The sequence below is a fragment of the Bidens hawaiensis genome, unplaced genomic scaffold (genome assembly GCF_021521415.1).
Source record: "Bidens hawaiensis isolate Kalapana, Puna unplaced genomic scaffold, B.hawaiensis_p1.1 tig00009190_1, whole genome shotgun sequence".
NCBI classification, from domain to species: Eukaryota; Viridiplantae; Streptophyta; class Magnoliopsida; order Asterales; family Asteraceae; genus Bidens; species Bidens hawaiensis.
The window spans coordinates 39343-183521 of NW_027491677.1; the positions used below are offsets into that span (position 1 = coordinate 39343).

Consider the following 144179-nt stretch of genomic DNA (forward strand, 5'->3'; position numbering starts at 1 on the left):
TTCTCAACTTTTCCATCTCAAATCTCTACGAGTTCTGGATCTGAGTTCTAATTATCTTGAGGGGAAACTAGGACCTGAATTTGGGTCTTTTGGAAATTTGACTACACTTTTGTTAAATGAAAATAGTTTCCATGGTATAATTCCACCTCAATTTTATGAACTCAAATATCTTGAAGATCTTGATTGTAGTTACAATAATCTTGAGGGAGAACTAAGACCCGAATTAGGGTCTTTTGGGAATTTGACAACACTACAGTTAAATACGAATCGTTTCCATGGCCCGATTCCTCCCCAGATTTTTGATCTCTGGTCTCTTAAAATTCTTGATCTAAGTGATAATAATCTCACAGGGGTTTTAAGCTATGAGGTTGTTAAGCTTCAAAATCTTGAAGCGCTATTGTTGAAGGCGGATTTTCTTTCAGGAAATATCCCAGAAGAGATTGGACGTTTAACCAAGTTAAGGGCAGTCTCCTTGCAAAAGAATCATTTCACTGGTGGAATCCCATCATCAATTGTAAACCTCAAGAAACTAGAGACACTGGATTTGTCTGAAAATTCTTTCTCAATGCAAATTCCAAACTTCATAGGAAGACTACACAATATCACTGCAATTGACCTGAGCAAGAACAAGTTTACAGGCCCAATACCATTATCGATACAAAACTTGAGCAACTTAGAGGTACTTAGGCTCAACGACAATAGGCTCATGGGAGAAATTCCAACTTGGTTATTCAACACCACAACTCTGATTTCATTGTTCATTGGTGGAAAAGAAGACAGCTTGACCTGGAATAACAAAGCTAAGATCATTCCAAGATGGAGTCTAACAGAGATGTCTTTGACTTATTGTGGAATTTCAGGTCAAATTCCAAAGTGGATTTCATCACATAAAGAACTGCATTATCTTGAATTGAGTGGGAATAAACTCGAGGGAAGATTCCCAAATTGGCTCGCTGAGATGAACATTGAAGTAGTATTCATGTCTGGTAACAACCTTAGTGGATCAATCCCTTCACTGCTATTTGAATACACGAATTTATTCTATCTTGATTTGTCCCAGAACAACTTTTGTGGTAAGTTACCAGAAAATATAGGCAATGCCAAAAGGATACATGTTCTTATTTTGTCAGAAAATAAATTTTCAGGACAGATACCAATGTCCATCTCCAGAATTGACACTCTAGAGTATCTAGATTTGTCCAAAAACAAGTTATCTGGTGTCAGTTGTCCTGTATGGGGAGATAAATCTTGTTTGGCTACGCTAGATTTATCAGACAACAATTTCTCAGGTAAGATCCCCACAAACTTTCCGAAAGTAATCCAATATCTTTATTTTGGCGGGAATAATTTCTCTGGAAATCTGCCATGGAATTTGACTAAATTGGTCAACCTAATATTTCTTGATATTCATGATAACATGATTACTGGAAATTTACATGATTCTCTCCCTCAAATCCCAACTCTAGAAATTCTTGTCCTAAGAAACAATTCTCTTGAAGGATATATTCAAAGCAATATCTCCAGCCTCACTTCTCTTCGAATTCTTGATGTCTCCAATAACAACCTAAGCGGAGGTATTCCAAGAGAGATAGCAAGCCTTTCAAGAATGATCGAGACTCTGAACGTGCCAAAAGAATTTCCAGTTTCCCATTCCATTATGATTTCCACTTTCGGACGTGAGAGTCGAGACTTAATTGTGAATTGGAAGAAATCTTTTCAAGGCCTAGCATCCCATAACCTTGAAACCTACGTTTTGTTAGATTTGTCAAACAACAAAATATCAGGTGAAATCCCGTCATCGTTGGGCAATCTTAAAGCCTTGAAACTGCTCAACATTTCACACAGCAAGATCTCAAGGCATATTCCAATGTCTTTTGGAGATCTACAGAACATAGAAAGCTTGGATTTGTCACACAATGAAATATCAGGTTCAATTCCTCAATCACTAGTGAAACTCAGCCAGCTTACGGTTCTAGATGTGAGCAACAACAGGCTTACAGGTAAGATTCCTGTTGGTGGACAAATGGACACTATGACTGGTTTTGAAAACAACACCGTTTATGTGGTATGCAGATTAGGGTCACTTGTCCCGGTGATATACGACCAGTGGAAGGAACATATGATGAAGACGAGAAACAATCATGGTTTCTATGGAAGGGAGCTTGGGTTGGTTTCCCGATTGGGTTCTTCTCATCAACCTTTATGATGGGCTACATTTTGGATTTTCTTCGGCTCTTTAAAATTTGTTAAAAACTTCTAGTCTCTTCAATGATCAATTCTTCCCAAATCGTTTTCTAAAAGAAATAACTTTATTGTTCCTACAATATAAGGTCTTTACTTTTGATCTCCTACAATGTTATTATATATATGTTATCAATAAAAATTTGTAATAATTTCATATAGTATAAACTAATTACTAGTTATGATGAATATTAAGTTCGAACATACTAGAAAAATGGGCATTTGCAACAGTCATTTCGGCCGCAAATCAGTCGCAAATGCTCTTTTGCAACCGTTTGCGACCAATTACGTCGATCGATTAAACCTTGGTTTGTAATTATTTTGCGACCATTTTTGGCAACCGAAAAAATTGTCCCAACTGATTTCGCGACTGTTGCTTTGGTTGCATTTTTATTGACCATTTTTGCAACTGATTTTGTGACCGAAGTTTTAGCAACTGACATTGTGACCGAATTTTTTTATGACCGATTTTGCAACCGAATTGTTAGCAACCGAAATTGCAACCCGACGTTTTCATGACAAATTTTGCAACCGAATTGTTAGCAACCAAAATTGCAACCGAACCTTTTCGTGACCAATTTCCTGACTGAATTTCCTAGCAACCAAAATTGCAGTTGAAACCTACAACCGATTTTGTGACCGAATATTTTACCACCACATGATGTGGTTAAAACTTGCGACCGGCTTTGTAACCGCCATTTAGGTTGCAAAAGCATTCTACAAAATTAAACTGAATTTCTATAAATATTAATGCCATAATCAACTAGTTCAAAATTCACAAAGCTGAACTGATTTACAAAACTAACAATTCATTCAATACTAAACGTATCCAAATATAAGTACGATAAAAAATACCAAACATAGGTACATTAACAAATATCCGGATTAACCGTGTCTACTTGAAGATCACTTACTTAATTGATTAAAGATATTTTTTGTTCGTTCTTCAAATGGAAATGAACTTGCTCTTTCATTTCTTTGTTTGCTTGTAAAAAATCATTTCAGCATTTGCCTCCCTAATGTCCTCACTACTTCCATCTGATAAGTCTCTCCACTCTTTCTTTTTCTTTTGTCTAGTAAATAATTCTCACTTGTTGCAACAATGCAGTCATGTTATATTCTCACCTGTAAGTTATAGCACATTAAAATCAAATAATACTCGTTATGAGTCTATGACCAATTAGAGTCAAATATAACTCAGTTATAACTATTATGAACTATTAAAAAACAATAAACACCAAAGATACATATTGATACATATTGGCTCTCAAATATCAACAATCATAACCCATATAACCTAATAAAACCAAATACTACATTTTTATGTTTCTTATGGCCCAGTAAAAACAAATGAAAGAAATTTACACCTATTGAGACACATTAAAAAATAATAATCAGCTAATAGAAGCATAGGCCCTAAAACCAACTATAACTCTATGTATAATCACAGGATTCAGACATGTCATTCAGTATAATCATAGGATACAGAATATGTTCTATTAAAATCTTTTATAGCACGTTAAACCAAATAAAATTTGCTATAGCCATTACACCAAAACTTTTAGAAGTATAACAAAAAAAAAGAGGAAAACACAGAAAATACCTTGATGGTTCCATAACAGGAGAACAGGCTTATAATATTTTGCAATTTTCAAACTCCGTTGTGACCAATTCTACAATATATAACTTCATATGCACAATATAAAACTGGTAATTATCAACATTCTATCTCACTCCTGCCATCACCTTTACACAATATCTTCATTTTCACTTCTTTTTTCTCCCAACTCATAGGCTCTGCAGTGCAATTATAGTCAACAACATTTAGGTACTGCATTAATATAAATGTGTTGGACAAAACTATTAACTATGCATTTGATTGCCTTGAAAATCAATCAAAACCAACTTAATTTTTGTTAAACAATGTTCTCTTCAACACTTAAAAGAAAATTGTTGTAGGCATATACAGTTCTTAGTTAGACAATACGCAATGGTCATTCTGCACAAGAAAGAAAATTATATATGCGCCGAATAGATCATGTCATTTGATTTATAACTAAACGCATTTTGTGAACAAATAATATTGCTTTCAAAAGATGTCATGACTCATGAATTAGATGACAATTTACCAGCTGCCATCTATTATAAGCCCACATGATAAGGGTTTTCTCTTAAAATTCCCAATAATAGATCTCACATAAATATTAAGATAATTATGTAATCCATAATGTAGAAAGCATTCCCTTGAACTTGTTACAACAAAGATGCCAGTTACGAATACACCATTCAATCGATTTTCATTTGTTTTACATGTATCAAGAGACATATGCCCCTCCCCTAGACCCTCTATCTTATGGAATAGAGGAAACGTCTATCTTTATCTCCCCCTCCCTAGACCCTACTCTATATTTGGAAAAATTTTACTGGTACGTTTGTTTGTTTATTATAGATGACAAAGAATAGAAAATAGAACAGGAAAGTAGTTATCAAGGGTTAAAACAATGACAGCCGTATAATATTGATTTCACAGCTAGCAAACATAACAAATATGTTTGACATTAATCCCTCCCGAGTAAACTATGTAATTAGATGGGTTTGAATTGTAATACATTACAATATTAGCGGAAGACGTTATTATCAATAGCATCATTAATGAATTCGTGTTGTTCATGTTGAATGTGTGTGTAAACAAAGTATGCAATCAAATTCTTGTATGAACGAATGGATATTTTATTCAATATCTCGGTAAAACATAAAGATCAATAATTCATCGCCTCACATATTGGGCTTCAAAAGAATTTATTTAAGTGGCTTAAAAAACTATAACTAAACCTATAGACAAAATGGGCCACAATACTTTGGTGCCTCAAAACTCAAAAGGTTTCATCTCTGTTTTTTCATAACTTAAAAACATGTTTAAAAAAATATGAATTGGTCCAATGGGGTTGGCAAAGTCAAAGCCTTCAAAACACTAAGGTCGAAAGGTCTTTGGTTCAACAGTTGAAATAGAATAAGGTAAGGATCAGCAATTTCGCAATGTCGCTTTCTGACATAGGGAAATATGCAATTAAATTTACGGCATTGGTAACTATGAATTTAAAGAGTTAGAGAGAGGAAACTATGCAATTGTCCTTTAAAGTTTTTAAGCTTGTCTAAAATATTCGTACATCTAAAATAATAATTTGACATCTACCGAGCTTTGAATCCCGGTTAAAAGATACTAACACATGTATATAAGGTTCGGAAAACTCGATAGAAATTCGATTTCACTTTTTTTAACTCAGATTACGAGTATATTTATATTCAAATTTTTGTATTCATCTTGTTACGATTTTGTTTAAATTTGATTACATTTGGTTCGAATTTATCTGGGTTCGGGTTCCATCAAGACTGATCATTCCAATTTTATATTCGGGTTCGATTTCAACCAAAAGACTAATAATTCATAGAGTTGTCTAGTTAGATTTTCAAGGTTCATTCATTAGATTAAGAAACTGCTTTCAAAAAAGTAGATAAATTTCCTGTTTGATTGTCAAGGTTCGATTACATCTATTACGACTATGTCCACTCAATCTTTTTTTCATGATCAAACCAAATTTGTAAATAGATCACTTCAACATGAGAAGAAGTCAAGAAGATGGACGCTACAAAGTGTTGAAATGTTCTTTAGGATCAATTTCCATCATTTCCTGAAATAGTCCATTGACCCACTACAATAAAGAAGGCTGATTTCTAGGCTTGGCTAATTGACAGCCAATCTTTTTTAATGTCTTTTATTCTATTTCCTTGTTTAGCAAAATTGTGGAGCTATTTATTCCCTGTACATTGTTCTTCAAATATATACGAGAAATACAAAAGATTATCAATCAATTCCTTATCATTCCTCTGATTATCATGAACAACACAAAGTTTCCATAAACGGTTAATTTTTACATATAAATATTACACGATTTAGATTAAGCAAGCATACAAGAACAGATAAAGTGATACAAATTTAGGTGTTAAGATTACATTGACTGCCATGATTTTATTGCAAATATTGTACTCATCATTGCAACTTCAGGTACCTTCCTTATACATTTATGTTGACTGTTGTTGACGATTGGTTGTCAATCAAAAAATGTCCATGAATCAACTACAGGGGTATTTTTGTCATCCCACAGTTTCTGCGCAATTTCAGCTCACCCAAAAATCATGAAATGCTTAAAGTGTCAATATCCAAATAAGATAGACAGTAACAAGAGAAAATTGTCTACTAATTAACTCTAAGGGCATTTTGGTTATATTACAATTCCGTTCCAAGTTTCTGTTACTAGAGGATTACGTGCAAAATATTAAAAATATCAATTTAGTATCTTTATGCCAACGAAAAAACCGTAGAATAAAAAAAAAAGCCATGAATCAACTCTAGGGTCATTTTAGTCATTTTCTATCACCCAGAGTAAACTGTAAGCTGATGATGGTCCCCTTGAATCAAGCAAATATGGAACAAAATAAAAATTATTTTTGGCTTTATTATTTATGTGTGTAGATCCAAGTCCGTTGATTAATGAACCTATGAAACACAAGTTTGGGAAGTACAAAGAAAATATGAAGTCAGGCGAACCGTTTATGTATTTGTATGTTACAGACACTTACAGTTGATTAATAGTATTTTGATGTTAGATATTGTGATTGTTATATAAAGAGAAATAACTTTTTGACTAGCTAATAATGACTAAATTTGTGCCACCGCAACGCGTGGGCTCTTCCACTAGGATTTTAACGAACAAGCATAAACGAATACAAACATGTTTTTTTTAAACGAACAAACATGAAAACATATTTGGTTCTTTTAATTGTTTAAAGTTATATGAAAGGACGCGAACCTGTCCTTGTTCGTGTTTATTCGGTTAGTTTACAGGGACGTAGATTAACTTGATAGCCCATGTTGCATTGCAAGGCAATATTAATTCTGAAGAGTAGTCTCGTGTGGATTTAGGGTTTTTTTATATGCATATACATGTGCCACTTCTATGCTCCTGTTGATTTAGGGTTTTTCATATGTATATGGTTTGTTGACTTAGGAAAGACAAGTGTAACTCATGAAATTGTTGTGTGAGATTTGGTTATAATTGATACGTGATATAAGGTGTTGATGATCATGTCCCTACCGCAATGCACGGACTCTCCAACTAGAATACAGCTAAACAACAAATAATTGATTATGAACCACATATACAAAGAAATAAAGACAACTGACTTGAACAACTTGCCAATAATAAAACAAGACCAAACTTGAAGTTTACTCTTATTTCTTAGAAATTATAGATGCTTACAACAATATATATTTCCAGTCCTATAAAGGAATACAAATGTTGCTATCAATTACTACAAGTCGCGATCTCATAACGTGCCGTTGAAGCAATCTAATCCTTGCGCTTTAGAAGTTAAAATATGATATCATTAATTTATATAACAATTTTAAAATCATTAGTCTCAACTCTCTCTGATTAAAAACGACGATAATCAGGGGCGAAGCTATGTGGGGACCGGGGGTGGCCCCGGTCACTGCCGTTTTCTCCGTTAGTAGGGTAAATATCATGATTATTCTTGAAAATTTTTATAGGTATTAAGCGCGGTCACCTCCGATGTATTTTTCCAAAATGCTATCGGTCACTACTGATTTTTTTAAAATATAATACCCCATCGTTTGTTTTCTTTTCTAGAACCTCGTAATATTTATAAACAAAAGTTACAAAATAGTATTCGAATAGTAAAAAAATTGTTTTTATAAATATTTAAAGGTCTTTGCAATTCTTCTTCTAGGTATTTACCCTTAGGGATGAGATTGGTACCGTACCGGTGCCGGTACCGATACCAAAATATTCGGTTCGATACCGGTATTGACGATAAAATTTGAGATATACCGTACCGAAACTCAAAACTTTGGTATCTATTCGATTTCGACGGTACCAAATCTGTACCGATTTCGGTACCGGTATTAATACCGAATTTGCTTATCCCCTACTCACCCTTCCTCTCACATCATCATGAATATATTTTAGGCCTTTGTTGGTTAAAAAATTATTTTGTTTTTTTAGTGTAAGAACAATTGTTTGAATAAATGAAGAAAAATTAGATATATAGATGTCATATTGTTTGATCCTACCGGACTCGAATCACTGGCACGAACCGAATCGTCGACCCGAAAATTTTTGAGTTCGTAACTTCGGTCACCCCGAGACTAAGCTCAAGCTTCGCCACTGACGATAATATATTTAGTCTAATATAATGACACGGGTGTTACCAATTACTTCATGTTTGATCTCAAGTGACATGTCACGGAGAAGAAAAATAATAACTTAACTCACCTAGCCACACCTCTTCTTGTCGGTTGATGCCCGTCTACAAGAGCTTTCCCTCCAAAGGTGCCCGGTTTCAGTGTAACCCCTTGGAATGATGCTGCGAGCCTGCGGGGTAGGTTGCTGCAGCATCCAAAGGCCCATCATAGATGGTCTAAATAACATAAGCTAGTTATAACAGATATATTGGATGCAATTAATTTAATCCTGACATGTAGAAGAATAAGTTAGCAACCTAATTGTTATAAAATAGTACATTTGAACATACGTTGTATTTATTTCCATTTATTGACTAAACAATCCAGCTAGACAGCCTAGTCAAATGCTTTGTAAAATATAGGAACCTCATATGATCTCATTCCCTATATATAACGACTGTTGCTGGCCGGTACGAATGAATCAAAACAAAAGCCATCATGGCCACCACCATAAGCACACAGTTCCTGATATTATCAACCGTCTTAATACTCGCTTCCATTCAAATCCCATCACTCTCTTGTCCATCCAATCAAAAACAAGCACTTCTTCACTTCAAATCCACGCTCACCACCATCACCAATTCTACTTCTTTACAGGTGGCACAACTAAATTCATGGAATCCAACATCCGATTGTTGCTCGTGGTTGCGGGTTGTTTGCACCGAAGACAAAATTGTCACGGAACTCCACTTGGATGGCGTACTCATTTATTCCCATCTTGATATAGAACCGGTTGTAATTTCCAATCCTGCATTATCCAATCCTGTATTTTCCAATATCTTAGCTCGCTTTTTCATATAAGGTCACTGAAAAAACTTATTCTCTCCAACAATTTTTTGCAAGGCGAGATCCCTGGAGATGGGTTTGTGAATCTCACCAAACTAGTTCATCTTGACATGCATTTAAACTTCTTCAATGGCTATATTCCCCGTCAAATTTTTGGGCTGGCAAATTTACGCTACCTGGACATGAGCTACAATTGGCTAACTGGGAAACTAGGACCCGAACTCGGGTCTTTTCGGAAACTGGCTACACTGCGGTTAAGTTTTAATCATTTCTTGGGTCCGATTCCTTCTCAACTTTTCAAACTCCAATCTCTGCGTGACCTTGATCTCGGTTATAATATTATCAAGCGGGTACTAACACCCGATATAGGTTCTTTTAGGAATTTGACATCTCTAGTGTTATGTGGTAACAAATTCCAAGGTTCGATTCCTTCTCAGCTTTTCAAACTCGAATCTCTACAAGTTCTTGATCTAAGTTATAACAATTTTGAGGGGGAACTATCACCTGAGCTAGGATCTCTTCAAAATTTGAATACACTATTGTTGAATATGAATCATTTCCATGGTCTGATTCCTCCTCAACTTTTCGAGCTCAAATCTCTTCAAAATCTCGGACTAGGTGACAATATTCTCAATGGGGTTTTAAATCCGGCTCTTGGTAAGTTTCGTTATCTTTAATCACTAATGTCCATTATATAGGTCAATCAAAATAAATTTAGTAGATAGTAACAAATAGTAATATATATTTCATTTTAATCACTTATTTAAGATAGAGTAAATTATTTTTTTTCCTTTTAAAGTAGCTAAAATACGAAATTGGTCATTTATCTGCATATTTTGCTCCATTTCTTTCCTTTGAGCTAACTGATGCTAAGTTTTTAGTTAAGGGGATGCATGTGCACTACACATGAGAGCTTTTTGGTCATTTTACCCCATGTAGGTTCAAATAGATCGAAAGTCGTATTTGTTGAGTTAATAGGAGTTCTTCACATGAGTCACGGTCATATGGGTCATGGGCATTTGGATAGGTCAGCAGAAGTTTACGGTTTTTGTTGATTATTTCTGTTAGCTTATATTTCATATGTTTAGTTTATGATTTATTTAGTTGGTAGTGGTCTAATTTGGTTTCCTTTCTTTCGGAGTAAGTGTTATACTATTTTTATAACGTAACTTTGAGAATGAATGAAAATAGGGGATCAGTTGAAGTAGTAAACACAAACTTCTTTCTGCAATTTGGTATAAGAGGCTAGGGCTTGTAACGGGGAAGCCTCCAGTCCACCACCGTTGAGTGCGTCGGTCAGTGGAGTGCAGGAGTCGAAAGGGTTTGATCGTAGAAGTCGAAAGGGTGAGCTCCCCTTGGGTGGTGATTTACAACATACAACACACACAAGAACTAACTACAAAGTCCCTATTTATAGCTAAACATTAACATTCTAGAAGATCCTCCTCATTGAAGCTAAGCTCGTGAACCGAAACTCTCGTCTCTTTAATTGTTAGCTTAACAAAAAATGCATTTCGAGTTTCGCATTTTGGTATCGCAAGTCACAAATTATTGGCCTTACAATTATTTTAGTTAGCTTAGACCAAGTTTATTAGTGAACTTTTTAATATGGTGTTGACCAAATAATAAAAAGGAAATAGAAAAGTCATAAAACTCCAAAGCCTTTGTTTGGCAACCCAAAGTTGTGATGGGTGGTGACATATCCCAAGAGTAGTTGTGATAAATTTTCTCTCTTTGTTTTTTTTACTTACAATTAGTTTTATTAATAAATTTTTTATGTTAAATAACTTATATCATTTAACTTTTAAAAAAAAAATATATATGGAAACGCAATTTTGTTTAGATTTTTTATGAACATTTGGAAATGAATTTCATTAAATGCGGAAAACTTTCAAGAATATGTATTTTTCTAATATGAGTTTGTAAGAATTTTTTGTTAAACTTGTAAATAAATTATTAGATTCGAAATGAAATTTTAGTGTTTAGTTATTAAAAATCTAAAAACAAGGCCTTGTTTAGTTTTTCATATATAAATAAATTTCATTTAAAAAATAAAAGATTTTTTATTTATAATAAAATTTATATAATAAACTTAAACTAAACCATATTTATGTAATAAAAAAATTGGTTTAAGTTGGGTTGTGAATAAAAGTAAAAAAAGTTTGAGTTGGTTTGAGTTAGACATGTAAAAGAGAGGTAAATTAGTTTTTTATTAAAGGTTGTGTTGGTATGGGTTGTTTTTTTTAACGACCAACAAACATAACATAGAATGCCATGAGGTACTCTGTACGGGATGACCTCTTGGCTAAAGGCCACTGTCAGCCGGCTCAACCCAGCCGTACGGAGCCCTTGAGCGCCTTCAAGTTATCTCCAGTCCGGGAGAAAACCCACCAGTCCGAAGGCTCGCTGGTGGTAAAACCCGGATCCACTCATGATCGAACTGGAGATTGATCTCAGTCTTCCTTCTTTGAATCACCCATGTCCCCAAATTGTTATAAGTAGGAATTAAACTTGGGTCTCCACTAAAAAACCCAAACTCCCTGCTACTACTCCACATTGTAAAGGACACTTTTACAAACATAGTAAATAGTAGTGGTAATTCACTTTGACCAACAATAAGTGAGTATGTAATTGTGTGTTTAGGGGCTTGAACCAATAGTATTTTAGTAGGAAGGATATGAAAGAGGATACTTTGCTCCATCACAAATACACAATTAAAACCCAACTTCAATTCAACATAAATGTTGACTATTATTGACTTAGCCACGTGTACATAAGTAGGTAAAGTTTATTTCTGTTAGTCGGTTAGTATATATAAGCGAATGATTAGTTTGTATTCAGTAACAAAATAATAAGATTCACTTTCTTCATTCTCTAATCAATCTCTCTCTCTCTCTCTCAACTGAATCAACATGGTATCAAAGCCTAAAGCTCCTATCTAATCCGCATCTTCATCTGATTTCTATTTTCAATCTGTTCAAGTTCGTATTTTCAATCGATTCGTTCATCTTATTCAGTTCTTCATCATTGAAATCGTTCATCTTATTCATATCTTCAATCGGTTTCACTCGATTGTGTCTGATTAGTTCGTTTCTTCAATCAATTTTGCCCTAATTCAGTTTCAATTTTGACCTAATTTGGTTTTCTTGACCTGAATCATGTATGATTCAACTAATTCTGCAAGAACACTCAGTAATCAAATTGATTCCTCAAATCCTTTATATCATCTTGGAATGATTCTAATTTCAAAATCGTTTGACGGATCTGGTTTTGCTCCTTGGAAGCGTTCCATGACGATTGCACTATCTGCAAAGAACAAATTGAGTTTTGTTAATGGACAATCTGTTCGTCCTGGCGTTGAATCTGTTAATTTCGATCTTTGGCAGCGTTGTAATGATATGGTGCTCTCATGGATATTGAATACGTTGTCTAGAGAAATAAGTGAAAGTGTTCTATACACAAACACTGCTTCTCAACTTTGGAAGGAACTCGATGATCACTATGGTCAAGCTAATGGCGCCAAACTCTATCAATTGCATAAATCTCTTTGTGCAAGCTCTCAAGGTAACAATGGTATTGCTACCTACTTCACAAAGATGAAGAGTATTTGGGATGAGTTGAATTCTCTAAACCTAATTCCCTCTTGTAACTGTGGATTTGCTAATCTTTTGGCCAAAAGAGAAGAAGATCAGCGTTTAATTCAATTTTTAATGGGACTTAACTCATGTTATGATTCCGTTAGAGGTAATATACTCATGATGCAACCTATGCCTTCTATAAGTCAAGCATATGCTCTTTTAATTCAAGATGAGAATCAAAGGGAAATACACTCTCCTAATCAGTTCTTGGCTGATTCTGCTTCAATGAATGTCAATGTTCAATCTCAAATATCACATCAGCACAAATTTGAAAACAAGAAAGGAGTTGTATGTTCTCATTGTAAGAAACCAGGGCATACTCCAAACAAGTGTTACAGAATCATTGGCTTTCCAAAGGATTTTAAGTTTACTAAGCCAAGAAAATTTGCTGCAAATGTCTCTATGAAGGAACAAGAAATATTTGAAGATAATGTTCCTAAAACAGCCAATTCAAATAATTGTTTTTCTGCTGAACAATATAGAGAACTTATTCAACTATTGCAAAATGCACATTTGGGATCTACATCATCAGTGGAGCATCCTGCTTTCACCACAAAATCTGTCAACTATGCAAACTTTGCAGGTACTTTAGCTTGTAATGCTTTCAAAGTACAATCTTCTTGGATATTAGACACAGGTGCAAATGATCATATGTGATCATATGTGTTGTGATGACAAACTTTTCTCAAATATTCAGTCTCTTATCAAACCATTTTTTGTTACTCTCCCAAATGGTCATCACATTCCAGTAACAAAATTTGGGACAATTCATCTTACTCCTGAACTTTCTCTTTTCCATGTTCTATATGTCCCACAATTCAAACATAATCTGCTTTCTATTTCTAGATTATGCAATGATACAAAAGGTTTGTTATTTTTTTCTAACAAGCTTTGTATATTGCAGGCCCCTTCAATGTAGAGGCCACTGGTTGTGGGTGAATCGGTTCAAGGGCTATATGTTCTTCATTCAAATGATTCTCTTTCACATTCTGTTTCTTCTGCTTATCAGTTTTCATGTAATTCTGCTATGAATAATCAAGTTTGGCATTGTAGACTTGGACATTTGCCATCTTATAAACTCAAACAATTACATATGTTTTCTAATACAAATGTTGATCATTTTGATAATTGTAATGTTTGTCCCAAAGCAAGACAGCATTGTCTTTCTTTCTCACATAGCCATACACATTCAACTAAGATTTTTGATCTTATACATATTGACACATGGGGTCCATATAAAACTGCTACCTACAATGGGTTTAAGTACTTTCTTACTATTGTAGATGACTTTAGTAGGACAACATGGACTCACTTATTGTCTCACAAAAGTAATGCTTTTAACATACTTCAAGGGTTCTTAATTATGGTTGAAACCCAATTTGGAACTAAAGTCAAGAGCATTAGATCTGATAATGCTTTTGAACTTGGATCTGGAATTACACAAGCAGAATTTTTTAAGTCCAAAGGTATTTTCCACCAAACCACATGTGTTGGGGTTCCACAACAAAATGGCATCGTGGAACGAAAACATAAACATCTCCTAGAAACAGCTAGAGCATTATTCTTTTAATCAAAATTACCAATCCAATTTTGGGGTGACTGTATTCTCACAGCTACTCATTTAATCAACCTATTTCCTACTACAGTTCTTAAAAATAAATCTCCTTATGAAATTCTTTTTAATAAATCTCCTTCTTATGATCATTTGAGAAGTTTTGGATGCTTATGTTATGCATCTACTTTAAAATCTGGTCGTGACAAGTTTCAACCAAGAGCAAATCCATGTATCTTTATTGGTTATCCAATGGGAAAGAAAGGATACAAGTTATATAACTTGAACTCCCATTCTGTTTTCACTTCCAGGGATGTTGTGTTCTTAGAACACATTTTCCCTTCTATTCATCACTCAAAAAATTCACATATTTTTAATGCTTCTGATTCGTTTTCTCAGTTGTTTCAAGATTTTGATTTCATTCCAGCCTCCATTCCATCTTTAGACAGTTCTTATTCTCATCATGATTTATCCTCTCATTCTAATCCTCCCGAACCTTCTTCTCATTCTGTTCCTTCTGAACCTTCTATCCGCAGATCATCAAGAACCATTAATCCACCTTCATATTTACAAGATTATGTGTGTAATCATACTTCATCTACTCTAGATAGTGATGATTTTTTACATTGTTGTTTCCACACCATTACTAATAATTGTTCTTTTCCTAATAACACGCATTCCACTTCATTGTCTGATCAAAATAAGAACCTTCTACACTATTAATAATGTGTCTGAGCCTTCATCTTTTTAAAGAAGCTGCACAACATCCTGCTTGGATAGCAGCTATGGAGAAGGAATTTGATGCCCTTGCTGCAAATAAAACTTGGACAATTGTACCCCTGCCTATTGGTGAAAAGGCTATTAAGTCTAAATGGGTGTATAAAGTGAAGTATCATGCAAATGGGACTGTTGAACGGTGTAAAGCTAGGTTGGTGGTTCGTGGTGACACACAACAAGCTGGAATTGATTATAATGAAACATTTTCACCTATTGTGAAAATGACTACTATTCGTAGTTTAATTGCATGGTGATTTGGATGAGGACATTTATATGTGTCCTCCACAAGGTATGGAGTTACCTTCCAATCATGTTTTGAAGCTGCAAAAATCATTATATGGCTTGAAACAAGCTTCTAGACAATGGTATGGCAAGTTATCTCAAGCTTTAAAATCCAAGGGATATGTGAGGTCTCCAAATGATTACTCTTTGTTTTCAAAGGAAATGGGATCTTCCGTTGTCTATGCAGAAGTTTATGTTGATGATATTTTGTTAACAGGAAACAATTCTGAAGAAATTGATGCTCTAAAAGCCTTCTTACACTCTACTTTTCGTATCAAAGATCTTGGATCTTTGAACTATTTTCTGGGCATTGAAGTGTTAAAAGAACCCAATGGAGTTATAATGTCACAAAGAAAGTTTACCAATGATTTGCTAAAAGAATTTAGTTCTTTTGAGATACATGCTAATCCTTGTCCGTTGCCTCCTAATTGCCAACTTAAAACTAAAGAAGGTTCACCTCTGCTGGATCCCATGCAGTATCGTCGGTTGGTAGGCAAATTAAACTACCTTACTCATACTCGGCCAGATTTAGCTTTTGCTGTTCAGTTCTTAAGTCAGTTTATGCAAGATCCTTGTCTCCCTCATTGGAATGCAGCTTTACACACTCTTGGTTATGTTAAAGAAACTGTTTCTCAGGGGTTGTTCTTTAATAACAATCCTAGTCTTGACCTACTAGCCTATTGTGATTCAGATTGGGCTGCATGTCCTAATACTCGAAGATCAGTTAGTGGTTACTATATTACTTTGGGTGGAAGTCCGATTTCATGGAAATCTAAAAAACAACCTACAGTTTCTCTTAGTTCTGCTGAAGCAGAATATCGTTCTCTTAGACGAGTCACAACTGAGCTTGCATGGTTAACTCGTTTGTTATCTGAGTTTTCGGTTTCGAACATTACTCCAATCCCACTTAAATGTGACAGTCAAGCAGCAATATATATTGCTAAAAACCCTGTATTCCACGAACGTACAAAACATATTGAGCTTGATTGTCATTTTGTTTCGGGAGAAATTACAAGAAGGGTTAATTAATTTGCTGCATACCCGGACTGCTGATCAGCTTGCAGATCTTTTCACAAAGAGTTTATCATCTTCACAACATTCTGTTTTGTTGTCCAAGTTGGGGATTTCCACATCTCCAACTTGAGGGGGGATGTTGACTATTATTGACTTAGCCACGTGTACATAAGTAGGTAAAGTTTATTTCTATTAGTTGGTTAGTCGGTTAGTATATATAAGCAAATGATTAGTTTGTATTCAGTAACAAAATAATAAGATTCACTTACTTCATTCTCTAATCAATCTCTCTCTCTCTCAACTGAATCAACAATAAACAAGTGATCCTCATATTCCCCGGTTATCATAGTCCAAACCAACTCTACACAATTCCTCCAATTCCTTTCTAGTGGAACAGAACACCAACAACCATCCAAAACGACGTTACTCTTCTTTAGATGTCGATTTTGTTTAAACTTTAACATGTGAATCAAGGCCGCAAACTTTTATTAAGAAAATGATGAGTAGAAAAAACTTTATAAAACTTATACAATAAAACCTTTACTTGCCCCTAAAGCTGTTGACTCAAAAACAATAAAAAGGAAAAACTAGAAACTTAAATAATAAAATATATTCTTTTAATGTCTTCTCCTAAATTGTAGGATAAACTTAAAGTCTTCCTTCCCACGAAGTAGTTGGTATCGCCAACTTTAACACTCCCTCTCAATACCAATACCCAATTTAATTCGGTCGAACTAGCCACACCAGTTCTTGAAACCATTTGGTGTTTACCTTTCTACACTCACTCTCAATACCGAACTTTCTCTAGTCGTGACATGCATGGAGAACCTTGACTCGAAAGCTACTCAATGCAACAAATTGTGTCTTCCGGCTTCGGCTCGGCTCAAGTGCTGAATTCCAACACTTTGTCTAGATTCATACTTATTCATTTAAGGATTTTCACGGTCGGCATGTAACACCCCAACCGATGGCGAAATATGTTGGGGCGAAACGATTGTTAATTGCACACGACACCAATTAAAGTTACAATATTTATGAAATTCATATTATTAAAACATTCATCACAAAACATAAATCCAAAACAAATACCATATTTCACACATTATCGAGTCTAAGTTTATTAAATAAAGTCCTAAAGTCCAACTAGGCGGTCTTCATAATTTGTGCATCCTTAACCTGTAGCATGTAAAAAATACTTGTCAATATGAGGTTGATGAGCAATCATTGGTTTAATACAGTATCTATATTAATGGAATTCACTAGTTATATATTATCATGAACAATCAAATCATAATGTAAAATGCAATAATATAACTGAAAACTTCCGTTTCCCCTTGGCATATTATGACTCCAATGACTATCCCACTATTGAGTTTGCGTTTATGTTTGTGTTTGTGTAACCATCTCCAACATCAGCAAATAAACACCACCTAGTCAAGTAGCATGTATAGCATGAAACAATATGAAAGATAGCACACTAATCATACTAACATGAATTGTGTTTAAATATGTAAATCATGAAAACAATAGATTTAAATGACAAGTACATGCTACACTTCAAAATAAAAAAATAGGGCTATGAAATAAGCGAATCGAACAAAGTAGATGAAGAAAGTCTGTTAAGAGAGTGTTTCTAGATGTAACATACGTATAATACATAAAAAATATTTTAAAATATTGTTATGTGGAGTTCTTTCATGTTACCAAACCTCAAATATGTTGGTAATTAGAGATCAATTTACACAATTGACAATTCAATTAGAACAAGATGATATACACAAACTTTCTTGAATTAAATTACTGAACATTCGATGATGAATACTGAATACGTTAATTGTTAATTTGTCTGACATCATCTCTATTTATAGACTAAGTAATTACATATTAACCCTACTAAATGCAATAATTACAATAAGACCCCTATACTTAATATAAATATTAATAAGTTTAGTTTATATACTAATACTCCCCCTTAAACTAAACTTAGTTTAAGTGAGGTCTTCGTTTCTTCAAGATCCAGTTGCCATCACAGTAGAGTTGGTTCGTCATCTTCATCGCGGATCAAGTTTGCCTCCTGCCTTCTTTTCCAATTTGGACATTCATGCCTGAAATATCCACGTTCATTACACTTGAAACATTTTATGTGATCCTTATCTAGTTGGGCTTGATTTCCTTGTTTATTCTTCCAAGTCTTCCATACTTGCCTCGACCACCTTCTTTGTTTCCTTGCTTTGAACTTTCATGACCGCAATGTTCACACTTTTGTTCCTTTACCCTATCTTTTCCATCTTCTTTAGTGAACAGAAGTCTGTCATGCATGTCTACCTCCTTGTTTTTCTTCTTGGTGCGTTCCTCGAAAGCCTTTAACCTTCCAACGGCTTCTTGGAATGGCATTGCACCAAGATCCACAAACTGCTCGATCGCAGCAATAATCTGTATAGATTTTTCTGGCACAGAACTGAGTAGCTTTCGGACCAGTTTCTTGTCATTCATGGTATGTCCAAGATTGCTCGCTTGTGATGCAATCTCACTTATTTTCCCGGCATACACATCAAGCGACTCGTCAACACCCATTTTTAGAGACTCAAAATCTGACTCGAGTGTTTCTAAACGCGCTTCTTTAACTCTGTCAACTCCAACATGTCGAACCTTTAATGCATCCCAAATTTCTTTGGCCGAAGTGAAATTAGCAATTTGCAATACCATGTTTTCTGGAATCGCTTGGAATAGTAATGTAATTGCAGTATTATCTTTTTTCTCATCAAATTCGCTGCCCTCTTTTGGTTCGATAGCTTCCCAAATTCCATAGACGTTAAAGATCGATCTGATCTTTATAGCCCAAATGGTGTAATTTGTGGAGTTTAACACAGGGCATTGAAAACTCATTGATGTCCCTCCTTTTTTAGAAGTCACAACTTCTTTATCCTTGAACTCGACCATTTTACGAGTTTTCTTTTTCCCAATCTTGATAACTTGACTATTACAAATTTAGAAAAAATTGTTGTCAACTTTAATCCAAACAATTTCGGGTTATAAACAAACCAACTGTTAATTCCAGAAATAGTGAGCGGGTTTTTTGAAATCAACTATTTCAACAACAACGGTACTCGGGTTTTCCGATCACAATGTATATCAAAACCAAACCGTTTTCTACCAAGAATAGTACACGGGTTTAACAAGGCAAGCCAAAACCAACTATTTGTCTCAACCAACAACAATATACGGGTTTATCCATTGCCTAAGCCGACTATTCTAAAACACTAAAAAAACAACCGTTTTTTTTTAAACCGAGATGAATAGTACACGGGTTTAACAAGGCAAACCAAAACCAATTTTTTGTCTCAACCAACAACAGTATACGGGTTTATCCGTTGCCTAAGCCGACTATTCAAAACACTAAAAAACAACTGTTTTTTTTAACCAAGAATAGTACACGGGTTTAACAAGGCAAGCAAAAACTAACTGTTTGTCTCAACCAACAACAGTACACGGGTTTATCCGTTACCTAAGCCGACTATTCAAAACACAAACGGTATATCGGTTTATCCAAACAAATCGACCAAGAATAGTATCGGGTTTTCGGTTGCAAGGCAAATCAAAAACAATTGTTCGTCTCCACTGACAACAATACACGGGTTTTCAAACAAATCAAAACAACTATTCTTAAACCTTCTGGTTCCTTTTTTCTCTTCAATTATGATTATAACAAACAACAATCAAGAACAATCTGTAATCACAATCTTGATCAATTCCTTGACTGAAATTCGTTCAGACCTTACTATTGACTCCTTTATTTTATCGAGATCCAAGACAACAAAAAACAATTAGTTTCTGTCAATTAGATAATTTCTAATTGAATTGATTTCCTGATCACTTTGTTGACCGGGACCGAATCTCCTTTAATCGATCAATTCAATCATATGGGTTTTCTTGATGTCAACTTATTACAACCCTTAATCAGAATCAATTTACATGACCCTTTTCTGATTGATCGATTAAAAACAAGAGGACGTTCACAAACTCAATTCCCAAATCGATTCAGATCGATTAAAACCTGGGATGTTCACAAATAGAATACCCAAATCGATTAAAACCCTTGGCTCTGATGCCACTGTTGGTAATCAGAGATCAATTCACACAATTGACGATTCAATTAGAACAAGATGATATACACAAACTTTCTTGAATTAAAATACTGAACATTCGATGATGAATACGTTAATTGTTAATCTGCCTGACATCATCCCTATTTATAGACTAAGTAATTACATATTAACCCTACTAAATACAATAATTACATTAAGACCCCTATACTTAATATAAATATTAATAAGTTTAGTTTATATACTAATAAAATAAGCTGTCAAATGATGTCATTTCTATATATATATATATATATATATATATACCTAGGGTTAGTATCATTTTAGAACTCTAAAAAAGTTAAGAACTCTTAGGAACCCTTAACAATCAAACATTTTTTTTATATATTAGCATTATTCAAGAGTAGTTTTATCATATTTTATATATAAGTTTTTGATTACCTATATTAATCACAAGTTTACATATATGTAAAATTTATTTACTAACAAATTTACATAGGTGTAAAACAAAACATAGATATGTATAAAAACTGATTTTCAAAATTGTAATCGTAGATATAGCTATAAAAAATGATAAAACCACTCTCAAAGAACATTAACATACGAAATTTTTTTATAAAAAACGTTAGTTTTCAAGGGTTCCTTCAAGTTCCTAAATAATTTAACAGTTCTGTAATAATACTCATCCTATATACCTATATATATATATATATATAATATTGCATAATTGTATAATTATCTTATTCACAAAAAAATTATAATATTTATATAAATAGTAGGCTCGTTTAAATTCATAAGCTTAGTCAATTGGCCCGTTTAAACCCGTCATTGTAAAATCTCAAATAACTTTTAGAACTAAATTTGTCTTAAACATTAATGTTTTCTCAAATGCAAATTCCAACAACCACAGGAGCATTACGTAACATGACAACACTTAATCTGAGCTACAACAAGTTTACAGGTCAAATACCATCATCGATGCAAAACTTGAGCAAGCTAGTGGCCATTCTGCTAGATGAGAACATGCTAAGTGGGGAAATCCCAACCTGGCTATTGAAATTCAGAACCCTTAATGCATTACGCATCGGTGGAAAAGGAAGTAATTTGATCTGGAATAACAAAGCTGAGATTGTTCCAAGATGTAGTCTACAAGTTATCTCTATGCCTTATTGTGGTATTTCAGGTCAAATTCCTGAATAGGTTTCATCTCATAAAGATTTGGAATATCTTGATTTGAACGGGAACAAATTGGAGGGAAGATTCCCAGTTTGGCTCGCCAAGAGAAACCTTCAAGTATTATCCCTTTTTGGAAACAACCTTAGTGGACCAATCCCACCACCTATTTTTGACAATGTGCATATTGAATTTCTTGATTTGTCCCAAAACAATCTTTCGGGGGAGTTACCACAAAATATAGGGAATGCCAAAAGTCTCTATTTTCTTCTTTTGTCAGAAAATAAACTTTCAGGTCAAATTCCAATGTCGATCTCCATGATTAACAGTCTACAATGTTTGGACCTATCAAGAAATGAGTTTTTAGGTGACAGCTTACATGTTTTTGGAAATGAATCTAATTTGGTGTTACTAGATTTGTCTTATAACAATTTCTCTGGTAAGATACCGACAAGTTTTCCAAGAGGAACACAGAATCTTTTTTTGGGTGGGAATAAGTTCTCTGGCAATCTACCTTGGAATTTGACTAAATTGGTCAACCTTAAGCTTCTTGATATTCATGAAAACAATGTAACTGGGAATTTTCATGATACTCTCTCTCTAATCCCAAATCTTCGTGTTCTTATCCTAAGAAACAATTCCCTTGAAGGATATATTCCTAGCAGTATCTCCAACCTTATTTACCTTCAAATTCTTGATCTCTCTTACAACAACCTTACAGGAAGTATTCCAACAGAGACATCAAACATTTTAGGGATGATCATCCACAATATGAACATTTCAACTGCATTCCATGTTTTCCATGATGTTACTGATTTCACTGCTGATCAGATTGGGGAGTTGATTGTAAATTGGAAGAAATCTTTTCAAGGCCTAGCATATCGTAACCTTATTGCCTATTCTTTGTTGGATTTGTCACACAACAGAATATATGGTGAAATCCCGCCATCACTAGGCAAACTAAAAGCCTTGAAACTGTTTGACATTTCACACAACATGATTTGTGGGCACATTCCAGCGTCTTTCGGCGATCTAGAGAACATAGAAACCTTGGACTTGTCACACAATGAAATCTCAGGTTCAATTCCCCATTCGCTAGCGAAGCTTGGCCAACTGGCAGTTCTAGATGTGAGCAACAACAAGTTGATCGGTAGGATTCCTGTTGGTGGGCAAATGACCACTATGAATGAGTTGAGTTATTTTGAAAACAATAGTGGGTTATGCGGCATACAGATTAGGACTCCATGTCTGGAGGATATTCTACGGCCCAAAGGAAGAGACGAGGAAGACGAGAAACAATCATGGTTTTTATGGGAAGGGATTTGGGTTGGTTATCCAGTTGGGTTCTTCTTATCAATTTTGTTCATGGGCCACTATCTTGATTTTCTTTGGCTCTTCAAAGTTTGGTGAATTTCATTGAGAATAATTCAGATTCTGGATCATGCGAGAGGCACGTGCTCTTGAACGGCTTCGGAAGCTTCTGCATGCATGTGGTTGTTCTTTTTATTTTGAATTAATCTCAAGTTTGTTAGACGATGTCTTTGTCGTCATCTGCACGATTTGCTTGTTTGTTATGTCTTCTATTTAAATGTCTGTACTTGTTTGCTTCATATGCAGTTTTCATAATAAACAAAAAAGCTTCCAGCCATGCATCTGGTTTTTTTCTTTATCTAAACTGTGTGATTATAAAATTTAAATAAAAAGTTGTGATCCGTTCGAAAAGTGTTTTATAGTATCTGTTGATTTAAAGAAAACTGCATTTAATTTCTTAAATAGTAAAAAAAAAAGGATAATTATGAATTTATAATTCATCATGATCATACCAAGTTTTTATATAACCTATAAATAAAAACTGGTCACTTTCCTTTCTTTTTTCCAGAAATACCATGTGTGATTTGTATAATCCTATAATCAGGTTTAATGAATAGCAATCATACCTAGTGCTGTTTATAAACTATAATTAACAAATTGTAATCAGTTCAATAAATGTAGATTTAATTTATACTACAGTTAATTTAAGATCAAATGGATTTTATAAATTGTATATAAAAGATAGTACAATTATGCCATTATGGACATGTATACGTTTCAAGTGTAGCACCTAAACCGAAATGAGCTAATGGGTCATTATTGGGTCCCAATTGACATGGTGTTTTTAGTACTAGATGTTTTACAAGTCTTTATAGCTTAATAATTGACCACGCAATCTCAGCCAGAATGTCTCAACGTATCCTACATGGCTACATTCACATGCTTGTTCACTTCTTCTTTCAGTCTTTGGGCCATTGCATTCACATCTTATTCCTTCATTAAAGACACATTTTGACCTGCATTTTTTTTATGGAAAAATCCCCAAAATGAATTATGCGGTGTTTTTTTGGCTATACATACATTTCCACAAAGAAACTGCTCAAGTTTAACGATTGTATATGTCTCTTAACAATAATTGTAATGGAGAAAATACCAATTTTCAAATTGAATGGATTTAAAATGATGTTACTGCATGAATAGGGATTATAAATTTTACCATTTTCAACCAGTAAATAATATTGAAGTATTTGAAAATATTTTTGAAATTGTCAGTTGCAAATAGTTAGTTACCAAGATCTGATTATGGGTTATTAAATAGGAAAATAAATCAAAATGATAGCCTCGTGTATAGGAAGAAATTTTATATTTGTCCCCTCTATTTTTTGTTTTTAAAATTGTCCCCAACTATCGTGTTGCTGGCGTCATGTTAACAAACCAATCATGGAAAGACGCGTGGTTGGAATTCGTCGGCAATGTTTTATCTAGGATATACCGTCATCGACGATATGTTGTCCCAACCATCTATCGTGTCGCGGGGCTTCTCTTTAATTAAATCTATTCGTCCCCCATTATGTTTGTAGTAGATCACGTCGTCTTCGCCTCATATTAGTAATAGATCACGTTGTCTTGGCCTTATGTTTGTGATAGATCTACTACTAACATGAGGCGCAGATGACGTGATCTACTAACATAAGGTAAAGATGACGTCCCACTAACATAATAGGGGGATGACAAAAGATAATGTAGGTTCCCAAATGGATCTCCCAACAATGACTCAGGTCAATCCATGATATAGTGAGCGTAAATCACTATAGTCACTCGGATCTTGGGTCGTGTTCTGGCCAAACCCGTAGAGAGAGAAAGTAGAAGAGTGGAGAGAGAATCAATAGACAAAGTTAGGATTGGCTCAACGGGCAAATACAACCATAATGGCCTCGGGCCATACATAGATTAAACAAAAGCTAAACGAAACAACAAATTTACATAAACATGTAAAACAATATATTTTGGATACAAATTGAGAGTATAACAAAACTAATACATCAATCATATTTTCAACAGTGGCATTTTGCTAGTGAAATGAATGAATGGACTTTTTTTAGCGATTAGTTATACAAACAGAACCTTAGAGTGAAGAAACATGATCCGATCCCCTGGTATGGGTCCTGGATCCGACGAGTCCACAGGGTAACATACGATAACTACTAACACAGTATGAGCACAACTTCCCAAAGTCCAATGACCGGAACCTGCAAAACAAACACCGTGAGTCTCGTTACAGGAAGGACAAAGTGGGGGGGTCTTCCTGTAACCACTCTCCGGCGTGAGAATCAGTAACGTTCGTAGTGAAAGAAGTACTGAAGTAAAGTAGACTAAGTGTAGTCAGAATGCGAGTGAGTGAATGTGAATGAATACCTCATGCAGGTTGACAATGTATTTATAGCCGAAGGAGGTAGGAATGTGATTGGGTCAGCTGTCCTCTTCTAGAAGATCTTGATAATTACCTGGACGCGTGTCCTCTTATGATAGGTTAAGCTATACGTCCCATGTGCATGGGTATAACAACCTGGACACGCGTCACCTAATGATAGGACGAATTGCACAATGGTCATGTGCACGGTTATAACAAACTGGCCAGGTGTCCTTCTTTTATTGGTGGGCAAGTCACGTATTCCTCAAGTAACAATCGTGGACGTTCTTCTAGAGTGTAGTTAATTACTGACAGCTGTCCCGTTGGCATTGCCTTCTGATCATTTTGGCGGACAGATGTCCTGTCCTGCGGACAATTTTTGAGGGTGTCAGGATGCTTCCGCACGTGGTACGAGGATGTTCTTCCTCTCCCATGATATGCGGGTGATCCGAATGTCCCGCGGGTGATTCATAAGAGGTTCCTCAATGACCTGCGGGTGGTACTTAAGGGTATTCGGGTAATAATTGCAATTAATGTTTTGAACGTAGCGAGTGGATGACATGTCAGCACGTAAACTTGTCTCTTTCCCGTTAAAATAGGCTCTTATCCACAGGCTGGGTCATGGGCTTAGGAACCCTCTGGTGGGGCCATAACATTTTGGTGCCACTTAAGATTTGGGCCGAAGCCGACAGAGTTATTCTTGACAAGAAATGTCATACATATAGTTTATGTTAATCAGCCCAACCATGTTTTTCATAACAACTTAAAAATACCAATCAATAAGTTAATATAACGAATTTTTATTTAAAGAAAAATGCTTTGCGAGTTGTAAATTGCAAATGAAATTTTTTATGTTAAAGTTTTATGTCTAAAATACTCGTACATCTAAAAAAATAATTTGACAACTCTTAGTTAGCGAGTTTTGAATCCGGTTAAAAAACACTAACATGTATATATATATATAAAGGTTCAAAGAACAAGATAGAAATTCGAGTTCACTTTTCTAAACTTGGATTGCGTATTTTGTATTCGAATTCTGTTTGGGTTTGATTTCTTTTGGTTCGATTCATCTGGTCTCGGCTTCCATCAAGAATGATCATTCCAATTTAATATTCTAGTTCAAATTCAACAAAAGACTAATAATCTATATAGATGCTTTCAAAAAAGTAGATTAATTTTCCGATTCGATTTCAAGGTTTGATTACATTTACTACCATGTCCGACCATTCTTTTGTTCATGATCAAACCAAATTTGTAACTAGATCACTTCAACATGAGAAGAAGTAAAAAAGATGGACCTCTTGGTTGGAATGGTCGGAAAAGGTTCCATAAACGGTTAATTAATAAATATAAATATTACACAATTTAGATATAAAGTGATACAAATTTAGCTGTTGAGATTACATTGACTGCCAGGATCTTATTGCAACTTCAGGTACCTTCCCTATACATTTATGTTGACTGTTGTTATTAATTGATTGTCAATAAAAATATGTCCATGAATCAACTACATGGGTATTTTTGTCATCCCACAGTTTCTGCGCAATTTTAGCTCACCCAAAAATCATAAAATGCTCAAAGTGTCAATATCCAACGATAGACAGTAACATGAGAAAATTGCCTACTAATTAACTCTAGGGGTATTTTAGTTCAATTATGTTCCAGGTTTCTGTTACTAGCTAGTGGATTACGTACAACATATTTAAAATATTTTGACTAGGCTCATTTTAGTCATTTTACAGATTCAATGCAACAATCTCTCACCCAGAGATGGTCACCGTGAATTAGAAAAATATGGAACAAAATAAAATTTATTATTGGCTTTATTATTTATAAAACGTGATAGGTTTAATAATATTTGTTTCATGATTCATTCCTTACTTATTAATTTGCTAATTCTCATATGAAGCACGAGTTTGGGAAGTTCAAAGTATGAAGTTAATTAGGCAAACCATTTATATTATGTATTTGTATGTTACAGACGCTTAGAGTTGATTAACAGTATTTTGATGTTAGATATTGATATTATTTCATTGCGATTGTTATATAAAGAGAAATAACATTTTGACTAGCAAAAAATGACTAAATTTATGTCACCACAACGTGTGAGCTCTTCTATTAGGATTTTAATGAACGAACATAAACATGTTATTTTTTAAACGAACGAATATGAAAATAAATATTTGTTCGTTTAACTATCCTTACCCGTGTTCGTTTAGTTGTTTAAAGTTATATATTAATGAACATGAACATGCCCTTATTCGTGTTTATTCGGTTCGTTAATTTACAGGGACACAAATTAACTTGACAGCCCACGTTGCATTGCAAGGCAAATTTAATTCCGAAGAACAGTCCCGTGCGGAGCCTTTAATCCTTTATTGCTACCAGAGTTTACCGAATTTAATCAAGTCCTCTTCGATCAAGTTCACACCTTTCCGACCATGGTTCCCACTTTCTCCCGCTGTTTATTGATTTCTTTATTTTGATGTTTTGATTTCATATATGTTCAATTGTTGTAGGTCCCGACACCGGATCTAACAACAAATTTGTGAATCAATCTCACTTGCTAGCTAGCGGAGATACCAGTAAGCAACCGAGATCTTGGACCTTGGTGGTGTTTGGTTGTTACCGTAAGAAGAAAGAAAGAGAAAGTAAAGAGAGTTGGTTGATGGATAAGATGGGATTATTTGGCAAAAGGTTGTTTTATGCATGGAGGCTTGCACTGTTTATAGTGCAAGCTCCATGCACCATTGTCATATTATTTATGGCCCAATGGGCTCAACATACATGTCCTAGGGCCCAAACATACATAAAGGAAAACCGAAAGCTAAATAAATTATATCGTGATAACAACGGAAATAATACAAAAGACTAATATACAAAACAGACCCCACAATTATCAATCAACGCATCAACTGGAATTATGAGAAACTCATATGCCACTTATGTGCTCCTGCTGGTTTAGGGTTTTATATATGTATACACATGTGGTTAATTTGTTGATTTAGGAGGAGCACAAGTTGAACTCTTGAAATTGATCTGAGAATTTGGTTAAATTGATACGTGATAAAAGTTTATGATAATTACGTCCCGCCGCAACACGCGGACTCTCCCACTAGAATACAATTAAAACAACAAATAATTCATTATGAACCACATATACAAAGAAATGAAGACAACTGGCTTGAACAACTTGCCAATAATAAGACAAGACCAAACTTGTAGTTTACTCTTATTTCGTAGAAATTATAGATGCTTACAACAATATTGTTTCCAAGTCCTATAAAAGGATACAATTGTTGTTATCAATTACTCCTACAAGTCGTGATCTCATGACGTGTTGTTGAAGGAACGTATCCCTTGTGCTTTAGAAATTAAACAATGATATAAATAATTTATAAAATACTCATCCTTCAAAATACTTATTTTCTCTTCAACCATACAATCATCCTTACAAATCCTTTTCCAATTACTATCATTTTTAATTTTTTTAATGCAAGGATTATTATTATTATTATTATTTGAATTACGTCTTTAAAATCAGTTAAACAATTAATAAAGGTATATTTTTAATGTCATTAGTCTCAACAGTTCAAACTAGTTGAAACAATCAATATAAACCACTAATACAAATAAAAATGAGGGAAAAGACTAAAACAACTTACTAATGAATAAAAAAAATCAAACTTGTAGCTTCTATTCTATTTCCATTAACAACTTGAAATTCATATTTATGACCACATTAATTTCAATCAGGGCAAGCCAGCAATTGATGTGATCAATTACTTCTGGCCATCTCACGCGACATGTCTCATAAGTCAAAGTACACCCGCGTGTTTTAGGGAGGGGGGGGGGGGGGGGGCAGAATAATAATGTCTTATTATTGTATTTTTGGTCATAGGTTAGGTCATATTCTTAGGCTGTGTGTAGTGGGCGACATGTAGGGGCGATTTTGGCTTGGAGCACCGCCCCGGGCAACAAATGGGGCGATTTTGGTCGCGTTGTGAACATAAATTTTCCACTACTACTTATTGACTGTAACTTAGATATCGCTTATGTTGTTCAACAATAACCACAGTCCCAGCTGGCTGGAACAAACGAATTAAAAGAACAAAACAATTGACCCCACTTCACATTTTTTATATAATCACCATCCTTGCTGCCGATTTATACACAAATGAAGCAAACATAGAACCACCCAAAAATCACCATGGCCACCACTGTAAGCACACCACCACTGCTAATGTTATTAATCTTGTTCATACTCACTTCCATTCCAATCCCATCATTCTCTTGTCCTTCCCATCAAAAACAAGCACTTCTTTACTTCAAATCCACCCTCACCACCATCACCAATTCTACTTCTTTCCTGCCCGTACAACTAAATTCATGGAACTCGACTTCCGATTGTTGTTCTTGGGAGCGTGTTACATGCACCACAACCAAAACTGTCACCGAGCTCCACCTACATGGCTTAGTCGTTCCGCTTCCTGATATCAATCCATCTCTGGTATTTTCTGATATCTTGGCTCCGCTTTTTCATATCAAGTCACTTAGTGTACTTGATATCTCGTTCAATTCATTGGTAGGTGAGATCCCTAGAGATGGGTTTGTGAATCTCACAGAACTGGTATACCTTGACATGCAAGACAACTATTTCAGCGGCTCCATCCCCCTCCAACTTTCTTTGTTGACGAATTTACGCTACTTGGACTTGAGCAACAATACGCTTGAGGGGGAACTAGGACCTGAACTTGGGTCTTTCCAAAGATTGACTACACTGAGTTTAAGTAGAAATTATTTCGAGGGTCAGATTCCTTCTCAACTTTTCGATCTCAAATCTCTACAAGTTCTTATTCTAAGTCATAACTTCTTCGAGGGGAAACTAGGGCCTGAATTCGGGTCCTTCCAAAATTTAACTACGCTTTGGTTGAATGACAATAGTTTCCATGGTGTGATACCTCGTCAATTTTATGAACTCAAATCTCTTCAACATCTTGATCTCAGTGATAATAATATTGAGGGGGAATTAAGACCTGAACTAGGGTCTTTAGGGAATTTGACATCCCTACATCTACATAGCAATCATTTCCATGGTCTGATTCCTCCTCAATTTTTCGAACTCAAATCTCTACAAAGTCTTGATCTAAGCACAAACAATCTTGAGGGGAAACTAGGACCCGAACTTGGGTCTCTTAAGAATTTGACGACCCTATGGTTATATAATAATCACTTCCATGGTCCGATTCCTCCTCAACTTTTCGATCTCAAGTTTCTTCAAGATATTGATCTAACTAACAATGTCTTCGATGGGATTTTGAGCCCTGAAGTCGGTAAGCTTCGAAATCTTGAATCACTTTTGTTGATGGCTGATTCTCTTTCTGGAAAAATCCCAGAAGAGATTGGAAACTTAACCAAGTTAAGGGCATTCTCCTTACAATACAATCATTTCTCTGGCGACATCCCATCATCAATTGTAAACCTCAAGAAACTAGAGACACTGGATTTGTCTAAAAATTCATTCTCCATGCAAATTCCAAGCTCCATTGTAAAACTTCCCAACTTGATTGCTCTTGACCTAAGCCAGAACAAGTTTATAGGTCCAATACCTTCATCGATTCAAAATTTGAGCAAGTTAGAAGTCCTTCGGCTTGATGCCAACATGTTCAGTGGAGAGATCCCAACTGAGCTATTTAAAATCACAACTCTAAGGGTACTGCACATCAGTACAAAAGGAGACAACTTGATTTGGAACAACACAGCTAAGATAGATCCAGAATGCATTCTATACGAGCTTTCTATGGCTTATTGTGGAATTTCTGGTCAAATTCCAAAATGGGTTTCATCACAAAAATATTTGTATTATCTTGATTTGCTCGGGAACAAATTAGAGGGAAAATTCCCGGATTGGCTTGCTGAGAGCAAGCTGAATATATAATATTTATCAGAAAACAAACTCAGCGGTGTAATTCCGCATCGTCTGTTTGAATCTGAGCACTTACAAAGTCTTGAGTTGTCACAAAATAATTTCTCTGGAGAGTTGCCAGAAAATATAGGAAAAGCCAAAAGAATTGGGTTTGTTTCTTTGTCTTTGTCTGAAAATAATTTTTCGTGACAAATTCCAATGTCCATATCTAGGAGTGACACTTTGGCTATCCTAGACTTGTCCAAAAATAGTTTTTGTGGTCTCAGTTTTTCTGTTTGGGGGGGAAATTCTAGTTTGATTTCCCTAGATTTATCCTACAATAAATTTTCTGGCAAGATCCCGACGAATTTTCCTAAAGGAATCAAAGTTCTTTATTTAGGTAGGAATAAGTTTTCTGGCAATCTTCCTTGGAGTTTGACTAAATTGGTCAACCTCAAACTTCTTGATGTCCATGAAAACAATATAACAGGAAATATACAGGATACTCTCCCTCAAATTCCAACTCTAGAAGCTCTTATCCTAAGAAACAATTTTCTTGAAGGATTTATCCCAGGTAATTTCTTCAATTTTAAGTCTCTTCGGATTCTTGATCTCTCATGGAACAACTTAACCGGAAGTATTCCACAAGAAATGACAAAGCTTCCAGGAATGATCAAAACTCAGAACTTGCCAACATCCTTTGACAATGTTCCCCATTCCATTTATCAATCTCGCTCTAGAACAAGACCTTTGCCCAGTGACTTGATTTTGAACTGGAAGAAATATTTCCGTGGAGTAGCAGTTGACAATCTCAATATCTACTCTTTGTTAGACTTGTCAGGTAACAGAATATCTGGTGAAATCCCTCCATTGATGGGCAATCTAAAAGCCCTTAAAGTGCTCAACATTTCACACAACATGATTTCTGGGCATATTCCATTTTGGTGATCTAAAGAACATCGAAAGTTTGGATCTGTCTCATAATAAAATCTCAGGTATGATTCCTCAATCACTAGTGAATCTTCGTGAACTTACAATTCTAGATGTGAGCAACAACATCCTGACAGGTAAGATACCTGTTGGTGGCCAAATGGACACTATGAATGGTTTTGAAAACAACACTGGATTATGTGGTGTGCAAATCAGGGTCACATGCCCTGAGGATACCCAACCGTTGAATGAGTCTTGCTGCTTTTAATTTATATGTTTATTATTATTAAAGTAGTTGGTCAAATGGTTGTTAGTTTTGAAAGGTCAATTAGGGTAAAGTGGAGTTAGTTTAGGTTGGATGTATTTTGCCTATATATAGGCATACTTTCATGTTGAATATGCACTGCACTTTTCCATTTTTCTTTTTCTTTCTTTATTAATTTCTACATCCATGTATTCTGTGCATATTATACACATACATACTTGTGTTGTGTGTTTTAACTTGGGCCTAAACCAACAATATTTTCACTCATTATGTATAAAGACATTCTCCCGCAGGTTATTAATTATAAAGGCTTAGGATCCTCTCAGACCACTTGTGATCCTCGCACACCTTTCTTTTTCTATACAGCCCGTATAGGGTTATATGGTCCTATAGCACCTGAATCATGTCAGTTTGTGTCTGATGTTGTCGGCCATAGTTTATAGTGCCCCGTATAGCCATATACGGGTCGTATAGGCCTACGCAGGCCTATACGGCCATATAGATATTTTTTTTGAAAAATTATTTTGATATATTATCTGACATGCACCATATTTTTTTAGCAATTTTAAACGTTCCCGTTTTCCACCATTTCATGTGTTGTTTCACTTATATAGAATTATGTTTTATATTAAAAAGTTGAATAATATGATATTTTAGAATATAATAAATTGTCTTTGAATATTTACATGACACGTTTGGCTAAGTAATTGTAGTTGTACTTCAAGAATATTGTTTTAAGATTATACTATTTTACACTTTATAATAGCCCATACACAATAATAAATCAATGATTAAGCAAACAAGAAAACATTTAGCCAAAATATACCGAAAAACATTTGGTTCACATATATATCAAAATAAAAGGTAGTCTAAATTTTTCTGCAAATGCTGTATATACGGTCGTATAGCCAGACCTATACGACCTTATAGGTTTTATTGTTTGTCAGGGAGAAATACGAGCCATTTAATGCCTATACGGCTCGTATAGGTGTATACGGCCGTATAGGCTGCAAAATAGCTACTTTTTTGTCCCTTTGTCAGTCATTCGTACCCTATACGATCGTATAGGCCTATACGAGCCGTATAGACATGTGGGGGTGGTGTATGAGGATCACATCCCTTAATTAACACTTATAAAGTTCTAATAAATAAAGGGATAACATATATATGCTACATATTTACCCTCATATGTATAGAGATATTATCCCCGAGTTTCATATTAACCCTCATGTAGAAGAATCACAAATCCTCCTACGCACAATACATGTTAATTTAGCTTGTAATATAATCGGACTCTTTTGCTCTGGTCTAATAAATAACATTGTTATATTCCTATTTTAGAAGATTAAGTAAGTTCAAGACACTCTTGAATATAATTATCAAAGTACTTCGAAATTATACTTGTAAAAAAATTTCGGAATTCTATAAAAACACATGTTCAAGCGCGTGAGTTAAAACTTTGTTCAGGGTTTCTCATCCTACTTAGACTAGAGATGGCCAATTAGTTTAGAGTCGGCAACAAAAAAACCGCTTCCTCAACCGTCTCAACAACAAACCCAAACAGGTCTGGTGGTGCGTATACCAGTTCACACTTTGGGGACTCAAACTATGAATGAGATCGGGACCGTACCCGTACATGTACCCGAAAGTACCTGCATCTAAAAACAATAAATCTTGATGCCCGTACCCGTACCCGAATTATATGGTACGGGTACCGGTACGGGTACGGTACACGTACTTTGGGTACGGTACTCGCTTTGATACCCCTTTGTTCTTTTTTAAAAAAACTCCACTAAACTAGGTATTGGTAACGGTACAGTACCTACAATAAATTATTTATAATACCATAATTGTAATAACACAACCATAATCGTAATACCGCAGCCAAAACTAAACATGAAACAAATCAACCATAATATAAAATCTATTCAAAATCAAGTAATGAATACCAAAACATGCAAAATATCAAAAAAACCCAAAAAATCTATCAAAATATTTAAAACAAATTTAACTTATACAAAGAAAGTCAGCATTCATTTAATTTTCGCTAGTCATATTTCCATTTTTTCTTTTCCTTTTCTTTGTTTATTGTTTCCTCAATTTCTATAGAAAAAAAACGAAAAAGAGAGAGAGTTAATACATGTTATTTAATGATATTCACAATTACTCATACATGAAATAAAAGTACGAATACACAGTATATGAATATATACATATAGATTGAGAATGAACTTATTCAACTAATATATATTATGTTTTAAAAATCTCGCTTAAAAGTTAAGTCATGAGTATTGGAAACCTAATAAAAACCCCTAGCTATTCTAAACGGGTAACAGTACCCGTAATACCCGTACATGTACCCGAAAGTACATGTACCTATAATCAAGTAAATTTGGGTACCCATACTCATACCCAATAGACACGTATAGGTACATGTACAGGTATTCGGGAAAAAAAGCTCATCCCTAACTCAAACTACCTGACCAGATTAGGAAAAAAACCCGAAAAACCAACTGAAAATACCGATGACTTCTTGGTAAACTGCTTGGTAAATAAAATAGATTAACCGATGACTTCAGCTTCGGTTTCGGTTTAGGCTAAATAACCGAATCGCGCACACCTAATAATAACAAATCACAAATAAAACTTGCTTCATTGTATCAACCATTGAACACCTATTCCAGGAGGGAAAAATACTTAATTGTTCAAATCCTATTCATATTTAAAAAGCTAAACATGAGAAATACAATTAGAGCTTTGTTTTCAGAATTTAGATACCAACATATTACGGCGGCTTGGCTGGAATATATTCACCGGAAAAACATAGCAGGAAAAGGTGGGCAATTAGATTTTTTATCATTTACCCTTTTTACCCTTGCCATTTGAGATATTTACCAGCAAGTCCTTTAACTTCAAGTTTAAAACAATTCAAGCCAAAACAGTTCGTTAACAAATTATTTGTGGGAATATTTTGTATCCGTACACAACCTTTATCTCACCAATTCTGGTACAACCTTTCTAGACTTGGCGATCGAGGATATTTTGTATTCATAAATTTGCACTCTTGTTAAGATTTTGTTTGGGTTTGATTAATTTCTTTCGGTTCGACCTCATCCTTGTTCAGGTTCCATTATGATGCTTTCAAGAAAGTAGATTGATTTTCTGGTCCGATTTTCAAGCAAATTTATGTTACGATTAAATGAACAACAAAGACGATACATTTAAATTTAGAAAAGTAGTGACTAATATGCAATATGATCACAAAACAAGATTGACCATAGGGACCAAACTTGTAGTTTACTTTTATTTTCGTAGAAATATATATACAACCAAAATTATTGATTATGAACCACAAATACGAAGAAGCGAAGAGAATTGACTTAAAACAACTTGCCAAATTAAACAAGACCTAACTTGTAGTTTACTCTTAAATTTTCGTAGAAAATTTTAGATACAACAAAATAGTGGTTATGGTCCAATGAAGCAGTCTAATAATGTGACACAAGTGTTGGAATCAGTTACTTGAAGTCGTGATCTCATAACGTGTTGTTGAAGTAAAGTAACCTTCGTGCTTTTTAAAAGAAAATTTTTTGAGTTTTAGCTTTTAATTAATTAGGAGCTTATTATAGCCAATAAAATTGTGTCGAAATATTAATCTTTAGATGCTTTAAAGAGAGTAGATTGATTTCCTACTATTGGTGTCAGCCTTTTGCTTATGACCAAAGCAAACTTCTAATTAGCTCACTTAAACTGGAGAAGAAAATGGAGCTGATGATCCGAAGGTCGCAATATTAAAAGGAATGTCGAATATTTGTTTGGGTGGATTGTTTTTTTATTATTATTCTTGTGACTTGTAATTAAGTATTCTTGGAAAACAAGATCTAAACATGAGGCTAGAGGAGTGGCGAACAACCTTAGAGACAGAAGGTTTAAGAATTAGTCGCTCTAAGACGGAGTACCTACACTGTGATTTTGGTGGGGTAAATGACAATGAAGACGTACAGATCACCATTGAAGGGCAGCTGGTTCCGCAGGTAACGAGGTTCAGGTATCTAGGATCATTTGTCCAGAGCAATGGGGAATTAGACAGCGATGTGACCCATCGAGTTCAGGTGGGATGGTGTAGATGGAAAGCAGCCACAGGTATATTGTGCGACAAGAGTTTCCCAACTAAACTAAAGGGAAAATTTTATAGAGTCGTTGTTAGACCTGCAATGCTATATGGAACGGATTGTTGGGCCATCAAGAAGGCACACGTGCGGAAGATGGAGGTAGCAGAAATGAGAATACTACGCTGGATGTGTGGGCACACAAGGTTAGACAAAATAAGAAACATTGTGTTTCGGGAGAGATTAGGGGTAGCGAACATATCAGACAAGATAAGAGAATAGAGATTGAGATGGTTTGGAAATGTGAAGAGAAGACAGACGACGAATCCTGTTAGATCCGTAGAAAACATTACTATAGAGAGGAGTAGTGGAAGAGGACGACCTAAATTGACTTAGGATGAGAGGATTAGACATGATCTGATAGACCTAAACCTCTCATAAGACATGGTTGAGGATATGAATTCTTGGAGAAGTAGAATTAAAGTTAACGATATTTAGGGGAAAATGAACACTTTTAGGGCGTATATTTACCTTACTTTGGTCACATACAATAATGGTATTTTCTTCACATATACATTATTATTATTATTATTACTATTTACTATTGTACTTTGATTTCCTTACATGCTCCATACATATTAGAGCTGAGGGTCTCTCTGGAAGCCACCTCTTTATCCCTTTGGATAGTGTACGGTGTGCCTACATCCCACCCTCCCAGACCCTACTTATAGCTTTGTTGTTGGTGGGACTTCACTGGGTATGATTGATTGATTGATTGAATTTAAGTGCTCCACTATTTTAGTAATATTTGTTTTTTATTTGTTTATTTATTTATTAATTAAGGTATTTTGGTAATTTCCTTCAACATGAAAAAAGTTTAATCATCACCCCTCTAAGTATCATTTAAAAGAACCACAGAGACTATACTTGTAAATTTAGAAAAGAAGTGACTAATCTGCAATACGACCAAACTTGTAGTTTACTCAAATCTTCATAGAAAGTTCTATCACTACAAATAATTATTATGAACCACAAATACGAAGAAGCGAAGACAATTGACTTGGAACAACTTACCAATTAAAACGAAACCAAACTTGTAGTTTACTCTTATTTTTGTAGAAAATTTAAGATACAACAATATTGTTTAAGATCCAATAAAGCAGTCCGATAATGCGACACAAGTGTTGGAATCAATTACTTCAAGTCGCGATCTCATAACGTGTCATTGAAGTAATGTTATAACTTTCCTTTTTTTAGAACATTGACTTTTTTGTATTTAGGCTACCGCAATCTCTAACTTAGGACCCAATACCCCACTCTGGCCATAGTATGTTGTCTTAGAGTTTGGCTTGGGCGTTCCCCGGGAAACCATACCGCCAACTGCCACGTGACAGCTGTTGTGCCACCACACGAGTAGAACTGTCGGGCGTAGCACACGGCGGGACGAAAACCACGGTGGACTCAGGGTTCAAACTGACAACATTTGTACAATGCCTAGCTCAAATCCTTCATTGCCAATATCCACCCAAACATGACACTACCCAAACCTCCTACCACTAGACCACAAGCGGGAATAAAGTTATAACATTTTTAAAGTCATTAATTAGTCTCAGCTCCCATCTATTAGAACTACTAGAAACAATTGATTTTAGCCATATGCACGAATTAAAACCACAAACAAATTAATTGTTATCATCCATAAATACAAAAAAGAAAGAAAATCTGAAAAGACTAAAGCATTTTGTACATACTTGTAGTTCACTTTTATTTTCATATATGAGTTTAGATACTACGATGTTAATTTCGGTGTAGTATAACGACACTCGTGTTGTCAGTAACTTCTTGTCTCGATCTTATGTGATGTTTCTTGGATAGAAGAAAAATATAAGTATTTCAAAAGATATTTTTTAAAACATTATTCACAACAACTACTAAAACTGCCAGAAATAATTGATTTGAACATATAAGCGTGTTAAAATCACAAACAACTTATTATGAACCGGAAATAAGAAGGAAGTGATCAGTCCACTAAAGAAGCTCTTTTCTTATTTCCATAGACAATTTTAGATACTTAAAAGAACACTATATTCAGCCCACTAAAGAAACACAAGTTCTGTTATCAAATTAAGAATACTATATTCAATCTATGCAATCAACTTGGATTACAAATTATACCAACTTGTCGATGAATAAAACAATATCACCAAAACAACTGATTTGAACCTCAAATACAAAGAAAATGATGTAATAGACTAAAGCAACTTGCTAAATAATAAGACAATATCGTTTACTCAAGACTTGACATGCTGCAATGGTAATTTCAATCAAGCCAAACAACACAAGGGTTGTTGTCGATTACTTTGGGTCTCGATCTCATGCGACGTGTCTTTGGATCAAGTGAATAAGTGCATATTATTCCCTATTAAAGAAAAGGAAGGAAAAGTTATTAATCCCACATGATCTCATTCCATATATAAAAATATAATTAATGACCTTTGCTGGTGCAGATGAATCACACTGGCCCAAACCATCATATCATGGCCACGACTATAAGCACACCACTGCTAATCTTATCATTCTTCTTCATACTCACTTTCATTCCAATCCCATCATCTCTTGCCCATCTCATCAAAAGCAAGCACTTCTTCACTTCAAATCCGCCCTCACCACCATCAATTCCAGGTCTTTCCAGCCCGTACAACTAAAATCATGGAACCTGACTTCCGATTGTTGCTTATGGGAGCGTGTTAATTGCAGCAGAACCAAAACCGTCACCGAGCTACACTTGGATGGCTTAGTTGTTCCACTTTATACTGATACGGCTACGGACATAGTATTTTCAGATATCTTGGCTCCCCTTTTTCGTATCAGGTCACTGAAGTTACTTGACATCTCGTACAATTATTTGCACGGAGAGATCCCTGGAAATGGGTTTATGAATCTCACTTCACTTGTTTACCTTGACATGCAAAACAACTATTTCAACGGCTCCATCCCCGTCAACTTTCTATGTTGACGAATTTACATTACTTGGACTTGAGCAACAATTTTCTCAACGGGGAACTTGGAGCTGAACTCGGGTCTCTTCGAAATTTGACTATATTGTGGTTAAATGACAATCGTTTCTATGGTCTTATACCTTCTCAATTTTTCGAACTCCATTCCCTTCAAGTTCTTGATCTAAGTAGTAACAGTCTCGAAGGGAAACTAAGACCTGAACTAGGGTCTCTTCAAAACTTGACTACACTAGGGTTAGATAACAATAGTTTCAATGGTCCAATTCCTCCTCAACTTTTCAAACTCTGGTCTCTTCAGAATCTTGATCTAAGTTACAATAATCTAAATGGGAGTTTAAGCCCTGAAGTTGGTAACCTTAGAAATCTTGAATCACTTCTCTTGGAAGCTAATTTACTTTCTGGTAGAATCCCAGAAGAGATTGGAAACTTAACCAAGCTAAGATCACTCTCTTTACAAAAGAATCTTTTGTACAGCAACATCCTGTCTTCAGTTGTGAACCTCAAGAAACTAGAGAGACTGTATTTGTCTGATAATTTGTTCTCAACGCATATTCCAAATTTCATAGGAAGACTAACCAGCATAACTACACTTTACCTGAGCAAGAACAAGTTTTGAGCAAGCTAGAAACCCTTCGGCTCAATGACAACATGCTCAATGGAGAAATTCCAATGTGGGTATTCAAAATTACAACTCTATATTCATTGTTCATTGGTAGAAGCGGCTTGATTTGGAATAACGAAGCCAAGATTGAGCCAAGGTGTAGTCTAGTCGAGATATCTATGCCTTCTTGTAATATTTCTGGTCAAATTCCCAATTTCATTCCAACACAGAAAGAATTGGTTTGGCTTGATTTGAGAAAGAACAAATTGGAAGGAAGATTTCCAGATTTTCTTGCGAGTGGGAAATTTGAAGTAATAAATCTGTCAGAAAACAATTTCGTCGGGCCAATACCACCTCGCCTATTTGAAAATGTGTGTATCCATTTTCTTGATTTGTCTCAGAACAAGTTCACCGGTGAGTTGCCTGAAAATATAGGCAAAGCTAAAAGACTGAACTTTCTTCGTTTATCAAAAAATAACTTATCGGGACAAATTCCAATGTCCATCTCCAAGATTGATAATGTACGAAATCTTTCTGATGATGTTTTACCTTTTGCGGGTGATGACCTGAGTTGCCTAGATTTATCCTACAACAGTTTCTCTGGTCAGATCCCTGTGTATTTCCCTAAAGGAATCAAATTTCTTTATCTAGGGAGTAATAAATTTTGTGGAAATATGCCTTGGAATTTGACTAAATTGGTCAACCTCAAAATTTTTGATATCCATGAAAACAATATTACAGGGGATTTACATGAGACCCTTCCATAAATCCCAACCCTTGAAGTTCTTGTGTTAAGAAACAATTCCCTTGAAGGATATATCCCTAACAAGATCTCCGACCTCAGTTCTCTCCGAATTCTTGATGTCTCCCACAACCACCTGACTGGAAGTGTTCCACAAGAGAGAGCAAATATTATAGGAATGATTGAACCTTTCCGCATACCAACACCTGATATCAATATAGAAGACATTTTGATGTATGGTGATAATTTATATACTAGGAACTCAGACTTTGTAGTGAATTGGAAGGGATCTTTTCAAGGTCTAGCAGTTCGGAACTATGGCACTCACTCTTTGTTGGATTTGTCACATAACAATATAAGTGGTGAAATCCCGCCATCATTGGGCAAACTCAAAGCCCTAAAGCTGCTCAACATTTCACACAACAAGATTTCAGGGCATATTACGGCGTCTTTTGGTGATCTAGAGAATATAGAAAGCTTGGACTTATCATACAATGAAATCTCAGGTTCGATTCCTCAGTCACTAGTGAAGCTCAGCCAACTTACAGTTCTAGATGTGAGCAACAACAGGTTGACTGGTAAGATTCCTGTCGGTGGGCAAATGGACACTATGAATGCTTTTGAAAACGACACTGGATTATGTGGTATGCAGATAAGGGTCATGTGTCCTGATGATATCCAGCGGTTACCCAAGGATATCCCGCCATTAAAAGAAAGAGATGACGAAGATGAGAAACAATCACGGCTTTTTGGGGAGGGAACTTGGGCTGGTTTTCTGGTTGGCCTTTTCACCGGAATCTTGACTATGGGATACCATTACGCATCTTAAAAGATTGGTGAAAGGTTCTTGTTTCTTCAATGCATTGATTCTTCACGCATTGTTATCAAGAAGATCATGTGATTAATCCTACATATAATATCTTTTAAATTAACGTATAATCTTATAAGCTCTCAATAAAAAAAATGTAATCATTCCAGAAAATATAAATTGATTGTTACTATTAAATAAGAATACTACGGTCAAATTTTATTGAATAGTGAAGTACTTGCTTGTTTAGTCTGTTGATAATTACTCTCTTTTTATTATAAATTGACAATTAAGAAATTTCTTTTACAGGAGAATAGTTTAAAACCCAAACTTCTATAAATAAAAGGAATAAAAGAACAAGATCCTATTAGAACATGTGTTGAAGACTTGAAGCTAAAGAACCTAGATTATGATTTTGTGGCATTTGTATAAGTTAAAATTGATATTAGCATTCAATGGGTCTTGTGTTCAAGGTTTATCAACAAAGCATTCAAGTTTAGACCTCTCTGCTCTTCATTTTAAGCTGTATAACATTATTTTATGCTGTATACTTAAAAAATTATGTTTGAAAGAACCTTGCAACCTCATTTATTTATTACTAATCATTACTACAATCATTTGACGAAGCTTGGATGAAAACGCGGGGATATAAATTTCGGACAAAAACTAGGGGGCAGGCTAAAAATTTTGGGTGAAAACCACTGCCAAGAAAAGAAAGAGGGTTGGGGCCACCCCGGGCCATTATACATGCTTCGCCAATGACTAAAATCACTAACTTTGGTGAATAGCGGATAAAAGAACAATTACAGCCTGTAGTACGTTTTCCAACAACAAACATTAATCAACAAATCATACAAGCAAGGAAGTAGGACCGGTGGTTAAAAACAACAATTGCATATATGCTAACAAGTTACTAATAAAACAGGCATGAGCATGGTTCAGACTTAACACGAGTGATAAAACTCCAATTAACAACAAAAATTGTACCTTTTGTTTTAATTTCAATTTGAGTAAACTGCGGTTTTCATCCCTATGGTTTGTTCAAATCTGCGGTTTTAGTCCAATAGTTTCAAATTTGTGATTTCCGTCCCTGTGGTTTCATTTCACTGGCAATTAAAACCGAATTCATTAACCCCGTTAGGTTTGGTCGTTAAACCCATCAGCGTGCCCCTCACGTGAGGGACAGGTTTGTCCTTTTTCTCCTCAAATAAACCCCAGTCCCAATTCGCAAGTCCCCTCACATAAGGGGCTGGGTGTATTTTTGGGGAAAAAAAGGACAAAAATGCCCCTCACGTGAGGGCACGCTATTGGGTTTAACAACCAGACTTAATGGGTTAATGAATCCGGATGTAATTGCAAGTGAAATGAAACCATAGGGACGAAAATCGCAATTTTTAAACTATTGGACTAAAACCGCAGATTTAGACAAACCACATGGACGAAGATCGCAGTTTACTCTTTCAATTTTTTTAAACAAAAAAACATAAAGTATCATAAACTTGTATTTTTCTTTTTTATTTTATCATCAACAGACCCGCGCGTTTGAGTGAAAAAAGGACTTAGAATTTGGATCGGGGTTTGACCCGTGCGTTTGCTTTCCTGGATCGGGTCAGTCACGTGAGCAGCTAATTTAGTTTAGCCCAGGCCCATTATAACTAGTTTTATACCCGTCCGGTGGACGAGAATTTTAACGTCACAATGACAACTTTTATACCATCCCTAAAGAATTTTTAAAAAATGTAACATTAATGGGGATAATCAAGGGAGAATTGACTTCTTTATTTTAACCAACAAAACTAACTTTCATTATCAAAACGATTACACTTTCAACAATTAAACACTTTTGACAATCGCAAAAATAGTCCCTACATTCACCATTCCTACTGTTAGCTAATAGTGGAATACAATGCCATAAAATAGAGAAAGTGCATCGGCAGCCGAATCTAACCATAGTGCTTCAACTAACCATATGAGTCTTGTTCATTTTGTTGAGTACAAGCCCCCAAAGTGGAGGAGAGTGCTAGTTTCCACATGGGTGTTTTTTTTATGTTGCCGCGACGCCATAATTATGCCAAGGATTGGATCTTGATTCTTGTCACGATATACAGGAAGGTTGTCATCTTTCTATTTCATTACTTCCTTTGCTCTCGTTTTATCAAAGCATTAAATTACCATTATGCCCTTATGCTTTCCTCTGCCAATAATCCTTTCAAATTTCCTTTTCCAGTTTTCTTCTTTTTTCCTCTCTTTTTTTAATTATTATTAGACCGCCCTTTACAATCCGTGCTTTGTTCCGTTAAGTTTCTTCTCCTTTTTGTCTTTATTTTTCCCCTTGACCAACTATAGGTGACAACATCTTTCTTAACTACTCTTCAATCTTCCATACCATATACGCTGTTAGGTACCAAGAATAATAATCTTCATAATTCTGCAACAATGAAGAAGCAAAGCTAAACAAAATTGCTTAACCTATATAGCCATTTGAAGGTCCCAGAATGAAACCAAAACTCAAGCATGTTATGCGTCCTACATGCCTGCCATCGTAATAATCTCAAATTGCTTAAAACACTCAGTCCTCCCCCTGTATTGACCATTATATGAAAAAAGAATACGCAAACTCGCTAACATATCAAATATGATTATATAAATTGTATTATCAACATAGCATTTATTGGTTTAAGTACATCAATTTAGGGGGTTGAAAACATCTGAATAACACTTTGGGTGACTTTCAACCAGGTTGGCCCCCTCGGCCCGTTTCATACTATAATAAATATATAAACTTGACCCGTTTGCCTGTAAGAGGTGAAATCTAACCCAAATGAACCATTTGTACAAGGGGTCTGCATGACGTCGAACTAATTGAACCCAACACAAAACTAATGGTTTACCAAAGCCGAGTTTTCAGTTCGGTTTCACATCTAAGTGAACTATTCCTTTCTCATGTATAAATTGCAATGCCTCGGCTATATGACATTTGTAACCAACCACATAACCATTATAATTGAACTTAAGGACTTTAAGTAATAAAACTTCACATGAGTGGTATAAAGCATATTAACCTGATGTATTGCTTCCAACACTTCACCGTCTGGTCATATTTTAAAGGAATGGCTGATAGATGTATTGTGATAACAGAGTTCCATTTGGATGTATAATTGCCTGTAAAATTGTTCATTATAAGTGTGATGTACAAAATATGCATACATACACCAGTGTTGATAATTATATCCATATTGAAGCAACCCAATCCTAGAGTAAGAAAAATGAAATACCTTTCAGTTCCCTTCAAGAATCAAGACTTTAAATAAACTACTGAAGTATCCAGTAACAATTTGCTGGAGGAGTGAAAATTAGTTTTTAAAACTATAGGTGATGTGCTTTAAAAAGACAGTAAGAAGATGGTAATAGCTTTTTAACCTCTATTTCATGAAAATCTGTCCGATAACGAAAAAGACCATCACCACCAAGTGCAGCAGAAAAGAAAACGGGTACAGTCAACGGTTAGGAAAAACAAAGAAACTCCCAAACTCCAACTTGCTGAATAAAAGTATACACGTCAACCACAAGTGTACGTGTTCTGATAAATTTTGTGTAACTTTTTTGTAATATATAGCTGCCTTCACATTTTTGACCTGCGAGCTCCAAATGGAACTTCAAGTTTTTTACATTAGATGCATGCTCAACAAAGAAGTGGAACTGTAAGTATACTGAAGATATTAACTAATTAACCTGGTCATATGAACATACCTTATTATGACCCACTGTCCTATATTGATCTTACATCGGTAATTCATGGTTTATTCCAAATAGAAACTTCATTTATCACCCACATGTATCTGTGCAACTGAAAGTAACTTCTGCTTCTAGAAGGATTTTTAAGACTTTCAAGGGTCCAGATCTCTCCTCAGAATGATCCAATGGTGAATATAAAACACATTAGCAGTTAGACTCATGGGGAACTATATATTATATAATATGGTGGATCTTTTGTGGGCTGGTCATCTTCGTTGAACTCTTTTACCACTTCTCACTTAGCCTTAGAATTCACTTTACCAACTTCACATTATACTTTCGGACAACTATAATGGAACTATTATAATTAAAAATATTAAGAGAAGTAAACGGTGAGATGGAGATTATTGACCGACTAGCTAGTAGCCAAACCCAGTGAGGGAGATCATGCTAACTCCTCAAACGTGGTGTTCCGTGGGCGTTGTCTACATGTTCAAGCCTCTCTCACACTCACCTCATCTTTAGAGGAGACAGAGAGGCAGCCGGGAAACCCTGCGAGATTGAAACGATTTTAACCATACAAGAGCAAGTGAAATTTTTGATACAAAGGGAGAGAGAACAATACCGTATTCACTTTTCCTTTTACATAAACTAAAAAAAAATAACATCAAATAAAAATTAACATGCAATATATTTAGTTATTATATATTTATTGTTAATTTAAATAGTAACAATAAAAATAAAATGTGTTTAGTATTTTTGTATTTTCAAAGATGAAGTAAAACAAGCAAAGTAGGGGAAAATGGGATCACACCCTACTGTTTTGAGGAAAACGGGATGAAACTGGGAGAAAGTGAAGACTTTTTGTTCTCTCAGATTATATAAATAACTTCTCCATATTACGTGTCCTCTATTTTCTTGAGTGTGGTTGTAAAGTTTGTAGCAAAGTTTGCAAGCTTTGTGACAATTTTGCCACAAAAAATGTGTATTCTTATTTAAGATTATTGAGTTGTCGGAATATTGTAGCAACATTTGCAAGAATTTCAACCAATTATCCACAAAAGTTTGCTTTTATTACTTATTAATATTATATCACTACTAGAAAAAACATCTTTAACGACACACAATGCATGTCATTAAAGCATCCAGATGACACACAAATGCGTGTAGTTAATGGCCAAGTCATAAATTGAAAATGACATGCACTTTGCGTGTCATGTTTTATGATACGCGTTTATGACATGCAATTATGACACGCATTTTTTCCTCACATTTACGACATGTACATACGACTTGCATTTATGCGTGTCATTGTATTATTTTATTCAAAAAAAAATTGGTTTTACTTTTTTGTATAATTCCTAATTTTACACTAATGACAATAATTAAATTCTCATGGCAAACAACATAAAATACAAATAAAGCAAAACTAACCATTACATTTCATAATTAGAGATCCCAAGTCAATATTACAAATATTCCCTAGTAAACAAAAATATTGTTAACTATCAATAAAAAAAATACATCACCGGAAAATAAACTATTGCACATAAGTCGACAATTGTTCTCGAATTCCTTCAATACCCTTCTCCCCATAATCATCTTTGCCTCCCCCATCTGAAAAGAAAATTAAACAAAGAATATGTTAAAAAAAAATTGGTCGAATCAAAACGAATTAGGTCATAACAAACCAATATTTACATAATCTAACTTGTAAATTAGAGTAGATAAAGTAGAATATGTTACACTTACATTGTTATTGACGAGTATTTCAAATCCTTCATCAGTGATCTCCTTCACGAAGTTTAGTATATAATAGCCACAATCGGTAGATCCAGGCTTAGTTGGACACTACACAATTACAAACAACTAAATTCAGTTAGACACATTCTAAGATCTTGTTAAAAGAATACTATGTTTATGAATAGAATACTTGCATTATTAGTAGTGTGGTTGTTGCCTGTTTTTAGATGCTCGAACTAGACAAAGAATTATCAGGTCGGTTCGACTATTCGGGTCGGATCGGGTCAGGTTGGCCACTTAATAAAACAAAGATTAAGGAGGTTGTATACATTATAATAAATCTTGCCAATGTCACTTAAACATGGCTTAGTAACATATAATTTTTAACTTAACGAGATTTTGAACCTGTGTGTTGCGGCACGAGGGTGTATGTATTTATGTTTAGCTTTTACATAGCTAAACATTTAAGATAAAACACAAACTAATCAAGATCAACCAACCCCTGTAGCTAAACTGTTTTTATCACATTTAAGATAACAATCTAGCATGTATAAGCATGTACTCATATTGATGTTTAACCACACGTACCTAACACGCAGAGTTCAAGTCCTTTGTCTGAAATTGCCCCATGGGTCATTTCATATGTATATGGAAACTCTTGTGAAAAGAAACCAACATGACAATAATTCAACAAAACTAATAAAGTTGATAAACTACCTTATGCATCATACGATTGATGATTGATGTTCGTTTTCATGAATAACAACATGACTTTGGTATTGGTTGTCGAGAGGCATGTATTGAAACATAATTGCCATGATCTCCGAGTCCATGTATACCTGTCAAATTAACCATTGTATTATTATATACATTATTGTATTTTTTTAAAACCACTCGTTTATTTCAAGGTTTATAACATACTGTGTATAAAAACATAAAGATTATGCATATGTTGACTTTTACTTGGACTTTTGGCAATAAAAATATCACATCATACATCCACTTAAACATATAGGAGGATCTTTCGAGCTCGGCTCGTTTCGATCAGTATTTAAGTTCGAGCTCGGCTTGTGGGTAGTTTTAAAAGCTCGAGCTTGGCTAGGGTTAGACTCGTCTACTACTTATTGATTAACTTTTATATATTTATAAATATTTTTATATAATTTTTCAATTGTAGTTATCTATATAAGATAATATTTACTATTTAGTTATGTTTTCATAACATCAAATATGTTAATTAATAATTTTGTAAAGTACATGCTAGTTAATGGTTGTGGGGTGGCTTGAGTTCGTTTAAGATCGGCTCGATCGAGCTTTCTCACGAACTCTCAAGTAGCTCGCGAGCACCTCGTGTGCACCCCACCAGCTTCTATTAATAGATTATTTGACATTGTCTTTTTTACTTGCATATATTACCTTTGCTTGCCACCATTGTCTTAGATTCATCCATTGATCCATTTTACAGAGAATGGGAGTATGTTCCCCACCTGTATCCTTTAAACCTTTTGTTCTGTAATACTTCTAGATCAGTAATTCTACTGCCAACTCTAGGTGTCTTGGCTCGCCTAGAGACTCTAATTCTTGCTTCTTCTCTGATATTAATTTTTTCCCTCGAAACTTCAAGCCATGCTTTACAGCCAACTCTACTTTGATTGCTTTCACCCAACATTCGTGTCCTGAAATTAAAACAATGAATTTGCCACCAAATAATAAAAAGAATATACCACTACAAAAAAAAATTGTCTTTAAATGGTTTCATATTAGATTGGAATAACTATTAATCTAAACACCACTTACATGAACTGCAATCTCATGTTAAATAGTTTCCAATTATTTGTCATAATTTTGTTTTTATAAAGTGGTAAGGCCGTATATACAAACTGCATTTACTTTATAAATACATATGCAAGTATTCAATCTTCAAGTGAGATTTGGCTACTACATCAAAAGATACTGCATTATATAATCAAGGGACACCACTAACTGAATCATAGCATATTATAATATAAACAAATTTCTAGATCATGTCCAGTAACATACACGCTTAGATGTGTTAACAATACAGGGCAAATCATAAATTGGCAGGGCACATACACCAATTGAGGGGTAACCATCAAAGTCAGAATACAAATTACAATAAAACTTAACCATAAACTTAAATTGTAGCTATACAATTAGATTAGATACAACAATGAATAAAAATCACCAATTAAATGTACACATAAACTAAAAAAGAATGGAAGCAAGATGCCATGACCGCAAGGTACCAAAGACAGAACAACACTCAGATAATGAAATACGGCCTTACCGGAGACAACCGTAATCAAACCCCTAGAAAGTCATGGTAACCGTGGGTTTGGGATCGTTGACCGGACAACCACCACGACCATCGCGACCACCGCCATCTCCAATCGTCAAGGAAGCCGGAATCGGCAGACCAGTCCCCCCCCCCCCCTCTCTCTCGATGTGTGAGCGTATGTTTGTAATTGCTGGGAAGATTATATGTTAGGGTTTTTTAAGGTAGAAAATGAACATAGAAGATAGATAAGAGGCATGTACAAACTGTGGGTTGGTTAAGTTTATTATTTGAACTGATTCAAAATTCTTGACCCTATGACACACATTTTCTTTTTATAATTTTTGTTTTTTTATTTATGACACTATACAAATGACACACAAAAATAAGGGTCATAAATAATTTAAATTTTAAAAAATATGACATTTTCTCAATGACACACACAATTGCATGTCATAAATCTTCGCGTGTCATAGTGCGTGTGTCATTGAAAGCCTTTTTTCTACTAGTGTATTCAATAAAAAAATACCAAGTTGTCATAAACTTGTAGCAAACTTAGCAAAAAATTGTTACAATGTTGCCACAAAAGTGTAGTTCCATTATTATTAGTTTTTATATTCAATAAATAATACATAGTTGCGAGAAAATTGTAGCAAAGTTTGCCACAAATGTGTGTTTTTATAATATATTACAAGATAGTAGCAGATTGCAGCAAAATTTGCCTTAGTTTTCACAAACTCTCAAACTCTCTCAACAAATGTGTGAATAAACCCTTGCATTATTATCTATCCCAGTTACTCACAAACTCTCTCAACTCCTTCATCATCTCCCTTAGTTTTCGGCCCTCCCTTATCCACACACAAGATCCGAGATCTCGGTCCAACTAGTTGTTTCCGCCAATTAGTTATGAGGTTGATCCAAGAACAACTAGTACTTAGTTTGTTTGTGTTGTTTGATCCGGTCACGGGACTTACAAAATGCATGTCAAAAACGTATGTCATAAATGGGTATCGTTATAAATGACAAGCGTGTCATGTTCAATTTATGATGGGGGCTTTATTGACACACATTTGCGTGCCATAAGGGCCCTTTAGTGAAACAATGCGTGTCATTGAAGACCTCTTTTCTAAGTGAACGAGTGTCAACCATTTAATTCAATCAAAACCGTCGATTTTTGGAATACATATCAAAGGAAATGAGTGAATAGAGTAAACCAACGTGTTATGAATAAAACAAGATCATTTATAACTTACCAAAACAATTGATTTGAAACAGAAATACAAACAAAATGATGTAATAGACTAAAGCAACTTGCTAAATAATAAAACAATAACGTTTACTCATGACTTTACATACTTGCAATGACAATAAATTCACTCAAGCCAAGCAACACATGGGTTGTTGTCGATTACTTGGGTTCTCGATCTCATCCCAATTCTTTGTCTTTGAGGTCAAGTCCATTCAGATACTTTAGAAAGAAAATTCAAAATTGTATACGAAATATTGTTATCAAGTAATTTTGTTTCACCCATATGGCCATATATGAGAGGAAAAGATATCATAGATATGATATCATATATTATACATTATTTTTAAGATAAATACTACCGATATTTTGCAAAAATACTGATTTTGATTTACTCTAAGATGTAAGTGATGGATAAAAAACAAACAAGTTCTTGTTAGTTTTAGTTTTTAAAAGCTTATTAGAGTGATGAAATGGTTCTGAAATATCATTGCATAAGATGATAACACCACCATCAATAGATTTTTTACATCTTTAACCTAGATAATCTATTCTCAACATAAAAGTGATAATCTACTCTTAAAATCACTGAGAAACACATTCGATTTATATGTCACAACAGATTTATAAGAATACGTTGAAATACTAATTTTCTCTTCAACCATTCAAGTATATTCCTTTCAAATCCTTTTCATATTAGTACCATTTTTCAATTTATTTTAATGACATTATTATTTTTTATACCAAATCAAATCTATAAAATAATATATATAAACGAAAACATAAAAATCATACGTGTCGCGATGTGGTCGCTCCTCTTATTTTGGAGTCATCAGATTTGCTTGATTTTAAATGGAGGCTTCTCATTCATTTGACCCGAATTCACGGGTATGGGTCTTACCAACCAAGATATTTCTTAAACGGATTATAACATCTCATTAAATTAAAAATTATTCTCACCAAATTATTGATGTGAAAATCCTATAATATATGATACACTAAAAATTATTATATAATTTTTTTAAAAAAATATTATTTATAATTAAGAAACAATTTTACAGTAAAAAAATAAGCGGGTCTTGGGTCCTACCATACCCAGATAACTTTTAAACTGAGTTATAACATCTTAGTTATTTGTGAAACGTTTTTATCATCAAACTCTAAGTATATTATAAATTTCATTACAATAAATAAAATTAAACCCAAAAAAGTATACAATTATTTAAACGAGAAATGTAAAACAGCTCTCGTAATATGAGGGACAAAAACTAGTTATTATAATTAAAATTTAAATTACTTATGATAATAAATAAAAACATTGTTAGTTAAACAACTTATATAAGTTAAGTTTTGCATAAATAAAATGACAATAGTGTAAAATTTATATTAATTAATATTCTTCAAATAAAAAACATACATATTTTTGTTATTTTACATGATTACTACATTAAAATGACTAAAAATACAAATTCAAATTCGAGAGAATTCCCATTTACATCATACGCTTTGCTGACAGGCGAACGTTGAGTTCCTCAAACGTGAGTTTATGTGGTTTTTGTGCGGAGCTGTTTGAGCCCGTCCATTCGGGTGAAAAGTCGATATTGTTTCTCAAACTAACATTGTTAATAGATGTAGGGACTCAAACCGCTCCTCCCGAAATCCAAAAGGACTTAACCGCGTCATTTTACATTTGAGGGACTGAATGTGCACCCGCCAGCAAAACACATGGACGCAAAGAGGAATCCACTCTTAAAAGTAAATACGATGTATAAAATCACTAAAGCGCGTATGTAAATATCATTTTTTAGAACGCCGACTTTCTTGTATTTAAGCTACTTCACTCTCTAAAGTTTGGCTTGGGCATTCCCTTGGATACATTTGTCACCACAAAAGCAGAACTCTCTAGCTTAACACACGGTGGAATGAAAACACGGGTGAGCTCAGGTTTTGAAATGCCAACCTTTGCATAAAGCTTAACTCAAATCATTTATTGTCAATATCCACCCAAAAGTGACATAAGTGAGATTCGAACTTAAGTCTCCACTAGAAAACCCAAGTCTCATACCACTAAACCACAAGTGGGGAAATTAAGATAAAAAGTAATAAATTGCGTTTTAAAACGGTGCTGCAAATTTAATGTGGACGCCTATTATAGAAGGTCTAAACATAAGCTACAAATATATTATAATTTTAATCTACATTTAATCGAATAGTTAACGAGCTAATAATTATAATAAGAGTACATTTGAAACTGCGTTGTATTTATTTCCATTTCTGGACTAAACAAACAAACCAACTATAACAAACAAAAGTAACCCAACATGATCTCATTCCCTATATATAATGAAAGTTGCTGGTGCAAATGAATCAAACACAAACCATCATGGCCACCACTTTAAGCACAACACTGCTAATGTTATCAGTCTTCTTCATGCTCACTTCTATTCCAGCCCAATCATTCTCTTGTCCAGTCTATCAAAAACAAGCACTTCTTCACTTCAAGTCCACCATCACCAATTTTACTTCTTTTCAGGCCCTACAACTAAAATCATGGAATCCAACTTCCGATTGTTGCTCTTGGGAGCGTGTTAACTGCACAGGAACCAAAACTGTCACCAAGCTCCACCTCCATGGCTTAGTTGTTCCGCTACCAGATATCGTTCTGACTCCAGTATTTTCTGATATCTTTGCCCCGATTTTTCATATCATGTCATTGGAATTTCTTGATATCTCAAACAATTCATTGCTAGGTGAGATCCCCTCAGATGGGATTGTGAATCTCACAAAACTAGTTCACTTAGACATGCAAGACAACTATTTCAGCGGCTCCATTCCCTGCCAACTTTTTTTGTTGACTAATTTACGCTACTTGGACTTGAGCAACAATTCGCTCGAAGGGGAACTAGCACCCGAACTAGCGTCTTTTCAAAATTTAGTTACCCTGTGGTTAAATGACAATTGTTTCCATGGTTTGATTCCTCGTCAACTTTATGAACTCAAATATATTCAAGATCTTGATCTCAGTGGTAATAATCTTGAGGGGGAACTAAGACCCGAATTAGGGTCTTTTGGGAATTTGACTTCACTATGTTTAAGTAATAATTATTTCCATGGTCAGATTCCTTCTCAAATTTTCAAACTAAATTTTCTTCAAGTTCTTGATCTAAGTGGTAACAATCTTGAGGGGAAACTAGGGCCCGAACTGGGGTCTTTACAAAATTTGACTTCACTGTATTTATATAACAACAGTTTCCATGGCCCAATTCCTTCTCAGATCTTTGATCTCAGGTCTCTTCAATATCTTGATCTGAGTATTAATAATCTAAAGGGTGGTTTAAGCCCTGAAATTGGTAAGCTTCTAAATCTTGAATCACTTTTCTTGGGGGCTAATTTTCTTTCTGGTAAAATCCCTGAAGAGATTGGATACTTATCCAAGCTAAGGGAATTCTCTTTATATAAGAATCTTTTATCAGGCGAGATCCCATCATCAATTGTGAACCTCAATAAACTAAAGAAACTTGATTTTTCTGAAAATTCGTTCTCATCGCATATTCCAAACTCCATCTGAAGAAACACTAACCGAACCCACGACAGATTACTGGTAACCTGGGGGTTGGAGAGATGTTTCCCACGAGGGGTTAGACCCTTGGAAGATGGTTCTTCTGATAACCTGCAAAACAGACACCGTGAGCTCGTCACTGAGAAGGGGGGGGGGTTCCTCCTTGTGACCACCCTCCGGCGTGAGAATCAGACTAGATTGCTCTTTAAATATAAAAGTATATTAAGAGATTGCTAGAGCAGATATCAGGTATATTATGATGATAATATGATAATGTAATGTTGAGATGATCATACCATTTGGGGTATTTATAGCCGAAGGTAGGTTTCCAAAGAGGTATGGCCGGCTGCAACAGTGTTCCTGTTCCACCAACAGTAGCCTACGCACGTGCCCTGCTGGTAGTTGGTGGGTAGGTAGCGGCTGATAGCGACCAGGCCTGCTGTACACTATTCCTGTTCCACCAACTGACGGCTACGCACGTGGTATGGCAGTAGTTGGTGAGTAGGCAGCGGCTAATAGTGATACAGTACAGGAGCATGCTGCTCGCCATACTGTATCAGTGAGCTGTCGTATCTCTGATCAGATCTTTCGCCCATACCTCGTCAGGTACAGTAAAAGATCCTTCAGTATACGGACTGGCTTATTTGGGCGGGAGTATTCCCCCTCCCGCCTCTGTGCGGGATTGCTCCCGGCTTGGCTCATTCCTTCAGGTGACACTGAATGATCGAGAGCTAAGTGCCTTGTGCGTGTAGCCATGCTGCGCGGGTGGCCTTCCCTAATGGCTTGTATCCGAGGCTGCGGGGACAGGCGGAGTCCTTCACCATTGGGAGGCATTTCCTGCGGGACCAGCTTGCGTACTGCGCGTAAGGACGTCACGTCTCTGAGCATGGTTGGTCCTGTGGATCCAGTTGGTCTCTGCGCAGACGTCCCTGTTTTAAGGTGAGTCTTGCGGGTCCAACTGGGCTCTGCTAGGACCTACCTCTTCAAGTCCCCCCAGTCCAATGTTCTTCTCATGAGTGTTTAATAAAGTGAGGTGAACTTTTGGACTTGAGCAAAGGGTTTTGAAAAGGGTTTTGTAAGGTTTTCCATGGGGATTCTTTCCGCGGAAGTCCTTGTCACTTGCAGAAATGCCCGAGTTTCCTGCTTGGTCTTTGGGTATGATGCGGGTAGGTCTGTAACCTCCTCGCAAGTCAGGAGCATTGAGTCCCAGTTGTATGTATTTTCCATGAGGTTTTGGTAGTTTTGAACATAGTGATCAATTATGTTAAGACCACCAATTCCATCTTGGAGCTTCAAACAACGTAGTTCTCGACGTTCCCGCTATGCGGGGATGTTATTTCCGTTTCCGCAAGCATTGCCCAGAAGATCCTTCTTGGTTTCAATTCCCAGCGGAGCGCTAGGTATGTGAAGGGTTTTGCCTTAACACTGTACCTGCGCTCGTCTTACGGTTACTTTACTTCCAAGGTATTCCTGGCGTCAATTCCCTGCGGGTGCTAGGTATGTGAAGGGTTTTGCCTTTACACTGTACCCGCACCCGTCTTATAGTTACTTGGTTGCCGAGGTACTTGGTTTCAATTCCCCGCGGGTGCTAGGTATGTGAAGGGTTTTGCCTTAACACTGTACCCGCATCCGTCTTACGGTTACTTGTTCACCAAGGTTTTTTTGGCTTCAATTCCCTGCGGGTGCTAGGTATGTGAAGGGTTTTGCCTTTACACTGTACCCGCATCCGTCTTACGGTTACTTGCTTGCCAAGGGGTAAGGGGTATTTTCCCGCTTACTTTTTAATATTTTCGAATTTTGAATTTTGAAATTCGAAGAGTTGGTGAAAAGATAAGAACAGTCCAAACCTCTGAAACGTCGTACGACGGTTTCTTCTGACTGTGTCAGGACGTGCAGGAAGTTATGTTGACGTGACAGAACATGGTCATTCCAGACGCTTTTTCAGGCGCGTGGGCGTGATTTTTCGGGCGCGTGGCCGCGAAATTACTGGCACACGTCCTTTCTACAGCTGTTGCCAGCTTGCTTTTTGCCACGTGTCATAGTTTCATTGCACCTTCGATTTCTCTCTCCTCCGCATTAAATTCACCGCATTAATTGCGATTAGTATATAAAGGGGGAGAGGCCTCTTTGTAATCCACACTTTCACCTCTCTTCTTCTTCTTAGTGATTTCCGGCAAATACTCCCCTTTTTCAGGCAAGCATTTTCCCGAAATCACTCTTCTTTCTGCAAAAATGTCTTCTCATGATGCTGAAGCTGTAGCCGACGATAGGAGTACTGCTGGCGAGTGCCAGTGTGCTCTACCTGTCGATCAGTACCAGTACATCGTCAGGAAGTTCATGCTCGAGTCTCTCGAGCCTGAGTTTCCTGAATCCCACCAGACTGTGTACGATGCCCCCAGTGGCAAGATCGGGGTATATGCTGCATTCTTTGTTTATGGGAACCTTAGGTTCCCATTGACAAAGTTTGTGTACCGTGTCCTGGAGAGGCACGGGGTGCACCTGACCGAGGTGCATCCGATGGCGATTGCCAAGGTCCGGCACTTCGAGTGGGTGTGTCGGATTCTGGGTATTGAGCCCTACGTGGACCGCCTGATGACCTTTTATACTTGGAGGTGCGTCCAGGGGTGGTACACCCTGACAACCCGTATTAAGGGTTTGAAGATCTGCGTGACCGAGCGCAGTCTCCGATCGTGGAAGCGGGAGTTCTTCTACATCTCTGCCCGCGCCATCCCCATTGCTATGAAGTTCAAGAAGGGTCAAGCGCTTCCGAGCCTTCACGCTTCTAGCTACCAGGAGGCGGAATGGTTCGCGAAGATATCCCGGGTCCAATCTCCGGTTTACCGGTTTGCGGAGTCCGGGATGGTGCTGCTGGGGATGAGCCGGGTATGGAAGGATGCGTCCCGGTTTCCCATCCTTCTTGAATATGGTTTGAACTCTATTCCTTATGGTATGTCTTGTCTTTCTTGCTGATATTAGTTAATTTTCTAACTGTTTCTTTTTCTTTCAGAGGGGAATAATTTGGAGTCGCTCCTGTTCCCGCGGGAAGCTGACAGTCCCGTGCGGGTGGGCACTCGTGCTCTGGACGACAATGAGTTGCCCATCCTGGAGCAAACGGCGGATAGGTTTGTGGAGGTCTATCCGCCGGGCCAAGAGATCCTGAGCCACCGGCGGCCAGGTAAGGAGATATTCTATCCTGAACCCCTCAATGCTGTACCCGTTGCTGGAAATCCTTACATCATGTCTTCTTCTGAGGAATCCGCAGATGGTCCTCCCCTTGTGCGGAAGAAGAAGGCTGCTGCCGGCGTGAAGGGGAAGGAGAAGGCCTCCACAGCTGATCCAGTGGTTCTCTCTGACTCGGAGTCAGATAGTGAAGAGGTGGCGGGGAAGCCCGGTGGTGAGGAGACCACTACTCCGGAGGCTACGACCGTTACCTCCGGAGAACCAACGAAGACGACGGTGACCGGTACCAAGAGGCCGGCTCCATCGGGTTCCTCCCCGCCCGTCCGTACGTTCAGGGTCAAGAAAACCCGTAAGTACAATCATAATGTCTGCAGATTTATCGCTATAAATTTATCTAACACTTTCTTCTTTGTGCAGGCGTGGGTGTTGACGCATTCCGGGGTGAAGCGCAGGGGAGTATCCCCCCGCCAATGACGGTAGGCTCGGTCAGCCTTCCTGAGGCGTCGACCCAGGCGCCTGCGCCTGCATCCGCTGGTCCAGTTGCTCATTCCTTTGAGCCAACTGTTCCGGCAGAAATGACGTCACTGCCGGCTGTGAGTGCGATTTTTACAGCATCCTTCACAGAGCCGGCGGTTACTGCTGCTGCTTACAAGGCGGCGACCACGGCGGCGACCACAACAACGGCGAGCACGGCGGCTGCCGCCATGCCCGCGCCATCGGCACCGATGGCCGGACCATCAGGTACGCGCAGGGCTTCCCGTCGATTTTTGCCACCTTCCCATCTGCCTGACCTGTTGGATGGATTTCCTTTAGGTTCAGGTGATGGGTTTGGCGGCTATCGGCCTGTCATTGACCCTACAGGTGCGTAGGGTTCCTTTCTTTTTCCTTGTTTTTTATCATCTTTTCCTTACTGCTTTTGTTTCTTTTGCAGTGTCGGATTCCAATGAAGTGTATGTTCCTCGATGGAACATACGCCGAGGAACAACCCTTCGCACACCTGTGGAGTGCGTGGACTGGGCTCGCCACGCTGCTCCTCCGGGTGCGTTGGGGGAAGCCATGGTTAGCTACCAGGAGGGTAGGCTAACTAATGAGCTTCGGGTTCTCCAGGCCCGGATGCAGCCGCGCGTCGAGCTGCTTTGTCGTGAAAACGACAAGTTGAAAGCAGCTCGCGCCAAGGACATATCTGAGGCGCGTGCTCTTCGGGAGGAGAACCAACAGCTGGCGGCAGCTGCCGCCGACAAGGAGAAGGCCTTCAAGGCCCTCGAGGTTGAAGTTCAGGCGCGACTCGAGGCCCGCTCCAAGGCTGCCCAAGCTGTGAATGAACAGCTTCGGCTGGCCAGGGAGACTGCGCGAAACGCAACCGAGAGGGCTGCCAAGGCTGAAGCCGTTGCTGAGCCTTTGCGTGTGGAGAATGAGGAGCTGAAAGGCAAATTAGAGGCTCTCCAACGCGCTCATGATGCCTTGGCAATGGAAGATGCCAAGAAACTCCAGGAAATCCTGGACCAGAGGGGGGTGCTTGACCAGACCCAGCGGAAGCTTAAGGGCGTCGAAGAGGCTGCCGCAAAGGAAGTTTTACTTGCCAACCTTAACAAGAGCGAAGCCGAACGCGCCCATAACGAAGCTCAAGCTACCCTCCAATGGCTTCTTCGAGAAGCGTTGCCTCAGGTATGTTTAGTTTTATCTTCACGCTTTTCTTTTGTAAGAAAAGGTTCTAATACTTGTGTTTTCTTTGTAGGTTGTGCGTCGGGTCTTTTCAGAGACCTCTTACGATGATGCTATGACCGCAGCCCTCAACGCTTCTCATGAGGATGGGGAAAAGGCCGGCTTCTTGCTTGGTCTAGGGTTTGTTGAGAAAGGCGTCCCGCCTTCCAACTTCCCTTTGTTCAATGTGGATACCGAATCCATTTATGACCAAGCATTGAACCAATACGCCGCCTTCCCGCATCCAGTGGTGGAGAAGGTGGACGAAGTAGCTGCTGCTGATGATGGGTTAACTGTCCTCAAAGCGTTCCTCGAACCACCCCGTTCTTCTGACGGAGCGGGTCCAAGTGGAAGCGGCCCTGAAGCTTGATCCTGAAGATCCCTTCCCATTGCTAAGATAGACTTGTATAGTTTTTTTTTTTTTTTTTTTTTTTTTTTCTTTTAGGCGGGTAGTTACCCGGCCATTCTTGTAACATATTCTTGAAATATTAATCTTTTTGCGTATAAGATTGTTATTTCCTTCTTTGGGTTCCTTGCTTTATAAACTTATGACTTGCATACTTAGTTTAAATTAGCAATTTTCCAAGTGTTTAGAATAGGAACCTTTGAACGTGGTTGATAGTGGGTTAAAGTTTCGCTTCCTCCTTCGTGATTGTGCGGGTAGAACCGTCACTTGCACTTGGTAGGATGGCTAAACTTTAACTTATATCTGACCTGCGTGTAGGTTTTCCTTTTCGAAATTTCTAAGGCATTAAGATAAGTTGACCTTTGAACGTGGTTGATAACAGGAAGTCTTGCTTCCTCTTTCGTGATTGTGCGGGTAGAGCCGTCACTTGCACTTAGTAGGATGGCAAAACTTTACCCTTATCTGACCTGCGTGTAGGTTTTTCTTACCTTTTGAGGATAAGTTAACCTTTGAACGTGGTTGATAATAGGTGTGAAGTTTTGCTTCCTCTTTCGTGATTGTGCGGGTAGAACCGTCACTTGCACTTAGTAGGATGGCAAAACTTTACCCTTAACTGACCTGCGTGTAGGTTTGTCACGTTGCTGGGTTCGTGCGGGTAGGACCGCCTTCCCATGCAATGACGACGTAATTATGCGGTGAAAACCGGCATATTAGTTCAGAAAAGTATAAATGTAAAATCATCAGCTTCGGTGTTAAAGAGAATCATTTCCATTAGAAGTGGCTCTTGGCCTTTTCTTTACAAATTGGAATTGATTTACATGCAGACTGTGTAAATGAGCTCCCTTCCATGTTGGGATGGGAGTGCCATCGAGCCGATACGCACCTGGTTCGGGATCTCGTTCTTTACGCAGCATGTAGTCTCGAATTTGAAGCTGGAATTGATTCGTGTTTTCCCCAGCTGGGGTTCTATACGCACTCGCCTGCTCAGCCTTTATTACGCCACGAGGTGCGCGAGCGTCCCATCTCTGACAAATGCTTCCACCATATCCTTTACATCTATGCATTCTTCAGTGTTGTGGCCCTTTGTCTTGTGAAAGTCACAGTATTTGCTCCGATCAGCATCGTGACGATGTCGGATTATTGGAGGCTTTGGCCATGGGAGCTCTTCAGTGGCGAATATCTCAGTGACGCTTTTGGTGAGTGGCGTCCATCTGGAGTTCCGGTGCGACTGTACATTATCCCTTCCGCCCAACCGATGTTGCAAGCCGGATGAGGTGTCAAAGTTTACCCTTGACTGCCAAATGCCTAGCTTTCGTTTTTTATTTAGTCGGGCGGTGAGGACGTTGTCTTCTCTCGTCCTCTGGGTGTAGAGGTTTGTGCTCTGTGGGAGATCTCTACCCAGTTGCTTCTCTGTTTCCGCATAGCGTTTTGCTGCTGTCATGATGCCATCCCATGTGGATGGCATGCCATCTTTACCCGTTAGGGTGCGGATGAGCTCTGGGTCATGTGCGCCCTGGATGAAGGCAGCGCGAACAAGATCTTCGCTGATATTGCCCAAACTTAGCTTCTTTGAGTTGAAGCGAGTGATGAAGTTTGGCAGAGATTCGTCTTCCTCTCGTATGCATTTGAGGATTGTCCATTGCTCCTCGGTATACTTCCGTTGCTGGCTGAAGTGTTGGCTAAACTTCTGTTGGAAGTCTGCCCAGTCGTAGATGTGGTTGACCGGTAGACGATCGAACCATGCTCTAGCAGCCCCAACCAGCGTCATTTGGAACATGTAACACCACGTGGGTTCCGTCCAATTGCTGACGGTTGCCCCTGCTATGAACCTGTTCAAATGATCGTCTGGATCAGATATACCGTCATATGTGCCTATGTTGGGCATTTGTTTGGCACTCTTTGGGGCGATTGCTTCAGCAATGTCCCTTGCAAATTTGGACGTTCCTGCATTTGCAACGTTTGGTCTGAACGTTTTAGAGAAGTCTCGTGGACTTCCACCTGTGCTTTTTGGTTTGAAGGCTTGTCCAAAATGCCTTTTCGGTTGGGATCCCGTTTCCTTACGCTTCCCTTTTGCCCTATGGCGAGGGTTCGCGTCGGAGTCGGATTCCTCCGAGTCATCCTCCCAGTAGTCGAATTCGTCGGCCTGTTGCACGGAACGCAAGCGTTCGTCCAACTCAGCCTGGAATTCCTTTTGTCGTGCTTCCGCCCATGCCTTAACTTCATCGAGAGTCTGGCGGGGGAGTCTTCGTTTCTCAAACTGGATATCGGTGGATCCCAGTAGGTGATCATTTACTGCACTTGCCCCGGCTTTGGTAAGTGGGGTAGTGTTCGTAAAATTTACTTCACTTGCCCCGGCTTCGGTAGCCGGGGTAGTGTTCGTAAAAACTGTGTTGCCGGTGTTCATCCCAGTAGCTGGGGTTGTGGTTACCGGAATTTCTCTAACCATCTTTGTAGAAGTTTGCAAAAACTGGAGAAAAATAAAGTTCTAGCTTTATGCACGGATGGCGCCAATGAAGAAACACTAACCGAACCCACGACAGATTACTGGTAACCTGGGGGTTGGAGAGATGTTTCCCACGAGGGGTTAGACCCTTGGAAGATGGTTCTTCTGATAACCTGCAAAACAGACACCGTGAGCTCGTCACTGAGAAGGGGGGGGGGTTCCTCCTTGTGACCACCCTCCGGCGTGAGAATCAGACTAGATTGCTCTTTAAATATAAAAGTATATTAAGAGATTGCTAGAGCAGATATCAGGTATATTATGATGATAATATGATAATGTAATGTTGAGATGATCATACCATTTGGGGTATTTATAGCCGAAGGTAGGTTTCCAAAGAGGTATGGCCGGCTGCAACAGTGTTCCTGTTCCACCAACAGTAGCCTACGCACGTGCCCTGCTGGTAGTTGGTGGGTAGGTAGCGGCTGATAGCGACCAGGCCTGCTGTACACTATTCCTGTTCCACCAAATGACGGCTACGCACGTGGTATGGCAGTAGTTGGTGAGTAGGCAGCGGCTAATAGTGATACAGTACAGGAGCATGCTGCTCGCCATACTGTATCAGTGAGCTGTCGTATCTCTGATCAGATCTTTCGCCCATACCTCGTCAGGTACAGTAAAAGATCCTTCAGTATACGGACTGGCTTATTTGGGCGGGAGTATTCCCCCTCCCGCCTCTGTGCGGGATTGCTCCCGGCTTGGCTCATTCCTTCAGGTGACACTGAATGATCGAGAGCTAAGTGCCTTGTGCGTGTAGCCATGCTGCGCGGGTGGCCTTCCCTAATGGCTTGTATCCGAGGCTGCGGGGACAGGCGGAGTCCTTCACCATTGGGAGGCATTTCCTGCGGGACCAGCTTGCGTACTGCGCGTAAGGACGTCACGTCTCTGAGCATGGTTGGTCCTGTGGATCCAGTTGGTCTCTGCGCAGACGTCCCTGTTTTAAGGTGAGTCTTGCGGGTCCAACTGGGCTCTGCTAGGACCTACCTCTTCAACATGACTGTACTTGACCTGAGCAGGAACGAGTTTACTGGAACAATACCATTATCGATGCAATACTTGAGCAAGCTGGTAGTCCTTAGGCTCCATGGCAACATGCTCACCGGAGAAATCCCAACTTGGTTATTCAAATTCACAACTCTCAAGGCATTGTTTATAGGTGGAAGCGGCTTGATATGGAATAATGAAGAAAAGATTGTTCCAAGGTGTAGCCTAGTCGAGATCTATATGCCTTCTTGTAATATTTCTGGCCAAATTCCCAAATGGATTTTAGCACAGAAAGAACTGATTTGGCTTGATTTTAGCAAGAACAAAATTGAAGGAAGATTCCCAGATTTTCTCACGGACATGAAACTTGAGATAATAAATCTATCAGAAAACAATCTCATGGGTCCAATCCCACCTCGTCTATTTGAAAGTGTGCATATACAAATTCTTGATTTGTCTCAAAACAAGTTTACGGGGGAGTTGCCTGAAAACATAGGCAAAGCTATAAGAATGAACTTTCTTCGTATGTCAAATAATATTCTTTCTGGACAAATTCCAATGTCCATCTCCAAGATTTACTTAAGAAATATTTCTGATGTCAGCTATCTTTCTTTGGATGATGGGCTGATTTACCTAGATTTGTCCTACAACAATTTCACTGGTCAGATCCCTGTGTATTTTCCTAAAAGTATCAAATTTCTTTATTTAGGGGGGAATAAGTTTTGTGGAAATCTACCTTGGAAATTGACTAAATTATTCAACCTTAAACTTCTTGATATCCATGGAAACAATATTAAAGGGAATCTACATGAGACCCTACCACAAATCCAAAATCTTGAAGTTCTTGTGCTAAGAAACAATTCCCTTGAAGGATATATCCCTAGCAATATCTCCAACCTTAGTTCTCTCCGAATTCTTGATCTCTCCAATAACCACCTGCCCGGAGGTGTCCCAAAAGAAACATCAGATCTTTTAGGAATGATTGAACCTTTCCACATATCTACACCCATAGACTATGTTTATTTAAATTTATATTATTCCTGGGACCTGGACTTGATTGTGAATTGGAAGGGATGTTTACAAGGCCTAGTAATCCGTAACTATGGCATCCATTCTTTGTTGGATTTGTCACACAACAATATATGTGGTGAAATCCCGCCATCATTAGGCAAACTCAGATCCCTAAAATTGCTCAATATTTCATACAACAGGATCTCCGGGCATATTCCGGTGTCATTGGGTGACCTAGAGAACATAGAAGGCTTGGATTTGTCACACAATGAAATCTCAGGTTCCATTCCTCAATCACTGGTGAATCTCGGGCAGCTTACAGTTCTAGATGTGAGCAACAACAAGCTGACAGGTAAGATTCCTGTTGGTGGGCAAATGGACACCATGACTGGTTTTGAAAACAACACCGGATTATGTGGTTTGCAGATCCGGGTCACTTGTCTTCATGATATACGACCGGAAGAAAGAACAGAAAATGAAGACGAGAAGCAATTGTGGTTTTTATGGGAGGGAACCTGGGTTGGTTTCCCTGTTGGGTTCTTCTCATCAATCTTGATCATGGGCTACTTTCTGGATTTTCTTCAGCTCTTCAAAATTTGGTGAAAACTTCTACTATCTGCAATGCTCAATTATTCACAAATTGTTCTCTAGAAGAATCATGCTATTAGTCCCCTACAATATAAAGGTCTTTACTTCTGTAATCATACAATGTGTCATATACAACCAATAAAATGACGTAATCATTTCATAAAGTATAAAATAATTACCATTAAAGATGGATATTAAGTTCAAATATGGCTAAACAGTTAGGTACTTAATGATCCGGTCAGTTGATTATCACTCCCTTTTTGTTATGATTTGATAATTATTAAAGCCTTTTTACACGTTAAGGTTGCTTCGTTGAGCAACACTAAATCAACCCTCTAGATCCTTTTTTAAACGTACCTGATTAGATTCATTTTATAGCAAGTGTATCCTTAAAAGCCGAGGCGAGTGCTTCACTTAAGTGAGGATTTTTTTTATAAAAAAATGCTTATAAATAATAACACATGGCATAAAAAAATTTATAAACAGTAACGAAAGTGATCAAATACAAGTGCTGATTAATTAGTAGAAAACATAATTGCAGGGAACAAGGAAGTAGTGAAAGGGGTTAAGAGTGGTAATCCGATCAACAGTAAACATAATCAACAAATCATATAAGCAGCAAGCAGTGGTTAAAACAACAATTAATGCAGGGAGTTTTTGTTGCTTAACCGCTTTTAACTACCAAACAGCCAGGTATCCACTTTGAAATATTGATTTTCTAACCTACTTTGAATTTTACACAACACTTTGACTTTTACATTTGACCTTTTTTTAGACTCCTGAATTTACTTTGACTTCTTGATTAATTCTAAGTTCAAGACATTTATATATGTCTGAAAGTGAAATATAGTGCTCAAGTTAAATGATCAGTTGACATAATCAAGTAATAATATAGTGTTGGAACTTCATTATAGTTAATTATCTTAGACAAATTATTAAATGGATAAACGGGCATACCAATTAAGAAATGCATTGGGAAATAAGTTGAAAATAAAGTTGCAATCGTGAGCTCAATTTACATTGTCGATCTCTAGTAATGGGATCGAAGACTAGTACTCTCGTATCTAGAATTCCAAGTTATCTAACAATCAGATTTCTAAAATAGAATGGAAAACAAGTGTTGACTAAAACTAATCCAACAGAAACTCACTAGTGAACATGGGAAGTAGTTAACAGTGGTTAACACAGCAATTTAACTTATCCGAGCCATTCATATTTTCATATAATACTAGTCTTTATACCTCCATTTCATGTATTTCTAAGCAAAAATAAGTTTGGTTTTGGCTATTAACTTAAACTAACTGAATTGAACCGAAAACTGACAAGCCAACTAAATAAACCGAAGCAATTAACCAAAAACTGATTGGTTAATAAAATAGATTGACTGATGGCTTCTGCTTCGGTTTCGGTTTAGGATAATAACCAAATCATGCACAGTTGCACACTCATACTATTATTCGCTTTTCACTCTTTTACTTTGATAGATTTACCGGAAAGTCTTTGAACTTCAAATTTGGGCATTACTAAATCAAGGGGTGTCTCTCAATCCACACACAACCTCTATCTCACCAATTCTTGTATCACATCTAAAGGATTTATCCGATCCTAATTGGCATACGACCATGACCGAAGAATATCAAGTTCTAATAGATGGTCCGTCATACATGGGAACTTGTATCAACACCAAATAACAGTGATATCATTAGGTGTTTTGGCCTTTTTATAAACACATTTTATATTCATTACGAAGGAACGAGGCTAGATTGGTTGTAAATGGAAAAAACTAACACATTCTGGTTAAGCGCATTGAGGTTTTATTGTTTTAACATCAGGATTAATTAAATTATGTCTCTCAAAAATATGTGATCTTTTTATATAAGGAGACGATCGAACCACTATACTAACACTAATTGGCCTAACTCTAATGAGTTCACTCTTAAGTTTGTGCTTTGTTTGTGTAATCCGTCTTTAATTTAAGGGTTCGTTAGTAATAATTTTTGGGTTCTTTTTGTGGGTTTGATGGGAAAGTGGCAAAGTGTCCCATAAGTGTGAAAGAAGCAGCCTCTTGCAAGTTTTTAGTAAATCTTTATATGTCAAATGAATGGATTGGTTTTAACTATTATTTATTGAAAGATGGGTGCATTTTGAAACAATACTCAGACACCATATTTCTCGTGACATGGACATTAATCCAATAATAACTAACCTATGATCTAGTGGGCTTAAAAAAGAATGCACCATATCTGTATACAAAAATGTAACAAAATGAGTCATAATATTTTGGTGCTCGTCAAGGTTTGGGCGGAAGGCCGCAGAGCAGCTGTCATGTCCATTAATCACTAACCTATTATGCATATTCAGTGGTGGACGGTCGAACCCGGTATTTTTTGGTTTTACATATAACTTATGTATCGAATTAGCGAGCAAGTCCATTTTTCTTTTGATGAGCGAACCCAGTACTATTTTGAAAATAAATGTTCAAATACATTAATTATGTAAAATTAGTTAAAAAAAAAGTCCTTCAAATTTAACAAAAATGTCAATCATTAATCATTCCAAGAACCATTTTACGTGTAAGTGAATAGTAGAGGCTATACTTGTAACTTTAAAAAAAGTGGTGACTAATCTGTAGTGTGATCAAACAAATTGAACCATCAGTGTAATTAACTTTAATTTAAAAACATTTATAAACTATTAGTCTCGTCTCAACAATTAAAACTACTAGAAATAATTGTTTTGAAACCCCATATACAAATAATTGATTATGAACCACGAATACGAAGAAACTAAGAAAACTGAGCCGATAATAAAACAAGACCAAACTTGTAATCTACTCTTATTTTCGTAGAAAGTTTTATAATACTTACAATTTAATTTCCAGTCCCATAAAACGATACAAGTGTTGTTATCATTTACTTCACCTCGCGACCTTATGATGTATCGTTGAAGCAAGATAGGCCTCATGGGCTCATGGCTCATGCTTTAGAAATTTAGAAAATGTATAGGTAAATAATTTATAAGACATTTTAAGTTCAATCACTAGTCTCAATCTCACCAATAAACACCACTAGAAACAATTAACTTCAGCCACATATATGGATTAAACCACAAGCAAATGATTATGAATCACAAATACCAAAAAAATAAAATTAAATGGAAGTGTATATAGACAAAAAACATATTGTCCATACTTGTAACTCACTTTTATTTCCAACCATATACTTCATACATACTACGATATTCTTTTCATTCTAATAAAGAACATATGTATTATCAATTACTTTGTCTATGATCTCATGTGACGTGTCATGGAGAGAGAAATATAAGCATTTTAGAAGATATTTTTTTTGAATACATTAGTCTCAACAATAATAAAAACTACTAGAATTAAATCCACAAACAACTAATTATTAACATTTATCAGAAAATAAAATACGAAGGAAGTGACCAAACTAAATATCTTGCAATTTTAGTCTTTAGATACTTAAAATAATACTATATAGTATATATTCTGTGCACTAAATAAACACACGTTTTTGTTATCAAATTAACTGACATTTTTAATATAATTATTAGCGTCAACCATTTAAGTCAATCAAAACAAGAGATTTTTGGAATACAAATACAAAGGAAATGAGTGAATAGAGTAAACCAACGTGTCGTGTCGATGAATAAAACAAGGTCACTTATAACTTACCAAAACAATTGATTTCAACCAGAAATACAAACAAAATGATGTAATAGACTAAAGCAACTTGCTGAATAATAAAACAATATCGTTTACTCATGACTTCACATATGTGCAACGACATTAAATTCACTCAAGCCAAGCACTACAAGGGTTGTTGTCGAGTGCCTGGGTCTCGATCTCATGCAACGAGTCTTTAAAGGCAAGTGAATTTGGATGCTCTCGAAAGAAAATTCAAAATTTTATATGAAATATTGTTATAAACTAATTTTGTTTCATGTAGAACATCTAAGGGGAAAAGAAATCATAAATACGAAGTCGCGTTATTTTCAAGATGAATAACGTCCGGTGCTAGAAATACTGATTTTGATTCACTATCAGATACAAGTGACGGATAAAACATACAAATCCTTGTTAATTTCAGATTTTAAAAGTTTATTAGAGCCGATGAATGTGTCAAATTATCGTTACATGAGAAAAATATCACTACCATCAATAGTTTTCTAGATCTTTAACCTATTATCTATTATCAATGTAAAGGTGTAAATCCAAAGACTGACTAAAACTATAAGATCATATCCAATTTAAACTCTTAAAACACTTTGAAACACATTCAATTATCCTTTAAAAATAAAATTAAAAAACAACTTGTTTTATCTCATCCTTGCAAATTCTTTCCACATTTAGTACCATTTTTAATTTATTTTTCATAATAGGATTATTTTTTATACCAAATCAAATTGTGTATAACATTTAAATTACTTATGATAAAAAAAATAAACATTTTAATACTTAAATAATTTAATCGATATTTCTTAATTGAATAAACTAACAAGCTGCAGGTTACATTATAAGATAGTACATTTGCAAACTCGTGAGATCAATGCTTGATGAGTTGTACTCAATTCAAGAATAAGTGTATATTATTCCCAATTCAAGTAAAACAACGAAAAGTAACCCCACGTATTCTCATTCCTATATATGATGACCGTTGCTGGTGTAAACGAATCAAACATAGAACCATTATAAACCACCATGGCCACCACTGTAAACACACCACTGCTAATATTATCATTCCTCTTCGTACTCACTTGTATTCCAATTCCATCATTCTCTTGTCCATCCTATCAAAAACAAGCACTTCTTCACTTCAAATCCACCCTCATCACCACCATCAATTCCACTTCTTTTCATCCCATACTACTAAAATCATGGAATGAGACTTCCGATTGTTGTTCCTGGGAGCGTGTTACTTGCACCAGAACCAAAACTATCTCCGAGCTCCACCTTCATGACTTAGTCTTCCCGCTTCCAGATATATATCCAGCTCCGGTATTTTCGGATATCTTGGCTCCGCTTTTTCGTATCAGGTCACTTAAAAAGCTTGATCTCTCTCACAATTATTTTCATGGTGAGATTCCTGGAGATGGCTTTGTGAATCTCACTAATCTGGTTCACCTTGACATGCAAGACAACTGGTTCAACGGCTCCATCCCCAGCCAACTCGTTTTGTTGACGGATTTATGCTACTTGGACTTGAGCTACAATATGCTCAAAGGGAAGCTAGGACCTGAACTTGGGTCTTTTCGGAGACTGGATACACTGAATTTTAGTAAGAATTTTTTCGAGGGTCGAATTCCTTCTCAACTTTTCGATCTCGAATCTCTACGAGTTCTGGATATGAGTCATAATTATCTCGAGGGGAAACTAGGACCAGTATCCGGCTCTTTCCGAAATTTGACTACATTGTGGTTAAATGACAATAGTTTCCATGGTCTGATTCCTCCTCAACTTTTCAAACTCATATCCCTTCAAAGTCTTGATCTAAGCAATAACATTCTTGAGGGGGGACTAAGACCCGAGCTAGTTGCTTTTTGTATTCGGGTTCAAGATTTTAACCGTTTCTTGCTAAAGTTAGAAACTGGGTACAACACATAAGTATTCATAACACATTCTTGAGCTATCAAGACTAGATGTTTAAATACTTTACATGTTGCTGCACATTTTTACCAAAATTTGAACAGATGTAGAAAATTCAATGAGTATCCCATGATCAAGATTGTCGAAAATAACCCGACTGGAAAACCGACCAAAGTTGCCTCCCACGAAATCCATGATAGTTCCTCGTCATCCACCTCTTGTCCGGTTGATGGTCGCATATCCTCGGGACATATGACTCTAATCTGCATACCACATAATCCACTATTGTTCGCATTATAATTCAACTCGTTCATCGTGCTCATTTGTCCACCCGTAGGAATCTTACCCGTCAGCTGGTTATCGCTCACGTCAAGAATCGATAACTGATTCAGCTTCGAAAACGATTGAGGAATCGAACCCGAGATCTCGTTGTGTGACAAGTCTAAGCTCTCTATCCCCTCTAGATTCCCGAAAGACACCGGTATCTTCCCGGAGATTTTATTATGCGAAATGTTTAGAAGTTTTAGTCCTTTGAGATTCCCTAAAGTCCCGGGAATCTCACCCGAGATTCGGTTATCCGACAAGTCCAAGAAAGAGTAAATATCAAGATTCCGACTCGATAACCCTTGAAACGAGTTCTTCCAGTTTAAGATCAAGTCTTGAAACTCGATCAAGAAGTTGAAAATGTCAACGGATGGTAACACGTCCGGTGTTTCTATCATTCTCGCAAGGTTTCCTATCTCCTGCGGGATCTTTCCGGTCAACTTGTTTCCGGAAATATCAAGAATCCGAAGCGAAGTAAGATTCGATATCGTTTTCGGGATAAACCCTTCAAGGGAATTGTGTCTCAAGTTCAAAACTTGAAGACTCGCGATTTGCGGTATCACATATTCGAAATTTCCAGTAATATTATTGTCATGAAGATCAAGATGTTCCAGGTTGACCAAATTAGTCAAATTCCCGGGTAACTCACCCGAAAACCGATTCCCACCCAACGAAAGAATCTGCGTTTCGGTCGAAAAATTCGTCGGAATCTCACCCGAAAACTTATTATAAGACAAATCAATATAAGCAAGTAGAGGGTTATCTTTAAAAACCGGAAATTTATCGCCCGAAAGGCGGTTTCTCGACAAATCCAACAGCAGCAGCCGGTAAATCTTGGAAATCGAAACCGGTATCTGCCCGGTAAAACTATTCCCAGACAACATAAGAATCATAACTCCTCTTGCACTGCCTAAATTCTCCGGTAACTCACCGGAAAAATTGTTTCTTGATAATGCAAGAATCGATAAACTTGACGATTCGAATAGTTTCGGCGGTAGTTTTCCGGTTAGTTTGTTGTCTGATAATATTATGCTTCCAATATTCATCTCTGCAAGCCAATTTGGTAACTCACCATGTAACTGAGTATCACTTAAATCAAGAAAGTCTAAAGCTTTTTGTGCTGAGATCCATTTAGGAATCTGACCATAGATTCCACATGATGACATGGATATCTGTTCAAGATTGCATCTTGGAAGAATCTTGAAATACCCTTTATTAATATTATTATTATTAGTATTATTGTTCCAAATCAAGCTGCTACCTTTACCACCAATAAACAGTTTCTTTAAAGTCTTGATCTTGAACAACCAAGATGGGATGATCCCAGTCAGCATATTATTCTTGAGCCTCAAGGTTTCTAATTTAGTCAAGTTTCGCATCGATGAAGGTATCGGTCCGGTTAACCGGTTCTTGCTAAGATCAAGTATAGTCAAGTTCACTAGCTCTCCAACTTTAGCTGGAATTTGACTAGAAAACAAGTTTTCAGATAAGTCAAGTGATTCAAGATTATTGAGGTTTGCGATTGTCGTCGGAATCCCACCCGAAAATTGATTCTTGGCAAGCGAAAGCTCACGTAGCTTCGTTAAGTTCCTGATCTCATCCGGGACGTTTCCCATTACCAAATTCTCATTTAACTTAAAAGTTTCAAGATTTGTTAACTTACCGACTTTATAACTTAATTCACCACCGAAACTATTGTTACTTAAATCAAGAACCCGAAGATTTTCGAGTTGAAAAGGTTGATCAGGAATTGAACCTTGTAACCAGTTCACACTTAACATTAACGTCGTAAGATTCCACATAAACCCAAATTCGGGTGCTAACTCGCCCTCCAGCGAGTTAGTGCTAATATCCAAATAACGTAAATTTGTTAACCCGAAAATTTTGACGGGAATGGAGCCGTTGAAGTTGTTTTGCATAATGTCGAGATGAACCAGTTGGGTGAGGTTCCCGAGCCCATCTCCAGGAACCTTACCCGATAACGAGTTCATCGAGATATCAAGTAGTTAAATGACCTGATTGTGAAAATCGGGGTCAGGATATCTGAAAACACTGTAACTGGATTTTCGAATAAGGGGACCACCGCAGATAAGTAGAGTTTAGTTATGGTGGTTGTATTGTTTTATGTTGCGGTGCAGTTGACGCGGTCCCACGTGCAACAATCGGTTTTGGGATTCCATGTGTTGAGTTCTAGGAATGGGATGTAATCGTCGGAACTGGGATCGGAATTGGAATTGGAATTGTAAAGGGTGGTGAGGGTGGATTTGAATTGAAGTAGTGCTTGTTTTTGTTGGATTGGGCAAGAAAATGATGTGATTAGAATGGAATTAAGGGTTAATAAGATTGATAATATGATTAATGGAATGGAATTGAGTTTGGTCATTGTGGTGTGTTTTGGTTTGAGTTTGTTTGTGAAAATGGTTTATAAATAGATTGAAATTTGTTGCTTTGTATTTGATAAACTCAAGGAGTGTACTAATTTTGTTGCATAGTGTACAAGTGGTTAAAGTGATCGGTTTGGAGTTGGTGGCTTTAGTAGTGGAAAAAGGAATTTAAGGGTCAACCACTTAAAGTCAAAGTCAATGGGTTTGACAAAGTAAAAGTAAGTAGTTTGACTATAGGAGTTGAGTGGACCCAAAGATAAGTGTACTCCACTCAAAAGAATTCTCATTAAACCTTTGCTTTTAATTGTTGGGGAAATGCATAAATTTATATATTTATTAGTTTTCATGAATATATATTAAAAATCACACCGTGATTGCAACGAATCTGAAACATTCGGGACAGGTATTCAGGTATGACACCATACCAACTTGATCTTGTTGTCACCGGCAACAAACATGCATGAACCATTTCATGATATATATACTCGTTACAATTGCTCGAAACATACATACACATTTCCTATTGTTCTTGTTATATCTTGCTCTTAGACTACTCCCATTGGCAATCTCATAATGAGATTGGTGTGTCCAAAGTTAAAAAAGAAATTGAAAAAAGAAAATAATGCAATTTAGATTGACTATCTAGGTTGGTGGAGCAAACCTAGATTGCAATCCAAACTAACCCCCGATAACTTAATTATTTAATTAACTTTTAATATTCTAACTAAAAAATAATTAAATACACGATATTTCTTAAAAAAAATGAACATTCCAATATAAATTTTATTAAAAACGGACTTCGTTAAAAAAAACATTTTGTTTAAGTTGGGATGGGTTGTGAATGTGTATAAAAGATTGGGATGAGTTAAATTATGTAGATTGAAGAGAGATAAATTAATTTTATAATGTAAGATTGAGATTGTGAGATTGCCAATGGGAGTAGTCTTAGTAATAGAATAGCCACGACTACTAGCTTGGTCTGGTAGCAAAGATGTATGCCTAGCAACCAAAAGATTATAGATTTTAGTCTCACTTGAAACATGAGGTGAAATATATAGGTAGAAAATAATTAGTTGTTTAAAAAAGTTGAATAGTCACTAATTTACTAACTTTTCTTTTATATTTCTAATTTTCTTATATAATAAAATTATATTAAATATGCAATAGATACGTACACAAGAATCCCAACGGCTAATTTTCGACAAAACTGGACACTTACTCCTATGGGTATTGGTTGGGTATGTGACACGGTTTTACGATCACATGTAAAATAATGATTATTCATACCCGTCTTATTATCATCCTTACATCGCAATATGAAATCGATATGCAACAAATAATCTATTTCAAGGTTGAAAGTTGAATTATATGATGTTGCTTGCATGCATGGTTTGTATTTTGACTGAATAAACTAATTTGAACATAATTAGTTAAAATAGTTTATTTTTAAATTTATATTTCATCTTGAGTGACAAAGTAAATGGTTTAAGTCAATGATGTGTATCCTTTCGTACAAAATATGTAAGATGTAATTTACCTAGAAATTGCATATACTTATTATATATTTATATTTATATTGTTTTTGTAAAAGAACAGTACTTGTTATTTTTAATTATTTTAAAATATAAGTATTTAATAGCTTCTTTATATCATGTTAATTAAATCAATAAATTCGTTATTGAACAAAAATATAAATTAAATAATTTGTCAATGTTCAAAATATAAAAATAAAAAATCATGTTTGGTATATAATTATGTAAATGGATGTGCGTTATCAGGTAATTAAGTCAGATAAACATAAACATGTATATAGTCAAATTCATACGTGTCTCGTAGACTCGTACCCAATTCTAAATAATTTATTTTTAAATACATCATTTTTTTAATATATGTTGAGAGTGACAAAGTAAACGTTTTAACTTTTAAGTCAATGATATGATTTCCTAACTCCTAGGTTAACTTCTCTCATTTTGAGGTTGACAAAAACTGAAAGATGTACTTAGAATTGCATCTGCTTATGTTTTTATTGTTTTATATCGTTTTCGTAAATAAAAAGTATTTGTCTGAAAAATATATATATGTTTAGTAACCCTTTTAATTCAAATGTTGTTATCCAAAACAAATAAAAATGGAATAACTGTCATTGATATTTTGAAAGAGTAATTAACATTTAACAATGTTAAAAGAATAAATTTTACATATTGGGTGTGCGTATTCTGGTGTCAGTTTCGCATGTGGAGATGGTTACGTGTATCGGGCAAAACACATAACTAGCGTCACACGAGTAACCAGCACTGGATACGCGCTGATATAATCAGTAGTTTCCATTATCTAACATATCATTGTTAACATATCATTGTTGATCAAGATGTTGACCTTTCATCTAAATATTTAATTAATGAACTATGCAATATTCTTCTTCTTTTCATCATTAGATTCCAATGCACATATGGTTAAAACTTGTTTAAATATTCACATCTTAAATAGCTATTAGCTAAGCCATGAAGCACATAGCATTCATCAATGGCCATAACATTGCTAGCCTTTTTTTTCTGTTCATCATCTTATACTTCTTCATCCAAATCCACCCGAAAAAACCAACCACCCCTAACAATCTCCCACCTGGAAGCTTCGGATGGCCAGTTTTAGGCGAGACCTTAGACTTCCTGCGTTCTCGAAGAGATGGAGGCGCAAATAAATTCATAAGAGAGAGAATCAAGAGGTACGGTTCAGTTTTTGGGTAAAACAGACACAAGGTTCAAAATTTTGACTTTTGAGTTTCTAAAAAGTGTTTGTTTTCAACTTTGCAAATTGGGCTTAAAACTTTGGCCCAAAAATCAAAATATATGAATTTACTTAGATTTTTCTGTTAGTTATTATTTTATTTTATTATTATACATTTATTCTAAAATATTTGAGTTTATCTATTTGAGTTCATCCAAATCCACCCGAAAAAACCAACCACCCCTAACAATCTCCCACCTGGAAGCTTCGGATGGCCAGTTTTAGGCGAGACCTTAGACTTCCTACGTTCTCGAAGAGATGGAGGCGCAAATAAATTCATAAGAGAGAGAATCAAGAGGTACGGTTCAGTTTTTGGGTAAAACAGACGCAAGGTTCAAAATTTTGACTTTTGAATTTTTAAAAAGTGTTTGTTTTCAACTTTGCAAATTGGGCTTAAAACTTTGGCCCAAAAATCAAAATATATGAATTTACTTAGATTTTTCTGTTAGTTATTATTTTATTTTATTATTATACATTTATTCTAAAATATTTGAGTTTATCTATTTATTAAATTTTTATAAATTACTTAAAATTCAAAATAAAAATTGAAAATTTATAAGTTCGGTTCCGTTTTTTTATTTTATTTCTCCACAATAACGAAATCAAACCAAAAGTTCAGTTTTTACAAATGCAAAACAAATTCGTCCTTTTTGTTTCAGTTCGGTAATATATTTTATTTTGTTTCATGCACGTCCCTAGGTACGACAGTCCTCTGGTTTTCAAAACATCTTTGCTTGGGGAACGTATGGCCGTCTTCTGCGGGCCGGAGGGGAACAAGTTTTTGTTCGCAAACGAGAATAAGCTGGTGGTGTCATGGTGGCCGAAAGCGATCAGATCGTTGTTCGGTAAATGCTTAAATACGAGCCGCGGATAGGAAGCAAAATGGTTGAGGAAGATGATGTTACCTTATGTTGGTCCTGATGCTTTATCGAATCGTTATGCTATTGTTATGGATGTAGTAACTCGTGTTTATATACAAAATCAATGGGAAGGTAACATTTTAAATTTTGCATCATTAATCATTGTTTTACTAATAACATAATTACTCTATGATATAATTACATAATTATTCTAATTGTATATATAATTTCTCTACTTGATTCTCATATTTAGCACGTTAATTTCATTTGTACGTTAACTTTCCCTAGTATTATAATAGTACTTTTATGGAAAAAAAATACTTTTATAAAAAAGTTGATTAAATACAAAGGACTATTAACTTAGTGGAATGTATCAAATATAGGTTGTGTAATTATTAACTTTGATAGTGTGATTAATGTATAGGTTGCATTATTATTTATCGTGTTACGTATTTATTGTGCATAATAAGTTATAAGAGGGGGGGGGGGGGTTGAATGCATCTCTATAAACCCGAAAATCAATATATGTGTATTTAGTAATGTAAGGTATGTGGTCGGTGTATGGAGAATACAAGATGTCATACTTGTTACGAGTCAGGAGCAAACGGTGCCATCTATTAGCATTGTCGAGAGAAAAGAAATCTAGGCTTATTGAGCCGTCCAACCTTCGAAAGGATTTTATGTATATGTACGGATTGAACCAGTCAACTAGAACACGGCTCGTCTAACCACTTTATTTAATAAGTACCAAACATGTTGTAACAAGTTTTAAATATGTTAAACTAAACATTACAATTCAATATTTTCTAAATATATCTTCTAACATCAAGATGTTGACATTTCATCTAATCCTATGTATTATTCGAAGTATCCAACATCTTCTTCTTAACATTTGATTCCAATTCCGGCAATTCACATAGGTTAAAACTTGTTTAAATAGTTAAACCATGGCTAGTTTCATGGTGTCAATGGCTGGCATGTTTCTTGCATTTTTCTTTGTGTTCATCGTCACATGCTTCGTCGTTCATATCTATCGGAAAAAACCAGTAACCACTAACAATCTCCCACCTGGAGGCTTTGGGTGGCCACTTTTAGGCGAAACTTTAGAGTTCATCCGTGCACAAAGAAACGGAACCCCGGGGAAATTCATTAAAGATAGAATCGAGAGGTATGGCTAAAACGTAACCAATTCGGTTTTTTAGTTTTTAAAACCGTTTGGGTTCGGTTTTGCAACTTGGGCTTAAAATTTTGGGCCCAAAGAAAAATTGCAAAATATGAATTTAGGTCTAAATTATTTGCTAGTTAATAATTTATTTTATTATTATTATACATTTATGCTAAAATATTTGGATATATATATATATATATAGGGGAGGATATTTTGAGAACCATGTTGAGTTTTAAGAACTTAAGAACTCAATTCTAGGCCACACATTTAATTAAATTGATTGAAATATGTGGTTGAGATTAAATCTGGCAAAAAGTCAAAGTAGGAGAGAGAATAAATATGTAAGTGGTTACACTAACTTTTACGTCCGTTACACATGTGTAAAAAGTCGACTCGGTGCGTAAAAAATTCTGTAATTTTTTTACGTGTATGTAACTTACATATATTACGCACGTGTAAAAAAAATTCGTTACACTGAGTTTTTTCGAGTTCTTAAAACTCAAAGGGGTTCTTAATTGAAATCTCCCATATATATATATATATATAGAGAGAGAGAGAGAGAGAGAATTTATTTCTTCTGAGAACCACTTTGAGTTTTAAGAACTCGAAAGAACTCAACGTAACATTTTTTTTTTAAATTTTTTTACACACATGTAATACGTAAGTGTAAGTAACGTAAACAAAATTACAGTATTTTTTTACACACCAAATCAACTTATTACACATGTGTAACTAACATTTAAACTTGTGTAATTTTCAAACATCTTTATTCTCTCTCCTGATTAATTTTTTAATCAGATTTATTCTCAGCAACATATTCAATACATATTTAATTTAATTAAATGTGTAGTTCTTATTGAGTTCTTAAAGTTCTTACAACTCATCAGGTTCTCAAGATCCCCCCATATATATATATATATATATATATATATATATATATATATATATTAAATTATTATAAATTACTTGAAATTCAAAATAAAAAATGAAAATTTATAAGTTCGATTCGTACTTTTCGGCTTTTATAAACGCAAAACCAAAACCAAATCAAAAATTCATTTTTTTGCAAAAACATAAAATCAATCCGTCGGTTTTTGTTTCAGTTCGGTTATATTGGTTTTTTTAGTTTTCTTTGGTTTCATGCACACCCTTAGGTATGGAAATCCCTCGGTTTTTAAAACATCGTTGTTCGGCCACCGTATGGTTGTCTTTTACAAGCCGGATGGGAACAAGTTTGTATTCGGGAATGAGAACAAACTGGTCGCGTTGTGGTTGCCTGAAGCGATCGGATCTTTGTGCGGTAAATGCTTGAACACGAGCCGAGGACATGAAGCGAAATGGTTGAGGAAGGTGATGTTACCGTGTGTAGGTCCTGAGGCGCTATCTAATCGTTACGTTGGTGCCATGGATGTAGTAACTCGTCTCCATATTAAAAAACAATGGGAAGGTATTGTTAACAAAACGAGCCAAGCCCGAGCTTGTTAAGGCTCAAGCTCGGCTCGTTTTAACTTAATATTGTTTCATAAACAAAAGGTATACACTAATGAATCCTACAACATACGTGCCAAAAATACTAGCTTTTCTTAGTTGCATATTCTAAACAATTAACATTGGATTAATCAAAAAGTCGAATATAGATCATCAGGGCCGTCTTCGAGATTTCAAATGCCTTAAACCAACACTAAAAATAAGCCCTTATTTACCCTTTTTATATAACCAAACTCCAAAGGGTCATATTCTTCCAAGCCCAAGCCCAATTTAGCTGGTTAATGGACTCTAGAATCCAGTAGGTGTATTTAGAAGTGCACAAACCGGATATTTAGGAACCGGTTCAGTATGGTCAACAATAGTCAAAACCAGGTTGGTAGGAACCGGTTACGGGTATAGCCAGGTATTTTTGGGGTTTTTACGGGTTTCAAGTAGGGTCGGTTCAGATTTTGACGGGTAAAGGTGGAACCGGTTCCGGTGGGTCCCAGTCCGGTCCGGTTCCGGGTGTGTATGGGAAAACCCCTGTACCAGGTCGTAACTGCGGGTCGGGTACGGGTAGGAACGGGTCAGGTCCGGAACCGGGTATTTTGCGCAGCTCTGGGTGCATTGATAATCCGATATTCATACTCTATCGTTTACAATGACGGATCCATTAATTTATTTTTCTAGTGGGTTCACTGTCGTTTGATGCTCCATTTATTTAGGTTTGATTTGTTCCTTAACACATCATGGATTTGTTGTTGTGAAGGTAGGAACAAGGTGACAGTTTTCGACACGGTGAAACCATGCTTATTCGAGCTCGCGTGTCGTCTATTTATAAGCCTGGACGACCCAAACCACGTTGCAAAACTCGGATCTTTATTCAACACGTTCCTAAAAGGGATCGGGTCACTACCTATCGATATCCCAGGGACAAGGTTTTACCGCGGTAAAAGAGCAACATTTGCTATTAAAAAACAACTAATCATGCTCATCAACCAAAGGAAATTGGCCTTAAAGCAACAAAATGCATCATCTTTTGAAGACCTTTTGTCACACTTGCTTCAATCTTCGGATGAAAATGGTCGGTTTTTATCCGAAATGGAGATTGCAAATAACATATTGTTGCTACTCTTCGCTGGACACGACACTTCGGCTGTCTCCATAACGTTACTCATGAAGAGTCTTGGAGAACATCCCGACATTTACAAAAACGTGTTAAAAGGTAGTTTTTGCTATACATGCATACACATGTGTGTAAATATATGTATATGTGCACACAGGCGTATATGTAGTATATGCTGCATATATGTAGCATGAAGTTCTCTAGTTCTTTCACGAAGGATGAGTTCTCTCATATTTTGTACACACACACGTATATATATATATATCAAGTTTTTGAATCCATATAAGTGATAATGATGGTTTTTTGTATGAATGTTATTAGAGCAAATGGGCATTTTGGAGGGAAAAGCGCCCGGTGAAGCGCTAAACTGGGAGGACATACAGAAGATGAGATACTCGTGGAATGTAGTATGCGAAGTACTTAGATTAAATCCACCCGTGATTGGAGCTTTTCGGGAGGCCCTCGTGGATTTTGAGTATGCCGGTTATACAATCCCCAAAGGATGGAAGGTAAACCAGTTTACGGGTCGATTTGGTTTTTATATGAAACGGGCCAAATGGGTTAAAAGTGGTCCAAACCCACATTTAATCCATACAAGCAGAGCCGGCTATGAGACAAGGCCGGGCGGTCATCTGACCCTGATAGGCCCGAATATTTTTTTTAATTGTATATATTTTGTTTTCACAAAAATATGTATTCTTAATTACTCAACTAATTTAAGGCCCATTTTTCGCCTTCAGCCAAAAAATCTTCACGATTCTCGAAGACGGCCTTGTACAACTTTTTAAACCTTATTTGAATATTTTGTGTGTTCATGTTGTGAATGCTAGATAATGTGGAGTGCAGCCATGACACATAAGGAAGAAGATAACTACCCAAATGTAACAAAATTTGATCCTTCGAGATTCGAAGGGACGGGGCCCACACCGTTCGCCTATGTCCCATTTGGAGGCGGGCCCAGGATGTGTTTAGGGAAAGAACTAGCGCGTGTGCAAATACTTGTGTTCCTACACAACATTGTGACTAAGTTTTCATGGGACCTACTAATTCCCGATGAGAAAATCGAGTACGATCCTTTTGCTACACCCGTAAAAGGACTCCCTATTCGACTCCATCCGCATAAACTTTGAAGCTTTTCTATCAAGAATATATCAGTTTCACACGTTGGTTATGTATAAATGCTCAAGAATTATGAAAAAATATATTATACTTGTTCATCTTCATTAAAGATTGATGAACACATTCTATAAACAAAAAAGAGTCAAAAAAACGGATTGATTCGGGTAAATCCACACTTACACAAGTTGCTCTTATTTCTTGTTGAATCCAAACAATGATTTAATGGCATTTAAAGCGTTCTCGTTGATAAATGACTCGTCAAATTGTTTAATCAAGGGATCAAACTCCTCAGATTTCCTTAACTTCTCTAGATCAGGGTCAATACGGATTCGCTGCATTGTTATTAATAGTTATTAAAATCTTGTTAACACAAGGTATAACTATTAAAAAAATAACAGTTTTCGAGTAGTCGAGTACCTTGAAATCTTCATATCCTGCTTGCAAAGCATCCTTTAGGGCCGAAAGTCCGGCTTGTATCTATCATTTGCATATTAAAAATGAGCTAACTTCTTGTTAAAGGGTCGGTACACATTGGTTCTGATCGGCCCGAAACAAGTTTTGTCCATTTTCATTTTACAATGTAAGAAAGTTCTGATTACAAAAAGTAGGGGTGTGCAAGAAACCGAGAAAACCGATCTAAACCCGAAAAAACCAAACTGAAACAAAACCGACGGTTTGGTTTTATGTTTATGTAAAAACCGAACTTACGGTTCGGTTTTGGTTTTGCATGAAATAAAGACCGAAAGAACCGAACCGAGCCAAATTTCTAGATTTTTATATTTTTATTTTTATTATATAATTATTAGTTAATAAGAATTTAATAAATACGTAACTTGAATAGTTTTGACCAAATTCATAATTATCAACTACTTAACAATTAACAAAAAAAAATATACTTAAATTCATTATTTTTCCCCACCATTTTTTCGGCCTAAATTTTTCAAGCTCAAATGGAAAAAACCGAAACAGACCGGTTTCAAAAATCCAAAAACCGAAGTTTTGGTTTGGTGTTAGCTTAAAAACGCACCGAACTGCACCACGCACACCCCTAACAAAAAGTATATTATTTGCACAAACTTTCATCCTATTTGACTTGTTTTCTTTTAAGCTAAACTTTTTTTAATTTTCATGTTCGACCAGTTATAGAAAATATATAGCCCATCCGAATCAACTCATTCATAAGTAAATAAGTCAGAACTGCCAACGTGTAATTAATAGTATCATTATCATACCTGATTAAGCTTAGAATAGCAGCATGCAACATTGTAACTTGCTACCGAGGCTTCATTAGCCTCCGGTTTTGACCCCAAAACCGACTCGAATTTTTCCAATGCATCATCATACTTTCCACTCCTAAACAAAGTATCAAGAAATATATAATCATATAAAAACTGCTTATTTCAAAAGTTATACATATATATATACACACACACATACTTGTAAAGCTGCAAGCCTTCACGAAGATCTCGGGCTCGAGTTTCCTTCTGTTCCTTCTTCCTCAAATAATTTTGCATCTAAATAAAAAGAAATTTATAAAACACAAAACAATTTTAGCAAATAAACATTAAAATCTGCATGCTTTAGTATTATAACTTTGGGCATGGAATCTTACTTGGATTTCTCTAATTTGACTGCTAACGACTCCTGAATTTCTCTCGGCCCGAATGATCTCCTTTTCGGTTAGCTCACCCGCGTCTTCCCTCTTCCCTACACACCATATCACATAAATTAAAAAAAAAAAAATTTGCATCTTTTTTTAAAAAAATGACTAAAGTTTACAAATGTTTAAGATGGTGTTTTGATACATCAATAAACTGTTTTGAGAGTGTTGAATATTTATGATTACTCGTCAAAATTGTTTATCGTGTTAATTGTGACTTGTGAGTGAAATAAGTTGTCTTGAATAAACATTTAAGCCTGTAAATGAACCGAACGAACAGGAACGGTGGCATGTTCGTGTTCGCTCATTTAACTTTAACTGAACATAAACACGAATATATGATCGAACAAATTTTTGTGTACATGTTCGATCATTAAGAAAACGGGCATGTTTGTGTTCGTTCATTTAAAAACTAAACGAATAGTTCACAAACGTAAACGAACAAGGACAAACAAAAACAAACTTTAAAGAACATAATAAAACAAACGTAAACGAACAAAAATGAACATAATTGACCAAAAATAACCTAGTATACATATACATATACTTAAAACGAGCCCATTTTATTTTTATTTTTATTTTTATATTTATATAAATATAGCTACTTATGTATTTGTTAAAACTTAAACGAACATAAACGAATGCAAATAAATGAACACAAATGAACGAACAAAATGTGTGTTCTTGTTATTCATTTAATTAGATGAAAAAAATATATATATTTTGTTCAAGTCCGTTTATTAAATAAACGAACTTCCCGCCGAATAGTTCACAAACAATTCATGAACGTTCGATTCGTTAATAGTATCATTATAAGTAAGACTAAAGAGTAAATTTTGAACTAACCATATCTTTTTTGCATTTTCATGTACAAAGGTCCCATTCGTTGGCGAATGTTGTACATCGTTCTTCCATATTCGGCTGCAGGCCATACCTCTGTTCCAAACATCGCACTGCAACATTTTAGCATACAGTTACCAATTTTTTCAACCACTCATTTTCTTAAGTAAATCTGAGACAAAAAAAGATCTTGAACAACATTTGTGTATTGGTAGGGTCTCGACGTCCCGTGAGTTTTCTAGTAACAGGTTCTCACAGTTACCAAATGTTAACAGTATGCTCATAAAGGCCAAAAGCCCAAAACAGCAGTTGTGATTCCATTTTAGTTACAGAACATGACTAAACTTGCAATAGGTTCATTATGATAGATATTCAATGTTTCTAGAGATGTACAAAAAAAATGTTCTCGGACCGGTAAACCTGTTTCTGACCGGGCCCACTTCACCAAAAAGACCAGTTTGGGCAAAACTGTTTTGGACCCGGCCCAACTCGCTAGTTCGTATACCAGTTCGCTGTCGCATTCACTGAAACCGATTTTGGACCCGACCCGATTTGTAAAAAAGGGCGTTTTTACCCCGAAACCAGTTTATAACCCGAACCGAATCGATTTGATAGGTTCAAACATTTTTCCTATTAAACCGGTTTATAATCTGAACTGATTTTTATAACCTGTTGACCAACCCGGTTCGGTTTACAACCCGAACCGGTTTTGCAAAAAACACGGCTTTGTACACTTCTAATGGTTCTAGTAGGCTGGAACCGAACGAAAAATTGGTCGTGTTCATTCGTTAAGCTTTTGTTAGACAAGCGGACAGTTCATGAACACTTTACCAAACGAACTTTGTATTCATGTTCATTCGTTAAGGAATTGAGCTTGTTCGTGTTCGTTCATTCATTTTGTTAACGGACACTAACAGATACTAACGGACGCATACAAACATAACTGAACGGACGTAAAAGAATGTACGAATCTAAACGAACACAAATGAACTAACGCAGCCTCTGTTCATGTTCGTTCATTACCCTTACTGAATAATATTCTTTGTACATGTTCGTTCATTTATCAAACAGACGAACATAAACGAACGTCCTACCTAACCGTTCGCTTACGACCCTACTTTCACATCCAGTCAACTACCAACAAAATATTAAAAAAACCATAAAACCAACTGCATAAAAGATTAAAACCTGCATACTTAAAACATTTCATTATATACCTTGTGGCCAAAACTTTATCCCCAACAGTAAACATATTAGTCTTATCAGCAGACCCTCCAGGTGCAATTGCATCAATGTAGGTCCCACCATCTCTCCCCTTAGCAAACTTCAACCCATAAGGCTGCTCAATCTCCACCTCATACTCTTCATACTTCTCTTCCTCTGTCTGCGCCTCTTCGGGCCCATTTTGGGCCCGAACGATCAAGAACAAGTGTTTTCGGGCACTCGGGTGGCCTAAACTTAATAAAGGTTGAACCTTTATGGGATTCTTGAAATGGGTAGTTGTTAAAGATAATGTTTGTTTGGTTGGTGAGTTAATGGTTAAGGTTTTGGGCAATGGTGGTGAAGAACAGAGAGCAGTTGACATGGTGGTTGATTGAATGTGTGTTGAAAGTGGTCATTGGAAAGAAGTGGTTCTTGGAATGAAGAGAGATTACAGTTGAGTGATTAGTGGTTGTTATTGGTTGTTGGAGTTCAGTTATCTGATGAGACGTGTCAGCTTATGTGTGGATAACAAGTCTAGTACTATTATTTAAGAATAGGATCTGTTTTATCTTTCTATAAATAAGTTATTCAAAGGTTGTCAAAAACATGTTATATTAATGTTTAACTAGGAAAACAACATGCCGCACTACGCCGGTGCTGCAATGTAAATTTGGTCGGCATCAGTTAAGTTCATTAAGACATCTTCACTAAGCAGAAAAAAAATGTAAACGTCTAAAATTCTATCGGCACACGTACAATTTATGTTCAAAATGACACTAACTTGGTTGCGATGCAGCTTATGATACAAATAATATATTTAAAATGATGTTCACTTGATTGTTAAAATTCAGGCATTGCGGTGGTGAGTCGATGTGAATTCGGCCGGTATCGGGTATGTTCGTTATGGTTCCGAAATAAAACGCAAATAATAAATCTTTTAAGTTAAAATATGTAAAACAAATAAAATAATAAAAGTTGCATAAAAATCATATAAAAAACCACCATAGAAAACATCAAATAACCAAATGAGAAAATAAGAAAAGTAAGTAAAGTAAGAAAAAAAATGGCTGCATAATGAGAGACTCGGTGGATCGAACTTGGGCCGGCCCTTTAATATAGCCTATGACTAAACACAAATAAAACATCCATCGAGGCAAACAAACAAAGTTGTTCACCTGTCAAGAGGATTTGAATAAGTATTATAATATAATTAATATAATATTCAAAAAATGAAACTTGTGGCACCGACATTTCATTATTAATCTATATAGATAATGTTAAACTGTAATGTTATGGATCGTAGAGGGCTACAAAATGGGGTGATTTGCGTGTGATGACATCTTTTTGTTTTAAGGATTAGCCTCATATATATACATATATATATATATATATATATCACACACAAGTACACAACATATATAATAATAATAATACACACACAAACAAGCGATGAAAACATATCCCTCCCACCTATCACCCCGTCTGTCCACGCGGGGGGGGGGGGGTGCCAAGCGAAAATCGCCTCTTATCGCCCCTACATGTTGCCCACTACGCATACCCTAAGAGAAGACACGATTAATATAAGTATCACACATGAATACGACTTATTTAACTATTTATATTTTTTGTTTATAACACGTTCTATGTTTTATGTATTTAATAATAAAACTATAAGATGACATAGTGTACTTTGTGTTAAACATAGTTAAGGATAACTTAATAGGTTACGAATTACCGGCCCTCAAAAGTGGGATTCATGTTATTAAAGAACTTTTAGGCTAAACGTAGTGGGCGAAAAAAAGGCTATTTTGGGGTGATTTTTTGGAGGAACACCGCCCCTCCCCCGATAATTGGGCGAAAAGGGGCGGGGGCGGCATATATTTGTCGTTGTGAAGTTGGAAAGAAAATAATATAATAATAATAATGCCGTTACCCAACGGCTATATATAAAAAAAAATTATTTAAAAACTTAATATATATATATATATATATCAAACTTTATCTAACCATTTTCACATTATCAAACACAAACATAAAAATACCAATCATTTTTATTATTTTCATACTTCTTCAAACTCAATGAGTTCCCCGGATTCCACGAACTCTGCCGAGATTTTGGACCAATTGATAAACGAGAGTCTAAGAATTCATCAGATTCACCGACAAGTGGCGGAAGAGCATTTAGAGGTCACGAACGCGATTCGGGCCGTCGTCAATAACATGGTGTCCGGCTCTGCTCCATCTACAGCATCACGTAGACGGTCATATACCCTTCGGGATCGTACGCAAGCGAACGCTCGTTTGATGAAGGATTACTTCGACGACTCACCTACATTTAACGACGCTATGTTTCGCCGTCGTTTTCGGATATCCAAGCGTTTATTTTTGCGTATCGTTGGAGATATGGAGCGAGAGTATGAGTATTTTCAACAGAAACCCGATGCAAGAGGATATTTATGATTCTCCGTCATCCAAAAGTGTACTTCGGCTATACGCATCCTCGCATATGGCAACACGACCGATATCAATGACGAATATTTAAAGATGGCTGAGAAAACAACAAGAAATGCGTTGGAGAATTTTTGCATCGGTAATATTTAAATTGTTTGTATTAACTATTGTTTTTAATATAAATATTGTTTAATAATTTATTTGTATAGGGATAATACAATTATACTCTCGTCGTTATCTGAGGATTCCTACTTCAAACGACCTGACTTGCATATATGATGTACACGAAAGCAAACATTCTTTTCCAGGCATGATTGGGAGTATAGATTGCATGCATTGGGAGTGGGCCAACTGTCCAACCGCATGGCGAGGTCAATACACTCGTGGTGACCATGGAATGCAAACGGTTAGTCTTCAAGCCATTTGTTCACACAACCTCTGGATTTAGTCAGCCTTCTTCGGCTCAGTCGGGTCCAACAACGACATAAATGTTCTCAACGCGTCACCCGTGTTAGAGTATTACATCAGCCGTAGCATACCGGTCTTACCGTTTTATGCCATCGATACTTTCTATCGTCACGAATACTATTTGGGAGATGGGATATATCCAGAGTACTCGATCATTGTCAAGACGTTTCAAGACCCTATCGAAGAAAAAAGAGATTATTTTAAGAAGAAGCAACAGTCTGCGAGAAAGGATATCGAGAGGTGTTTCGGGGTTCTAAAAAAACGTTAGCATTATGTGAAAAACCCTTGTCGTGTATGGACGTTGGCAAAAATGAGTGATGCCATGTATACGTGTATCATATTGCATAATATGATTTTAGAAGACGAGGGAAAAGCAATATGTCAACACTATATACCAGGAAGCGTTCCAGAACAGTTCCCTGAACCAACCCAAGACCAACGAACGTATAACATTAACCAGCTCACATCAAGTGATATACATAACCAACTGAAAGCGGATTTGGTTCAACACGTGTGGGATAATCGTCCCGTTGAGAAGGACGAAGACGAGTACGAGGACGAAGACGAAGACGAGGAGGAGGACAATGACGACGACGGGGACGAAGACGAAGACGAATAGATTAGTTTTTTTATGTATATTTATATTTCGGTGTGTTTTTTTATTATAATTTATTTTTATTATTCGTGTATTTTTTTTAGTTTATGTATTTTTTTGTATTTATTTTTTAATTTTAATACATTTTTATTTAATTATTTAAATAAATTGGTTTTTATTTAATTAGTTTAGTTATAAAAAGAAAATAATAAAAAAACACACTGTGGGCCCAACTTGTAGCCCCTACACCATTACACTCCAAAAACAAATTTCCACTACTGGGCGTCACGTGTTACAATTCGCCCCCAATTATAGCCACTCCACTACACATAGCCCTATAGTAACTTGTTTGTTATAAAAATTCACCAACGAAAAGTCGAATGCATGAATGCTTTATGAAACTAAGACATTGGTCCCTTTATAAAATGTTTAAATATATTTTGAAACAAATATTATTCAAAACCTTAAACTTAAAACTCACCTGCATAAGCTAACCCGTTTTATCATGTATTTCAACCAAGATAAGATTTAATTGTCAAGGTCTAAGTTTGTAATTAAATGCATTTTTCTTTAAACAACCAACAAACATAGAATGTGTAGGCATTTCTTGTAGTGGCATAACGACTGTCAAGTTGCAGCCGGTGGTATGGTTTCTCGAAGGAACACCTAAGCCAAACTCTAAAGTCAGCGTGAACCTGATTAAAACAACAGAGTTTAACCAGAGTAGGGCAACATGACTCTCCAAATTTAGAGTGCGGCGGCCTAACACACAACAAAGTCGTCGTTCCAAATAAAATAATAAAAAATTTAGGCTCATGTTCAAGCTCGACCAATGAAGCTCGGACTCCAGCTCAAACCCTCGACGTAATTCAAGCTTTTAACGAGTCACCGAAACCGACAAATCAAGAAATACAGGGACTAAAAGTCTAAACTAGCAAGAACCCACATGCCACGTGCGTGTAGCTATTTGAATCACACACATCCAAACACATCAAATCCTCTTTCTTGAAACCCTTGGCGTCTGAACCTGAAACTGAAACTGAAACCCTCTTTGTTCCATCATTTTCTTGGGGTTTTAGTCTCAAAGATTCAAACTTTATTGGGTTTTAGCTTCTGGGTATTCAAGATCTTTAATCTTTAATCTTTAACCTTTAATCATGGCTCAGATTGCTGCAGATAGTATCCTTATATGTTATATGTTTAATCTTGATTTGATTTGAATTATGGTTTCAAGGGTTATATTGGAATTTGGTGATGTTGGTTATTAACTTATTAAATTCACTTGCTTTTAGCTGAAAGTATTGATTTATGTACAGTTTCAAGCTCTTTTTCTAAAGCTCGAGCTCTGCTTCTTAGTCGTTATTCATGCTCGGGCTTGGCTTGGTTTGGTTATTCGTTATTGATTAATTAATTTATATACAATTTTAATATTTTTAGAAACCATTTATTAGTTATCAATTAATTTTTATATATTTTGAGAGATAGTTAATTTTTATATATTTTGAGAGATAGTTTATTAGTTATTAATCAATTCATATACAAGTTTTACTGTTTTTTTATATTTTGAGAAAAATGATAAGCTCGGCTCAAGTGTGTGTGCAATATCTTAAATGAGCCAAAGATCGGCTGTGCAGTGTAAAATTAATACATAGAAGTCCAAAAAAGTCTTAAATTTACACGGCTTGAGCGTGAGCTCGAGCTCGATAGCTAAACTTGCTTTAGTTGAGGCTCGGGGTCGATAAAGCTCGGCTTATTTCGAGCTTTTTGTCAATCCAAACTTGGGTAGCTCGTTAGCAGCTAGGCTTGTTTGCACTCCTACATTCATGTTAGTTGTTTTCGTTCCATACTCGTGATTGTTCATGTGAGGTTTGAATCTTGTTTATTGGATTTAATAAGTTTTACATGAAATTGAAGTTACTAAGTGTGACCAACTTGCTGAAATTCTGTTTTTTGACTGATGAATGATGATTTATAATTTTATTATAGTTAGGAGTTTTTATTCGAAATTTAGAGTATGTTAAAAGCCACTTACTTTCAGCTTAGTATTGGATTTGTGTTAGCTGTTCTTGTCAAATGCTCTATTGGATGCTGATTTGGATAATTACACCTTTTATAAAAAAATTAGGCTTAAAAGTTTATATTATTTATTTATGTTACTAGGTTTAGGGTTGAGGAGTGGCGAACAACCTAAACATGAGGCTTGAGGAGTGGCGAACAACCTTAGAGACAAAAGGTTTAAAGATTAGCCGATCTAAGACGGAGTACCTCCACTGTGATTTTGGTGGGATAAACGACAATGAAGACGCACAGATCACAATTGAAGGGCAGGTGGTCCCGCAGGTAACGAAGTTTAAGTATTTAGGATCATTTGTTCAGAGCGATGGGGAATTAGACAGTGATGTGACCCACCGAGTTCAGGTAGGATGGTGTAGATGGAAGGCAGCCACAGGTATATTGTGCGACAAGAGTTTCCCGACTAAACTAAAGGGAAAATTCTATAGGGTGGCAGTTAGACCTGCAATGCTATATGGAACAGATTGTTGGGCCATCAAGAAGGCACAAGTGCGGAAGATGGAGGTAGCAGAAATGAGAATGCTACGTTGGATGTGTGGGCACACAAGGCTAGACCGAATAAGAAACGTTGTGTTTCGCGAGAGATTAGGGGTGGCGAACATAGCAGACAAGATAAGAGAGTGGAGATTGAGATGGTTTGGACATGTAAAGAGAAGACAGACGACGAATCCTGTTAGATCCGTAGAAAACATTACTATAGAGGGGAGAAGGGGTAGAGGACGACCTAAATTGACTTGGGATGAGAGGATTAGGCATGATTTGATAGACCTAAACCTCTCCGAGGACATGGTTGAGGATAGGAATTCGTGGAGAAGTAGAATTAAAGTTAAGGATTTTTAGAGAGAATTGAATAACTTAGGGCTTAGACTTAACTTATTTAGGTCACATACCATAATGGTATTTCCCTTACATATATTATTATTATTATTATTATTATTATTATTAGCTTTTATATTGCTGTTAAACTGTGACCTTATTATTAATATTATTATAATTAGTAGTAGTTTTTATATAACTGTTAAACTTTGATTTCCTTTATTTTGCTTCATACACATGTACTTAGAGCCGAGGGTCTCTCTGGAAGCCACCTCTTTATTCCTTTGGATAGAGGTACGGTGTGCCTACATCCCACCCTCCCCAGACCCTACCTATAGCTTTGCTGTCGGTGGGATTTTACTGGGTATGATTGATTGATTGATTGATTTATGTTACTAGGTTAGTATCTTTTGTATTACATAGGTTAGTATCTTGTGTATTACATATATGTTAACATATACGGACATACGGTCGTCAAGATGTCTTTTAAAGAAATAAATTTTGAGGTGACCGTCATAAGTTCTGTTAAGTTAGTTTTAAAAAAAAGTTAGTTTTAAAAAAAAAATAATCATGTATAAAAACAGTTATAATCATTATTTTTCTTTTTTTTTAATATTTTAACGAACATAATTTTGAACGTGGAGCTATTTGTATACTTGAATAGAACCTTTTTAAGTAAAAGAAACTTATTTATAAAATTCTTTTTTAAAAAATGTGAAATTTTATCGATTATGTCTGTGTCTACTCGATAATTGAGTTGTTATTCATTGATTACAATTTAATGCGGTAACAAGTGGAAAAATCCTAGGTGGATACCCTAGGAAGACGCCATGTGGCACCCAAGTTATTTATTATTACGAAAGAATGGAATTCCTTTACTTCGTCCGCTACAGAAACTGTCGATTTGCTCAAGAATATATCGTTGGATCCTCAATCAAAGACGTTGGAAATTCCCGAGCCCGCTAAGAAGGTAAGACATAGTTTTCATTAATGTTACATTATTAAAGCTACTATTTTTAGTGCATAGTGTAACACTAAATATGTGTTATTAACATGTAGCCTTCAGTTGATACCACCATCACTGGGAGTGGTCTAAACCAGCCTTTAAATAGGTCTGTTACTCCTTTGATACCGGATTTCATGGATCCGACCGTGGCTTATTTTCCCAATAGTTATGCATCTTCACCTTATTATTACGGAGGTAATACGATTCATATTTGTATTTGTTTTGTGTAATTTGATGAGCGAGCCCAATATCATTTAAAAAAAAAGATATTCGAACCCATTGATTATGAAAAAGTTAGTAAAAATTATTTTCAGTAATGAATAATTTTTACAAAACATAAAAAGTTAAAAAAAACAAAAAAATTTATTAACAAACACTATAAATGGGCCAACAATAACCCATATATAGATTAAAAGAAAAGGCCCAAAATTATTAACGGGCCAACACTATTAAGTAGGCCAATAATAACCCATATATGCATTTGTTATATTGAAAATGAGTTCATTTTTAAAAGTCGCGTAGGGAACAATTTTAATATGTAATATCTTTTTATTTAATATGACTTTGTATTTTTTTGAATGTTGACGATGTACTTTTGTTATGATAGTGATATTGCGTTTTTTTATTTGGCCGAATGTCCGACCCATCCGGGCCCGAAAACTTTGAAGCCGGAAATAATCAAGCACCAAAAAATCCCGAACCCTTAGGAAAAAAATTCTGGTTTCGCCACTGCTTGAATCTTGTTTCTGGCTAATTATCATATGTTATCTACAGGATATGACGGGACTGCCAACGAGTGGGATGACTATTCAAGATACGGTTATGGTTATGCACCATACGGTCCTTATTCGCCTGCAGGCTCACCTATGCCGACAGTCGGTCAAGATGGTCAACTTTACGGAGGTCAACAGTTTCAATACCCGAACCCGTATTTCCAACCCATGACTCCAACCGGTGGGCCCTACTCATCGGCTGCAGTCCCACCCAAAAGTCAAAACACGCCATCTGCAGCTGTTGACTCGACTAACACTGTCAAGGGAATTAACGGGTCCGCCCCGGTTAGACCGAATCCGTATCAAAATTCGGTCTTTAATGCAAATGGTTCATACAGAAGAGGTGCACAAAACGGGTTTGATGGAGTCCCGTGGCTTGACGCCCCGTTGTTATCTAATGGACGAGCGAGAAACAATTCCAATATTACCCCTGGTGTCAACGGGAACAGCTTTGCATCAAGAAGTCAAAACTATTATCCAAATTCTCATATCATGGTATGCAAATCTAAATCTTGAAGTTGAAATCAAGTTTTAAATAATATTAATATCTTTTGAACTTGTAGAGTGCAAGACCGATGTCGGGTGTAAACACGACAAGTGGATATATGAACCAAATGTATCCAAACAAGTTATACAGCCAATACAGAAATAATTATCGCTCTGGTCACGGGTACGGAGCGAACGTGTATGATACCCAAATAAACGGGCGTGGTTGGTTATCAAGTACAGATAACAATTACAAGCCTCGAGGACGAGTGAACGGGTTTCTCTTTTACAATAACGAAAACGGAGACGGTTTAAACGAGCTAAACCGTGGACCAAGAACCCAATCGGTCAACCAAAAGGTTTTGACCCCGATAACCTTAGCGGTCAAGGATCAAAATGTGACTGTTGTACCTCCCGAAGGTGTTGAAAAGAAGCCCGAGGTTATTGAGAAGGTGGTTTTAACCCCGAACCGTGAGCAATACAACCAACCTGAATTTCCCGACAGTTACGATGATGCGAAGTTTTTTGTAATAAAATCATACAGTGAGGATGATGTTCATAAAAGCATAAAGTATAACGTTTGGGCCAGTACGCAAAACGGAAACAAGAAACTTGATTCCGCTTATCAAGAGGCCCAACAGAAGCCCGGATCATGCCCGGTTTTTCTTTTCTTTTCGGTAAGCATATTTTTCACAGTTTGACTTTTGACTTTGACATTGTTTTTCTACTGTCTAATTGTATTAACTTTACTATAGGTCAATACAAGTGGACAGTTTGTTGGCGTTGCCGAGATGGTGGGCCCGGTTGATTTCAACAAAAGTTTGGAATACTGGCAACAAGACAAATGGATTGGTTGTTTTCCCGTTAAGTGGCATATTGTTAAGGATTTGCCAAATAGTTTGTTGAAGCATATTACTTTAGAAAACAACGAGAATAAGCCGGTTACTAATAGCCGAGACACCCAAGAGGTATTTTACTATTTTTTTGTTATACATTTAGATTTTATTTGATATTTAAATTATTTTTAATCTGACTTTTAATATTTTGTGTATTTTTGTTTAGGTGAAGTTAGAACAGGGACTGCAAGCGTTGAAGATCTTTAAAGAGGAATCTAGCAAGCAATGCATATTAGACGATTTCGATTTCTATGAAGACCGACAACGAAGGATTCAAGAAAAGAAAGCCAAACAACAGCAGTTTCAGAAACAGGTTTGGTTTAAAAACTTAAATGATGTCTAGTCATTGCATTTTATTTATCTTTGGTATATTGGCAAATAACTGTTCCAACTTAATTCTTGGCTAGCGGCGGTCCAAACTGAAGGTGCATTGTTTATAACGGTTCACGACTAACAAAGGACTAACTCCGTTAGTTGCAGGAAAAACCGTTTTTTGGCCGGAGAACTCTTATAACACTTTTTGACAGAAAACTCGATATGAACACCACCAGCCAACCTACCGACTGTTTAAAACCTTTAAATGATGTCTACTGTCTAGTCACTGCATTTTTTTTAATCTTTTTTTAGTCAAGTTTAATAAAGTTTTGATTTTTATTTTGTTTTCAGATGTTAGTAGCACCAAAATTATATGAAGTTTCTCAAGAAACTGTCAAGGAAGCTACTTCTGTTCAAATAAATGGAGATGTTAAACCCGAAGATGGTTGCTAAATCTAGGATCTTCGGCTGATCGAGTTTTATTAAATTCATTTACGAATCGCTGCCCAAATTGGATCCATCGTTTAAATATAAAAAAAGAAAGATCCAGATTTGATTATCTTGTTGGTGTGTCATCTCTTTTTATAGCTTTTCAGTTTATTAACAAGATTTTTGTATTAGTTTTTTTTATCTTTTTTGTTATGTTTCTATTATATCACTCCTTGTGGCTGTTATAAAATAATGTTAGTTTCTGTTCTGTATTTTTTCTTTTATAAAATAATGCTCTATCAAAAGGGTTTATATTTGGCGAGTATGACGATTAAACAAACAACAAATTTGTCGTTCTAATAAAAATTGTTTTGAAAAAAATCAGATGCATTTTATTCTTTAGTCATGCAATTAGTTTTTTTATTAACTGCATGTTACTTGTATCTATTCTTACTTACACCATGCATTCTTAATCTAAATTTACAAAAAATAAAAACCAGAAAAGACCAACGCAACACACCACGATAACACACAACACTGAAACCGAGCTAATAACCGAAACTTGAAACAATAAGAGCGAAAAAGAAACAAAAATGGAGGTTTAAAACACCTTACCGAAAATCTTGAGTTCTGAAAATAAAACCGTTTGTAGCTAAAAACACTATAAAAAAGCCCCCAACCAACCCGAAACAAAACACACACACGAACTCTATTCAAGTTTACATTTTTCCTATTTTCCCATCTGCAACACCATTGACTCATTTGTGAATTCCAGTCAACGAGCCACAGACCGCCCGAAACTGCTAAAAATTTAGCAAGCGTTGGCAACTTCACCATTTACTACAACCTTTTCCTCTTCAGCTTTCACCGCAACATCTTTCACAGTATCCACAAGTTTGACCTCTTTGACCAACTTAGAAGCCTCATCATCCGACTCCACAATCTCGCCTTCTTCGACATCTTCCTTAATCTTCTTATCGGTAACAACTTTTCCTTCCCATGACTGAAAAAACACCAAAAAAATGTTAATAAAAAATAAATAAAAGTAAATGTGCGTGTGGTTCGGTTTTAAACTAAAACCGAACTAAAAATTTTAAACTTTTGAAACCGTTTAGTTTCAGTTTTTTCGGTTTCGATTTTTCTAGTTTTTGTTATGTTAAAGTTTGGATTTTTCAGTTTTTTCGGTTTCGGGTCGGTTTTACGGTTTTTTGCACACCCCTAAATAAATGAACAAACAATTAAAACATAACATACCTGTTTCTGGAACTGCTGTTGCTTCGCCTTTTTCTGCTGAATTTTCTTCTGTCGGTCCTCATAAAACTCAAAGTCATCTAAAATGCATTGCTTGCTAGAATGTTCTTTAAAAATCTTGATCACCTGCAATCCCTGCACCAGCTTCACCTGAACATATAACAAATATTAATCACCTTTAAACAAAATAACATGAACAAAAAAATAGCATATGTTCATAAATTTATAAAATAAAATATCATACCTCTTGCGTATCCCTACTATTGGTAACCGGTTTGTTTTCGTTGTACTCGAGAATAATGTGCTTCAACATCCCGTTCGGTAAATCCTTAACGATATGCCACTTCACAGGAAAGCAACCGATCCACTTGTCTTGCTGCCAATAATCCAAACTTTTGTTAAAATCGACCGGGCCCACCATCTCCGCCATACCGACAAATTGCCCGCTTGTATTAACCTACAAAAAAAATTATAATTTTTTTAAAAAATTATTATAATATTTAAAATCAGCGTTACAAAATAAGAAACTGAAAGCATACCGAAAAAAAGAGAAAAATCGGGCATCCGTCGGGCTTCTCCTGAGCCTCACGATACGCAGCATCAAGTTTCTTGTTACCATTTTGTGTACTGGCCCAAACATTATACTTAATGCTCTTATGAACATCATCTTCACTATACGACTTGATGATAAAAAACTTCGCCCCCGCATACGTTTCAGGAAACTCCGCGTTGTTGTAATCCTCCCTGTCCGGTCCCACAACAACCTCTTTCACATCATTCGACTCGTCCTCAACACCATCAGCGACTGGCGTCAACGGCTTTTGAGTTTTCACAAACTTAGCCCGCGGACCCCGGTTTAGCTCGTTAAGTCCATCGCTGTTGTCGTGACTGTACCCAAAGAAACCGTTGGATCGCAATCTTGGCTTGAACTTGTTATCAACGGTTAACCACCCGCGCCCATTATTCTGATAACCATAACCGGTAGTTCCGTAACCCGCAGTTCCGTAACCGTACTGACCGTATAACTTGTTCGAATACATCCCGTTCATGTAACCACTCGATGGATACATACTATTCTGCGCACCCGTTCCGTATAAATCACTAGCCTTAAAAGCCGAGTTATGATAAGGTGTCGGTTTCACAGGTGCAGAACCAGCGGTCCCCTTGAGACCGATACCGTTTCCTAAACCTGCTTTAGTCGCATCGGTAGTTGCGGGTGTGGTGGTGTCACCTTTAGCAGGGTATGCACCACCGGTTGAGGTTGGCGGTTGGTAATATGTGCTAGGGTATTGGTAAGGTTGTGACCCGTATAGTTGACCATCGTACGCTCCGTATGGTGCGTAACCGTAACCATAAAGACCCTGCAATAATAAAACAGACAACAGTCAGTAAAACAATAAAAAATAAAAATTTAAAAATTTAACATAAAAAACGTGTACTTACATGAGCCAAATCAACTTCATCCCAACTGTTTGTAGTCCCATCATAACCTACAACAAAAGCATAAAATTTGACCTACTAAACATAAAAAATTATTTAAACATGAAAGTATCGCATACCTCCGTAATAATACGGATAATAAGCCAATGCTGGATTGAAGGGAGTTACATTCCCATTGCTAGGTTGAATCTTAGTGTTCCCGGTATCAACCGAAAGCTGAAATAGTAAACAAATAGGCATCAATTAACTTAATTAATGTTATCTTTTGAAAATATTACAAAAAAAAAGATTACAAAAAAGTAAAAAACTCACCTTCTTAACAGGATCAGTAATCTCCAAAGCCTTAGTTTTGGAATCCAACGCCAAGTTCTTCAACAAACTAGCAGCATCTGTATTACCAAAAAGTTAACAAAATCATAACGCCGGATCGTAAAAAATTAAACCGTAAAGTGAATTAATAAACCCCAAGTTAAACTTAAAACTCTAAGCTTTCCAGCAAATTAGTATCAACTTTATCATAAAGTTAACAGAATCATATTACAACCGAATCAAGAGAATTAACACCTAAAGTAACCTTATAAAAGACAAATTATACATCAAGCCCTAAGCTTTCATCATATTAGCAGCATCTGTATCGTAAAATTAACAAAATCATATAACAGCCAAATCATAAATAATACTTTAAACCCGTAAACTTTTACAGCATACTAACCACTGAAAAATGAAAGATAAACACTATATTACACTTGAAAACCATAAGCTTTTCATCTATATCATAAAGTTAACAAAATCATATAACTGGACCAAAAAAAATAAACACTGAAGTGACTTACAATCTCTTAACAACTAAAAGATCTGAACCAAGATCTACTCATGAAATGTAAAATTAAACAATTAATCAAAACAAACAAAACCCAGATAAAATAAACAAAACCCAGTTCAAATAAACTAAAAAAAGTCAAAATTGACGAAAAACACATACAATCATGAACATAAACAAGAAACCCACTTGAAATAAACCAAACCCAGATCAAATTAAACAAAACCCAACGCAAATTAGCCAAAAAAAAAGTTGAAATTGACTAAAACCACTAACAATCACGTACATACACAAGAAACCCAGATGAAATTAAACCAAACCCAGATCAAATTAAACAAACCCAGTTCAAGTTAAACAAAGCCCATTTCAAATTAAACAAAAACCAGATCAAATTAGCTAAAAAATGAGCTAAAATCGACACAACAAACTAATAATCACGTACATATACAATAAACCCACTTGAAATAAACAAACCCCAGATCAAATTAAACAAAACCCAGATCAAATTAAGCAAAACCCAGTTCAAATTAAGCAAAAAAGAGTCAAAATTGACAGAAAACAGTGCCGAATTAAGCAAAAAAACAGAGTAATCGGAACATACCATCGACGGTAGGAACAACGGCGGCCATGCCGGAAGATAGATCTTCAAAAATGGGATAGAAAACCCCTAAAAATGTTAGTGTTTGACGGAAGATTATTAGGGTTTCCGCCGCCACAAAAGTATAGAATTTTAGGGTTTTTGAAGAAAGAGGGATTTGTGCGAATGAATTCAATCGGTTCAAATAGACCCCTTAAACTTGTATTTACATTTTTACCCCCTTTGGTTTTGGTTTCATATGGTTTTTGATATCTTTAGTTTTGTCTTATAGTTAGTTCCATGTTTTCAATGTTGGTTACTAATTTTTTTATACTAGTATAGTAAATCGGGTTAAAACTGATAACTGGTTTGGGTTGAAATCGGTTTGGTTTGGTCAATAAAATTCAAAATCAATTTATGATCGGTTTTGGTTCGGGTTTTTATCAGTTTTTGTTCAGATTTTGATCGGATTCTAGATAGTTTTGTTTTGGTTCGGTTAACCTATTTGAAACAGTTTATACATAGTCGGTTTCAAACCGGTTTAAAACCCAAAACTAGTTTGGATTGGTTAACAAAAGTCAAAACCGGTTTATGACCGGCTTCGGTTCGGGTTAAAACCAGTTTCTTGACCAAGTTACAATCGGTTTTGGTTCGTGTTTTGATTGGTTTCGGTTTGGTTAACCGGTTTCTACATAATTGGTTTCAAAGTGGTTCGGTTTTGGTTCAATTTCCGGGTCAGTTTGGTTAACCGGTTCTTTTGCCCACTTTTGGTTATGGTTACCATGTCGAAAAGTATTGGTACTGAAAACGAATGAAAGTGTATATTGAATATTGTACTGGTTTTGTTGGCTTGGTATTATTGATAATGCCAAATACATGAAAAGAGAATGTTGGTATCGGATGTGTTTGGTACGGTACCAGCACTCGGTACAAACTTTTTTATTTCTAATGAATAGCATTTTATAACAAAATAATGTGAGACTTCTATGATGTTTCTTGTTTTTTTGACAGTATTATGTCCTAGATCATAAACGTTATTCTTCTGTTTTATTCTATAGTTTATACCTTTTAACATCAAAATCAAGTGGAACGTTAAAATACAAGTCGCTCATATCCCTTAGAATCTACAATTAGAAATTGGTTGAGTTATACTAATTTTGATTTATGGTTTAGAGCTTTAAATAAGTCACTCAAATGGAGGATTAAGCATAATCTCTTTTGAAAACATCATCTTTATATATCATAACGAGGTTAGTCATGATAACAACAAAAAGATATGTTGTGTTTAATTGAGGGGGGTCTAAATGAAAAATAGAAATTTATGAGTTTTCTATAAATGCAACGTCCAACTGTCTAGCACTAAAAAAATAACACGCGTAATTTATGTGCCAGCCTTATCATGTTTGAGATTAACAAAGCAATTACAAACACACGTTTTAACTTCTCTAGTTACAAAACAAAGTATATTGATTCTTTCATTACTGGTTAAAAGTCCAATTACACATATAAAAAGTCCAATAAAAAAGTGTGTTCTATACTTACTTATTTGATCCTTGATCACGATCGACCCCCAATTCTTCTTTCATGCCTAAAATACACACACAACGTACTGGTTAGCAAGTATTTAACGGAATGAACGCTATCAAACTAGGGCGTTACACCACAAACATTGAAGCAAACTGAAAAACGATCTTAGTCGGCATATGTAATTCTTCAATGTAGATAATATAGCTATGTATGAACTCTAATGATCTATAAGACATCCTTTATAAGTCTGTTAGCCAAAAATAGAGTCTTTCACAAACATGTATTCATGCAATTACTTCATTTCTAACCTTAAGTACTTACAAACCGCAAAATCATAGTCAGAACCTGCTCACAAGTATCCTAGAATTTTTATTTATTTATTTTTTTGTTTTTCATTTGGTTATTAGAAGTTAGAAGGAAAATCGTGTGGGTTTATGCGGCAAAGGTTTACCCGATAGGTTCGAAGCCATGCCTTAGTACATACCACATAGGTGGCGGTGGTGTTACCACTTAGACTCGAAGCTTGCCATGGAGTGCCCCGTCCCCATACAGTATATGATTCCCAATTCAACGATTCATATCCCCTTTGACTTGTTTGGTATGTTTTATCGTGACTTATTTATTTAACGATCATGGCAATTATCCTCCTTGTAACCCATTACACACAAGATTTATATCATAACACACCATTTAGTAACAAATTAACATAAAACCCCTGATTTAACTCATTAGGTCATGTTTTAGACAGTAAAAACTTCACAACACGATTTTTGCTTGGTTAATCGAATTAGTCAAATTTACATCAATATAATTGTCATTATTCAAATTTTATCATTTGTAAAACAAGATATTTACATTTCACCTTAAAACCCCTTTGATTTCTCATTTGTTTAACATGCAAGAAGGCTAGAACTTCTACAATTGTGTGTTAACGAATTTAAAATGGCTTCACATAGATGTATGTTATTACTAACCTAAATCAACCACAAATCGCAACAATAACAACTGGTAAAGGATTACATACCACGATCTTCTTATACACCAAAGGATGGCTAGCTTGAAAATGAGTAAACTACCATTCCGTCCATATGGTGAAGCAATGATAATGTTTTATTTTTATTTTATCAATTACGTTCATACATACATACATACAAGGGAAGGATCTTTTAAGAACTTGATGAGTTGTAAGAACTTTAAGAACTCAATATGTATCACACAATCAATTAAATAGGTATTGAATATGTGGTTGAGAATAAATCTGATTAAAAAATTAATTAGGAAAGAGAATAAAGATTTTTGATGATTACACAAATTTAGGTGTTAGTTACACATGTGTAATAAGTCGATTCGATGTGTAAAAAAATATTGTAATTTTTTTACGTTACTTACACTTACGTATTATGTATGTATAAAAAAATTACGTTGAGTTTTTTCAAGTTCTTAAAACTCAAAGTTGCTCTCAAAAGAAAAAAAATTTACGTTGATTTCGAGTTCTTAAAACTCAAAGTGGTTCTCAAAAGAAATCAATCACACACACACTTGCCATTTTCTGTCTTCATGGTAAGTTATCTATGGTGAAGCAATGTCGAAAAGTTTTGTATAAACCACGTATAGTCAAACCTAAAAAACTTCGCACATTTGTTTACGCGGACTCCGTCTTATTAGCATAACTAGAAGCCCTATAATCATAAGGTTTTTGTACCTTGAAGTCCTATATTGACCAAAAGGTTAATCATAATAATGTGAACAAATGGTGCAATCTATTACGTTTAAAGGTTCTTACGTCGGTTTGACAACACTATTATCTCAACTAGATATCATTTTTTTTCAATTTCCTACATACAAAATTTGTAGGCAACGATGTTTGTTATACTTCTACTAATAGTCTAGTAAGACTTATAGATTGGTACTATGTTAACTCTAGCTTAGGTGATGTTGATTTTGACGTTTAGTGGTAAATGTGAACGCTCGGTTCATCTTGGCGAGATATTCCGAAAACTTAGAGAACTGTTAACAAAGGTGACAAAATTCCCATATAAATAAACAATCGTGGACATGGAAACAAACATATTTGTCTAGTTTCAACAACATAACTAAGACATTAGAATTTAGTAACTGTTATAATTTATACCTTAGACAATTTCACAACATAAAACTAGTACAGAAAATACCGTTTCAACAAGTAAGAAGCCTCATACCGATCTTCCATTCAATAAAGTCCAAAGTAGACTATAATCATGGTATACTATATCTATATATAAGTATTTCACAACAAAAATCCTATGACACATACCTTACCCCCATATGATTGGTTGAAAACTTGGATATTAAACTTGTTTCCTCAAACTTTAACCTTGTGACCGATTTCAATAAAACTTTGTTACCGTTTTTTGTGGAATTTCAAGATGACCCCATGAAAGTTCGAGACCGGCCTTGATAAAAAATTAAACTAAAATAAAACTTTTAGAAAATATAAAATATTAATAATTTATTTACTTAAATTTGAATTCAATACCCAAATTTAAGCCCAATACTCAATCCAATCAATCTCTTCCCAATTTTAAGCTCAATACCCAACCCAATTCACATTTATCCTAATTAAAAAAAAATAATAAGTGGGATCCAAATTTTAAGCAACCGATTGTGAACCATGGACATGTCTTGATTGTTGAGACTGGTTGTGTGTTTGGTACGAACTGGTAGTCGGTAAAAAAAAATTCAACCATAACTGATAGCATTTCAAAAGCAACAAAAATAAGACTGCTATAATGTTTCTTGTTTTTTGATAGCACTATGCTCTAGATCATAAGCGTTGTTGTTATTATTATTATTATTATTATTATTATTATTATTATTATTTTAGTTTTCATTTTATTGTTTGTACTTCTCAACAATAAAATAAGATGGAATGTCAAAATACAACTCGCTCGCATCCTTTAAAATCCACAATTACAGTTGGTTGAGTTATACTTGTGGTTAAAAATTTTGGAGCTTTATATGAGTCACTCAAAAGGATGATTGTCCGAAAGTCTTTGAAAAATGTCATCGATGTCGCATGTCCAAATCTCGTAACAAGGTTTGCCATGATAATGACAAAAAGGTATGTTATGTTTAAATGAATGGCTCAACATTTTCCAAGGGTCTAAATGAAACATGAAAATTTATGTCTTTTCTATAAACGCAACGTCCAACTGTCAAACACTACAAAATGACACGTGTAATTTATGTGCCAACCTTATCATGTTTGAGATTAACAAAACAATTTACAAACACATGGTTTAACTTCTAAAGTTACAAAAATAAAGTATCACGATTCTTCCATTACAAATAAAAAAACATGTTCTATCCTTACTTCTTTGATCCTTGATCAAAGATCGATCCCCAATTCGTCTTTCATGTCTAAAATAAATACACAACATACTGGTTAGCAAGTGTTTAATGGAATGGACGCTATCAAACCAGGACGTTACACCACTAAGGGGGTGTTTGGGATTCCTTATTTTAGCTTCTTATAGCTTATAACTTATGAGTTATAAGTTATAAGGTTTTGAGAAAGTTAGGTTTTGTGAGTGTATAAAGAATAAGTTACAACTTTGTAACTTATACCTTATACCTTAAATAAGGTATAAGAAGGTAGTTTGCAAATTATAGGGTGGAATGATGAGTGGTTATGAGTGTAAATTATAGAGTGGAGATAGAAATGTAGTGATTTTTTTGTACATTTGGGGAAACTTTGTTTGCCCTTATTTATTTTTTAATATTTGTTGGATTGGTTGTGAGTAAAGGAGAGAGAAAACTGTAATGATAAAAGTATAAAGAATATTATTTAATTGAATATGAAAGAGAAATGTAATGTTTTTTAGTGTAATTATAGAGATAGAGATGGGGAGCGGGATGAGAATGCTCTAACATCAAAGAAAATTAAAAAACAATCTCAGCTAACATATAATACACTAGATATAGACCTCGTGTATTACACGGGACGGGTCAATCTTTAAATTATAATTTGATAATATGATGCAAATTAAAAACACAATTAAACGTAAACAATAAGTATATAACTATGCGTAAAAGTATACTTACATATATACTTCTATCTATACTACATCTACAACGAAGTTTTGATTTAAAAATTTATAAATTTAAAAAAACCTCTTCGTATACAGCATTTGAAGTTTTATCGAAAGTTTTCCCATCTTCATCTAATAATATCAATTTGAAGCCGCATTGGCTCGTTACTCAATATAATGCAACATACAATTGTTCATTGGAAAAACTGGACATCAAAGGAACAAACCAACCATAGAAAGAGATCGTCACTTGCTCATATTCATCGTCATTGCAAAGCATACAACAATTGGAAATTTTCTCATTTGAAATTTGAGAGGAATTTTTTATCAGAAAGAGTCAAAGTAACTATATGTATCAGAACGAGTCAACCCGTCTCATTTGGAATTTGAAAGTATTCTTTTATCTAGAAAAGTCAAAGTAACTATATGTATAAGAATAACTGTCTCATTTCGAATATAACTTTTTAATTTAATGATGTATGTCAAATACAAGTATCTACTTTACCTAAAATAGAGGAAATGGAATCAAGACCATTAAGTCTTGACTTACAAAATAAACCATTATTGTTATCCAACGATATTTCCCCCAAGTAAAGTATAGGATATATGTAAACGAAACCTTCCTACATTCTCTAAAGCCATCATATTGTTTTATTTGTGAATGAAGGTTTCTCATGCATTTGACCCGAATTGACGGGTTTGAGTCTCACAAAACCAAATTATTATTTTCAAGTAAAAATGTATTCAGCCATCCTTTCACGAGAACGACAAATTTTAGTTGATTTTATAATATAATTAATGCTAAAAAACATTGTATAAAAAATTACAAAATACAAGGAGAATACTTTGATGAAAAAATGTTCATTCATGTAAACATATTCATAGATACATGTTTAAATGAAAACTATATAAATTGTAAAGTTTGATGGAAAAAAGTTCTTTCATGTAAACATATTAATAGATGCATGTGTAAATGAAAACTATATAAATAGTAAAGTTTGTAAGAATTTTGCCCACCATAGGAAAAATACCCCATTGCCCAGCCCGAAAATCTTTTTTTTATCGTATGTCGAACTTGAATCCAAGAGCTTATATTTTTAAATGAAATCTTTGACATATCAATATTTTAATTTTGATATGAAGAAAAGTATATATTTTAATATGATAACAAAATTTTGAATAAAAAAATTATCGTTGATCAAAATCTTTACTAAAAATAACTCAATATAAAATATAAAAAACGCCAAAACAATCCCCAAAAGTTACACACGTAATTTTTACTAATAAACTTTTTGGGTTGTAAAAACAGTTCAGATTATCAAATCTGTATTAATATATAGGGGAAAATGAATACGGTGCTGTTAGCCGTCTAAGCTTACACGTCAAACCCATCAAAACTACGTAGATTTGACTAAAAATTTCCTAAAATCCATTTAATTAAGTTACATCTATTTGGGAACTAGAGTATTTGGACGTGCTTGAGTTATTGTTCGTCCAAATTCCAACGGTCACTTGCAGAATAGTATGGTTAAGTAAGAAAATAGTTAAAATAAAAACAAAAGTTGTGTGAAATAAAAATTTCAAATATGAACTAGTGACTGATATAATTAAAGATGGAGTTAAAAATATTGAATTTGAAGGCATCGTTGATGCTTCAATGGGTGTTTCAAATGAATTTGTTTTGATGTGTTAGTGCTCTTATTTCACAATTACATTAAAAGTAATCATTATTCAATTGGGGAAAAGCTTTGTTTGATAGTCTGCACTATCCATTCGAATATTTTCACAATTATTTTAAAGGTTATCAAATTGGGGAAAAGCTTTTGTTTACTAGTCGATCTTTGACTCTATGTGCACGATTCATGTGAATGATGAATTAGAATTGAAGTTAGGATTAAATAACCATGAAAAATGAAATCACATCAAGAACAGTGGATTACATAAAGAAAGATTGATGGACATGGGTTATTTTTGGTTAGTAACTAATTGATAAAATCTTGCATTATTATATGATATTTTAGTTAAGTTAGGAATCTTTAATCAAAACTACGTAGTTTTGATAGGTTTGGCGTGTAAGATTAGACGGCTAACAGCACCATATTCACTTTCCCCTAATATATATTAATTTTAATGTTTAGTCAAATCTTAATTCTAATGGATGTAAATTTAAAAAAACAAAACAAAACAAACAAACAAACAGAGCACATAGCACATGTATATTAATTAAACAAATGTTTAAGATGCTTGATCAAAACACATCTTATATTTACTAATAAAAGTCTATGGCATGTAAATACAGTTACTGTGCATTAACATACACATATATACGTATTATTATTATTATTATTATTATCATTATTAATCATCAACAGCATCAGTGTCGACACTTTTGAAATTTAAATTTTAGTTATGATCCATATATCTGTTTAAAATAAAAAAAAAATTTCTCGAAAGGAAGGTAAATCAGTTTATATTATAAATATAGTAAGGCTGACCACATAACATGCACATAATTATACTCTGTATTAGTTTTCAATAGTAAAAGGCAACTATATGACGTGACTTTATTTGATAACCCAAATAACAAATTGTTTTAACCCATGAATATATCTAGAATCAAGGAGATTAAAGATTAAGAATTTTGGAGGGAAAACATGATCAAGAATTAATATTGGACTGACATGTGTCGCTAGGATTTTCTTTTATTAGTAATGTAAGATTAGTGGGCATAATTCCTTTACAATATCCATTTGGCTATACTGACAAAATTACGAACGGGCCCCAGGGTGGCGTCAGGGCATAATTATTGATCCGATTCTCTCGTAGGGTAACAAAATATTGTATGAAAGTCTCCAAGATCGAAGTTCTGATCCGATTCAGTGGTTCGACCCATACTCAGTTTTTTCTCCGGCTAGTGAACATATCCCTTCGGTAATACTGGCAAAATTTCGAACGGCCCCGGGGTGGCGTCAGGGCATAATTATTGATCCGATTCTCTCGTAGGGTAATAAAATATTGCATGGAAGTTTTCAATACCGAATTTCTGATCTGATTCAGTGGTTCGACCCATACTCAGTTTTTTCTCTGGCTAGTGAACATACCCCTTTGGTAATACTGGCAAAATTTCGAACGGCCCCGGGGTGGCGTCATGGCATAATTATTAATCCGATTCTCTCGTAGGGTAATAAAATATTGTATGAAAGTCTCTAAGACCGAATTTCTGATCCGATTTAGTGTTTTGACCCATACTCAGTTTTTCTCTGGCTAGTGAACGTACCCCTTTGGCAATACTGGCAAAATTTCGAACGGGCCCCGGGGTGGCGTCAGGGCATAATTATTGATCCGATTCTCTCGTAGGGTAATAAAATATTGTATGAAAGTCTCCAAGATCGAATTTCTGATCCGATTCAGTGGTTCGACCCATACTCAGTTTTTTATACCGACTAGTGAACATACCCCTATGGCAATACTGGAAAAGTTTCGAACGGGCCCCGGGGTGGCGTCAGGGCATAATTATTGATCCGATTCTCTCGTAGGGTAATAAAATATTATATGGAAGTCTCCAAAACCGAACTTCTGATCCGGTTCAGTGGTTCGACCCATACTCAGTTTTTTCTCCGGCTTGTGAACATACCCCTTGGCAATACTGGCAAAATTTCGAACGGGCCCCGGGGTGACGTCAGGGCATAATTATTTATGAAATTCTCTCGTAGGTTAATAAAATATTGTATGGAAGTCTCCAAGACCGAATTTCTGATCCGATTCAGTGGTTCGACCCATACTCAGTTTTTTCTCCGGCTAGTGAACATACCCCTTTGGCAATACTGGCAAAATTTCAAACGGGCCCCGTGATTGCGTCAGGGCATAATTATTGATCTTATTCTCTCGTAGGGTAATAAAATATTGTATGGAAGTATTCAATACCGAATTATTGATCCGATTCAGTGGTTCGAGACATACTTAGTTTTTTCTCCGGCTAGTAAACATACCCCTTCGGCAATACTTGCAAAATTTCGAACGGGCCCCGGGGTGGCGTCAAGGCATAATTATTGATACGATTCTATCGTAGGGTAATAAAATATTGTATGAAAGTCTCCATGACCAAATTTCTGATCCGATTCAGTGGTTTAACCCATACTCAATTTTTTCTCCGGCTAGTGAACATACCCCATTGGCAATACTGGAAAAATTTCGAGCAGGCCCCGGGGTGGCGTCAGGACATAGTTATTAACCCGATTCTCTCGTAGGGTAATAAAATATTGTATGGAGGTCTCCAAAACCTAACTTCTAATCCGATTCAGTGGTTCGACCCATACTCAGTTTTTTCTCCGGCTTATGAACATACCCTTGGCAATACTGGCTAAATTTCGAACGGGCTACGGGGGTGGCGTCAGGGCATAATTATTGACTTTCATACTCAGTTTTTTTGGTCAATAATTATGCCCCTTCGATCGAATATCTTGAGTATTGTACATACAATACATCCCATTGTATTGTATGAAAGTCTCCAAGGGCAATGAAGCTTTTGTTGTATGGTACATACAATGCATTTCGGTGAACATATATGTATGGATCCCATTGTACCCCATTGTATGTTCGAAAGAATCCCATTGAATGGTTCATACAATGTATGGTTCAATATGTGAACATACCATACATCCCATTGTATGTACATACAATGGGGTACATACCATACATACAATGTATGGTACATACAATATTGTACATACAATGGCCGTACATTGTATGAGTAATTCGGTATTGAAGACTCAGTTTTTTCGATAGGATATCGTACATACATTGTACATGTGCCCATTGTATGTATAATATTGTACATATATACAATGTATGGTATGTTCACATACATACAATATATGGTATGTACCCCCATTGTATGTACAATGGGGTACATACAATGGGATACATACCATCCCGTGGCTCTATACCCCATTGTATGTATAGGTGGACCTATTCCCGTGGCCCTTGTATGTACAATATTGTATGTACCCCATTGTATGAGTAATAAAGGGTTAGATCACATATTGAATAGGTGGACCTAATCCTTTGTTCACATATGTACATTGTATCGTACATTTTCAGTCCTCGAGACCCCATACAAGGGCCGATGGGAATATGTATCCCATCGAAATTTTCCTACTACGGCCAAAGAGTTAGGCTCAATTTCCAATTCAATACAATATTGTACATACGAAAGAATCAGGTATTTTATTACTCATACGATGGGGTACATACCATACATTGTATGGAAGTCTCCAAGATCGAGATTTTTGTTGAACCTATCCATACTATTCACCGTCAACCCAACTTCTCTCCAAGAGATATGAAAGTCTCCATACTCAGTTTTTTCTCCGTCTAGTGGACATACCCCTTTGGCAATACTGGAAAAATTTCGAACGGGATGACGGTGAACCTATCCCTTTGGTTTAGTGAACATATCCCATGGCCAAAAAAGAAAATAACTAGTATGGACTGGTACACCAAAGGAAATTGGTGAGCTTTCCCGTGGCCCGTTCAAAATTTTGCTAATACGGCCAAAGAGGTATGTTCACCGTCAGCCCGAAAAAACAGAGTATGGGGCTATTCACCGAATCCGACCATATTTTCGGTCCCGGAGACTTCCATCAAATATTTTATGACCCTATGAAGGAATCGGATCAATTTGATGTCCCTAAAGCTTTCCCGTGGCCCGTTCGAAATTTTGCCGCTACGGCCAAAGGGGTATGTTCACCATCAGCTCGAAAAAACTGAGTATGGGGCTATTCACCGAATCTGAACATAATTTCGGTCGTTGAGACTTCCAACGAATAGTTTATAACCCTACGAAATAATCGGATCAATTTGATGTCCTTAGAACTTTACCGTGGCCCGTTCGAAATTTTGCTACTACGACCAAAGAGGTATGATCACCGTCAGCCCGAAAAAACAGAGTATAGGGCTATTCACCGAATCTGACCATATTTTCGGTCCTGGAAACTTCCAACGAATATTTTAAGACCCTATGAAAGAATCGGTTCAATTTGATTTCCCTAGAGCTTTCCCGTGGCCCGTTTGATATTTTGCTACTATGGCCAAAGGGGTATGTTCACCGTCAGCCAGAAAAAAACTGAGTATGGGGCTATTCACCGAATCCGACCATATTTTCGGTCCTGGAGACTTCCATCGAATATTTATGACCCAACGAAAGAGTCGGATCAATTTGATGTCCCTAGAGCTTTTCTATGGCCCGTTGGAAATTTTGCTACTACCGCCAAAGGGGTATGTTCACCGTCAGCCCGAAAAAACTGAGTATGTGGCTATTCACCGAATCTGACCGTATTTTCATTCCTGGAGACTTCCATCGAATACTTTATGACCCTACGAAAGAGTCGGATCAATTTGATGACCCTAGAGCTTTCCCGTGGCCCGTTCGAAATTTTGCTACTACGACCAAAGGGGTATGTTCACCGTCAGCTCGAAAAAACTGAGTACGGGGCTATTCACCAAATCAAATCATGTTACCGGTCTTGCAGACAACCATCGAATATTTTATAACCCTACGAAAGAATCAGATCAATTTGATGTCCCTAGAGCTTTCACGTGCCTCGTTCGAAATTTTGCTACTACGGCCTAAGGGGTATGTTCACCATTAGTCCGAAAAAACTGACTATAGGGCTATTCACCGAATCTGACCATATTTTCGGTCCTGAAGACTTCCATCGAATATCTTATGACCCTATGAAAGAATCGGATCAATTTGATGTCCTTAGAGCTTTCTAGTGGCCCGTTTGATATTTTGCTAATACGGCCAAAGGGATATGTTCACCGTCAGCCAGATAAAAACTGAATATGGAGCTATTCACCAAATCTGACCATATTTTTGGTCCTGGAGACTTCCATCGAATATTTTATGACCTTACGAAAGAATCGGATCAATTTGATGTCCCTAGAGCTTTCCCGTGGCCCGTTCGAAATTTTTCTTTTACGAGCAAAGGAGTATGTTCACCGTCAGCCCGAAAAAACTGAATATGGGGCTATTCAGCGAATTTGACCATATTTTCGGTCCTTGAGACTTCCATCGAATATTTTATGACCCTACGAAGGAGTCGGATCAATTTTATGTCCCTAGAGCTTTCCCGTGGCCCGTTCGAAGTTTTGCTACTACGGCCAAAGGGGTATGTTCACCGTCAGTCCGAAAAATTGAGTACTAGGCTATTCACCGAATCTGACCGTATTTTCGGTCCTGGAGATATCCATCGAATATTTTATTACCCTACGAAAGAATCGGATCAATTTTATGTCCCTAGAGCTTTCCCGTGGCCCGTTCGAAATTTTGCTATTACGACCAAAGAGGTATGTTCACCGTTAGCCCGAAAAAACTGAATATGGGGCTATTCAGCGAATCTGACCATATTTTCAGTCCTTGAGACTTCCATCGAATATTTTATGACCCTACGAAGGAGTCGGATCAATTTGATGTCCCTAGAGCTTTCCCGTGGCCCGTTCGAAGTTTTGCTACTACGGCCAAAGGGGTATGTTCACCGTCAGCCCGAAAAAACTGAGTATGGGGCTATTCACCGAATCCGACCATATTTTCGGTCCTGGAGACCGGCATCGAATATTTTATTACCCTACAAAAGAATCGGATCAATTTGATGCCGCTATAACATTCCTGTGGTTCGTTCGACCATGTTTTGCTACTACCGCCAAAGAGGTATGTTCACCGTCAGCCCGAAAAAACTGAGTATGTGGCTATTCACCGAATCTGACCGTATTTTCATTCTTGGAGACTTCCATCGAATATTTTATGACCATACGAAAGAGTCAGATCAATTTGATAACCCTAGAGCTTTCCCGTGGCCCGTTCGAAATTTTGCTACTACGACCAAAGGGGTATGTTCACCGTCAGCCCGAAAAAACTGAGTACGGGGCTATTAACCAAATCTGACCATGTTACCGGTCCTAGAGACAACCATCGAATAATTTATAACCCTACAAAAGAATCAGATCAATATGATGTCCCTAGAACTTTCCTGTGACTCGTTCGAAATTTTGCTACGACGGCCTAAGGGGTATGTTCACCGTCAGCCCGAAAAAACTTAGTATGGGGCTATTCACCGAATCTGACCATAATTTTGATCGTTGAGACTTCCAACGAATATTTTATAACCCTACGAAAGAATCGGATCAATTTGATGTCCTTAGAACTTTCCCGTGGCCCGTTCAAAATTTTGCTACTACGACCAAAGAGGTATGATCACCGTCAGCCCAAAAAAACAGAGTATAGGGCTATTCACCGAATCTGACCAGATTTTCGGTCCTGGAAACTTCAATCGAATATTTTATGACCCTATGAAAGAATCGGTTCAATTTGATTTCCATAGAGCTTTCCCGTGGTCCGTTGGATATTTTGCTACTATGGCCAAAGGGGTATGTTCACCATCAGCCAGAAAAAAACTGAGTATGGGGCTATTCACCGAATCCGACCATATTTTTGGTCCTGGAGACTTCCATCGAATATTTTATGACCATACGAAAGAGTCGGATCAGTTTGATGTCCCTAGAGCTTTTCTGTGGCCCGTTGGAAATTTTGCTACTACCGCCAAAGGGGTATGTTCATCGTCAGCCCGAAAAAACTGAGTATGTGGCTATTCACCGAATCTGACCGTATTTTCATTCTTGGAGACTTCCATCGAATACTTAATGACCCTATGAAAGAGTTGGATCAATTTGATGACCCAAGAGCTTTCCCGTGGCCCGTTTGAAATTTTGCTACTACGACCAAAGATGTATGATCACCGTCAGCTCGAAAAAACTGAGTACGGGGCTATTTACCAAATCAGATCATGTTACCGCTCCTGGAGACAACCATCGAATATTTTATAACTCTACGAAAGAATCAGATCAATTTGATGTCCTTAGAGCTTTCTAGTAGCCCGTTTGATATTTTGCTTCTACGGCCAAAGGGATATGTTCACCGTCAGACCGAAAAACTGAGTGTGAGGTTAATCACCGAATCTGACCATATTTTCCGGTCCTGGAGACTTCCATCGAATACTTTATGACCCTACGAAAGAGTTGGATCAATTTGATAACCCTAGAGCTTTACCGTGGCCCGTTTGAAATTTTGCTACTACGACCAAAGGGGTATGTTCACCATCATCCCCAAAAAACTGAGTGACGCTATTTTCGGTCCTGGAGACTTCTATCAAATATTTTATAACCCTACGAAAGACTCGGATCAATTTGATGTCTCTAGAGCTTTCCCGTGGCCGGTTCGAAATTTTGCTACTACGGCCAAAGAGGTATGTTCACCGTCAGCCCGAAAAAACTGAGTATGGGGCTATTCACCGAATCCGACCATATTTTCGGACCTGGAGACCTGCATCGAATATTTTATGACCCTACGAAAAAATCGGATCAATTTGATGTCCATAGAGCTTTCCGGTGGTTCGTTCGAAATTTTGCTACTACGGCCAAAGGGGTATGTTGGCCGTCAGCACGAAAAAACTGAATATGGGGGCTATTCACCGAATCTGACCATATTTTCGGTCCTTGAGACTTCCATCGAATATTTTATGACCCTACGAAGGAGTCGGATAAATTTTATGTACCTAAAGCTTTCCCATGGCCTGTTCAAATTTTGGCTACTACGGCCAAAGGGTAAGTTCACCATCAGCCAGAAAAAACTGAGTATGGGGCTATTCACCGAATCTGACCATATTTTCGGTACTGGAGACCCCCATCGAATATTTTATGACCCTACAAAAGAATCAGATCAATTTGATGCCCCTATAGCTTTCCTGTGGTCCGCTCGAAATTTTGCTACTACGGCCTAAGGGATATGTTCACCGTCAGCCCGAACAAACTGAGTATGGGTCTATTCACCGAATCTGTCCATATTTTCGGTCCTAGAGACCTGCATCGAATATTTATGACCCTACGAAAAAATCGGAACGATTTGATGTGCTTAGAGCTTTCCCATGACCCGTTTGAAAGATTGCAACTACGACCAAAAGGGTATGTTCACCGTCAGCCCGAAAAAACAGAGTATGGGGCTAATCACCGAATCTGACCATATTTTCAGTCCTGGAGACTTCCATCGAATACTTCATGAGACTACGAAAGAATCAGATCAATTTGATGTCCCTAGAGCCTTCCCGTCGCCCGTTCGAAATTTTGCTGCTACGACCTAAGAGGTATGTTCACCGTCAGCCCGAAAAGACTGAGTATGGGGCTATTTATCGAATCTGACCACATTTTTGGTCCGGGAGACTTCCATCATATATTTTATAACCCTACGAAAGACTCGGATCAATTTGATGTCTTTAGAGCTTTTCCGTGGCCCATTTGAAATTTTGCTACTACGGCCAAAGGGGTATGTACACCGTCAGCCCGAAAAAACTGAGTGTGGGGCTATTCACCGAATCCGACCATATTTTCGGTCCTGGAGACCTCCATCGAATATTTTATAACCCTACGAAAGAATCGGATAAATTTGTGGTCCCTAAAGCTTTCCCGTGGCCCGTTCGAAATTTTGCTACTACGGCCAAAGTGGTATGTTCACCGTCAGCCCGAAAAAAATAAGTATGGGGCTATTCACCGAATCCGACCATATTTTCGGTTCTGGAGACCGGCATCGAATATTTTATGACTTTACAAAAGAATCAGATCAATTTGATGCCCCTATAGCTTTCCGGTGGTCCGTTCGAAATTTTGCTACCACGGCCTAAGGGATATGTTCACAGTCAGACCGAAAAAACTGAGTATGGGGCTATTCACCGAATCTGACCATATTTTCGGTCCTGGAGACCTGCATCGAATGTTTTATAACCCTATGAAAGAATCATAACGATTTGATGTGCTTAGAGCTTTCCCGTGGCCCGTTTAATATTTTCCTACTACGGCCAAATTGGTTTGTTCGCCGTCAGCCCAAAAAATTGAGTATGGGGCTATTCACCCAAAATGACCATATTTTCGGTCCTGGAGACCTGCATCGAATATATTATGACCCTACGAAAGAATCGGATCAATTTGATGTTCCCTATAGCTTTTCCATGGCCCGTTCGAAGTTTTGCTACTACGGCCAAAGGGTATGTTCACCGTCAATCCGAAAAAACAGAGTATGGGGCTATTCACCGAAAATGACCATATTTTTGGTCCTGGAGACCTCCATCTAATATTTTATGACCCTACGAAAGAATCAGATCAATTTGAGGTCCCTAGAGCTTTCCCGTGGCCCGTTCAAAATTTTGCTAATACGACCAAATAGTTATGTTCAACGTTAGCCCGGAAAAATTGAGTATGGGGCTATTCACCGAAAATGACCATATTTTCGGTCCTGATGACCTGCATCGAATATCTTATGACCCCACGAAAGAATCAGATCAATTTGATGTCCCTAAAGCTATCCCGTGGCCCGTTAGAAATTTTGCTACTACGGCCTAAGAGGTATGTTCACCGTCAGCCCGAAAAAACTTAGTATGGGGCTATTCACCGAATCCGACCATATTTTCGGTCCTGGAGACCGGCATCGAATATTTTATGACCCTACAAAAGAATCGGATCAATTTGATGCCCCTATAGCTTTCCTGTGGTCCGTTCGAAATTTTGCTACTACGGCCTAAGGGATATGTTCACCGTCAGCCCGAACAAACTAAATATGGGGCTATTCACCGAATCTGTCCATATTTTCGGTCCTAGAGACCTGCATCGAATATTTTATGACCCTACGAAAGAATCGGAACGATTTGATGTGCTTAGAGCTTTCCCGTGGCCCGTTCGAAATTTTGCTACTACGGCCAAATTGGTTTGTTCGCCGTCAGCCCAAAAAATTGAGTATGGGGCTATTTACCCAAAATGATCATATTTTCGGTCCTGGAGACCTGCATCGAATATATTATGACCCTACGAAAGAATCGGATCAATTTGATGTTCCCTATAGCTTTTCCGTGGCCCGTTCGAAGTTTTGCTACTACGGCCTGATGGTATGTTCTCCGTCAGCCCGAAAAAACAGAGTATGGGGCTATTCACCGAAAATAACCATATTTTTGGTCCTGGAGACCTCCATCTAATATTTTATGAACCTACGAAAGAATCAGATCAATTTGAGGTCCCTAGAGCTTTCTCGTGGCCCGTTTAAAATTTTGCTAATACGACTAAAGGGGTATGTTCACCGTCAGCCCGGAAAAATTGAGTATGGGGCTATTCACCGAAAATGACCAAATTTTCGGTCATGAAGACCTGCATCGAATATCTTATGACCCCACGAAAGAATCAAATCAATTTGATGTCCCTAGTGCTTTCCCGTGGCCCGTTCGAAATTTTGCTACTACGGCCAAAGGGGTATGTTCACCGTCAGCCCGAAAAAACTGAGTATGGGGCTATTCACCGAATCCGACCATATTTTCGGTCCTGGAGACCGGCATCGAATATTTTATTACCCTACAAAAGAATCGGATCAATTTGATGCCGCTATAACATTCCTGTGGTTCGTTCGAAATTTTACTACTACGGCCTAAGATATATGTTCAACGTCAGCCCGAACAAACTAAGTATGGGACTATTCACCGAATCTGTCCATATTTTCGGTCCTAGAGACCTGCATCGAATATTTTATGACCCTACGAAACAATCGGAACGATTTGATGTGCTTAGAGCTTTCCCGTGGCCCGTTCGAAATTTTGCTACTACGGCCAAATTAGTTTGTTCGCCGTCAGCCCAAAAAATTGAGTATGGGGATATTCACCCAAAATGATCATATTTTCGGTACTGGAGACCTGCATCGAATATATTATGACCCTACGAAAGAATCGGATCAATTTGATGTTCCCTATAGCTTTTCCGTGGCCCGTTCGAAGTTTTGCAACTACGGCCAAATGGTGTGTTCACCGTCAGCCCGAAAAAACAGAGTATGGGGATATTCACCGAAAATGACCATATTTTTGGTCTTGGAGACCTCCATCTAATATTTTTTGACCCTACAAAAGAATCAGATCAATTTGAGGTCCCTAGAGCTTTCCCGTGGCCCGTTCAAAATTTTGCTAATACGACCAAAGGGGTATGTTCACAGTCAGCCTACAAAAAATGAGTATGGGGCTATTCACCGAAAATGACCAGTTTTTCGGTCATGAAGACCTGCATCGAATATCTTATGACCCCACGAAAGAATCAGATCAATTTGATGTCCCTTGAGCTTTCCCGTGGCCCGTTCGAAATTTTGCTACGGCCAAGGGAGCCCGAATAAACTGAGTATGGGTCTATTTATCGAATCTGACCACATTTTTGGTCCGGGAGACTTCCATCATATATTTTATAACCCTACGAAAGACTCGGATCAATTTGATGTCTTTAGAGCTTTTCCGTGGCCCATTTGAAATTTTGCTACTACGGCCAAAGGGGTATGTACACCGTCAGCCCGAAAAAACTGAGTGTGGGGCTATTCACCGAATCCGACCATATTTTCGGTCCTGGAGACCTCCATCGAATATTTTATAACCCTACGAAAGAATCGGATAAATTTGTGGTCCCTAAAGCTTTCCCGTGGCCCGTTCGAAATTTTGCTACTACGGCCAAAGTGGTATGTTCACCGTCAGCCCGAAAAAAATAAGTATGGGGCTATTCACCGAATCCGACCATATTTTCGGTTCTGGAGACCGGCATCGAATATTTTATGACTTTACAAAAGAATCAGATCAATTTGATGCCCCTATAGCTTTCCGGTGGTCCGTTCGAAATTTTGCTACCACGGCCTAAGGGATATGTTCACAGTCAGACCGAAAAAACTGAGTATGGGGCTATTCACCGAATCTGACCATATTTTCGGTCCTGGAGACCTGCATCGAATGTTTTATAACCCTATGAAAGAATCATAACGATTTGATGTGCTTAGAGCTTTCCCGTGGCCCGTTTAATATTTTCCTACTACGGCCAAATTGGTTTGTTCGCCGTCAGCCCAAAAAATTGAGTATGGGGCTATTCACCCAAAATGACCATATTTTCGGTCCTGGAGACCTGCATCGAATATATTATGACCCTACGAAAGAATCGGATCAATTTGATGTTCCCTATAGCTTTTCCATGGCCCGTTCGAAGTTTTGCTACTACGGCCAAAGGGTATGTTCACCGTCAATCCGAAAAAACAGAGTATGGGGCTATTCACCGAAAATGACCATATTTTTGGTCCTGGAGACCTCCATCTAATATTTTATGACCCTACGAAAGAATCAGATCAATTTGAGGTCCCTAGAGCTTTCCCGTGGCCCGTTCAAAATTTTGCTAATACGACCAAATAGTTATGTTCAACGTTAGCCCGGAAAAATTGAGTATGGGGCTATTCACCGAAAATGACCATATTTTCGGTCCTGATGACCTGCATCGAATATCTTATGACCCCACGAAAGAATCAGATCAATTTGATGTCCCTAAAGCTTTCCCGTGGCCCGTTAGAAATTTTGCTACTACGGCCTAAGAGGTATGTTCACCGTCAGCCCGAAAAAACTTAGTATGGGGCTATTCACCGAATCCGACCATATTTTCGGTCCTGGAGACCGGCATCGAATATTTTATGACCCTACAAAAGAATCGGATCAATTTGATGCCCCTATAGCTTTCCTGTGGTCCGTTCGAAATTTTGCTACTACGGCCTAAGGGATATGTTCACCGTCAGCCCGAACAAACTAAATATGGGGCTATTCACCGAATCTGTCCATATTTTCGGTCCTAGAGACCTGCATCGAATATTTTATGACCCTACGAAAGAATCGGAACGATTTGATGTGCTTAGAGCTTTCCCGTGGCCCGTTCGAAATTTTGCTACTACGGCCAAATTGGTTTGTTCGCCGTCAGCCCAAAAAATTGAGTATGGGGCTATTTACCCAAAATGATCATATTTTCGGTCCTGGAGACCTGCATCGAATATATTATGACCCTACGAAAGAATCGGATCAATTTGATGTTCCCTATAGCTTTTCCGTGGCCCGTTCGAAGTTTTGCTACTACGGCCTGATGGTATGTTCTCCGTCAGCCCGAAAAAACAGAGTATGGGGCTATTCACCGAAAATAACCATATTTTTGGTCCTGGAGACCTCCATCTAATATTTTATGAACCTACGAAAGAATCAGATCAATTTGAGGTCCCTAGAGCTTTCTCGTGGCCCGTTTAAAATTTTGCTAATACGACTAAAGGGGTATGTTCACCGTCAGCCCGGAAAAATTGAGTATGGGGCTATTCACCGAAAATGACCAAATTTTCGGTCATGAAGACCTGCATCGAATATCTTATGACCCCACGAAAGAATCAAATCAATTTGATGTCCCTAGTGCTTTCCCGTGGCCCGTTCGAAATTTTGCTACTACGGCCAAAGGGGTATGTTCACCGTCAGCCCGAAAAAACTGAGTATGGGGCTATTCACCGAATCCGACCATATTTTCGGTCCTGGAGACCGGCATCGAATATTTTATTACCCTACAAAAGAATCGGATCAATTTGATGCCGCTATAACATTCCTGTGGTTCGTTCGAAATTTTACTACTACGGCCTAAGATATATGTTCAACGTCAGCCCGAACAAACTAAGTATGGGACTATTCACCGAATCTGTCCATATTTTCGGTCCTAGAGACCTGCATCGAATATTTTATGACCCTACGAAACAATCGGAACGATTTGATGTGCTTAGAGCTTTCCCGTGGCCCGTTCGAAATTTTGCTACTACGGCCAAATTAGTTTGTTCGCCGTCAGCCCAAAAAATTGAGTATGGGGATATTCACCCAAAATGATCATATTTTCGGTACTGGAGACCTGCATCGAATATATTATGACCCTACGAAAGAATCGGATCAATTTGATGTTCCCTATAGCTTTTCCGTGGCCCGTTCGAAGTTTTGCAACTACGGCCAAATGGTGTGTTCACCGTCAGCCCGAAAAAACAGAGTATGGGGATATTCACCGAAAATGACCATATTTTTGGTCTTGGAGACCTCCATCTAATATTTTTTGACCCTACAAAAGAATCAGATCAATTTGAGGTCCCTAGAGCTTTCCCGTGGCCCGTTCAAAATTTTGCTAATACGACCAAAGGGGTATGTTCACAGTCAGCCTACAAAAAATGAGTATGGGGCTATTCACCGAAAATGACCAGTTTTTCGGTCATGAAGACCTGCATCGAATATCTTATGACCCCACGAAAGAATCAGATCAATTTGATGTCCCTTGAGCTTTCCCGTGGCCCGTTCGAAATTTTGCTACGGCCAAGGGAGCCCGAATAAACTGAGTATGGGTCTATTCACCCTAAATGACCATATTTTCAGTCATAGAGACCTCCATCGAATATCTTATGACCCTACGAAAGAATCGGATCAATTTGATGTCCCAAGGGCTATTACGTGGCCCGTTCAAAATTTTGCTACTATGACCAAAGGGGTATGTTCACCGTTAGCTCGAAAAAACTGAGTATGGGGCTATTCACTCAAAATAACCATATTTTCGGTCAAGGAGACCTACATCAAATATTTTATGACCCCACGAAAGAATCGTATCAATTTGATGTCCCTAGATCTTTTGTAAGGCCCCGATACCGGTAACCCTACTTTCGTGTTGGATTTACTCATAAACACAGTTCTAAATATCAGAGTTAATTAAAACATTTATGCGGAATATAAAACTTTCATTAAACATTACATAATTCATAACTTGTCTCAAAACATTCATTGTCTTTCACATTAAAGCATTAAAGTTAACACATCACAATCTTCAGATGCCAGATTCTTGTTCAGTGCCATGTGTCTCCTCAAGCGAGCTGCCTCATCCTACTCACCTGCGTGCATACTAAAAGTCAGCTACGCTGAGTGAGTTCTAGATAATCACGTAATCATACCATTTACATAACGTTATATTCATACTTTCATACTTTCTTACTTTCTTACTTTCATATCTTACGTTATAAAGAGCACTACGCCCTACATTCCTCGAGTATTGTTAGGGCTCGGTACCCTCCTTCCTCGAGTATTATTAGGGCTCGGTACCCTCCTTCCTCGAGTATTATTAGGGCTCGGTACCCTCCTTCCTCGAGTATTATTAGGGCTCGGTACCCTCCTTCCTCGAGTATTATTAGGGCTCGGTACCCTTTTCATAACCATACAACCATACATTATCATTTCTTTCTTTTATTATCCTTATCACATTCATACACATAAGCATACATATCATACTTACCTTAACTTAGCATTACAACCTGACAGTACGTGCAATATCCGAAGATCGTTCACGTACCATCAAGCAATCATTCACACATATCACATCATTCACATAAGGCATACACTTATCTCTTAGGATAAGCGTATTAACAAACATATTGAGTATGCACACAGCCCCGAAAACATGACACATAAATGGGGCTAGAAACTCACCTGGATCCTGTTACGCTCGCCGCTGATCGTAATTCCTTTCTTTAACTGGGCTCGGCTAACTGTATAATATTTACACATATCAATTAACTACTGCTACTCGTTGTATTTCTATCTATATATGACCCACAACGAACGGGGGTCCGGGGGCAGCGCCCCTGGCAGCGGGGTTCTAGGGGCGGCAGCCCCTAGCGGGGTCCAAGGGGCAGAGCCCCTGGCTGGGGTTAAGCTGCCAGGTCAGCTTGGAAAAATTTTATTTTCGATAACTGCCTTAACACATTTTCCATTAGGTTTTTAATTTATTTTATAAACGAACTTCGCTTCAGGCGAAGTTAAACCTTAGGCGAACTTGGAAACAGCTTGGTTCTGGCTTGATTCGATCGAATAGGAACACGTTCGATCGAATAGGCACACGTTCGATCGAATAGACACACGTTCGATCGAATAGACACACGTTCGATCGAATAGACACACGTTCGATCGAATAGACACACGTTCGATCGAATAGACACGCGTTCGATCGAATAGGCACACGTTCGATCGAATACAAAACTCATTCGATCGAATGAGTTGGAGACCATTCGGTTGCTTCCCTATTCGATCGACTGGACTTGTTCGATCTACACATTCGATCGAATGGACTGATTCGATCGACTGGTTCGATCGAATGAGTCTGATTCGACTCCTTCAAGCTGGCGACGGAGAAACTCACGGGTTTTCCAGATTTTCCAGATTTTTGACCCAAAAACGAAGTTTTTGACATGGAAATGTTCGGGATTGAAAGGGCTATCGATTCCTAGTACTTTTAAACACAAAAGCTTGCATTTTGACACCAAAACAAGGCGGTTTTTGACCCGAAAACTCAAGTTACGTTTTTGCTCGATTTGAGGCCGAAATGGTTATGAAAACGGATGATTTTCGAGAGGGACTTACCAAAAACGACTAGGAACAAGATTGTGAACTCGGATCGGCGATTTGAGAACTTTCTCTCTCTAGTTTCTCTCTCTAGAATTGAGAGTGTTTGGGTGGGTGTAAGTGAAGGAAGATGGTGAAAATGGTGGATGTGTCAAGAAATTTCGTTTATATACTACGGGTTTGGTTAGGCTCGGGTTGGCTTCCTACGGGTCGAGACAGGCCGAGTTCATAAAATAACTAAGCCCAAGACCCGTTCCTTACTCGACATTAAATAACTAAAACGTGAAATTACTAAACATAACTTTCTTTTATTTATCAATATAAAAATTTTAGGATGTTACAAGTCTTCCTCCCTTAAAGAGGTTTCGTCCCCGAAACCTAACTATTACATAAACAAACTAGGGTAAAACTTGCGCATCTCATCCTCGACTTCCCAAGTAGCATCCGATCCCTTGCGGTGTTTCCATATCACTTTGACCAAGGGTATAATCTTGTGACGAAGCTGCTTCTCCTTGCGATCAACGATCTTTATCGGTTGCTCGATGTAGTTCAATTGCTCATCAACCTCGATGTCCATTAAGGGCACGTGAGACGTGTCATCAGCTAGACACTTCCTCAGATGAGAAACATGGAAGGTTGAATGAATTCCTTCTAACTCATCGGGTAAATCCAGTTTGTAAGCTACTTCACCCACACGCTTTACAATCTTGAACGGTCCGATGTACCTCGGACTCAACTTTCCTCTTTTCCTAAAACGGATAATCCCCTTCCAAGGCGAGACCTTAAGCATCACATAGTCGCCAACGTTAAACTCAATTGGTCGTCGCCGCTTATCTGCATAAGACTTTTGTCTGTCTTGAGCGGCTTTCATTCTTGCTTTGATCTGATCGAACTTTGAAGACGTTTCCTGAACCACTTCTATACTTCCCATTTCCTTCTGACCAATCTCACCCCAACACACCGGGGTTCTACATCGTCTACCGTACAGCATCTCAAACGGTGGCATACCAATACTCGAATGGTAACTGTTGTTATAGGAGAACTCTGCCAGATGCAGATGATCATCCCAACTTCCACCAAAGTCTAAAACGCAAGCACGTAGCATATCCTCAAGGGTTTGGATCGTCCTTTCAGACTGTCCATCGGTTTGAGGATGATATGCCGTACTGATGTTCAACCTCGTCCCCATAGCTTCATGAAATTTCTTCCAGAACCTCGAAGTAAACCGTGTATCCCTATCAGACACGATCGATAACGGTACTCCATGCTTGGTTACAATTTCTTTAATGAACAAGCTTGCTAACGTTTCTGACGAGATGGCCTCTCGTATGGGCAGAAAGTGAGCACTCTTGGTCAAACGGTCCACAATCACCCAGATGGTATCATGTTGCTTAGCTGTACGAGGTAGCTTAGTTACGAAATCCATGGTGATGTGTTCCCATTTCCACTCAGGTATCTCTAGCGGTTGCATCTTCCCATAAGGCTTTTGGTGTTCGGCTTTGACTTGTAAGCAAGTTAAGCACTTACCAACATAATCCACTACATCGTTCTTCATTCCTGGCCACCAGTAATCTCTTTTCAGGTCTTGGTACATCTTTGTAGTTCCTGGATGGATTGAGTACCTTGACTTATGAGCTTCATCTAAGATTCGACTTCTAAGATCACCATGGCGTGGGATCCACATACGGTCGAACCTTGTCTTAACTCCATGAGTGTTTTCCATCAACTCATCTTGCTGACCATAAATCCTTTCTTTCTTTACTAACCCTTCGTCTACTAACACTTCTGACTGCACTTTGATGATTTCTTCAAAAAGACTTGAGTTCATGATCAACTTGTATGACTTCACTGTTGCAAGGACTTCCTCATTCTTACGGCTTAACGCATCAGCGACCACGTTAGCTTTACCGGGGTAATACTTAATCTCACAGTCGTAATCCTTTATCAATTCTAACCATCTTCTCTGCCTCATGTTCAATTCTTTCTGCTCGAAGAAGTACTTTAAACTCTTATGATCGGTATAGATAGTACACTTAGTACCGTACAGATAATGCCTCCATATCTTAAGAGCATGCACTACAGCTGCTAACTCCAGATCATGCGTCGGATAAGTACTTTCATGGACCTTCAACTGTCTAGACGCGTAAGCTATCACCTTCCCTCGTTGCATCAACACGCAACCTAACCCTTGATGCGAGGCATCAGCGCAAACAACAAAATCCTCATCACCATCGGGTAAAGTAAGGATTGGAGCTTGCGTGAGTCTCTTCTTCAATTCTTCAAAGGCTTCTTCTTGAAATTTCCCCCAGCTGAATACTATTGACTTTCGGGTCATACCGGTCAGCGGTGCGGCTACCTTGGAGAAACCTTCGATGAATCTCCTATAGTAGCCAGCTAACCCTAGGAAGCTTCGTATATCGGTCGGATTTTGCGGAGTCTTCCAATTCGTTATTGCTTCAATCTTAGCTGGGTCCACGGTAATCCCCTCCGGATTAACCACATGACCTAAAAATTGCACTTCTCTTAACCAGAACGCACACTTCGAAAACTTGGCGTACAACCTCTCTTTCTTCAGTGTCTCCAATACCTCTCTCAGATGCTCAGCATGGTCAGACTCATTCTTTGAATAAATCAGTATATCGTCAATGAATACGATAACCGACTTATCCAACATCGGCCGACACACCCTATTCATCATGTCCATAAATGCTGCAGGAGCATTGGTTAGACCGAATGACATTACGAGGAACTCGTAGTGTCCATACCCGTTCGGAACGCTGTCTTAGGGATGTCTGCCTCCTTCACCTTTAGCTGATGGTAGCCTGATCTGAGATCTATTCGTGAGAACCAACTTGAACCTTGCAGTTGGTCAAACAGATCATCAATCCTTGGCAAAGGATATCTATTCTTTACCGTAAGCTTATTCAACTCACGATAGTCTATGCACATTCTCATACTTCCATCCTTCTTTTTCACGAACAATACTGGCGCGCCCCACGGGGAAACACTCGGTCTGATAAAACCCTTGTCGAGGAGTTCTTGCAGTTGGGACATCAATTCCTTCATCTCGGACGGTGCTAGACGGTAAGGCGCTTTCGCGACGGGCTGGGCTCCTGGTACTAGATCTATCTGAAATTCTATCTCTCGCTCAGGTGGCAACCCCGGAAGATCCTCAGGGAATACTTCTGGGTAGTCGCGCACAATAGGAACATTCTTCATTTCTTTCGTCTCGGCCGTAGCGTTGACAACATACGCCAGGTAAGCACCACACCCTCGCCTTAGCAAACCCTCAGCTTTTATCATCGAAATGACATTAAGCCCAGAACTTTCCTTATCACCATAAACCGTTACCGCGCTACCATCCGATGACTTTAACCTTATAGTCCTACTCCTACATACTATCTGAGCCTCAAACTCAGACAACCAATCCATACCCAAAACCACATCGAACCCTCCCAAGGTCATAACGTACAAGGTGATCGGGAACTCATGTCCTTCCAATTCTATCTTACAGTTCTTAATCATCTTCGTTATTTTAACCGAAGTGTCACTAGCGGTCTCTACTACAAAAGTTTCGGACACTCGGCAGTCTTTCATTTTAGCGAGTTTACTAAATGTCGTAGCTACAAAACTTCTATTCGCACCAGAATCAAATAATACTAAAGCAGAAATGCCGTTTACTAGGAACGTACCCGTCACAACATCAGGAATCTGCTTGGCTTGTTCTTGGGTCAGCATGTAGGCTCTAGTTCTTGGCTTAGCTTGATCGGCATCCTTCTTTCTACTACCTCCCGCTTCGCTTTCGGTACACTCCCTAGCAAAATGACCCGTCTTACCACACTTGTAGCATGCAGGCTTAGAACTGCACTCATGAGCATAATGACCTGCCTTCCCACACTTGTAGCAAACATTCGACCCAAATTTACATTCTCCGGCATGTATCTTTCCACACTTATGACATGTATCCGAACCCTTTCCCCACCTACACTCACCACTGTGCGCCTTGCCACAAGTCTTGCACGACCTGTTCTCCCAAACTCTCGGCTGTTTGTTCTTAGGGTTCCACATCTGGGTACCGGGTCGTTTAGCAGGAGCGACCCATTTCTTCTCTTTCTTCTCATCTCCCACCACCACATCATCCGCAACCAAGTCTGCATAAACCATTTCTGCGAGTTCGACCGCAGAATCGAAAGTAGTAGGTTTACTTGTTCTGACTAACATGCGAACTCTCTGCGGTAATCCCCTCACATAACACTTGATCCTTTTTGCCTCAGTGTTGACCATATCGGGCACCAACCTAGACATTCGATTGAACTCGGTGGTGTACTCACGATGTGTCATTGCCCCAGCTTTCAAGTTTAAGAATTTCATTTCCGCCCTTTCAACCTCGGCGTCTGCACAGAACTTCATCATCACTAACTCCTTCAGATCATCCCACCTCATCTCTTTGATCTCTTCGCGGGTCTTCCTCTGCTCCACACTCTCCCACCAAAACATAGCCTCGTCTACGAATGACTGAGTAGCATACCCCACAGCTTGGTCGGGGCGGCATTCGCTAATGCGGATAACCTTGTCCATAGCGGTTATCCATTGGAGAGTAGCGATTGCGTCACCCAACCCGGTCAGCTTTGGCGGGTCGCATCCTTTGAAGGACTTATAGCTGCACCCACCTTGTCCTCTTCTCCTATCATCGACTTTCACAGACTTATCCCCACTCGAGGCCCCTCTTTCACCTTCCCCATCCTTCCTACCATCACCACCCGCCCCTTCAGCGGTTCGTTCACGGCTTCCAGCAGATCCTTCGGGATTCAGGTTCTTCACAGCAGCAACCACAGCCTGAACAATGGCTGCTTGAACTGCAGGGCTAAGTTGAACTTCTTCGTTGTTGTTTTGGTCTCCTCCAGCTGCGCTTCCTTCATCTTCGGTGTGGGAAGCTTCTTCTACCGAGGGTTGCCGGACAAGACGAGGCCTGCCACGACGTCCAGCGCGACCCCCAGTTCCAACAAATTCTCCAGCTCCCGCCATTAGTATTCTACAAGGGAAAACACAAACATCATCACTCAAAGAACTATTTAGTACAAGGATAGTAAGGCTAACAGGTAATAACAGTGGCCAGTTGTGATTAGCTGATCACGTTACTTTCCGTGTCCTATACACTTCCCTTTATGAGTCCATTTGTGCTGGTTCTACTTAAGCAGTTTGTCAAATTAAACCATCAATTATTCCTGTCCCTACCGTTCACATATCTTTCCTTTCTCATTAACAAATATCTTTTAATCCTACACCATACCTTTACTGATCTTGCTTGGGCAACACATGGCATTCTTGAACTGGCATCTTCTTTCTTTTCTTACTTAAATCCCATTCTCTGTTCGAGTCTAAGCATGTAGGATGCTTAAATCTCTCGAACTTTGCTCTGATACCAACTTGTAAGGCCCCGATACCGGTAACCCTACTTTCGTGTTGGATTTACTCATAAACACAGTTCTAAATATCAGAGTTAATTAAAACATTTATGCGGAATATAAAACTTTCATTAAACATTACATAATTCATAACTTGTCTCAAAACATTCATTGTCTTTCACATTAAAGCATTAAAGTTAACACATCACAATCTTCAGATGCCAGATTCTTGTTCAGTGCCATGTGTCTCCTCAAGCGAGCTGCCTCATCCTACTCACCTGCGTGCATACTAAAAGTCAGCTACGCTGAGTGAGTTCTAGATAATCACGTAATCATACCATTTACATAACGTTATATTCATACTTTCATACTTTCTTACTTTCTTACTTTCATATCTTACGTTATAAAGAGCACTACGCCCTACATTCCTCGAGTATTGTTAGGGCTCGGTACCCTCCTTCCTCGAGTATTATTAGGGCTCGGTACCCTCCTTCCTCGAGTATTATTAGGGCTCGGTACCCTCCTTCCTCGAGTATTATTAGGGCTCGGTACCCTCCTTCCTCGAGTATTATTAGGGCTCGGTACCCTTTTCATAACCATACAACCATACATTATCATTTCTTTCTTTTATTATCCTTATCACATTCATACACATAAGCATACATATCATACTTACCTTAACTTAGCATTACAACCTGACAGTACGTGCAATATCCGAAGATCGTTCACGTACCATCAAGCAATCATTCACACATATCACATCATTCACATAAGGCATACACTTATCTCTTAGGATAAGCGTATTAACAAACATATTGAGTATGCACACAGCCCCGAAAACATGACACATAAATGGGGCTAGAAACTCACCTGGATCCTGTTACGCTCGCCGCTGATCGTAATTCCTTTCTTTAACTGGGCTCGGCTAACTGTATAATATTTACACATATCAATTAACTACTGCTACTCGTTGTATTTCTATCTATATATGACCCACAACGAACGGGGGTCCGGGGGCAGCGCCCCTGGCAGCGGGGTTCTAGGGGCGGCAGCCCCTAGCGGGGTCCAAGGGGCAGAGCCCCTGGCTGGGGTTAAGCTGCCAGGTCAGCTTGGAAAAATTTTATTTTCGATAACTGCCTTAACACATTTTCCATTAGGTTTTTAATTTATTTTATAAACGAACTTCGCTTCAGGCGAAGTTAAACCTTAGGCGAACTTGGAAACAGCTTGGTTCTGGCTTGATTCGATCGAATAGGAACACGTTCGATCGAATAGGCACACGTTCGATCGAATAGACACACGTTCGATCGAATAGACACACGTTCGATCGAATAGACACACGTTCGATCGAATAGACACACGTTCGATCGAATAGACACGCGTTCGATCGAATAGGCACACGTTCGATCGAATACAAAACTCATTCGATCGAATGAGTTGGAGACCATTCGGTTGCTTCCCTATTCGATCGACTGGACTTGTTCGATCTACACATTCGATCGAATGGACTGATTCGATCGACTGGTTCGATCGAATGAGTCTGATTCGACTCCTTCAAGCTGGCGACGGAGAAACTCACGGGTTTTCCAGATTTTCCAGATTTTTGACCCAAAAACGAAGTTTTTGACATGGAAATGTTCGGGATTGAAAGGGCTATCGATTCCTAGTACTTTTAAACACAAAAGCTTGCATTTTGACACCAAAACAAGGCGGTTTTTGACCCGAAAACTCAAGTTACGTTTTTGCTCGATTTGAGGCCGAAATGGTTATGAAAACGGATGATTTTCGAGAGGGACTTACCAAAAACGACTAGGAACAAGATTGTGAACTCGGATCGGCGATTTGAGAACTTTCTCTCTCTAGTTTCTCTCTCTAGAATTGAGAGTGTTTGGGTGGGTGTAAGTGAAGGAAGATGGTGAAAATGGTGGATGTGTCAAGAAATTTCGTTTATATACTACGGGTTTGGTTAGGCTCGGGTTGGCTTCCTACGGGTCGAGACAGGCCGAGTTCATAAAATAACTAAGCCCAAGACCCGTTCCTTACTCGACATTAAATAACTAAAACGTGAAATTACTAAACATAACTTTCTTTTATTTATCAATATAAAAATTTTAGGATGTTACAAGTCTTCCTCCCTTAAAGAGGTTTCGTCCCCGAAACCTAACTATTACATAAACAAACTAGGGTAAAACTTGCGCATCTCATCCTCGACTTCCCAAGTAGCATCCGATCCCTTGCGGTGTTTCCATATCACTTTGACCAAGGGTATAATCTTGTGACGAAGCTGCTTCTCCTTGCGATCAACGATCTTTATCGGTTGCTCGATGTAGTTCAATTGCTCATCAACCTCGATGTCCATTAAGGGCACGTGAGACGTGTCATCAGCTAGACACTTCCTCAGATGAGAAACATGGAAGGTTGAATGAATTCCTTCTAACTCATCGGGTAAATCCAGTTTGTAAGCTACTTCACCCACACGCTTTACAATCTTGAACGGTCCGATGTACCTCGGACTCAACTTTCCTCTTTTCCTAAAACGGATAATCCCCTTCCAAGGCGAGACCTTAAGCATCACATAGTCGCCAACGTTAAACTCAATTGGTCGTCGCCGCTTATCTGCATAAGACTTTTGTCTGTCTTGAGCGGCTTTCATTCTTGCTTTGATCTGATCGAACTTTGAAGACGTTTCCTGAACCACTTCTATACTTCCCATTTCCTTCTGACCAATCTCACCCCAACACACCGGGGTTCTACATCGTCTACCGTACAGCATCTCAAACGGTGGCATACCAATACTCGAATGGTAACTGTTGTTATAGGAGAACTCTGCCAGATGCAGATGATCATCCCAACTTCCACCAAAGTCTAAAACGCAAGCACGTAGCATATCCTCAAGGGTTTGGATCGTCCTTTCAGACTGTCCATCGGTTTGAGGATGATATGCCGTACTGATGTTCAACCTCGTCCCCATAGCTTCATGAAATTTCTTCCAGAACCTCGAAGTAAACCGTGTATCCCTATCAGACACGATCGATAACGGTACTCCATGCTTGGTTACAATTTCTTTAATGAACAAGCTTGCTAACGTTTCTGACGAGATGGCCTCTCGTATGGGCAGAAAGTGAGCACTCTTGGTCAAACGGTCCACAATCACCCAGATGGTATCATGTTGCTTAGCTGTACGAGGTAGCTTAGTTACGAAATCCATGGTGATGTGTTCCCATTTCCACTCAGGTATCTCTAGCGGTTGCATCTTCCCATAAGGCTTTTGGTGTTCGGCTTTGACTTGTAAGCAAGTTAAGCACTTACCAACATAATCCACTACATCGTTCTTCATTCCTGGCCACCAGTAATCTCTTTTCAGGTCTTGGTACATCTTTGTAGTTCCTGGATGGATTGAGTACCTTGACTTATGAGCTTCATCTAAGATTCGACTTCTAAGATCACCATGGCGTGGGATCCACATACGGTCGAACCTTGTCTTAACTCCATGAGTGTTTTCCATCAACTCATCTTGCTGACCATAAATCCTTTCTTTCTTTACTAACCCTTCGTCTACTAACACTTCTGACTGCACTTTGATGATTTCTTCAAAAAGACTTGAGTTCATGATCAACTTGTATGACTTCACTGTTGCAAGGACTTCCTCATTCTTACGGCTTAACGCATCAGCGACCACGTTAGCTTTACCGGGGTAATACTTAATCTCACAGTCGTAATCCTTTATCAATTCTAACCATCTTCTCTGCCTCATGTTCAATTCTTTCTGCTCGAAGAAGTACTTTAAACTCTTATGATCGGTATAGATAGTACACTTAGTACCGTACAGATAATGCCTCCATATCTTAAGAGCATGCACTACAGCTGCTAACTCCAGATCATGCGTCGGATAAGTACTTTCATGGACCTTCAACTGTCTAGACGCGTAAGCTATCACCTTCCCTCGTTGCATCAACACGCAACCTAACCCTTGATGCGAGGCATCAGCGCAAACAACAAAATCCTCATCACCATCGGGTAAAGTAAGGATTGGAGCTTGCGTGAGTCTCTTCTTCAATTCTTCAAAGGCTTCTTCTTGAAATTTCCCCCAGCTGAATACTATTGACTTTCGGGTCATACCGGTCAGCGGTGCGGCTACCTTGGAGAAACCTTCGATGAATCTCCTATAGTAGCCAGCTAACCCTAGGAAGCTTCGTATATCGGTCGGATTTTGCGGAGTCTTCCAATTCGTTATTGCTTCAATCTTAGCTGGGTCCACGGTAATCCCCTCCGGATTAACCACATGACCTAAAAATTGCACTTCTCTTAACCAGAACGCACACTTCGAAAACTTGGCGTACAACCTCTCTTTCTTCAGTGTCTCCAATACCTCTCTCAGATGCTCAGCATGGTCAGACTCATTCTTTGAATAAATCAGTATATCGTCAATGAATACGATAACCGACTTATCCAACATCGGCCGACACACCCTATTCATCATGTCCATAAATGCTGCAGGAGCATTGGTTAGACCGAATGACATTACGAGGAACTCGTAGTGTCCATACCCGTTCGGAACGCTGTCTTAGGGATGTCTGCCTCCTTCACCTTTAGCTGATGGTAGCCTGATCTGAGATCTATTCGTGAGAACCAACTTGAACCTTGCAGTTGGTCAAACAGATCATCAATCCTTGGCAAAGGATATCTATTCTTTACCGTAAGCTTATTCAACTCACGATAGTCTATGCACATTCTCATACTTCCATCCTTCTTTTTCACGAACAATACTGGCGCGCCCCACGGGGAAACACTCGGTCTGATAAAACCCTTGTCGAGGAGTTCTTGCAGTTGGGACATCAATTCCTTCATCTCGGACGGTGCTAGACGGTAAGGCGCTTTCGCGACGGGCTGGGCTCCTGGTACTAGATCTATCTGAAATTCTATCTCTCGCTCAGGTGGCAACCCCGGAAGATCCTCAGGGAATACTTCTGGGTAGTCGCGCACAATAGGAACATTCTTCATTTCTTTCGTCTCGGCCGTAGCGTTGACAACATACGCCAGGTAAGCACCACACCCTCGCCTTAGCAAACCCTCAGCTTTTATCATCGAAATGACATTAAGCCCAGAACTTTCCTTATCACCATAAACCGTTACCGCGCTACCATCCGATGACTTTAACCTTATAGTCCTACTCCTACATACTATCTGAGCCTCAAACTCAGACAACCAATCCATACCCAAAACCACATCGAACCCTCCCAAGGTCATAACGTACAAGGTGATCGGGAACTCATGTCCTTCCAATTCTATCTTACAGTTCTTAATCATCTTCGTTATTTTAACCGAAGTGTCACTAGCGGTCTCTACTACAAAAGTTTCGGACACTCGGCAGTCTTTCATTTTAGCGAGTTTACTAAATGTCGTAGCTACAAAACTTCTATTCGCACCAGAATCAAATAATACTAAAGCAGAAATGCCGTTTACTAGGAACGTACCCGTCACAACATCAGGAATCTGCTTGGCTTGTTCTTGGGTCAGCATGTAGGCTCTAGTTCTTGGCTTAGCTTGATCGGCATCCTTCTTTCTACTACCTCCCGCTTCGCTTTCGGTACACTCCCTAGCAAAATGACCCGTCTTACCACACTTGTAGCATGCAGGCTTAGAACTGCACTCATGAGCATAATGACCTGCCTTCCCACACTTGTAGCAAACATTCGACCCAAATTTACATTCTCCGGCATGTATCTTTCCACACTTATGACATGTATCCGAACCCTTTCCCCACCTACACTCACCACTGTGCGCCTTGCCACAAGTCTTGCACGACCTGTTCTCCCAAACTCTCGGCTGTTTGTTCTTAGGGTTCCACATCTGGGTACCGGGTCGTTTAGCAGGAGCGACCCATTTCTTCTCTTTCTTCTCATCTCCCACCACCACATCATCCGCAACCAAGTCTGCATAAACCATTTCTGCGAGTTCGACCGCAGAATCGAAAGTAGTAGGTTTACTTGTTCTGACTAACATGCGAACTCTCTGCGGTAATCCCCTCACATAACACTTGATCCTTTTTGCCTCAGTGTTGACCATATCGGGCACCAACCTAGACATTCGATTGAACTCGGTGGTGTACTCACGATGTGTCATTGCCCCAGCTTTCAAGTTTAAGAATTTCATTTCCGCCCTTTCAACCTCGGCGTCTGCACAGAACTTCATCATCACTAACTCCTTCAGATCATCCCACCTCATCTCTTTGATCTCTTCGCGGGTCTTCCTCTGCTCCACACTCTCCCACCAAAACATAGCCTCGTCTACGAATGACTGAGTAGCATACCCCACAGCTTGGTCGGGGCGGCATTCGCTAATGCGGATAACCTTGTCCATAGCGGTTATCCATTGGAGAGTAGCGATTGCGTCACCCAACCCGGTCAGCTTTGGCGGGTCGCATCCTTTGAAGGACTTATAGCTGCACCCACCTTGTCCTCTTCTCCTATCATCGACTTTCACAGACTTATCCCCACTCGAGGCCCCTCTTTCACCTTCCCCATCCTTCCTACCATCACCACCCGCCCCTTCAGCGGTTCGTTCACGGCTTCCAGCAGATCCTTCGGGATTCAGGTTCTTCACAGCAGCAACCACAGCCTGAACAATGGCTGCTTGAACTGCAGGGCTAAGTTGAACTTCTTCGTTGTTGTTTTGGTCTCCTCCAGCTGCGCTTCCTTCATCTTCGGTGTGGGAAGCTTCTTCTACCGAGGGTTGCCGGACAAGACGAGGCCTGCCACGACGTCCAGCGCGACCCCCAGTTCCAACAAATTCTCCAGCTCCCGCCATTAGTATTCTACAAGGGAAAACACAAACATCATCACTCAAAGAACTATTTAGTACAAGGATAGTAAGGCTAACAGGTAATAACAGTGGCCAGTTGTGATTAGCTGATCACGTTACTTTCCGTGTCCTATACACTTCCCTTTATGAGTCCATTTGTGCTGGTTCTACTTAAGCAGTTTGTCAAATTAAACCATCAATTATTCCTGTCCCTACCGTTCACATATCTTTCCTTTCTCATTAACAAATATCTTTTAATCCTACACCATACCTTTACTGATCTTGCTTGGGCAACACATGGCATTCTTGAACTGGCATCTTCTTTCTTTTCTTACTTAAATCCCATTCTCTGTTCGAGTCTAAGCATGTAGGATGCTTAAATCTCTCGAACTTTGCTCTGATACCAACTTGTAAGGCCCCGATACCGGTAACCCTACTTTCGTGTTGGATTTACTCATAAACACAGTTCTAAATATCAGAGTTAATTAAAACATTTATGCGGAATATAAAACTTTCATTAAACATTACATAATTCATAACTTGTCTCAAAACATTCATTGTCTTTCACATTAAAGCATTAAAGTTAACACATCACAATCTTCAGATGCCAGATTCTTGTTCAGTGCCATGTGTCTCCTCAAGCGAGCTGCCTCATCCTACTCACCTGCGTGCATACTAAAAGTCAGCTACGCTGAGTGAGTTCTAGATAATCACGTAATCATACCATTTACATAACGTTATATTCATACTTTCATACTTTCTTACTTTCTTACTTTCATATCTTACGTTATAAAGAGCACTACGCCCTACATTCCTCGAGTATTGTTAGGGCTCGGTACCCTCCTTCCTCGAGTATTATTAGGGCTCGGTACCCTCCTTCCTCGAGTATTATTAGGGCTCGGTACCCTCCTTCCTCGAGTATTATTAGGGCTCGGTACCCTCCTTCCTCGAGTATTATTAGGGCTCGGTACCCTTTTCATAACCATACAACCATACATTATCATTTCTTTCTTTTATTATCCTTATCACATTCATACACATAAGCATACATATCATACTTACCTTAACTTAGCATTACAACCTGACAGTACGTGCAATATCCGAAGATCGTTCACGTACCATCAAGCAATCATTCACACATATCACATCATTCACATAAGGCATACACTTATCTCTTAGGATAAGCGTATTAACAAACATATTGAGTATGCACACAGCCCCGAAAACATGACACATAAATGGGGCTAGAAACTCACCTGGATCCTGTTACGCTCGCCGCTGATCGTAATTCCTTTCTTTAACTGGGCTCGGCTAACTGTATAATATTTACACATATCAATTAACTACTGCTACTCGTTGTATTTCTATCTATATATGACCCACAACGAACGGGGGTCCGGGGGCAGCGCCCCTGGCAGCGGGGTTCTAGGGGCGGCAGCCCCTAGCGGGGTCCAAGGGGCAGAGCCCCTGGCTGGGGTTAAGCTGCCAGGTCAGCTTGGAAAAATTTTATTTTCGATAACTGCCTTAACACATTTTCCATTAGGTTTTTAATTTATTTTATAAACGAACTTCGCTTCAGGCGAAGTTAAACCTTAGGCGAACTTGGAAACAGCTTGGTTCTGGCTTGATTCGATCGAATAGGAACACGTTCGATCGAATAGGCACACGTTCGATCGAATAGACACACGTTCGATCGAATAGACACACGTTCGATCGAATAGACACACGTTCGATCGAATAGACACGCGTTCGATCGAATAGGCACACGTTCGATCGAATACAAAACTCATTCGATCGAATGAGTTGGAGACCATTCGGTTGCTTCCCTATTCGATCGACTGGACTTGTTCGATCTACACATTCGATCGAATGGACTGATTCGATCGACTGGTTCGATCGAATGAGTCTGATTCGACTCCTTCAAGCTGGCGACGGAGAAACTCACGGGTTTTCCAGATTTTCCAGATTTTTGACCCAAAAACGAAGTTTTTGACATGGAAATGTTCGGGATTGAAAGGGCTATCGATTCCTAGTACTTTTAAACACAAAAGCTTGCATTTTGACACCAAAACAAGGCGGTTTTTGACCCGAAAACTCAAGTTACGTTTTTGCTCGATTTGAGGCCGAAATGGTTATGAAAACGGATGATTTTCGAGAGGGACTTACCAAAAACGACTAGGAACAAGATTGTGAACTCGGATCGGCGATTTGAGAACTTTCTCTCTCTAGTTTCTCTCTCTAGAATTGAGAGTGTTTGGGTGGGTGTAAGTGAAGGAAGATGGTGAAAATGGTGGATGTGTCAAGAAATTTCGTTTATATACTACGGGTTTGGTTAGGCTCGGGTTGGCTTCCTACGGGTCGAGACAGGCCGAGTTCATAAAATAACTAAGCCCAAGACCCGTTCCTTACTCGACATTAAATAACTAAAACGTGAAATTACTAAACATAACTTTCTTTTATTTATCAATATAAAAATTTTAGGATGTTACATCTTTCCCTTGGCCCGCTTGAAATTTTGCTACTACGGCCAAAGGGGTATGTTCACCGTCAGCCCGAAAAACTGAGTATGGGGCGATTTACCGAACCTGACCATATGTTCGGTTCTGGAGACTTCCATCGAATATTTTATGACCCTATGAAATAATCTGATCAATTTGATGTCCCAAGAGCTTTCCCGTGGCCCGTTTGATATTTTGCTACTACGACAAAGGGGTATGTTCACCGTCAGCAAGAAAAAAACTGAGTATGGGGCTATTCACCGAATCCGACCATATTTTTGGTCCTGGAGACTTGCATCGAATATTTTATGACCCTACGTATGAATCGGATTGATTTTATTACCCCAGAGCTTTATCGTGGCCCGTTCGAAATTTTGCTACTACGGCCAAAGGGGTATGTTCGCCGTCAGCCCGAAAAAACTAAGTATGGGGCTATTCACCCAAAATGATCATATTTTCGGTCCTGGAGATCTGCATCGAATATTTTATGACCCACGAAAGAATCGGATTAATTTGATGTCCCTAGAGTTTTCCTGTGGCCCTTCGAAATTTTGCTACTACAGCCAAAGGGGTATGTTCACCGTCAGCCCGAAAAACTGAGTATGGGGCTATTCACCGAATCTGACCATATTTTCGGTCCTGAAGACCTCCATCGAATACTTTATGACCCTACAAAAGAATTGGATCAATTTGATGTCCCTAGAGCTTTCACGTGGCCCCTTTGATATATTGCTACTACGTTAAAGGGGTATGTTCACCAACAACCCGAAAGAACTGAGTATGGTGCTAATCACCGAATTTGACCATATTTTCGGTCCTTGAGAATTCCATCGAATATTTTATGACTTTACGAAAGAATCAGATCAATTTGAAGTCCCTAAAGCTTTCCCGTGGCCCGTTCGAACTTTTTCTACTACGACCAAAAGAGTATGTTCATCGTCAACCCGAAAAAATGAGTGACGATATTTTCGGTCCTGGAGACTTCCATCGAATACTTTATGACCCTACGAAAGAATCGGATCAATTTGATGTCCCTAGAGCTTTCCCGTGGCCCGTTTGAAATTTTGCTTCTACAGCCAAAGGGGTATGTTCACCGTCAGCCCGAAAAAACTGAGTATGGCGCTATTCATCGAATCTGACCATATTTTCGTTCCTGGAGACCTCAATCGCATACTTTATGACGCTATAAAAGAATTGGATCAATTTGATGTCCCTAGAGCTTTCACGTGGCTCCTTTGATATATTGCTACTACGTCAAAGGGGTATGTTCACCAGCAGCCCAAAAAAACTGAGTATGGGGCTAATCACCGAATTTGACCATATTTTCGGTCCTTGAGACTTCATCGAATATTTTATGACCTTATGAAAGAATCAGATCAATTTGATGTCCCTAAAGCTTTCCCGTGGCCCACTCGAACTTTTTCTACTACGACCAAAAGAGTATGTTCACCGTTAACCCGAAAAAACGAAGTGACGATATTTTCGGTACTTGTTTTCCATCGAATATTTTATGACCCTACGAAAGAATCGGATCAATTTGATGTCCCTAGAGCTTTCCCGTGGCCCGTTCGAAATTTTGCTACTTCGACCAAAAAGGTATGTTCATCGTCAGCCTGAAAAAACTTAGTATGGGGCTATTCACCGAATCTGACCATATTTTCGGTTCTGTAGACTTCCATCGAATACTTTATGACCCTACGAAAGAATCGGATCAATTTGATGTCCCTAGGGCTTTCCCGTGGCCCGTTCAAAATTTTGCAAATACGACCAAAGGGGTTTGTTCACCGTCAGCCCGGAAAAACTTAATATGGGGCTATTCGCCGAATCTGATAGTATTTTCGGTCCTGTAGACTTCCATCGAATATTTTATGACCCTACGAAAGAATCGGATCAATATAATGTCCCTACAGCTATTCCGTGGCCCGTTTAAAATTTTGCTGATACGACCAAAGGGGTTTGTTCACCGTCAGCCCGGAAAAATTGAGTATGGGGCTATTCACCGAAAATGACCATATTTTCGGTCCTGAAGACCTGCATCGAATATCTTATGACCACGCGAAAGAATCAGATCAATTTGTTGTCCTAGAGCTTTCCCGTGGCCCGTTCGAAATTTTGCTACTACGGCCAAAGGGGTATGTTCACCGTCAGCCCGAAAAAACTGAGTATGGGGCTATTCACCGAATCCGACCATATTTTCGGTCCTGGAGACCGGCATCGAATATTTTATTGCCCTACAAAAGAATCGGATCAATTTGATGCCGCTATAACATTCCTGTGGTTCGTTCGAAATTTTGCTACTACGGCCTAAGATATATGTTCAACGTCAGCCCGAACAAACTAAGTATGGGACTATTCACCGAATCTGTCCATATTTTCGGTCCTAGAGACCTGCATCGAATATTTTATGACCCTACGAAACAATCGGAACGATTTGATGTGCTTAGAGCTTTCCCGTGGCCCGTTCGAAATTTTGCTACTACGGCCAAATTAGTTTGTTCGCCGTCAGCCCAAAAAATTGAGTATGGGGATATTCACCCAAAATGATCATATTTTCGGTACTGGAGACCTGCATCGAATATATTATGACCCTACGAAAGAATCGGATCAATTTGATGTTCCCTATAGCTTTTCCGTGGCCCGTTCGAAGTTTTGCAACTACGGCCAAATGGTGTGTTCACTGTCAGCCCGAAAAAACAGAGTATGGGGATATTCACCGAAAATGACCATATTTTTGGTCTTGGAGACCTCCATCTAATATTTTTTGACCCTACAAAAGAATCAGATCAATTTGAGGTCCCTAGAGCTTTCCCGTGGCCCGTTCAAAATTTTGCTAATACGACCAAAGGGGTATGTTCACAGTCAGCCTACAAAAAATGAGTATGGGGCTATTCACCGAAAATGACCAGTTTTTCGGTCATGAAGACCTGCATCGAATATCTTATGACCCCACGAAAGAATCAGATCAATTTGATGTCCCTTGAGCTTTCCCGTGGCCCGTTCGAAATTTTGCTACGGCCAAGGGAGCCCGAATAAACTGAGTATGGGTCTATTCACCCTAAATGACCATATTTTCAGTCCTAGAGACCTCCATCGAATATCTTATTACCCTACGAAAAAATCGGATCAATTTGATGTCCCAAGGGCTATTACGTGGCCCGTTCAAAGTTTTGCTACTATGACCAAAGGGGTATGTTCACCGTCAGCTCGAAAAAACTGAGTATGGGGCTATTCACTCAAAATAACCATATTTTCGGTCAAGGAGACCTACATCAAATATTTTATGACCCCACGAAAGAATCGTATCAATTTGATGTCCCTAGATCTTTCCCTTGGCCCGCTTGAAATTTTGCTACTACGGCCAAAGGGGTATGTTCACCGTCAGCCCGAAAAAACTGAGTATGGGGTGATTTACCGAACCTGACCATATGTTCGGTTCTGGAGACTTCCATCGAATATTTTATGACCCTATGAAATAATCTGATCAATTTGATGTCCCAAGAGCTTTCCCGTGGCCCGTTTGATATTTTGCTACTACGACAAAGGGGTATGTTCACCGTCAGCAAGAAAAAAACTGAGTATGGGGCTATTCACCGAATCCGACCATATTTTGGGTCCTGGAGACCTCCATCGAATATTTTATAACCTTACGAAAGAATCGGATCAATTTGATGTCCCTAGAGCTTTCCCGTGGCCCGTTCGAAATTTTGCTACTAAGAACAAAATATTATGTTCACCGTTAACCCGAAAAAACTGAGTGACAATATTTTCGGTCCTGGAGACTTCCATAGGATACTTTATGACCCTACGAAAGAATCAGTTCAATTTGATGTCCCTAGAGCTTTCCCGTGGCCCGTTTGAAATTTTGCTACTACGACCAAAGAGGTATGTTCATCGTCAGCCCGAAAAAACTTAGTATGAGGCTATTCACCGAATCTGACAATATTTTCGGTCCTGTAGACTTCCATCGAATATTTTATGACCCTATGAAAAACTCGGATCAATGAGATGTCCCTAGAGTTTTCCCGTGGCCCGTTTGATCGATTTCTACTACGGCCAAAGGGCCGAAAAAACAGAAAAAACAGAGTATGGGGCTAATCACCGAATCTGACCATATTTTCAGTCCTAGAGACTTCCATCGAATACTTTATGAGACTACGAAAGAATCGGATCAATTTGATGTCCCTAGAGCTTTCACGTCGCCCGTTCGAAATTTTGCTGCTACGACATAAGGGGTATGTTCACCGTCAGCCCGAAAAAACTGAGTATGGGGCTATTTACCGAATCTGACCATATTTTTGGTCCTGGAGACTCCCATCATATATTTTATAACCCTAAGAAAGACTCGGATCAATTTGATGTCTCTAGAGCTTTCCCGTGGCCCATTTGAAATTTTGCTACTACGGCCAAAGGGGTATGTACACCGTCAGCCCGAAAAAACTGAATGTAGGGTTATTCACCGAATCCGACCATATTTTCGGTCCTGGAGACCTCCATCGAATATTTTACAACCCTACGAAAGAATCCGATAAATTTGTGGTCCCTAGAGCTTTTCCGTGGCCCGTTCGAAATTTGCTACTACTGCCAAAGAGGTATGTTCACCGTCAGCCCGAAAAAACTGAGTATTGGGCTATTCACCGAATCCGACCATATTTTCGGTCCTGGAGACTTGCATCGAATATTATATGACCCTACGAAAGAATCAGATCGATTTTATCTCCCCAGAGCTTTCCCATGGCCCGTTCGAAATTTTGCTACTACGGCCAAAGGGGTATGTTCGCCGTCACCCCGAAAAAACTAAGCATGAGGCTATTCACCCAAAATGATCATATTTTCGGTCCTGGAGACCTGCATCGAATATTTTATGACCCCACAAAAGAATCTGATTAATTGGATATCCCTAGAGTTTTCCTGTGGCCCGTTCGAAATTTTGCTACTACAGCCAAAGGGGTATGTTCACCGTCAGCCCGAAAAAACTGAGTATGGGGCTATTCACCAAATCTGACATATTTTCGGTCCTGGAGAGCTCCATCGAATACTTTATGTCCCTACAAAAGAATTTGATCAATTTGATGTCTCTAGAGTTTTCACGTGGCCCCTTTGATATATTGCTACTACGTCAAAGGGGTATGTTCACCAACAACCTGAAAGAACTGAGTATGGGGCTAATCACCGAATTTGACTATATTTTCGGTCCTTGAGAATTCCATCGAATATTTTATGACCTTAAGGTAGAATCAGATCAATTTGATGTCCCTACAGCTTTCCCGTGGCCCGTTCGAACTTTTTTTACTACAACCAAAAGAGTATGTTCATCGTCAACCCAAAAAAATGAGTGACGATATTTTCGGTCCTGGAAACTTCCATCGAATACTTTATGACCCTACGAAAGAATCGGATCAATTTGACGTCCCTAGAGCTTTCCCGTGGCCCGTTCGAAATTTTGCTACTACAGCTAAAGGGGTATGTTCACCGTCAGCCCGAAAAAACAGAGTATGGGGCTATTCACCGAATCTGACCATATTTTCGGTCCTGGAGACCTCCATCGCATACTTTATGACCCTACAAAAGAATTGGATCAATTTGATGTCCCTAGAGCTTTCACGTGACCCCTTTGATATATTGCTACTACGTCAAAGGGGTATGTTCACCAACAGCCCGAAAAAACTGACTATGGGGCTAATCATCGA

The 144179-nt window shown here is 37.7% G+C and overlaps 8 protein-coding genes and 3 pseudogenes across 8 annotated transcripts; 7 read left to right on the forward strand and 4 right to left on the reverse strand.

The window, feature by feature from the left end:
• Positions 1 to 2337, forward strand: part of LOC143531467 (uncharacterized) — a 3078-nt pseudogene extending 741 nt beyond the window's left edge.
• A 7155-nt stretch (positions 2338 to 9492) lies between these two features.
• On the forward strand, positions 9493 to 23353 carry LOC143531521 (receptor-like protein 46). The gene is made up of 2 exons (XM_077026797.1): positions 9493 to 10006; positions 21626 to 23353. Exon 2 carries the CDS (start codon positions 22195 to 22197, stop codon positions 23296 to 23298), a length of 1104 nt encoding a protein of 367 aa, XP_076882912.1. The 5' UTR covers positions 9493 to 10006; positions 21626 to 22194; the 3' UTR covers positions 23299 to 23353.
• LOC143531495 (uncharacterized) lies at positions 12508 to 13644 on the forward strand. The gene has a single exon (XM_077026781.1). The coding sequence runs from the start codon at positions 12508 to 12510 to the stop codon at positions 13642 to 13644; it is 1137 nt and encodes a 378-aa protein (XP_076882896.1).
• LOC143531496 (uncharacterized) lies at positions 18767 to 19552 on the reverse strand. The gene has a single exon (XM_077026782.1). The coding sequence runs from the start codon at positions 19550 to 19552 to the stop codon at positions 18767 to 18769; it is 786 nt and encodes a 261-aa protein (XP_076882897.1).
• A 6435-nt stretch (positions 23354 to 29788) lies between the features above and the next one.
• On the forward strand, positions 29789 to 32712 carry LOC143531497 (uncharacterized; annotated as a pseudogene).
• Positions 32713 to 53389: 20677 nt separating this feature from the next.
• On the forward strand, positions 53390 to 65176 carry LOC143531468 (uncharacterized). Its single transcript, XM_077026756.1, has 3 exons — positions 53390 to 54095; positions 54162 to 54572; positions 63332 to 65176. Exons 1-3 carry the CDS (start codon positions 53390 to 53392, stop codon positions 64948 to 64950), a joined length of 2736 nt encoding a protein of 911 aa, XP_076882871.1. The 3' UTR covers positions 64951 to 65176.
• A 5443-nt stretch (positions 65177 to 70619) lies between these two features.
• Positions 70620 to 73505, reverse strand: LOC143531469 (uncharacterized; annotated as a pseudogene).
• A 4227-nt stretch (positions 73506 to 77732) lies between these two features.
• On the forward strand, positions 77733 to 81847 carry LOC143531522 (beta-amyrin 28-monooxygenase-like). Its single transcript, XM_077026798.1, has 5 exons — positions 77733 to 78063; positions 79218 to 79510; positions 80300 to 80755; positions 80978 to 81165; positions 81487 to 81847. The coding sequence occupies exons 1-5, from the start codon at positions 77843 to 77845 to the stop codon at positions 81784 to 81786; spliced, it is 1458 nt and encodes a 485-aa protein (XP_076882913.1). The 5' UTR covers positions 77733 to 77842; the 3' UTR covers positions 81787 to 81847.
• A 45-nt stretch (positions 81848 to 81892) lies between these two features.
• Positions 81893 to 85875, reverse strand: LOC143531523 (protein MET1, chloroplastic-like). The gene is made up of 8 exons (XM_077026799.1): positions 85808 to 85875; positions 85493 to 85774; positions 84282 to 84388; positions 83388 to 83482; positions 83213 to 83289; positions 83008 to 83128; positions 82193 to 82252; positions 81893 to 82107 (listed from the first exon to the last, which is right to left on the reverse strand). Exons 1-8 carry the CDS (start codon positions 85858 to 85860, stop codon positions 81967 to 81969), a joined length of 936 nt encoding a protein of 311 aa, XP_076882914.1. The 5' UTR covers positions 85861 to 85875; the 3' UTR covers positions 81893 to 81966.
• A 4102-nt stretch (positions 85876 to 89977) lies between these two features.
• LOC143531524 (YTH domain-containing protein ECT2-like) lies at positions 89978 to 95411 on the forward strand. The gene is made up of 7 exons (XM_077026800.1): positions 89978 to 90171; positions 92775 to 92851; positions 92941 to 93082; positions 93662 to 94155; positions 94224 to 94823; positions 94902 to 95114; positions 95209 to 95411. Exons 1-7 carry the CDS (start codon positions 90150 to 90152, stop codon positions 95383 to 95385), a joined length of 1725 nt encoding a protein of 574 aa, XP_076882915.1. The 5' UTR covers positions 89978 to 90149; the 3' UTR covers positions 95386 to 95411.
• Positions 95412 to 96380: 969 nt separating this feature from the next.
• LOC143531525 (YTH domain-containing protein ECT4-like) lies at positions 96381 to 100058 on the reverse strand. The gene is made up of 8 exons (XM_077026801.1): positions 99899 to 100058; positions 98790 to 98866; positions 98597 to 98693; positions 98481 to 98527; positions 97577 to 98398; positions 97282 to 97494; positions 97041 to 97187; positions 96381 to 96789 (listed from the first exon to the last, which is right to left on the reverse strand). Exons 1-8 carry the CDS (start codon positions 99924 to 99926, stop codon positions 96598 to 96600), a joined length of 1623 nt encoding a protein of 540 aa, XP_076882916.1. The 5' UTR covers positions 99927 to 100058; the 3' UTR covers positions 96381 to 96597.
• Positions 100059 to 144179: the final 44121 nt, after the last annotated feature.

What these genes read in the sequence shown, in the direction of transcription:
- LOC143531496 (XM_077026782.1), bottom strand. Translation starts at nt 19,552, where the DNA reads ATGGTCGAGTTCAAGGATAAAGAAGTTGTGACTTCTAAAAAAGGAGGG.
- LOC143531525 (XM_077026801.1), bottom strand. Translation starts at nt 99,926, where the DNA reads ATGGCCGCCGTTGTTCCTACCGTCGATG. An exon ending in TTATCCGTATTATTACGGAG is followed by an intron (nt 98,528 to 98,596) that starts GTATGCGATACT and finishes CTTTTGTTGTAG; the next exon opens with GTTATGATGGGACTACAAAC. An exon ending in AACAGCAGTTCCAGAAACAG is followed by an intron (nt 96,790 to 97,040) that starts GTATGTTATGTT and finishes GTGTTTTTTCAG; the next exon opens with TCATGGGAAGGAAAAGTTGT.
- LOC143531523 (XM_077026799.1), bottom strand. Translation starts at nt 85,860, where the DNA reads ATGTCAACTGCTCTCTGTTCTTCACCACCATTGCCCAAAACCTTAACC. An exon ending in CCCAAAACCTTAACCATTAA is followed by an intron (nt 85,775 to 85,807) that starts CTCACCAACCAA and finishes ATCTTTAACAAC; the next exon opens with TACCCATTTCAAGAATCCCA. An exon ending in GAAAATGCAAAAAAGATATG is followed by an intron (nt 83,483 to 84,281) that starts GTTAGTTCAAAA and finishes TATGGTGTGTAG; the next exon opens with GGAAGAGGGAAGACGCGGGT.
- LOC143531524 (XM_077026800.1), top strand. Translation starts at nt 90,150, where the DNA reads ATGGCTCAGATTGCTGCAGATA. An exon ending in CGGTTTTTCTTTTCTTTTCG is followed by an intron (nt 94,824 to 94,901) that starts GTAAGCATATTT and finishes ACTTTACTATAG; the next exon opens with GTCAATACAAGTGGACAGTT. An exon ending in ATAGCCGAGACACCCAAGAG is followed by an intron (nt 95,115 to 95,208) that starts GTATTTTACTAT and finishes ATTTTTGTTTAG; the next exon opens with GTGAAGTTAGAACAGGGACT.
- LOC143531521 (XM_077026797.1), top strand. Translation starts at nt 22,195, where the DNA reads ATGTCGATCTCCATGATTAACAGTCTACAATGTTTGGACCTATCAAGA.
- LOC143531522 (XM_077026798.1), top strand. Translation starts at nt 77,843, where the DNA reads ATGGCTAGTTTCATGGTGTCAATGGCTGGCATGTTTCTTGCATTTTTC. An exon ending in ATTAAAGATAGAATCGAGAG is followed by an intron (nt 78,064 to 79,217) that starts GTATGGCTAAAA and finishes GCACACCCTTAG; the next exon opens with GTATGGAAATCCCTCGGTTT. An exon ending in TTACAAAAACGTGTTAAAAG is followed by an intron (nt 80,756 to 80,977) that starts GTAGTTTTTGCT and finishes GAATGTTATTAG; the next exon opens with AGCAAATGGGCATTTTGGAG.
- LOC143531495 (XM_077026781.1), top strand. Translation starts at nt 12,508, where the DNA reads ATGTATGATTCAACTAATTCTGCAAGAACACTCAGTAATCAAATTGAT.
- LOC143531468 (XM_077026756.1), top strand. Translation starts at nt 53,390, where the DNA reads ATGGCCACCACTTTAAGCACAACACTGCTAATGTTATCAGTCTTCTTC. An exon ending in TGGGAATTTGACTTCACTAT is followed by an intron (nt 54,096 to 54,161) that starts GTTTAAGTAATA and finishes ATTTTCTTCAAG; the next exon opens with TTCTTGATCTAAGTGGTAAC. An exon ending in GCATATTCCAAACTCCATCT is followed by an intron (nt 54,573 to 63,331) that starts GAAGAAACACTA and finishes GCTCTGCTAGGA; the next exon opens with CCTACCTCTTCAACATGACT.